At 38.1% G+C, this 112059-nt stretch overlaps 4 protein-coding genes across 13 annotated transcripts; 1 reads left to right on the plus strand and 3 right to left on the minus strand.

Annotated features, from left to right (window-relative positions):
* Positions 1–19059: 19059 nt before the first annotated feature.
* On the minus strand, positions 19060–24198 carry MKKS (MKKS centrosomal shuttling protein). Of its 2 annotated transcripts, XM_068403541.1 has the most exons (4): positions 23199–24198; positions 22495–22670; positions 21701–21811; positions 19060–21254 (listed from the first exon to the last, which is right to left on the minus strand). In XM_068403541.1, the coding sequence occupies exons 1-4, from the start codon at positions 24187–24189 to the stop codon at positions 20814–20816; spliced, it is 1719 nt and encodes a 572-aa protein (XP_068259642.1). In that variant the 5' UTR covers positions 24190–24198; the 3' UTR covers positions 19060–20813. The 2 variants fall into 2 exon arrangements, with proteins under 2 accessions (XP_068259642.1, XP_068259651.1); XM_068403550.1 differs by lacking the exon at positions 21701–21811.
* Positions 24199–24431: 233 nt separating this feature from the next.
* LOC137664950 (uncharacterized) lies at positions 24432–24590 on the minus strand. The gene has a single exon (XM_068403636.1). It carries the CDS (start codon positions 24588–24590, stop codon positions 24438–24440), a length of 153 nt encoding a protein of 50 aa, XP_068259737.1. The 3' UTR covers positions 24432–24437.
* A 1035-nt stretch (positions 24591–25625) lies between these two features.
* LOC137664938 (uncharacterized) lies at positions 25626–27224 on the minus strand. Of its 4 annotated transcripts, none has more exons than XM_068403620.1 (2): positions 27069–27224; positions 25626–25834 (listed from the first exon to the last, which is right to left on the minus strand). In XM_068403620.1, exon 2 carries the CDS (start codon positions 25815–25817, stop codon positions 25626–25628), a length of 192 nt encoding a protein of 63 aa, XP_068259721.1. In that variant the 5' UTR covers positions 25818–25834; positions 27069–27224. The 4 variants fall into 4 exon arrangements, with proteins under 4 accessions (XP_068259721.1, XP_068259702.1, XP_068259693.1 ...); XM_068403601.1 differs by having other exon boundaries at positions 25626–25830; positions 27069–27158; XM_068403592.1 differs by having other exon boundaries at positions 27064–27152.
* Positions 27225–27230: 6 nt separating this feature from the next.
* Positions 27231–106931, plus strand: SLX4IP (SLX4 interacting protein). 6 transcript variants are annotated; one of them, XM_068403568.1, is made up of 10 exons: positions 27231–27533; positions 28809–28989; positions 30077–30201; positions 33502–33550; positions 68404–68493; positions 71814–71937; positions 87767–87844; positions 90561–90649; positions 103531–103640; positions 105138–106931. In XM_068403568.1, exons 4-10 carry the CDS (start codon positions 33524–33526, stop codon positions 105931–105933), a joined length of 1314 nt encoding a protein of 437 aa, XP_068259669.1. In that variant the 5' UTR covers positions 27231–27533; positions 28809–28989; positions 30077–30201; positions 33502–33523; the 3' UTR covers positions 105934–106931. The 6 variants fall into 6 exon arrangements, with proteins under 6 accessions (XP_068259669.1, XP_068259661.1, XP_068259677.1 ...); XM_068403560.1 differs by lacking the exon at positions 30077–30201; XM_068403576.1 differs by lacking the exon at positions 30077–30201 and having other exon boundaries at positions 27231–27519.
* The last annotated feature ends 5128 nt before the right edge of the window (positions 106932–112059 follow it).

A 112059-nucleotide genomic window follows, 5' to 3' on the forward strand; every position in this document is an offset into this window, starting at 1 on the left:
TTTGAAAACAAAACAATACAGCAATTTCAGCTGGGAAGCAAGACAGAGTTCACCACTTACAATTAGGGGAAACCATTTTCCTTTGCCTCTCTTTCACAGTTACATGACTCAGGAAACACCATATGAGCCTCCAGGAACAGCAATCAGCTCTGGCCACTCTTGAAGAGATACTGAAGATAGTCTAATAATTTTCCATTTAAACAAAAATGCTTTCATCTAATAAGATTAGTCTATGTGTTTTGATAACATGCTCCCCTTCAGAGTTAGGTCTTCTATCAACTTAAATGAACCCAACTGCCAATTAAACAACCAGCAGAGACATTCATCAGCCAGCAAGAATATTTATGGGAAAATTAACCACTGGGAAGAAGGAAAGACAGGACAGCTTATGTTTTCAAAACAAATATAAATGAGATTAATTTAGATTGAAACGTGGTCAACATCCCCTTGAGATATTACACACGGAAACATGAATATTTGGAGAACATGACTCCACAGGCCAGTGATATCAGGCATTTCTTACCATAGGCAACTTTCACACAAGCAAGTACTAACTGATGTAAAACTACATGAGGAATAACTTGTCTATGGTGACTAGATAAAAATGGCAAAGGCAGCTAGATACTCTGTGCAGTCAGTGAAGGTAAAAATCATGTGATTTAATTATTCATTCAGAGAAGACCCCTTCCCTTCTACCGACAGTTTTGCTAGACAGATTGGTCTCAGGGAGCTCCCCAGTTGTTGAGCACTACCAAGACTTCCATTCCTGAGCAACCTCATAAAGGATCTTGCCAAACCACAGCCACCCATTCCTCTAAAGCTTGTACTTCAGGTCTGCCACTGTCTGGGTTTAGGTTGAGATGCAGAACTGAAAATACATTAGTATCACTCATGCATAATGTGTTGTCAAAGGAAAGAAGACAGACATCCATCATCATCTTCTGTGATGCTACTGCACTATCCAGCAGCAGGAAAAGTGAGAACCTGCTGTGTGTTTGCCAGACATAAGTGGCAGGGCTTTATGGGAATGTACTGAAATGGTTCTAGCCCTTCTGGAGAGAGATTCCTCCATGTGAAAAGGATGCACACGCTCCACTAGGAAATTCACTTACTGATCACACCAGAATCAAACCTCTTCCTGCTCTTTCAGCACTTACATTCAGCCACTAGATGAGTTACACAGACTGAGACTCCGCTGCCAGCCGTATGCACACATCATTCTTCTATTCCTTCACATTATACAATTTTCTACTAATGTTAGTCGTTTAGATAAGATCAGTTTGTGAATGAAGAGCAGCCAAAATAAGAGGAATACAGGAATAAGGAGTCTTAATAAAGTCTGCACTTTATGCCAATAGGAGATACCAGTCGAAAATCCAAGAGAGGCTCTAGAGATTTCGTCCCATCCCAGCTGATGATTTAGACTGGATCACACATACTTAGCTGTACATTTCTACACTTTATCTGGCACAGTACTATGATAGAAGCGTAATGTGGTAGAAACTAACTAATGGCTAACCAGCATGGGGAACAACACCAGCATCAACATGGCAGTTGTTAACCGGCCAGGAGGCTGGTTAAACAGCAATAATCCAGTAATCCTATATTGCTATCTCACATCTGTGATAGTTTTGGCACATGCAAAGCACTACAAAAGACAAAGGGAAAAGAGAATGCTCAACAGCAAGACAAAGTCTTTGTATCTGTTAAAATAAATTGTTATAATAAACTATTTTTTCCACTCCTTCAAAACCATAGGTTTTGGATTTGTTTTTTGCCTTTTAAATTGTCTGTTTTCAGAAGAACGTATTTTATATTTTCAAAGTAACAGTCATCCTCTGTATGGGTATGGAAGAGGAAATGGAGAATATTATTAACACTGCTCAATTCAGAATCTAGATATTCGTCTGAAAAAAAATAATAGTACTTTGATTGAGAAAAGATTTATGAACAAGCAAATCAAATGGCACGGAAGTTGCCTAGAAATGTACGCTGCAGCATTTTGTATTGCAGCATTTGGAGCTGCCTTTGAGCTCTGTACATTTGGGTGATTTTCATTGAAATTCAGCGCAGTACATTGCAGGCAGGGAAGCCTGCCAACGATCTTATTTTTAAGATGCAGCAGCTACATGACCCATTTATGCCAACTAGCAAATTCTCCCTCAAAAGAAACAAAAAGAAAGAAATAAAAACCAGTGCAGATTTCAGTACCTGGCCTGTGTTTTGCTTTCTACTCTTGCCACACAGATTATGTGGAAAAGCAGCAAGGACTGACAGCGGACAGCTATTGAGATCTGGCTGTTTTCCTTCTTCATTCTTACATTTTTAATCTCCATATGTCCAGAAGAAAAGCAAAAGACTGAGACAATCTACTTTGTTAACTGCCACAGAAATTAGCATGTGCCTATTATTCGATGAGGCCAAAGAGATCTTGTCTGACAGCATCAGGATAACAACAGCATTCACCATCCCCTCCAAAATGGCAGGGTCCTCTTCTTCCCTCCCAGTACCTCCCAGTTATTGCTTTGGCTGCATGTCAGTCAGCTGGCCCTCTCACTGCAGAGATGGCAGCAGTCTCAGGAGCCTGATATTTATATAACACTACAGTGAAGGAGAACAGGCTGTTCCTCAGGCTTCCTATGGCTCACACTTCCAGGAAGAACTGCACTCACTGCCCACAGGGAAGAAGAAAGGTGGCTTGTCCGATTATTCCTCAAGCTGGGATGGACATGGCAGAGTCAGAAAGTGTGCGGGCTGGGGGTGGGGAAAAAAAAAAATTAAAACCCCACAGCAGCTCTAGAGCTAACAGACATGACCAACTGTGCTATGGGCAAGTATGTCTCACTATGCACATCAGTGGGGAAAGCAAACGTGCTCCTTATGCACCTCTGGGACAAAATTCATCATGGCTCCCCACCTGAGTCCCCTTGCACATACACTAACTCACATTTTTAAAAACAGTGTTAGTCAAGTCAAGCCTTTAAGCCCCCTCCAATTCCCCCCCCCCCACCTTATAATAAGGTAGACCAAAAGACTTTTTAATAGTTAATGTTTTTCACCTGCTTGAAAACTGTCAGATTCATGTTTTCAAGCTTCTCTCTACTACAATCAGTACACATGGATTTTTATTTTTTTTTTTTAACTGAAAACTGGGACTCCAAGTGTTTTTAACTGCAGGAAGAAGCCAAGCTCACGGAAGTTTTTGCAGGAAGCGCAGGTATGCCTATTTACACTGCTTCAAGACAGAAATCTAAAGAATTAAATTTTGTGTATCTGCCAAGTTGAATCATTATATCTGATTATTTAACACTGCAGTAGAGGAGTACTCCAGTCTTCCTAGACAAGAAAAGTGGACACTTGCACCATGATTTACAAGGAATTAACCAGATACACAGTAAAACTGCTGCTGCCAGAGGGTAGAACTGCTTGTGGCTGCTTATGCACACTCTAAAACCCCAGAGGACACTAAAGATCAGTAAATGGGCAAGAATGTAAGAGTATCTTAGCAGAAATTAAGGTTACAGATTACCCCACAACTAGGGATTTGGGACAGGTTTCTTGCTGTATGATGCCTGCATTTGCCCTCTGTTGCACATACAATATCCTCACTATAATGCTATTAGCTGCACAAGCACACATGTAAAGGAAGAACTATGCCCTATTTATGACCCATATATGTCAAAAATAATATCACATTTTTGAGCAGATTAACAAAAGAGCACTTATTTCATTTTCCACTGTACTTCTGAAGAGATGATTTGGACTCAACTTGAGGTTAACACTTCATGATGGCTGCTTCTCTTGACTAGAGCTCCAAGCAAAACACATTTATATACATACATATACATGCACATATATGAAAGCATATTAAAACATAAAAATTAGGAAGGCAGTTGCAGTGGATGACTTCCCAGGAATGCATTTGGCTGATGTTGTAAAAACTGACAGAAGATAAAACAGGGCTAAAATAAAGCAGTCCAACTGAAACGGAGGGAACTCTCCTAACTGAAAGAAATCTGAATTAATTCACTTGTTACTTCTTGGAGGTTGATTTGGATCTTTACTATTAGTTCCTATTGTTTTTTTTTACCTCAGAGTACAGCAACTATGATTTTTTGTTTGATTCCAAAAGGAAACATTTTTAAAGAATTTCTTTCTTAAAGAATAGTAAAATATCTCATCCAAACTCACAAATTTCCCAATTTCCTGACACAGATCTCAGAGACTCAGTGTTCATCCTTTATCCTAACTCTCAGGGCAGTCTTATGTTCAAAGGCCTTCTGGTGGTCCATGCTCTACAGTTGCACTTGTGAAAAGTCACTTACTGCCTCAAATGTAGCTATGTATAAAATGAAAACCGTCTGCATGATATTTCCCTTTCTATCAGACTTTTCCATCTACTTTCTACTGCATTTGCCGCTACAATGGTTAAGAGGCAGCCTTCCTAGGAGCAACAATATACGTGCACGATGGGCGTCTGAGAATCCAAATAGACTGAACACCACTTGAAGCAGTTCCCTAAAAAGATCAAGGGACATAAAGATCAGTACAACAGGGCTTGGACTAATAATAGTCAATCCACTACGGGGATGAAGTGAATCAGATCTTCAGAGAGCTCTAACAAATTTTTCAGGCTTTCTATACTCTGAATGTCTTTCACAAAGTCAGAATAATGCAAGGAGGAAAAGGAGGACACTGACTTTGGATTCAAGATAGGAACTACCAAAGTCCCAAAATATAGACAAAACACCTTAGTCACTTTAGAGAAGAAAGCATTTAAAAATATGTCTCTAAATTCACAGGGTCACTGACAAGGAGGAGTATCTTGGAAAAAAATTACTTGAAAAAGCTTAGTTTAATCTGGAGAGAAAGCAGAAGCAACATAGGAAACCAGATGTAAGAAATAAAGACTGAAGAATACTTCATTTCTACAGCAAATGAATGGGCCAGAAATTCTGGTAATTTATTCTGTGATTGTCCATGAGTTTTTGTGTTCCTGGGGATGCAAGCCAAGGAATTTTGGGGTCCCTGTGCCTAGCAGCCACAACAAAGAATCCCCTTTGTGTTTGTAAGAGAGTGCTTGCTCCTTTTATTTGCTGTTTTGAGATGGAAAAATACAAAGAAAGCCAGTGACAGACTGTGGCACAAATTATTTTGGTAAATTGTCTCCAACAAAAAACCCCATCCTTGCTTTGGCTTGCTAAGCCTAGAAATCTCTTTATCAACCTCTGGACCAAGCACACTAAGGAGTCTTGTGAATGGCAAAACTAAGCATTTTGTCTCCTGCCATCTCTGGCTATTCCTTCTATTCCTGTACAATTCTGTTGCCCACAAGCTCCTTGCTTGACTTCTAAACAGAATTACAGCAAGATTTTCCATTAACTTCAAATATACCTATGAAAAATCTTTTCTAAAAAAAAATCCTTGTGATTCCTATATAATAACTTAAGGCAGCCAGTTGATATTCACCCTTATTGAGCCCATTTCAAGTGTCTAAACACTCAAATTACAGAGCACCAGTTCGTTTCCTCAAAAACTCCACAGTCATCCCATTTTCATCATATCCTTGGGTAATCAAGAAATGTTTCATCGTATTTTAACCTAAAACACACTCTGACAAGAGAAGAGGTCACAAAGCAATAATCTCAAATGGATTCAATCAAGGTCCTGCAGTGAAACTAGTTTAGTTAATGATTAATTTAATCTTATCCATATTTCCTTTCATGTTAAACATGTTTGCTCTGTGCTACTAAACAACGACAAAAAGGGCTTCGGTATTTTGTTTTACTTTTTATTTTCTTCTTTGAGCATAACTCCCACAATTTCATTACAAGAACTCTTTAGTAAGAAAAATACATTTAATTCCTGAGAACACTTTGTTTTAGCGAGCAGATTATACACTATAGCGTTGAATTCTGAAAGCTGATTGAATAGTTTACCTCTATCTATTCTGCCCTTAAGAATCCCACATTCAATTAACCAAGCAGGTAGAAAGAGATATCCAGGTAAAATGTAAAGACACCTTTTTTTTTTTTTTGTAAAGAAATTCTGCTGACACAATACACCAATACAGAAGACACCCAAGCACTGGATCACCCTGGGACCACTGGCAGAGAAGTGCATACAGAGAAAACATGCAAGAAATTGGAGAGTAAGAGTGCTTATTTTATCCAGAGGAAACTATCTGTTGTCTGGCCCAGCTAGCTGTAAGAGAACTGGTAAAAAGCAGCAGGGACAGCCTGTCAGCAAGCAAAGAGGCTGGGAGTACCTAGGAAGCCCACTACCTACTTAACAGTCAACACCTTCCCGCTCACAGTAAGCTCAGGACAAGCACGAGCCTGTGCAGTGCTCAGAGCTCCCATCAAGTCATCAAAATATATCAGAACCGAGAGGACTGCCTAGATATGAACCGACAAAAAGACACTGACTAGCGTAGCTCTAGGCCAGCCCCAGAAGTGCAGAAACACTCCTGCTGCTGAGTCACAGCGACAGGGAGTTGTGAGTAGGTGTGAAGCGGTTAGAAAACAGCCAACCTACCACAGGATGAGGACTGTCAGAGATGACAAGTGATTTTTGCTATAAAGCAGTTTGTAAGTGACCAGTGCAAAAGTCTGAATGCTGCCACTTCTGTTAAAAATATAATGCTTGGCAGCTTTTGGAGATCAGGTCCCTTTGGCTATGGCAGGTGACAAAAAAAAATAATCACAGTTACTTTACCTGTGAAATACAGAAGGTCGAGATGACTCAACAGGAGATGTCTTAACAGGACTTATAGCTCATGACCAGCTACTTCCTTTGTAATAAATATGCAAATTTAAGCATTGAATCACAGTAACAAGTACCTATTGAAGTGACCCCAGACTTTTTCTAGTATAGAAAGATCCATTTTAAAACAGAGAACAAATGATGGATTATGTGGAGGGGATTTTCTTGATGCCATGTAGTGAGACACTGCTTGCTGCACATTACACAGCGCTGCTCCAAGACTATATTGATTATCTTTCACATGACAGAAGCACCAAATACCCATGTAACTTAGTCTTCTACATGCCACGACACTCCTGGCTGTGCAATTCAAATAAGTACCAACACAGAAGCATAAAAAAAGAGGTTTTGCAATTTCTCCAAGCACACAAACCACATCCCTGGCTTTTTGCTGCTAGAGATCACTCCTGCTAATCTCATGGAAAAGAAAGTAATTCCCCCCACTCTCCACCCCTGCCAAAATTAGGACAGAGCAAGAGGTGAATCTAGCAAGTAGCGTAGGAAATAAAATAATTGGATCAGAACATTTTCAGACATAGTCCAGGATGCATTCACTTGTATTGGGAATGCAAGCTTAAAATTCTGTCTTAGAATTAGAAATCCTGAGACGCAGTCATGGCCAGATATGAAGGGGAAACCGATGTGTTTGGTGGAAGTTGCTTTATATATTGCATTTAGTTGAACCCATTAGATACTTATTTGAAATATAAAACTTACTGTACAGACCTAAAGAAATACTGCCTAGCACCCCAAAGCAATATGCTAGCTTGACCTTATGAAAAAGAAAGATGGAATTCATATCCCACTCAGTCATTATGGAAAGAGCTATTTACATTCATTCTGGACACATCTGTAAAGTGGAAAATCCAAACCAACCTGGATCTCTAGCTTTTCTGCTTTTAATGCCACAGAAGAATGTTTTTGTAGATAGATCTCAGAAGAACAGTAGCATTTGGATACACTGTGCATGACTTCATATATTGCTTTTACCCACAGAAAAGGAAAAAAAAAAAAAAAAGACCAGATATTTCACAAAATGCTTTTCAGCCATCAGGACTTGTTTGATACTAGATTTTTTGAGACATATGGTGTAACAGTACCTCCTAAACAGAGGTATTTATGAAAGAAAACAGTTATAAATATAGATCCAAATAAACAGCTTTCAATGTGAAAAACACTCCAGCTTTAGGTCCTTTGTTTACCCATGCTAGCTCTTCCTTAGAGCACCGTATACCACATAGATAGCTAGTGGCTGAATGCAGATCATTACACGGCACCATCACTGTTAGCTTAAAACGGACTTTACACGTTCCCCTATTGCTCTCTGCTTTGGCTCTCTTTTCCAGACACGGCACAGTGGCCAACGTCAGCAGCCCCAACCAGTTCACCCACACTTACTATACAATGCACTGAAACACGCATGTGTAAATCCTCAGTTTATCAGCACTGTTTTAGTGTCAGTCATCATTGATTTGCATTAAAAGGTAGTGGGTTAAACTGCTGCAGTTCAGCAGCGAAAGCACAGGGACAGGCTAGATCACTGAAGGGTCTGACCTTGCTATTCCCACCCACCAGCCAGAACCAAAACATACAGAGAATCCAAGTTCAGCACCTTGTTCTTTAAAAGATTTGCCACGAGTCTTGTGTATTTTACTTGCCAGTTTTGTGAACCAACATAAGCAACACAGCAGTGTTTCACTAGTGTATTGGGGGTGGAGGACAAGTACTGCTCAGGCCTGAGCAGCTCTGGAAATAGATATGTCCAATACCGAGAAATGTAAAATGTACATTTGCACCCCAACTTTACCACCGTTCCAAATTTTACAAGCATTTTGTGCAAATCAAACCAAAGGATTGGGAGTAAGGTGTCTGCCTTCCCACAGCAGCCTGACTGCAGTCCCATGACAGTGTTGCGGCAAGCCAGAGTAATTGATGACTTACTCTTATCATAGCAACCGATTTTTTTTTTATTTTTTTTTTTTTATTTTGCTAAAATGGGATTGGGTTTGGAAGGATTGGACACCTGCCACTTTCTCTGTCCTTCGCTTATTGCCCATCTGCAGCTGACAAAAATGTTAAAGTATACAAATAGCAGAGGGAAGAAAAGCAGCAAAAGCAGAGAAGCAGATCTTTGATTTGCATAGTTACTCCAGACAAAAATTCAGCAAAAGGCACAGATTTCCTCTCTCATATCACAGAATGAATATGCTTGTTTCCCTAGTCCAACAATTTGCCAAAAAGCTACTTCTAGAAGAATGGAGCTTCTCGTTCTTGGTATCAAGGGTATCTCAACAGTTTCAACTTTTAATGCAATGTGAACTTTAGTATTAACTTCACACACAGGTATAGGAGAACGGATACACACAGAGAGGCAAAATCCCAAATGTCCAGATCAAACACTCTTTAATTTATAAGGATGTGGATGTAAAGCAGAAAACCTCAGGCCCTCTCCAGACAAGAGATGAGTTTGAGACTCATGAGACAAAAGATCAAATACTGCCTCTTCTTACCTAAGGTGTAACCTATAGCATCCTAAATTGGGCCTCCCAATCTATCTGGAAGCCACATCTCTCTACACTTACTCTGTTGTAAAGATTATCTAATAAAGTGAGCTTGACTCTGCCCTTTATTTTATATGCAGGCAGTTGGGACTGACAAACAATTTTTTTTTGCTTGCTTTTTTAAAGAAAACCAGGAAATATACATGGGTTTTTTCCTCTCAAAAGACTCAGCCTGGTAGTTAGGGCACTCCCACGGACTGTGGGATGCTGCCACACAGCACAAGGATGTTAACTAGATTCTCAGGTGAACAACCTTATCAGTAGAATATCGACTACACCGAAGTGGGTCTCTAACTTCCTTCATCCTCATTAAAATAAAAGGCAAATAGGGCTTATTTTACTGTATTTATTATCACAACAGGAAACAAGTCCAACGTTAAGTCCCCAATGTACATTCAAAGGTCTGTTACATTCACCCGGTGGTCTCCTACTACTAGCACTTACATTATGAATAATTCAAGGCTGCTTCTGCTGCAGAGGACAGTACTCCATCACGGGTGGTTTGTCCAGCCTACACTGTGCTTTGCAGGTGTGTTTTTGAAGCTGTGTTTTGCATGCTTATAACTTAGTGCATTGACTTACATAGAGCAACATGACCATTAAGGCATCAGGAACCCAAACCATCTCAAACGCTTGCTATTACAGAATAGCTAACCAGTCTGGCATACGTTTACCGTAAAATAAGTTCCCGAGGCAACTTCACCTGTAAACCTTTTGTATTCAGCACTATGACTGTTATCATCTGATTCTATGCCACAGAAGAGGTGGCATTCAGTATGGGTGGGCAGAACAGGGACACCTAGAGAACTCAAGCATATGACATGCACATCTTCCAGATTTCTTTCCCTGCTGTCACACGATAAGCCTGCTTAGATCATAAGCTCAGCCTTCCTGCTCTGTCCCCGAAGCGGATAAAAGTGACCTCCATGATCCCATGATTCTTATGACCAAAGCAGACCCTGAAAATCTCTCATTAAAGCATGACCCAGGGCCTCAGAGACAGTCGATATAAACACTTTTGTGCCTCATCCTGCCACTTCAGTATTTTCACCCTGGCTTTTAGGGAGTGGTGTTAGTCAAAACTAGACTAAGCAAGGCTCAGCCCTAGACATACTCCTTCACAGATCTGAAATCTCAGTTGAGCACTTGCTTGCTTTGTCCCCTTATTTCTTTGAGCCTTTTAAAATAGTTGCTCCGAATATGTACACACCTAAGGAGACACACATTTAGGCAGAACTGAGAAATAGTCCCAACAGTACCTGTTAAAACTGACAATCCAGATGCAGCCTGACCCAGAAAGCCCTTAAATTGCTGAGTCATCCAGAAGAGTTCTTGCTGTTCTTCCGTCAGAACTTAAAGGCCACTGCAGAGAACAAAGATAACTGTATCTCATCTGAGCGTGTGCTTACTTTGTCTTATCTCTAGTCATACCTTTTGAAGACAGGGACCACCTTTTTGGTCTGTGCCTTGCTTTGCACCTTCTGTACTCAGCGCCAAGGAACGGACCACGTGGTGGTGGGGAAATGACAGGCTTTTTCACACTCCCAGGACAAAGAACAGACAAAAGTCTCCTTGACATTCCTAAGATCTGGTCCAAATTTTCAACATTCCCCTTTTTAAACATTGCAATAAAACCAGCCTTACAGTTTTTCTTACCATACAAGTCACTGTAATCCCCCCTTTAAAAAAAGGAAGCAAGAAAGGCTTAACACACATCAGACAAAAGAAAAACAAACGTGCTAGTTTTCCAAAAAGCCAGAATCTCAGCAACTCCAGCTCTTGCAAGCGAAGCTGAGTGCCCAGCACTATAACAATATCCTCGTGGCACGTTGTTTAAGGCCAAACGAAACGAGTAAACATTCGTGCAAGCTCTGGGAATGCAGCAGTTCCTGCATCTACTGTCTGGCTGAAGCTGAGAATCTCTGGAAGACGCTCACTCTTCATAAAAAAAAAAATCTCTTGGTTCCCCATCAAGGTGTACACACAGAGCACAGCCTGCCATACTCTGATGGTAACCAGAACCACACAAACCTATGACTGTCTTCAAATTCATCACATGAAGAACCTTCTGTTGAGATAATTTCTTAGAATTGATTTATTATCAACCTGCCTCTGAGGATTCTGCCAAGAAGAGACTAAAACACAAGAGTTTCAGCTTCTGAATGTCTCCTTATGCCAAAAAGTTCACATCTAAGTGACTTACCTGCGACAAAGATAAACACGTTCAGCTGCACTTCTCCTGATAGCCAGATCCCCAGGGAGGACCAACCCTTTTTTCCTAACTGTGACAGCTAGAAAGAGTATGTCTGTGTAGGAATTTAGACCAATTCTTGATTAAACATTACTGAACGCAGGTGACAAGCATATTGGACATAGTTTGCCAATCTGCACCAAATAAATTTAAGCTTATATATGCAATGCATTGATTTTCTGTTCAGGTTTTCTTTCCACTAAATGCACAGTAAAGACCATAGCGTACTTGCCACACAAACTATTCTATGTTTTTATTACCTGGAAATATCAATCTAATTCTCTATTCAGGGAGCCTTTCTACACAATTACGATAAAATTGAGTGCTTCCCTTCCCCCCTGTACAGAAATAAACTTTTGGCCTGTGGCTTCAAAGCCATTCACTTCTCTGCATTTTTTGGCTGTTTTTAAAATTGTATTTATTACAGCTATGGAATTGATTTTGTGCCTTACAATTACTGCTGATTTCGCCACTCACTATGTCTAGTCATCCTTTAGGCTGGCAAATATCCTCTATCTGGAGCTATAAATATAAATACAGATAAGTAAGACAGACTTGCAATTCTAGCAACGGCAAGCCAGTGACGAATTGAAGGCAAAACTCACAGTAAGCCAGGCCTTGCCACAAGGCCTCACAGCAGAACAAAGAAATACACGATTTCCAAAGCAGATTTGCACATTAATTTGAATCCTTGTGTATCACCTGCCTGGCACCTTGCAATAACAAAGCAACATGGTAAATAAACTCCTATTCCCCAATAACACAAGTAGTCCTTCAACAATTACGTCCCCAAAACTTTCAGATACTGCTCACAGGCGCTTTAAGGAACTGTCAAGAACCACTCAAGGAATTTCCCCCCCCGAGAAAATCATGTCTAATGCCCAAAAGTAATTTTCTTACAATTACTTTTCTAAAAATGTAAGTTCAGGTCTTTTCAACCACTTTATGGTGTTGCGGATTTAAAAACAGAAACAAAAAAAGGAAAAGACAACTGAGTTCTTCCCTTCCCATCCCTCTCAAAATTTCACAAGATTAAAAAAATTGGGGTTTAAAGGTGGAAGGGAAAAAATCAGTTATTTGAAATACCACGACCTAGTAACAAAATTCAGATGGTGCACTTACTAAAGCAGAGGCTGTATGTGCTTGCAAAGCTTTTAAAACAGCATAACTTTTAATATCACTAAGTTCCAAGTCTCAGGAGAGAACCTAATAATCGAGGATTGAACTTACAGGTAAACAAAACATTTGCACTAGTGCCAAAGATATGTACAATTCCTAAGCTTTTGTCTTCTGTAACACAAGCTCATTAAGTCTGCTCTTCTTAAAACTGAATGACTTGGGGCTATACTGTTATTTTAAATAAAAACCAATTTTTCCTGTCTTCCCTTTTTCTTTTCTTCCCCTAACGTAAGAACTACTCCATCTTCTTTCCCCTACAGGCAGTAGATTCAGACAGATGTAGTCCTGGGTGACTTCATGCCCATAAGTAAGAGTTTTAAGCAACTAAAAGTAACTTACAAGAAAGAAATACCTTACTTTCTACTTGATGCAGGAAACTAATTTGCCACCTTGCCATGAGATTTTTTGCCTATATTTTGCAGCATGCACCCCATGCTGCAAATCAGCACTACGTCAAGAAACTTAAGACTTTCCTTCTGAGCTCCTATACATATTTATTATAAATTTAGCAATTGTTATGACCAAACTATGAACACAGTTTGGGTGAGCAGTTCATTTCAATGTGCTGTAGTTTGCTTAAAATGTTAACTTCATCCTGAACTTAAGAACCGTAATGCAATCTTAAATCAATTGCTTAGAACAGTTCAGACATGCAACTGTACATTTTTCTCAGTTAATAAATAACCTCACCATCTTAAACATAAGCCATGCATTAGAGAAAGGTATGTGTTGCTACTCATTGCCCATATCTCTTCATAAATTGGTTCTACCTCATACCAACATATACAGATTCAAATGGAGACACACCAGAAACAGTGTTTCGCTAGTACATAAAACAGCAATCCACAGTCAACCTCAGAAATTCTGTAATTGTATCTGTTCCTTAACATACACTATATTAAACAAACAATAACGCCACGCTCAAATTATTCTTGTACAGGAGCAAATTCTTCTCTGGCCCACACAGAGAAAGACTGGAGTGACATCTGCTGTTTTGCACACAGTTTTAGGAACAAGATTTTTCATTTATCAGCCATTTTGATTAAACAGATGCAATGGATCTTCTTAACACCTAAAAACAGGACGCATGTGCGCTCACTTAGGCTCCTCTCAGCATGCTGCTATTCTGTTGAACACTGATACAAAGAAGTCCTTGAAGAGATTTTTACATTCACAGAGACACCATGTGCATACAGCTTTTCTTATTTGACACTGTAATATTTCAGTACTCAAAGGAGGATTTTTACACAGCAATTTCCATTATTAAAAATCTAAACAAATTTCTCTGCTGCTTTGCTTTGGAGATGAATACTTTATTTGGAAAGGCCCACACCATACCAATAAAAAAAGATGACTGGATTATTCAATGCAGGTTCAAGTATTCCACTTTCTCAGCATTTTGTATTATATTCTTCTAACTATGAACACATATAAACCAGTTTATTTCAAAGGTAAGAGACAGCAGGGACATCTTCAACTGCCTTAGCTACTGCCTAATTAATCATATTTCAGCTGAGAGAGCAACTCAATTAGAAATGTTCCCAGCTGGGGAACATTAAACACATTCAAGTGGCCAGACCAAACACTTCAATGCTTGTGTATAATACTAAAAAAGCATAATTTACAGACAAATTCACATTTACAAGTAAAGCATAATGACAGGACAGTTCAAGACCTGATTCAACAAAGATACCTGGGCCAAACACAAAGCATAGAAGTCAGTGCGATGCTGATCACAGAACTACATGACACTTAAGCGATACAGGGACAGACAGTTTCAGCAGACACTTTCTAGGATCATGATTTTAAACACCCAAAAAGAGCTCAGGTACAAATTAAAAATCTAATTTTCCTTTTCTCACCTCTGTTGGCTGATCCCAACAAAGAAGAAAAACAGGAGGCCAGGGTTAAGGGATGTAAAACCAACTGAAGAATTTGTCCTACCTTTGTTAGCTACAGAAGAAATATTTGCTTGCTTAAAAATGAAGCAATGGAAAGCAAAAGAGAAAAAAGGCTGGCATAGACAGAAGGCCACGCCACTCACCCCCCTGTTTAGTAAGCACCGTGCTGGTGCAATGTAAGTCTAGAAAAACTCACTTTTTGGAGTCACCTCATGGATTGCACCACTCACGCGATGACAGAAGGGCTGTGGGTTGATCCTCTGTGTCACACACATGCTCATATCCTCAGAGCACACTTAAGAAGGCTTTTACGGGTACAGGTACGTGGTCTTCCCTTCCAAACTCCAGCCAGGGAGCCCCACACGAAGCGGCTCTTGGGCCATTCCCCTTCTCAAGGATACTAGGAAGCCATCTCAGCCTTCCCAGAAAGTGCCCATTTCAGGAAGCTCCTCCGTCCTTAAGCACATCTCTGAACCCTTGTTTCTCCACAGGTAGGCCCCGGTGAGCTGCCTCTGAGGGCAGCATGGCACCCTGTCACACCTGCCATAGGTAACAGCCATCAGTAACCACACCTTTACGCCATCCACATCCAATAGAAGCTGTTTTTTTTCTTTGCATTGCCTGTTTTTTTGAGGTGACCCCTTTTGGCTGGTTGATCTGCAGGAGGGGCACACATCCCCCCCAAAGCACTCGCTGCACAAGCAAAATCTTTTTCCCAGCACCTCCTCCCAGCGTTAGGCTTTGCTCACATCTCCAGTGCTCTCCCCTTGGCTCTTCCCCCACTCCAAGTTTTAAAATCAGCAATTTCCTCACATCCTTCAAGGATGATTACGAGAGGGCTCACAGAATGGCACCCTGTGAGGCATTTCAGAGGCGTCAGCCTGAGGGGGCTGCGCCGCCTCTGTGGGGAGAGGCCGGTTCCAGCTGGTTCTGGCCGCCCCACCACAGGGCGCAGCCCGGCCCCTCAGCCATGCCGGCAGCACCTCTGCTTAAACTGACTTAAGAAAGGGCAAAACATCACTCAGCAGCAAGGAATGAGGGGAAAAAGTGTGAGAAACACAGCGGGAGGAGGTTTATCGCGACACAGGAGGTTTTTCACCCCATTTTCTCCCTCTGTTCTGTTAATGCGGGCAGGGAGCAAGCGGCTGGGTAGGCGCCTGGTAGCCGGCCATGGACAACCCAGAGATTCACCTGCAAAAGCACACTCATAATCCAAGTCAATGTACCAGAAACCCTACGACAAACCCTGCTAGAGCTTAGGGTCCCCTGGCACACGAACAAGGAGTAATAAATGAGGGTGTAATAGTTTTGCTTCTGCCTCTTAAAGTCACAAAGTCTTCCAAGAACTGGAACTCCCACAGTCCCTACAATTCCCTGAAAACCACTCGCTCGTCACCCTTGGGTACAGCATTCATCAGCAGAGGATCCTGCGTCGCCCCACACACAAGTGATGATTAAAGAGTCTTTCAGTCATCACTACAGACTAGGGAATTCATTTTTTCCCCCAACCTCCCTTTTTTTTTTTTACCTAATACTCACCAGATGTAACAGATCAAACTAACAATATCATAAGCCTTAAGGGAGAAGATACTAAGGACAGCTTTTAAAGATTAAAGAGAGGTGATTCAGCTCCTCTACTTGTAAAGACTTAATGGTTTATAAAAAGAAAGTTATCAATAAGGAATAGCTGTTGAAGTTGTAGTATGCCACCACACAAATGCTTAGCAGACAACATATAATAGTGTTATAATAACAAGCAGCTAGTATTTAATGTGTATTTAATGTGTACCTGAAGAGAGCTGATGTTGTCAGGACAGAAAATAACCAAGACACCACTAATCAGTTTGCAGAAGCCAGACAGTACACAGCTGCGGCCTTCAAGGCATATGATGAAAGCTTGAACAAAAGGTTTTCATGTGCAAGCAGATTTGAAAGTTCAAGTTTATAAAGATGTTTGTGGTAAGGTATGAAAATAAAATTCTGTGGGAGGTATGTCTACAATATATCTATATATGTTTAACGTAAATCTAGGTCAAGAATAATGGGAGTCAGCACAATTAAAGACAAAGAGCTCAGCCCAATCCTGGAACCTATTCTACAATTAATTTTATTGGTGTCTGGACTAATGACATGGAGGCTCTATCTACATATGCTGTGATTACATTTCTGCTTCCAGCATAAAGAATAAATCTGTATACACTGTTGAGCTTATAATGTGCATAACTAATTTATACAGTGCAATGTATATAGACAAAAAGTAAAGGTATTTCTTAACTGAGAATTTAGGATCACAGTGCTATTGGCCAAAAAGTTATTTATTAGTACTGTGCAACTTGTCTCTGCTGACAACCAGGTAGAAATAACTCATATTTACATTACTGGATGAAAGTTACTCAAATTCTCGAAATAAACATTGTAATGTAACTAGCAACTGACTTCTCAAAAAGCCTGTCCACACAGATTATAAGCATGCTGGAGGCAGCCTCTTTGCAATAAAACCAGACTGTTTCTGCATCTTCAGAACAGCAGTAAATACAAATCCAGTTAAAGTTCTTCCTGTGACATAGACTGACTCATGGATATTGATTTTTTCCAAGACTGAAGAGTGTAGTACTTACACGACTCAGTTCACATGGCACTGCTGAAAATGGGATAAATACATTTTGCTATTCAGCACAGCAAAATAAGGGCACGAGTAAAATTCAAAAGTTCAGTTTTGGAGTGAGATGAATTGTTTTGTACATACTCTACTGTCCTTGCAGTATTCCAAGCAGTATTTTTCTAACAAGCTTTGACAACAATAAATACTCTATTCCCTTACTGGGACAGATCTAACACTATAACAGCTGGTTAGCCTAAAAATGCCCAAACACTTCTGAAACAAAAAATAAACAAACGAAAAAAAAACAGTGTCATGCTACCAATACAGTAAGGTTAGGTTCCCAAACTCATAAATCTGTTTCTACCCTGACTTCAAGGATTAGCATCATATGAACATCTGGTCTGAAGCACACGCAGAGTACAAACTCTGAAGACATACATGATACAGCAAGGATTGCTGAGGTGTCTGACAGTGCTCGTCTTGAAGTTCAACCATTCCTGCACAGGGCTTTAAGGTCACATTTCTCTGTGTGTGTGTACTGAAGATGTAAGGCAATAGATTAGGTTTTTCAGGGAAAAAGAAAATGCATCCAGGTTCACTATACAGGGAAAATGCGGGACTTTTCCCTAGCAGTTTAAGGAGTCTACATAAATCCTGGCCAAAGTTCCCCTAATGAAATGACTATAATATTTTAGCAAGGATTTGAGCTTGTTCTGAATTATCTATTTCTTCATTCCTGTGCAGCAAGTAGTGCTTCACTTTACATCTGTGTCTTACTTAGAACTCTTTACCCACAACTCTCCATGCCTTAAGAAGAGTTATCTTTGTTCCCATTTTATAGATAGAAAAATACACAGAAAAAGACTTCAGATGTGGCTCAGAGACTCTACAAATCCACAAATGAGCAGCAGAATCAGTGAAAAGCAGGTATTCTGCTTTCTTTGCCAATGCCAAAATAGTAATGTTTAACGGTATATGTACTTGAAATAGGACACTAACAGAAATACTAAAGATCACTAAAATAATCAGCATTTTCAGGTCTTTTTCACTTTGAAGTTTTAAATACCAAATGGGAACTGAAATACTGATCTGAGGAGCAACTATATTAAACTGGCATCTTACTTAAATATGCTGACCTGAGTGATTACAGTATCAGCACTTCTTTTTGCTCCTGCTAGGCCTGGAGCACTAACACAGCTGAAAAGGCTGGAGATGAATGTTCTTACTCCTTGTGCATTACCAGTAGAATTAATTTAAATGTTAATAAGAGCCTCGGAGCAATCTGTGGAAGTCAACAGACATGACTGAGGTCATGATCAGAAAACACTTGTCTCTTAATAATACTTGTGTAATGCTAATTTTTCCCACTGAACAAACTTAAATTCCAAGGGGAGCAGGAATAAAACCATAGTGGCTTCTCAGAGGACTTACAACTGGGGATATTTCCTTCTGTCCATTTCAAAACACAGGGCAGGGAACCCATTTTTGCTGTAGCACAACTGAGAACTGAACTTGAACTGCCCATAAGCAGCAGTGCCAGCTGCTTATTTCTCCTTTTCAGTCACACTGGGAGACAAAAATTCATTGTTATTAGAACTATCTATATGTGAAACAATCTTTAGTTCAGGTATAAAAGAATTTTTACTTACTCATCAAAATTTAAATTTTTTGACAATTTTCTAACACGTGATTTTCTTAGAACTGTGAGGAGGGGGGGGAAGAATAGACTCAGAGCTAACAACGTCTTTATAGGAGCTGTGAACCAGCCTTCAGATACCAAGACAAAAGAACACCAGCAACTACTACTTAAATTTTGTTTTAATTTTCACTTCACAGTCGTAGTCACTAAACTCAACATTTTTGCACTGAATAACAAGCTGCTATTATAGGAAGTAAAATACTCTAATTCAACACCAAGTTAGAGACTCATAATTAGATGAGGTATTACCAAGGTTCTTCTGTGCCTTAAGACATACACCATCATTTGGCTTCATTATTCCTGATGTTTTCATATGGTTCATGGTATGAGGATCAAGATATGAAAGCAGCCTTTTTAGTAACCAACTTTGAACAGCCTCAATTCTCAACCCTTGTAACATTCTTCCACAAATTCCCAAAGGATGCTTATAGCACTGAAGCATTTATTTCAGGTCATAAAAGATAAAGAACTTCAAATAACTTTTTATTTTTTCCAGTGAGAAAATGATTATTTATGCTCTTAAAATAAAAGCACTTTGTATAAAAGGTCTGTAAAGATATGTTTTTAATTACATATTTCAAAACCGTGTTATACAAGACAATTCTACTGCTTATACTCAGTAAATATATTCAAAACTTAAGAGACCAGTAAACAAATAAGCAGACAAGTCTATAAGTAACTCAGATCTTTTCTGGAAAAGCAAGTCATGAACAATTTGTCTCTTGTGACTGAAAACAGAAGGAGAAAAGGGGCAAAGAAAATGAGTTCAAGCAAGAAACTGTAACACCCCTTTTGATCTCGCATGCAAGCTGAAAATGAGAAAAAGTTTCGATCATTCAGTCTGCAGCCTTATTTAAAGATCAAAACAAGCCCGCGCTGCTTAAAGCCTTACTTCATTAAAAGAAAAGAAGCTACACACAGTCAAAGAGTTAATTGAATGGTAAGTGGGATATTATTTCTCACAGCTTTGCTTAACTTACAGAAACATCATTATTTATAAACTGTTCTGTATTCCACAGAAGACAATCAAGGTGCACTTTACAAAAGTTTTTTTCACAGTCTGCCATTTCTTTTCAAATCTTCCATTACCTACCTGCTACCTTAAAATCTCCAGGTTGAGATTTAATCATTTGCTAAATAAATTATATAGGAATTAAAATCTTCCAGTCATTTAGAAAGAGAAAGTGCATATAGTATATGGTGACAAGATTTTTGAAATAAAATTTGAAAACAAGTGGCTCAAGATATTTGCTAAGGAAAGCCTTCTCTTTTACCTACAAAATTAAACATACCAGTGATAAAATTTCCTGCAATACAAAAGTCTGTTTGAATGTGTAAAGCTTTTGCTGAGACTACATAAATTATAATCCTTAACATACGTTTTTTCAGCAAGTGAATCCATTTTCTCCTTCCTTTGAAGATGCCACAGATCTAACAGAAACATCCAAAACTTTGCTTAATGCAGAGGGAATATCATCCCAGGTTCCTTACATTCAGCATTTATTTACTGAAGGAGAACTTTCAAGTCTCCCAGAAGGACACAAGAAACTCAAGTTTTGAAGTGTCATTCACTCTTCTGAATACACTAATTTGAATACTCCTAAGTCATATGTTACTATGATTCACTGTATATTTGGCTAATCATTTAACTGTCCTAACAAAATGTTAAACATTTGAAAATTCTTGAGGGCACAGCAGATTAACAATCAGAAGAGTATTTAATGGCCAACTGTCTGATTTAGAATTTCTGTCTGTTGTCCATATTCTAACCATTTAAAGTATCTTAACACCTTATATATTACCCCGCTTTCAATTAAGTATCTTGCCATGCAACACAATTCACATAAAATCAGAGCTAATTTTGATCTTCAATCACGTATGCAAGGTCCAAAACCAGATTGGCTGTCTCCAGAGCTACCTGTAGGCCACTACACTTTGCAGCAAAACAGTCCAATGTCAGAGAGTCAGCAACCTTTACTGAGGGCTCCTCAGGGCAGCCCTGTATAATAGGAGAGCCAAACTGGCCTTGCAAAAGCCGCCAGCTGAGATTCTCAGTGTTACCATTAATCCCACAGCCACATTTTGAAACTAAATCTGACCAATTAGAGACAGAGGGAAAACCTGATGGAACAAACCAACAGTGTCCATAAACCATGTCCGTAAGAATTTCTCCACCATCGTGATTCAGAGAGCAAGCTACAGACTCCAGGGAACGGCAAAAACCATCAGCAACCAATTGGTATTGTGTCCGAGAACAATCCATATCTTTAAAGCTGCTGGTGGACAGATTACAACTCTAAAAAAAAAAAACAAAATCAGAAAATGAAAACACTTACAGAAATAATTTTAAACATATTTAGTACTGTTTTTTAAACAGATGGTTCAGTCTTAGCTAAAACAATTGTTCATGTGATAATTATTCCACAATAGGAAAGCTTTCTAGACAAGTCAAAGCTGAGTTCTGCATGATTATCTTTCAATATAAGAAGTCTACACATTTTTTAACACTTCAAATAAAGCACTTGCTGTAATAGATACCTAAAGAAAGATTAACAAGTACAAAAACTTCTGTTAACAGAAGTCTGAAAAAGATGTAGCACTAAGTGCTTCAAGACCCCTTTGTTTTATATTAGACAGCAAAAATGCAACATCTATTAATCTAGAAAAGCATTTTAACTGTAGCAGTGATTCTACATAAATTGCTTAAGTATATTAAGCAGCTTTAAAAACCTTCTTACATACCTTGTGTCTGATGTATGAAGCCAAGTGAGTTTCTGTACAGCCACCTCCTAACAATGCCAAAGGCTCCTTGACTGTTAACTGTAACACATGTTCTGCAGTTTCACAGGCACGCTGAAAACCATATGAATTTGTCATGAGACATACCATGATTAATAGGATTTGCTCCCACTGAAGGAACTACTGGAATAAAATTTTCAGTAGTTTCTGGGCCAGACTTCATAAACTTGAATCGTGTGTGGACATAAAGCTGCTGAGTGATTTCCAAAACCATGTGAGAAATTGTCTTTGTCCACTCTCAGTATGGCAAAGCAGAAATAAAAAAAAAGCTGTATTTTATTCCTCCTTTTTGCAAAACAGGGTTATACATAAAAAGTCAATCTATCAATGACATTTCTAGAGCAACTATTTGATGCAAAACTATGCTTGACTACTATTGCAGGTGTTGCTGCTGGCCTTTTGCTGGGCAGTTTTTTCTTTATGCTCTCATAGACTAAGTAATGAGAATGAAAATGTTTATCCAGTACTGGCCTCAGGAACAGGTGAAAAAATGTTTCTGTCTAAACAAGTTCCTGTACTAAAATAGAGGTATTAAATGAACATGAGCACTTCAAGGATTTTGAAATTTTGGAAACAAGGGCGTTTCTGACTTGCTTTCTTGAAATTGTATAAACTCTAACTAAACTCTATTTATGTACTGAAAAATCACTTTTCTAAACTTACCGTATCTATATTTCTCATTATTTTTCCATTAAAAGCATGACTTTTCAAGAAAGATTTAAAGAAAATTTGCTTACCTTCAATTCATCCCATGCTGTTTCATTTCTGTTACAGAGTATCAAGCTGCAGACAACCGTGTCCTTCGGAATTAGATGCACAAAATGTTTTGAAGCAAAACTCTCAACGCGCACATCTTTCAAACTGCCGTAACAACTGGGAGACAACGAATGTATGGAAGCTATAGGCTTTGAACCTGTCCAATTAAGAAAAGCAGAGAACAGTGCGTATTATTACGATCTGTAGTAACAGCTCATCAGAAGAGCTCTCTGTTGCATTTCATAAAGCATGAGCTTTTTTCCTCTTGGCTTTTTAAAGCATATATATTCTTCAATACCCACCATTTCAATCTACACAGGAAACCACAAACAGAAGCCAACATGCTTTCAAAGCGCAAGACTTTGTGATAGTTTTAAGATAAAAAATTGTTTTATTCTCATTAAATATAAGTTTGAAAATAATCCATATTTGCAAACAGTTACTATAACTGGATATTCCTCATGCAGCAATCAGTAATCACATGTGCAGTATGTCATCATTAGAGCCAATCCCACCTTAAAAAATGGCTTTTAGACTAGAAAAGAACAACCCTTGCTCAGCTGCTATGGTAGGATACAGAGAGAAATCAGAGAATCCTTACTCTGCAAGGACACCAACCTAGCGAGGTGTTCATTATGAGATGAACGTTAAGGACAATTGTTTTAACAGAAAACTCGCTTGTTACCTGTCATCCGACTGAGGGGTTCCATCAGAGATAGCCCAGCTCTGTCCACAGCGATGACATGGTTCTCTTTCAGATACTGTTTCAAGGATGGATGGATAACTTTCTGGCACACTACAAGGCCGACCTCATCATTAACCAGCTGCTTTCCTACATTAAGCAACTGATTCAGCTCTGACATTTCTAGAGAAATTCCATGATGGACTGTTATAGTTCCTTCTTCGGAGTTGGAGCAGTCTCCTGACATGGACACACAGAAAAGTGCCATCTTGATCATGTTTGAACAAGTTCTTTTGACGGTAAGTGGTTTTGCCAATTGAATTTCTGGTGTTTCTATCAGTAGTCCAGGGAGAACTGTAGAATCCATAACTCTTCTCCCTTTCACAGGTACTATTATACACTTTCCTAAAACAGCATTAGTCTCAACATGACATGGAACAGTAAACATAAAAGCCCTTAAAATCAGCGTGGTGAGATGATCAACTTCTGGTTTATTAAGCATGCAAGCAGGTTTGCTTGTTAATACGCTACGTACCAAACAAAGGAGAGTCTTAACGCTGCTAAAATCCACGGACACTCGGCAACCACAGGCCTCAGACTTGAGGTAGTCCATACACAAACTCAAAAGATGTTGGCTTATTTTAATGACAGTGCAAGACGCAACATTCAGGCTTTTAAAGTTTTCAATCAAACTACAGCAAAGAATGGCAGTGAATAAGCCACAGTCACTGAAGCGGGATACGTGGTTCTGTACAGAGGCCGTCAAAACCCTTAATGCAGGATGACTGACAGAAAGACGACTGAGGATGGCTGAAGATTGTGAAGTTGTACAAACATAGCCTCCCACGCCGTTGTGGAGCTGTTTGAGCCTACCAGCAGGACCATAGCAAGATTTTAATATTCCACTCAGCAAGCACAGTGACTGACTAACTGCATCTTTAGTTAAAGGTTCACTAATAAATAACGGAGGCTTTTTAGCTTCAAGACGAGACATTCTCAAAGTAAGATTTTTAATGCTGGCCAACAAAACATTTCATTTTTACTTGCATCTATAATTCATAGCACTTTTTAAAATTTAAAGTAGCACATTTCAATTCTTTGCAGCCAACGATTATTATTTTAAATGGGAATCAGTATATACAGCACAGTAACGACATTTCTGTGACTGGTCATCATCTCTCTCTTAAAATGAGGCTTAAATCCTAGTGTGAAATTGATACACAATGACAGCAGTAAGCTATTTCATTCATGGTGATCTTCTTTTTTAGCTTCTGAATGTGATCGAACAGACTTTTTTGCAACAAAGTTTACAAGCATGCTTCCAAAATGGACACCTATAAGTGACAGTCCTGCCACAAGCAGAAAGTTCTTTCTACTCCAGCTAGCTTTCCTCATCTTTTCTTCTGGCAACGCTCACAGATGAAAAGCTTCAAAGCTAGTTACACCTACAATGAAAACCAGAAAGGTATTAGGATAATCTTATGACAATATAGCATAGCTTGAACTGCTATTTTATTTTTCACAAAAACCTCACATAAGGACAAATACCAAATGATAATGTTTTTAATTGAGAAAACCTATTAACATGTTATATACTATAAGCATATAGTACACAAATTATACATGTTTGTTAATATTTCAGTTCTGACCACCAGTTTATATACTGTTTTACCTGTAGGTCTGTAAGTAATAGGCCACTATAAACAGCACTGAATTGTATAAAAGTGTCAAAACTATAGTGATGTTAACTTGTTTTTACTTGAGGACAAAAGAACTGAACTACTCAGCACTGCTTCTCAAGCAACGACTTCAGAAACAAAAGCTTTTAATGTTCAAACAACTTTAAGAAATCTCTGCCTCTGAAATAAAGGTTTCTTACTTCAAGATGCCTAACATACAATTTTTTTTTTCAATTCTTAAACACTTCAAAATTTAAAGCGATATTTATTGACATTTTTATGTACTCTCTACAGTATTTAGACTTCTTTCATACTCAATTTTGTTTGTTTTCTATTGTAATTACCACCCCTACTAGCAACACAGAATATGTTACTATATAAAGTCACTATTATTTCTGGGCAGTTTTGAACCTGAAAGGACACTTCTGCAGACCCAGTCACAAGAGTTTGACTATTGCCTTGAAGTTATTGGAGTTTGTTTTTAAATATCTTTAAGACCTGTAACACAATCACTGAATTGATTCTATTAGATGGGATTTAGCAGTAGTTTTTGAGATGTGTGATGCATTTTTGGGTCCATGTAACCACCAGATTAACTCAGTTGCAAAAAAAGAATAAAACTCTGGAAGACTAAAGTTAGAGCAGCAAGACGGCATCTGTTAGAAAATTCTCATTTAATTGACTTATCTCTTGCCTCAAAGATACAGACACAACTAATTAGTCAACTTACCTACAATACATAGCACTAATGCTATTTTTCTTTATTTTTGTGATCGCTTTGCATCACGTACGTCACAATCCCAGGTTCTGGAACAAAGTCCTCTGTCTTCACTTGGAAAATAGGACTGGACTTGATGTGAAACCACCCCCAGTGCACCAGCCCAAGGCTAGTTCCCATAACAATCAGAACTTTGTAGTCCTTCCAGATGGTTTTAAGACCCATTGCAAACTGGCATCTACCTATGTAAAGATAATTTATTATTTTAAATATATTCTAGAAATCCTTTTTTACTCTATAATAGCACAGAACACATGAACCTGAACATTAATATCTTTAATTACAGTGCAGCAGACGATTAAAACACAAAATGACATAAGAAAGTGTTACTCTGTGAACTTTAAAAAAAAGGCTATAAAAATAACCTCAATTCAGACATCTTGAAATGTTAATTGCTGCATTTGCTTCAAGCTCTGGCATACTACATCTTAAAAGCTTTGTTAGTTTGTAGTGTTTATCTAATTACAAATGTTACTGCTTCAGATGGTAAATATTTGAAGTCTAAAACAAAGCAGTTTCAAACTACACCATTATTTTTTTTCACTATAGTTAATAAAAGTCAATGACTCACCAAGCTCCTAACAGAACATGGAACTTTTAGCCTGCAGGCCAGACACGCTACAATGCTTCAGACATCACTTTACGTTAACTAGAGCAGTAACTATGCCTGACTACCTCATCCCTCTTTGCCCTTGATCTTCAGGAACTACAAAGTATCAGTACAAACATAATAAATAAATCTTTGTCTAAAAAGAATGCGTAAGCCTCTACTTTCTGTGGGATTTCATTAAGAATTGCTAACTACAGAAAAAAAAAAAAAGGTATGTATACTCAGGTTTTATATCAAAATACTGACTGGCTTAAACAGTGACAAAGGTAGAACTCAGAGAGTAAATGTTCCTACACCTGCCCACCTCCATCCACCTGACAGGAGTAACACGTCCTACTCAAACCCCCTCCATCATGCTGTGGAGATTTCACAGCTTCACAGCAGTCGGCACACAAGGCAAAGCGGACTCGACAGCCCCAGAGCCGGCCGGTACGCGGGAGGCGGCCGCACTCCGGCTGCGATCGGCTGAGGAGACGCTGAAGCGAGAGGCCGCGGCCCGGCCCGAGCAGCCGGCTCTCTGGCGGGCGGGCCGGCGGTAGGGACCCACCGCCCTCCGTCACGCCGCGACACGTCCCCAGCCGACCCCTCCTCTATCCCCGCGCCCCAGTGACCTTGCGGCGCGGACGCCTGAGGAGGGAAGCGGCTCCCCTTGGGCCAGAGGCGGCTGAGGAGGCCCGGCGCGGCGGGAGGGACCGGGGTGAGGGAGGGGAACGGCGCACCCGAGGCTTCTCCCCGCTCTCCTCAGGCAGCAGATGGGGAAGGCACTGCCCGACCGCCCCCAGGAGCCCTCCCAGCGCTCACCTCACCCGGGGAGGCGAGGGCAGGACCCGGCTGCGCGACCGCCAGCACCTCAGCGCGTCGGGACACAACAGACCCCGCGAGCCGCGCGCCCCCCGCTACGCGTTCAAACCCCCAACGGCCGGAAACCGCCTCGCGCAGCCCGGAAGTGCGGCCCCGCGCCCCGCCTCCCCGCCCGCGCGGGGCCGAGGCTAGGGCGCGAGGGGGGGGCGTTCTTCCTCTCGCCCGCCATTGGCCGAGCCCTGCGTCACGTGACAACGAGGTGCGCCCGCTCTCTCGCGGGGCCCCGGCTACGCCTACAGCCACGCGCGTGCGGCTGCCCTTGGCGGCCATTTTGTGTTCGGGCAGGGCTAGGGCGGGCGGCGGCTACAGCCGGAGGCCATTTTGGATAGGGGAGAAGAAGCTGGTGCTCGGCAGCCATCTTGCTTGGGGGCAGCGGAGCCGTTAGGACCGTTGGAGGCAGGAGAGAGGAGGTACGGTGGGAGCAGGGCGGCAGCAGTGCTGCGACCCTCGGCCGGGGAGGCTCCTGGGGGGAAAGGGCTGCGCCTCGGTGTTCAGTCTCGCTTTACCTCTCCAGATAAACGTGTGGGGTGACGTCCCGGGGGAGCTGCTGTGGCGGCGGTGCCGGCCGGCTCCCTCAGACGCTGCCTCGGCTGGTTCCCTCCTGCGCCGCCCCTCGCGTCAGCACCCCCTCCCGGCCCGGCGAGCTGCGAGCCTCTAGGGCGCCGGCCGGGCTTAAAAATGCGTGTATAGCTCTGATTTTTCTTCCTTGCTTAACCCCTGTTGCAGTCACTCCGCGTTACTTGTGCGCGCACCTGTCTGAGCCTCCCTGCGGGCGGGCGGTGCTGCCCTCACCAAAACAAGTTCGAGAAAAGTCCGTTGCCTGACCTCTTCTAAAAATTTTCCTTAGTCCTTATTCTATTCTCCACCTTTTTTGTATTCACTCCTTTCTCCCCTTACTCTTGCAGTCGCTGTTGAGAATATCTTGTATTATATTCATGTGTTAATATGTGTGTTTATTTTTAATTTTGTTTATAGCTGCAGAATTTACAACTGTAGTCAAAAGACAAGTTTTTTATGTCTAATCTCCATACAGAAAGGAGTTTAACAATTTTTTTTAAAGTTTTGAAGAAAGTCTTTAAGTTTTGAACAAAACTTGGGGGGAAAAAGAAAGGTATTCAGCAATGCAAAAATATAATAGCCAGAATCTGCCTGTAATAAACGTACTGATGTTCCTCAGAGTCTCCCATTCCTCTAGTTCTATGCAGTTGTGTGGTGAAAGGGTAACATTTTTGAAAGTGACTCGTTGAACTTTAAAGGTGAATTGGCAGTTCATGAATGAAGGAGTGTGGATAACAATAAGCTAACAATACACTAACTTGTTGGAAGAGTAGCTTCCAAAGGTTAAGTGGAAAAATTGGGAACAGTGAGCCTAAAAATCCTGAGACTGTAAAATGTGAAGGTTTTGGTATGTCTTACCAGAACTAGAAATGTTTACTAAATATGCGAGTTGTTGAGTATTACACTGCTTATCCCAAGCTTAGGGTCAGCTCTCAGAAACTGACTAAAATCAAAGTGTTGGATCTAGGGTGGACAGGGTTTGACTCTGATACCTAAGGACTAGAAAGTTCAGAAAAATTCTCTTTTATATTTTGGTAGTTAATTTTGAAATACAAAACCAGTTAATATTATCTTATTATAGAGAGTTCCTTAATTAGCATTTGTGTTATTGTTTCTGCCTTTTTCAGGTGCCCACCTTTCCCCATACACGGTAAAGGCACCCAAAGACGGGCAGTGTGTGAATAGTTTGCAGCTGTTGTGTTAGAAGCTGCTGTATCATCAAGTGGGCATGTACGGCAGGAGTTTCCTATTCCTCCTTCCCGCTGAGTTCCAAATTCCCTCACCACAGGAAGCTAGTTCTTTGCTAAGGTAAGATGCTGTTCATCAGCTGGCAGAAAACACTTCAGCTTGCTCTCTGGGAGGCCATGTTTCCTGGCTTCTCCTGAATGTCTACCATTCCACTTAAAGTCAAATTTAGGAAAGAAAGGTATTCTGCCACATTATTTCTCAGGTGTATCTCACTCTAGCTACAGAGAACTTGTGTGTTTAATTTTAAATCATGTTTTCTTGTACAGGCTATCAAAAATTTAGATGTTGAAATACTACAAATACTGTATCAAGACTGTTTTCTTAAAATATATAGACATTTATAGTTTATCAGAGGAGTTTTTCTGCCTTATTTGTTTATCTTCACATCTCCTTTTGTACAGTTTCCTTTAGAGGTTCGCATTAATTTGCAGCAGAGACAGTATTCCGTGAAACAGAGTCTTGTTACCGAATAGTATCAATTGTAATAGATCTGTGTTTCTTGTGGGTTTTTTTTTCAACACAGAAAATGGCAAAGTATTTTGGGGCTTGCTGGCTTTTTTTCTTGTACAGTTGGTGGGTGGTTTTCCTCATTTTCTGATGCCTTAGTATTGGCCATTTTTTCATCTATGACAGTTCAGTGTCTTTCCTGATGGTTCACACATTAGGTGTATTTTTGGTTTTCTAAGGATTTGCTTACATTTATTCTGTCTGCTCTATTTCCTTTGTCTTACCTATATGGTCAATGCCAAGAATTAGGGTCGTGGGCAAACTCCCAAAGTCAGCTTACTCCCATGAAGAGCAAACTGAACCAAAGGTAACTTTTCTTGTGCATCTTTTTTCTTTATTTTTTTCCTTCTGTAATTTTGTAAATTGGATTTGGAGAGGATTTCTGCCTGCAAGCAGTCCTTCTCACATCAGTAGTAGCAGAATTGTTGCAATAGTATTCTGGAAGATAAATTGTTACAAAAAGGAGGTTGGTGATGCCAGGATAAGTTCAGCTGATTCATCCACCTGCATTGTTTGTTCTCAGACAGGACATGAGCATTTGGAGAAGAGATACTCTGTCATGTTTTGTTGCAGCTCTTCATATTATTGCTACTGTAAAGATTAACAATAAAACATTAGCAGTCCAAATATTGTTCTTCAGATCACAGGCCTGCAGCACCATCATGACTTGTATGCCATATGCAGCTCAAAAATTACATGCAATCTAGGTGAACTATGTTCCTGGAAGCAGGAGGCAAAGCACCTTATGTTCTACCATATCCCAAGGTAATTCCGTGTAAATGTCATGTTTGTTCAATATCGTCATTGCTGTTGTAGGAGCTCTTAGTTGATGGTGCGCTCCACAGCAAATTGTGTTTGTAATTACAGATTTCCTAACTTTAGGTTATGATTCTAGCTACTTGGAGAAGAGGCTGTAGCATTTAACACTCTCCTCCTTTTTGCTATTTCTTGCCTACTGCTTTTCTTAGGTTTGATTATTTTTTTGGTTAGGGGGAGGAGGTAGAGATCATTAGTAGAGCTCTAGACACTTGCCTTTCACTAAAATTAAAAACTCAATCCTGAAATGCTGCTGTGAGACCTTTTTTTAAAGAGAATCTGATGAGTCGTACGTGCCCAGGTTTTGTGGTGTTTTGAAAGGGCTGTGTTATATCTTATTATTTGCTCTTTGTTTTTGCATGATGGGGTGGCTAGTCCTTCCTTGGAGTTCTTGAACACCAAGAATACAATGTTTTACACTGTTATAAGGAACTGAGAGGTACTGTTGGTTTTGACTTGGTGGCTGCCATTGCCCTTTAGCATCTCTTCTGACCTAGTTCTAGCAGCTGCTGTTTCAAGAATTTCTGAGTTTTATCTCCTACTAAGATTCTTAGAGCTGTTTACTACATTTACTTCTATAGAGTAGCACCTTACTACCTGATTGAATTGGAATATGATGTCCCAAGTGGTCTAGAGCACTGTTCCTTACATTGTGTTTCTTGAAATTGCTCTCAGTAGAGTTGGCAGAATTTACTCTGATAAGATAAAAAAGTTTCTAGGGGTATTTTGTGCGAGAAAGAATGATAGTCGTGTGGCACAAGGCATGGTATTCCAGCTTCTGTCTGCATGACTGTTATTTGAAAATTCAATTTGCTTTATATAACTTTGTTTGCTATTACTGTGCATCTAATAAAGGCTCTAACTTTCAGCTTTTTCAGAACATAGTTGAAACATTTTATTTACATTAAAGTCTATTTTCAGTATTTACTTGCAGAATGGTTCTCGGTTCAAACTCATTTTAACCTGGTTACAGTAACAACCATTTTACTTCTCACTGTTTACAATCGTTTTACTGTTTCTGTTTCTTACTGCTTGGATATTGATATGATATATAGAAAAAAATTATTGAAGTAATAGAGAGTTTTCCTTGAGCCAGTATATGGAATTGTGCCCTTGTTACTTTCACATTTTCTCATAGTTGTTTTGAAATCTCTGGTCTCAGCATTTGGATATTTGGAATGGAAACACTGCACAGAAGTGTTTATTTAGTTCAAGATGATTACTGTTGAATCTTAAGATGATAATTATCTGTGCTATGCTGTGTAGTTGTAAAGTGGGTCTTTATCTTGTTTTGCACTTTTTTTGAAGTTAAAGAAGGATAACAACTGCATTATTAAATGTGTAAGTGTAGTGCCTGACAGAGACACACATCACCAACCCCACTTGTGTCCTGAAGTTTTGACAGCTTTATCACAGTACTTTACAATAACTTGAAGTATGCAGTAAGAAATAGGTATGTCTTCCTGCATTCTTGCTATTTTCCTATACCGTCTCTTATAAAATTGACCAGATTTTTCCATCTTATTCAGAGACTAATCCTTTAGGAAACTAGAGTGTAAAAGGCAGCTCTGTTCTTAGTGTTGTTTCTTGATTTTGAAGCTTGAACTGTATTGTTTGGGTACTCTATCTTTTGCCAGCATACTGAGACCCTTGTTCACCTGGTTTTCTGTCCAGTCCAAGTCTCTTCCTTGTCTGTTGCCTCTGTTCCCATTCCCCAACATTGTGGGGTTAGGTGGAAAGACTTTCTTGAATTTAACCTAATTTGCTACCTTTTGACAAGTGAATGTTTAGTTCCTATTTCTGTGGAGAATGATGAACTTTCCCAGTAGTTTCAGTGCTGTGACCATAATTGGTGTCAGTTTGGAGAAAAAAACCCCACACAGTTAGAAACTGAAATCAGTGTGGAAGGTGACTAGACCTGTGGTTTGGCTTGCAAGCCAATCTGAAGCTTGTAGTCCTTTGAGTGAGATACAGTGTTCTTCTGAGGGCGGGGAGCAGATCTTAGCAATTAATTGAAGGTTTCTTCTTGCACCCAAGGGAGGGTGCATTTAACTTCCACCTAATGCTTCCTGAGTTACTTGGAATGGTCTGGGACAGGGTCAGGGTCTGTGCAGCTAAATGTACCTCTCTCAATATCCCAAATTAAGCAATCTAAGTCCGGTTTGGGATAAGCAAGGGAAGATGGTGTCCAAAGTTCTTTACTTTTGTGCCACCACAGTAATGCTCAGGTCATGTTGCTTTATGTATGTAGTAGTCTAAAATTTTAAATATACGTAACGTATGTGTGTATATATATATATATTTATGTATATGCGCTCATACTAGGTGCCCCAGAAGCCATAGTTTCTTTTTTAAAAAAACAACCAACTAAACAAAAACCCCAAACAAACAAACCTGACTGTGCTTTGTTCTTAAACTGGTTTAAACTCTGATACTACTGCTTACCAAAACTGCAGGTAGTGAATGGGTGTCTCAGTTCTGAAGTTTGCTTACTGCTGCTTGGTCTGAAAGCAAATTTTGAAATTTGCTTAGTGTTGCTGAGCCCCTCTTGAGAGAGCATGATGGAGGATATTATTTCTGTAGGACCATTGATGTATGGAGGCTGTTGTGGGCTCCCTAGCTAGGTAGAAATGGAGTATCCACAAGACAGGAAAAGGGTTGAACTTTACGTAGAGAGGTTTGAGGACTCTCTTGACTAAAGCAGGTATTATTTCATGTATTAAGATTGTTTTTTCTTGAAAACAATACCTTTTTAGATTTTGTGTGTTTTCTTCCCTCTTCTTCATTCTTTCTTTCTTTAAGCTATGCAAAGGGATTTTATGTGAAGCTATTATTTTCAAAGAGAAACTAGGCCAGGAGCCATATACATAGAGACCAGTTGGTGAGATAGTGGTAAAGGAATATTCCAGGTTCAGTTTGCTGCTCTCTGAAAGGCTCCTTGAGGATAAGTCAGGTGGGTTTGTCTATGTCTTGGTACTGGTCTGAAAAATAGTTCTAATTTTGTATTTCATGTATTGGATGCTAAGTGCTTGAACAAGTCATGAGGTTCACTAAAAGAAACCAACACAGGTAGCTAAGTAATTCTCCTTTAAATAAGAGTTTTCCTTGGTTTTCTTAAAGCGGAGTATAGGGTTTGAAGAACAGCAGTAATGAAAAAAATGAGTAATAGATTTTAAAAATCCTTCTCTGTTGGTGTAGAGATCTGAGTTTTTCTATAGTGCTGATCACTTTTAATTGATATTTTTATAGGACCAGCTCACACTGACCTATCATGGCATCCAACAAATTTGTCATTAAGGTAAGTAGAATGTCATAGCTTTCATTTAAAAAAAAAACAACTGTAATACTGCTTAGAATGTGTGTATGTCAATTTTAGAAGTTAATGATGACGAGGTGCATCCTTCAGGCTTCTGGTCATAGTAGTGTATTTTGTATTGGCTTTCCTCTCTTTGGAAGGAAACTTCTTGAATCGCTGCTGTATCAAGGCAGAGTGTGTCTGAGGTCAGCTGAAGATTAAAATAGTGTAACTAAAAGTGATTAGTTGTGTAGTTAGAATTAGAAACTGCATGAATTCTCAGTAAAACAGTATTTGCTACCTGAAATAAAATTTAGGATTGATTCTTCTCTTACTGTAATCTTCCAATATTATTTGTGTACTTCTCAGATAATCTAAGAGTTCCTGGTTTAAGGCGTAGCAATGTTCTTAAACTATTTATCACACTTGACTCTTTGCGTCTTTTTTTTCTTCTTTTCCCATTTTCAGGGATTAGTTGTCTTCCATCCAATAAAATGCCATTGCAGTTTATTTTGCAAAAAATCTCTGACTTTGGTTATGTATCTGAAGAGTAATGCTTTCCAAAATGTTCTGTAATAAAAATAACAGTTCATAATTCTTCTACTGTAACTATATCAGCTTATCAAGAAATAAAACTAATTGCTCAGTAAAAATTATGAGACCTCCTCTTTTGGACCTTCTCTCATTTCTGTGTTCCTCTATGTCTAGGGTAGTTTAGGTAATGCATGCATTTTGAAGTGATTAGTGCAATATATTATTCTCTTGGAAATGTTTTTTTCCAGGAATTTTCTTAACAGAAGAGACTTTTTCCTCTGTGGATAAGCTTGTGTTTTTTGGAGGGCAGCTACAAAAACCTTTCTAACTGATCAAGCTGTAGAAACTTGGTTTTGTGGGTAACCAACCTGTTCAACGAGCAGACCAAACACTTAATTTCTGTGTGCCATGTGTTCTTTTCTGAGGAAAACTACTGTCATTTAGTGGGATGTTTGCTTTAGTTTTTTTACTGTTTAGCATGATTGTAAACCTTAAATTGACAGTATCATGTCTATACTATTTACTGCTTCTGAACTGATATAGGAGTTAGGAGAAACATCTTTAATTTTGAGCACATTTTAGCTGATACTCTGAGTCTATATGCCACTGATGTGGGTAACAACAGGAGCTGAGGCTGAAGGCATTGTTTTTCTCAGCTGAGAACTCTTGACATCATCGATATTAATGTAAGTACCCAAGAAAACAAGTGGTGTGGCTTGAGACACCTTCACTAGATAAAAAGCCCTAAGATATTTGATTACTGACCTGCAGTATTACAGCTTGCTGATTCAGCATAGACACTTCACTGGTATTCAGCATGTACCCTGGCAATCACCAAGTAGTTCACCATCACTGACTGTCTGAGCAAATGGATAGGTTCTCATTGACATGCGTTTGTAGGTAAGCAGTATCATATATAGAACTTTTGAGAGTGCCAATGAGATGCAACTTTATTTTCTTTCTGGTGGTATTTGAGAAATGAGGATAAGATTTTGTGTGTACTGGATGCTGAAAATTAACTTTGCCTTGACTAAAATGTCTCAAATTTATAATGTAAATATGTGAAAAGCTGATTGGAATTCACTTTGTGCACAGATGCGTAACATTTTCCTTGTTAGAGTGGGGATTTTGTGTGTGAATTTTTGCTTCTTTACCTTCACTGGATTTGTATTTAATGTGAATATTCCCTTTTTAAAGACTGTTCAACTTTCACATAAATTTTTCAAGGAAGATCCCTGTGCAGAAGATTCTCCATTAAAAGGCAGAAAATATTCTCACTCCTCTCTGCAGAGGGAGTATAGAAAATACTATATTCTGACTTTTAGATTCCTCTTGTTTGAAATTGATAGGGGTATTTTACTGAGTCTGAAAATGTTTCTTGCATGCCTCATCTTCTAGATTCCCTACTTGTTAAGTTTTTATGTTTTCTAAGTACGTGTATGTTAATCTTTTTGGTAAGAGAGCGAAAAGTATGGCTTATCAGTCTTTCAAGTCTTAGCTGACTGGAACGTAATTAAGAGGAAAACACCTATAATGTCTTTAATGGCTTCTCAACAACACATTTTATACGAGAATCTCTGTACTGCCAATGTAATGGTCAGTTATTTTCGGTAGAGGGAGTAGTTGGCCTATTTTTGCAAGGCGATCCTAAGCTTGTTTTATGGGCAATTAAGAGCGATTGAAATAAAATAATTGATGCAGTAAAATAGCTTTAAACCTTAATGCAAAAACTACAGTTAGGTCCTAAACACACTGTCTTCACTTGCCAAGTGGCTGGATGCCATAGTGTCGTGATACGCAGTAGATAATATTTTATGCAAGTTAATTTGATTAGCAATTTTCAATTTTAGGAAATATTGATATGTCATAAAGTGCTGCATGGTAAAATAACCCCAAAATAAGACATATGAATTTAATTAAGCTTTCTCTGTGTGTTGCTAAAATATTTTACTGCTGTTCTGAGAAATAAATCTTAACTTTAATTGGTGAGGCTTAAAGCAAAATCATGAACTCTATATGGATTTAAAAAATAATATCACTAGGGCCATGTTTAAAACTTTGGACAAACTAGAAAGAATTGCTCTTCCAGAATTGTGTAAATTGACTTTATTCATGCCAAACTGCAGAACTAAATATAGTAATCTTTATGGCTGTAATAGAAAAATTTCATTTACTGTTTTCTGCAATTCGTTCATTTGCCAAACGCTGAAGACTTTAAGTTGTTACTACGTTTCAATAGCTCAGCTCAAAGGGAGGCTTTTTGTACTTTGTCATTTCCTACTTTGAGAAATTAAGAGCTCTGTTCTGTCTCAGATTTGTAGGCCCTTGCTAGCACATATCTTAGATTAAGATAATTATGGTTTCAATGTTCCCTCTGGTCATCCAGCACATTCTGCAGTCGATTTTTCAGCAGTGTTTCTTCTTATCAATTTGAATTATTGCATGCTGGAAGTGTGTATGAAGCTTTTTGGTCCTTCCTACTGCGAACTTTTTGCTTGTTTTAAATTGCAAGTTCCTTTGAAGCAGCAAGCATATTTTTCTGTTTTATATTGGGAACACAGATGGAAGTACTGGAAATGATTGGACAAAAAAATGACAGTACAACTGTAATGTGGTCAATTTTCCCCTTCATTTTGCTTGTGTTTGTATCCTTTTTTTATGTTGATATATCTTAATGTAATCATTAAGATATTGATTTATAACCAAAGGCATCTTAACATCTGTCTGCGTATTTTAGAAGTGCTTCATGAAAGAAAGTGTGCATAGAAAGTATGTTGATTATAGGCCCTAACAGTAGGTAGAAGGAAATGGAAAGATATTTTCCTGTCAGACAATAAGCTACTATGTACTTACAGCGCTGTACGGGTCATTTTAGGGTCTGCTCCCAAACTTGTAGAAGGTATTATTATCTTTGGTCTGGAATGAGAAAATGAGCAGTTTATTTTGAAGGGACGTTTTTTGATATTTCCATGTGCGTTTAAATATGTTAATAGGTTTCTAATGCTAAAGCTTCACCATATCTCTGGCCTTTCCAGTGCTTTCTTTTCTTCAGCTACTGGTTGAAATTTAATACAGTGGTAGTATGTTGACAAAGGTTTCTGATCAGATGTGTCTGCTTCAGTGATTCTTAGGTGACATCTAAGTAGGCTAGACAGATTGAAGTTCACATTTCTGTGAAGTGGGTCCATTGAATTAGCTGATCAATATTTCTATAAATATTTTGCCCTGTGAGAAAGCAGTGTGTTTGCTGCTTCTTGCAAGTTGTTTGGAGAGAAAAAAAAACAGGGAGATTAGTAGGTCTTATCTAACTTTTTAATTTTCTCTGATCCCATTTAATGAGTAATGGAGGATAGTAAATGCATTTTATGGCTATATTAAGTGTATAGATACATGAATACAGTGCTCTCAAGAGGAGAGTGAGAATAAGGAATACTGTTTGTGTTTAAAATAATTTTTCGTATGTTGTGACTGCTCAGAGTTACTACACTCATACTACAGATGCTTGTTTTACATATGTAGTTTTGAACTTGTTAGCGTACTGATTTCTAGGTGGAGAGCTAGGTTTTTTTAGAGTGCTTAGTTAAAATAACTAATAAATACAATATTTTCTGATGTCCGTTTCTTTTTCCGTATTGCAAAGCAAAGACATTTGTATGTGAAATTCTGTAGGTGCAGTATTTACAAATGTTTCAACAGAAACACACTAAGATTAAGTTTTCTCCAGTCAGATAGAATTTGTGAAAGTTCTCCAAACTGATTAAGGGTTGTTGCATTTCACATGTACTGGATGTTCTTATATTTGCTTTTTGGTTCTTTAAAAATTAAGAAATAGCTATATTAACCATTTAATGGTGGTTTGCTAGGGATGGTGTTCCCCTAAAGCAACAGTGCTCACAACAAGTGTAAATACAGGTGGCTGGAATTGTTATTATCAAGTAGCATTATACACTTCACTCAGCTGTGATGTGCATCTCTATATGAATGGGTAAAATATGATACTTGTCTAAAAGGGCTTAAACGTCTTAAGAAGATAACAAGGGACTTGGGGGAAAAATATGATTTGAAATAGGAAGTAGAAAACAATAATAATGGGTGGAGGGACATCTATTTAGTTCTCTTAACTCTGCATTTAATTCCCAATTTCATGGGACCAGATATGGAATGACTAAAGTGATGAGTAAATAAGTTCCAGAAGAAAGAATAGAGGAAGCTGGGAGGTAGAGGGGGGAGGAAATTAAGTGTATGGTCTAATTCTAAACCTCCTGGAGTCAATGGAAGTTTCCTCACTGACCTCAGAGGATTAATTTTCAAGCCTAGGGAAATGATGAGTGGATGAAGAGTTGAGAGATTAAAGTGTTAGCAGAAGGAGAAAGGAATAGGAAGCCAGAGGGATAAATATCAATAGTGGAAACACTGCTTTCACGGGGATCACTTCAAATAAGGAATAAAAGGATGGTTCAACTTGCATTACTTTTTTTGGTAATTCAAATAAGTTAACCTGATTAGTTTTAAAAGTTCCAGTTGTGGCAGAAAATGAGGCTTTTGCTAGTTGTGAGCACTATACTACTGTGACAGTAGTATGGGATTCTAAATATACACCGTACCAAGTGATACTAATTTTTTTTAGACATAATTAATTCAAAGGTGTAACCTCCATGATAATTGCCATGTGCCTTATTTCTGACCAGCACTACCATATTTTACACCTCCACTGTTCTGCTTCTTGGAGGTCTTGGTGGTATTGCCTGCTTGACCCCTGAGTCCAGCAGTGAAGGAGGAAGGGATGGGAAATTTAGAAGCAGACTTCAGTCTCCCTGAGTCTGGCAAAACATCAGGGCTTAGCAGAGATGCTGCATGGGGTCACTGAATGTCTTTAGGTCCTGGGAGAGGCTTCAGCTTGCGCTGTAGGTGAAATTCTTCAATTCTTTCCAGTGAGTTCAGATGGAGGTTAGTAGGCTGGGAGGTAAAGGAATCCATGTTTCATATAGTACCTGGTAATGTCATGTACAAACAGTTCAATGATGCAGTTTTTACTCTTGATGTTAGTATCATGAAAATTTAATATAATTTTTTATTATTTTAAGTGGCCTCTCCCCGCCTTGGACAATGTAGATGGATTCTGATATGTGCAAGTTATCTGAGTATTTAATGTATAAGTATGTTCTGACTGGACTATGGAGTAAAAGGGAGAAGAGAGACTGACGACGCATTTTTATTCTTTCCTTGTGTTTCATCCATGTGGTTCACAACTTCCTTAAAAGGAGTCTATTTTTAAAAGCAAAATTATGGCTTGGTTTCAGTTCTCAAATAAGAGCTTAGTTTCTGGACATTTTGTGTTCACTGCAACACTTAGTCAACCGTGACTTGGCAGTATTTTTCTTGACTCAATAGCCAAACTTTTCCTTAAATAATGGTACCAGAGGACATGGCACCCTGTTTCAGTATTCTGCTGCAGTCATTGCTAAGCATGAGCACTGATGACGCTCAACTATTGTGAAAACCCTTTAAACTGCTGATAAAATGATGACTCATGGTCACCTGATGAAAACAGATTCATTACCATGACTCCAGAAACTTTAGATCCCATGTAAGTGTTTCACTTCCCACACTAGTTCTTCTAAAAGGGATGATGATGCAGTTATTTTCTAACAGTTGACAGCTGCTCAATTAAGCTGTGACAATGTGGTTGGCAAAAACTATAAATTCCAGACTTCTAAAATAGTAGTTTAAGGAACTAAAAATCTGTATGAGCTGTGAAGAAGTCACCAACATTATTTGCAGTGTTACTTGGAATGTTTTCTAATCAAATTATACATCTTAGATTTCATTTACCACTACTGCATTAAGTTATTTTTGTAGTGGATCTGACCAAAACCTCACTGAAGTCAATGGGCTTTGAATCAGAGCCAGTAGAAGTATATTGGCAGCACACTGTAGCTTAACTAAGGACATACTAATTTATTTCATCAAGAGCCTTCGTCGGTTTGATTTATCTGTCTTTTTTTAAATGCAGTCTGTCTATGCCAATGTCTAAAGAAGTTATGTTGGAAAAATATTGAGAAGTGATACAGCCAAACAATAAAATATAAATCAGTTTTAATTTCAATATGAAAAGAGTAAAATGAAAACCCCTGTGTTGCCAACTTGTGATTACCCAGGCACTGTGAAAAGATGGATAAAGTGAAAACAGAATTATGAAAAACCATGAAATTAGACTTTAGATGGGTATGATTCTATGTGATAAAGCAGAGAAAGGTGCTCAGCAAGTAACTGAACATAAGGTAGTGTGGAGTGGTACATTCGCTCTTAAATGATTAGGAGTTCCACTGGTCATTTTTGTCTTACACTAGTTTCCCTCTTTTGACTGGAAATATTTCTAACTTGAAATGTTATGAGACACCATGCTTAAGAAAATAAAAATATTATCAAGTTATTTCAAATGTGTGTGATTGAAACTTTTGCTAGAATTAATAATGTTGGTGTGTGTAAGGGACTGATAGAAAGAGAAAATAATATTTTTCTTTTTGAACAGATGTTGACTAAGTAAAATCTGTGCTTTAAAATTTAACATGCAGACTCCTACAGGGTTTTTTTAGTTATATCTCAATTTCTGTTTGGTTTTTCATTTATTTTCTAGCTGACTCATTTCAGACTTAGATGATGAACATCATGTATTTATCCTGTGCTAAAAACTGGGACTCATCTGGTTTGAAAAAGAGTGGTCTGATCAGAATTGAATATTAACTTCAGATATTAAGAAAAAAGGTAGAAACAAGATAAATTTCTAAGATGCTATAATATCAGTCATACAAACTATGTCAACAAATTACCTATGGGAAAGTCATGGCTTATTTGTTTATTTGCTTGTTTGTTTTATTTTAATCCCCAAATCCCTCTCCACCATTTTCATTACCACAAGCAGTGTGGTAATATCACTAGTTTCCACACAACAATATGTGACACAGCCACAGAACAACATTTTCTCAGAATTTGCATATTGTTGGTGACACTGTCCTCATTTTGCTCCGAAAACCTGTGCAGTAATTAAACTAAGCTCTGTGCCACGTGCAAGGTTCACTTTGCACCGCTCTGCTTAGTTTCCAGGAAGTAGTAAGGTGCCTGGCATATCTGACACCACTCAGCTGGTGAAACAATAGTTTATATAAGATACAGTTAAATACAACCTTTCAAGTTCAAGCCAATATTTTCCTATTTTAAACTTAGAGGGTCATCTTTGTTCATCGAATATACCAGTAATTTAATAGCCCTCATAATTAACCAAATATACATGGTTGTGGTTTATCCTGTTTTGTATCATACAGATAAAGGCTGATAGAAGTGTATAGCTCTGAACGTAAAATATTTGCTGAACTAAAGAGTTGGGAAAGAGCTAAGTCTTGGGCCATTAAAGAGGATCTGTTCAATGCCAAGATCCTAGGATTTGACAGTCGGTAGGGTCATGGAGTATATAACTTTCCCTTCTTTATTTTGACATTCCTATAGTATAAAAATAGGAAGGAGAGTAATATAAGCACTGCCATAGTGCCATACCATTGCCATAGTAAGGTAATCTTCAGCAGTGGAAAACACGCTTATAAAGAGTTATTCCCTTTGTGGTGTTGTCTGTAAGTCTCTGGTTCTTATTTTGCTGGGTGCTAAACTGTCACGTAGTCACAATTCACGTCTCAGCGAATTGACAAACAGTTTAGATGATAGGAGTAAGTCTGACATGTCAAAAGTTGAAAATGAAGCCCACAATTTAAAAAAGCAATCAAACAAGAACATATTCTGACCTCAAACAAGTGCTGAGTACTGAGTGTTTGTAGTATAATTTGAAATAGACTGAATAGCAGTGACTGGTGATTAAATCATCATTTGCTGCCACGGGCCTCCCAGCGGAGAGAAATCTTACAGGAGGATTGGGAATAAAAGAGCAACATTCGTTTATAGATTTATTCAGAAAATTGTTAGAATTTGTCATTAGTTTTAAATCTTTGTGTGTCAATTTACGCATCCTTCAGAAAACTGAATTGAATATTTTATTTTGCTTTTCTTGTTTGGTGAAAACAGAGGGTGCTGTCTAGAAATGACCTTAAAAGACTTAAAAAAAAAAAACATTAAGGAAAATGTTTCTTTGCCTATATCCTTTCTTCACCCTGATAATTCGCAGGAATTGTGATTTGATTTGCAGAATGTTTGGAAGCTACAACTAGGGGTACTTGCTGATTATGAACTGAAAAGAGATTTAATGACAGATGCCCAGCATATTCTTCATAGTTTAGAAAACACTTGGCTGATATGAAGCCATTTTCTGTAGGGCTGTTAGAGATGGTTCATATGTTGTCATCGTTGTTGTTTAGGGAGGCCTACGTTATTAAGCATGTAGGAACTGTTGGGATTTAGTCGGGTTTTGTAAATTCCTATTTGAACTATGGTACAGATTTTGGGAAGGAAAAATCCAGTGAAGAATACAATAAAAAATATTGTAAGTTCAGAAGTGAAATTATATTCAGATATCGTTAGAACCTACCTTTTGTTAGAGTATCTTTTGCAAGCATCAAGAAATCTCACAGTATTTCAAGCTGTACACCTAGAAAATCACTTCAGGCTCTGTTGTTGGTAGCCAGTGTTGTGACAGGGTGAGGCCACTGTTACTCACGTACTGTTAAGAGACAGCATTCCCACTCCAAGCAGAGAAAATGAAGGTGGCAAATACAATTATCAGATTTATAAGTTGGCCAGGCCACTGGATCTGTAACAAATACCACTGATGATCAGACTGTTAAAGCATAATAGAAAGTTTGATTGTCACAGTGGACTACAAATTCAAAACTAGTTTAGGAGAAGATACTTCTGGAATTACCAGCAGAATTGCTTGTCTTGTTCCTTGGAGACCCATGTGTAAGCAGATGCTCGCCTCGCATTTTATTGCTCTGCTAATTTGGTATTCCTCCTTTACACGAGATACTAGGAATCAAGTTTGAAGTTTTGAAGGAATGAAGTATGAAGTTTGTTTGTCAAACACTTCAGCTTTTTTTATTAAGAAGAAGAAAGTGGAGAACTTCAGTATCACCATTAACTCTGAGCTGTGGGCTCTTACATGGAGCTTTTTGAAATGATGCCTAACCAGTAATACAGAGCTGTGCCTACTCTTCAGAGTACAGTTGTTCCTGAAACAACTTCAGCTCCTATCCTTCTCCTGAGTATTTCTATTCCATGCAAGAAGGGGTTGTGTCCTTAACACCAGACTATGTACATACATACTAGTGACTTGAAATTGATGCAAATGGTAGTTTCAGAATAGGCAACATAATGATATTTAAGAGGGTAAACTCATTCACCATGAACATCTACTTTAAAGTAATGCCCACGTCAAAAACTTCTTGGCTGCTGATGGCTGTTGTCATACTGGTACTTGATTTTGAAATACTCCTACTTTCTCTTTGGATTGCCACACAGATTTAGTGGTTAGACCTTGATCAGCAAGTGGCACGTGTATTTCTCTAATTTGACCATCTGCAAATCAGTTCAGTGATCCTCAAGTTGTTTAGATTAGTTCCCTTGTCTTTTCAGTAATAGCTTGGATCTCTTCAAAATGTCAGTACGCTACATGTTTATTAAAGTAGTAAAACGTTAGTCCAAATCTATTAAAATATAATGTCATTTAAATGTGATGCTATATATTATCTTACTAGTGTGGTGAAAAACAGCAAGGTTTTTTTCAAATGGTAGTTCTGTTGTGGGCTGCGTGATGAAGGTTCCCGCATATTTAAGGTGAAGATTCCAGACTTTTCCACAAAGTGAAAAGTCTATGAAAATTCTGTTCTGTGAGAGCTCATTCTCAGCAGCGAACATCTCCCTTGCTTTTATTTTCATGTTTATAACAGCACCTTATGGGGACTTACAAATGGGACAGAACTAGGGAAAGAAAGTGAAATGAGAAGTGGCAGGGTTGTGGAACAGGCTGGGGAAGGTCAGTGTCCTACGGGGGGAGCAACTTGGGATAACCTTTCACTCGTGTAACTGCTGTTGAATAGCAAGGGGTGTATGTTTAACTTTTAAAATTGCAGATAAACTGCAGATTATAAGCATGAAAATGGAATAATGTACTGTTAATATTCTAAGGAACAGATTGCACGACAACAGGTAATGGGATTGGAATGATTATGCTGCTACCTCAATGGAAAGAAAACCTGTCACTGGATACTTGGGTGTTCTGGAGTTTCCCTCTGTGACTTCCATAGGAAGCTTCTGCAATCTGGTTTCATATAAAATAAATTCTTAGGCCTTTCTTTGATGTTTACAGCTGTCTTCAGCCAATCCTTTAATGTTTCTGGACTAGAGCAAAAGTGGAATGTTTACAAATAATTCCACACTGAAGAAATGCATAGCATAAAGCTTTATTTAGCTAAAATGAATAAATAAACTGAACTCTCTGGTAAAGAGTCCCGTCGTGGTGGGATGCAATTCTTGCTTCCTCCTTTGATGGAAGATAAAGCTGGGTCTGAGGAAGTTTGGCCTGGCTGAGCAATGCTGTAAGAGCAGCCGGCCCTGAAAACAGGGCGATGATAACGTTAGTGCTGGCGGGCGCTGCTCTGGGGCCGCAGGTGCCGCAGGCGGTGACCCGGGTGGAGCGGGGGAGGCTTCAGCACCCGGCCCGGGCCGGACAGCGGCGCTGCCCCGCGGGCTCAGGGCCGGCCGCCCCCCCAGGCGTCCTCCGCACCCAGCCTGAGCCGGGGCACGCGTGGGGCTCGGGTCATGCTGCTTGGCTTCTTCCTCCTGGTGTAGGTTAGCTAACGAGTGCCCTCTTCAAGGACCCTCTTGGTTCACTTCGGTTCTGCCTGGTTACAGAGCATGCTGCTTCCTTCGAGGAAATTCAGAAGAACCCCTTTCAAGGGTCATTTACTGTTTGTTTTTATAGTGAATTACCCTTCATACATATTTCTTTTCTAATGACTTCTTGAGCATTTCTCTAATTTGGGAAGTATACTTTTAAAGACTTTTGGTGACATGTTTATTTTTCTTAAATGCTTATGGAACAGCAACACAACCTCACGAGGCATGTGTCCCCCAAATGAGACTGGAATGGTCCCACAGTGTTAATTCTGTTCATCCATTATATCTCTGAATTTTTCTCTTCTAACTTTAATCCTGTAATTTTAGAGAAGACGCTGTTTTGAAGAACCTTGCTTTCCATGCACACATTAAAAATATCAATAGGGTTATAAGCATATGGAAAACTTAATAGACAATTTCTCCTTCCCCCTTCACCTTCCCATATATGCAAATGAACATTAGGAAAAAACAAAAAGGCAGACAGAACCAGAAATCTGTCTGTAACCTTTTTACACCCCCATTCTTGATAACAACCTTGTACTTTCAATCTGTCTTTTTTTCCAATGAGATCTTAGAAATTTCAGCCATGGATAGTGGGGTTCACAGATAGATGCTGGAAAGATGATGGCCTCTGCTTTTTATTGCTGGCTGTGGGATGAAATCGCAATTAGTATGAAAAATATTGAGAATTCATGCAGTGAGTGATTGAAGAAAATACTTTTTGATTTATATTGCATACTTGCCTTTTAAAATTGTGTGTTTTATTGCTAGACATAGAATGGGAAGATGGGACAGTTCGATACACTTTAGCTATGGCAACCTTTAGATATACGTATGTGAATGGTAAAGCTACTAATTTATCTCCCTGTGTTGCAGATAGCTTGCATCTTCTTTTCCCTAATGGTTTCACAGGGCTGTCCTCAGTAAACCATGAGAGCAGTAGGGCTTTGTTTTTTATTAAAAAAAAAAAAAGTTACCTGTAGTTGCAGAAGACTTTCCAGGGATTTCTAAGTAAATGAGCAACTGAATTTATAGCAAAAATTTGCTGTAAATTTTTTGCAGCAAAAATTTGCTGAAAATCAGCAAATTAGAGATTTAACACATTCATGTACTAGAGTTGTGATATAATAGTTGCAATAAAATTAGAATATTTTAATAAATCTTATGTGCTAAGAGAATATGAGTGAAGTTACTGTAGCTTCAGAATGTCTTGGTTTTTAATGATGATGATGTTTGTTATTTTTAATTTCTCGATTTTTTCCAAATTCTTTTCCTTTCTAAACAATGTAAAGGGAAGAAAAATTAACTTTTGCGAAAAGAGTTCTCTCTTTACTTTTTGAAAAGCTTTGTTTCAAGTTATTTATTAATTACTTTTAAAAAAGGGGGTAAAGATGTAGGTTTATGTATGTTGTAATGCTCATTTTAAGAAACTTAAATCTCAACGTTTCTAATATTGGCAGTCTGGCATTCATTGTAAGTATAATAGGTTATTTCATGCTGCTTCTCTTTATATTCATGGCTACGATACTGAAATGTTAAGACCACACACAGACAACAAGGTCTCTAGCCACTTACGCATGTAAACAGTCTGGCTTTTTACAAAGTGGAAAAATATTTCTTGTGCAGTATTTTAACATGATCAGCATGTTGAGGCTCAATCTGCAACTGTGTCAACATTTCTTTGGCTGTAACCATTAATTCTGTAGCCTCTTGATAATATGTAAAATGTGAAACTGGTTTGTTTGCTACTGGGATTTGTCAGCAATTACTGTCTGCATTTAGCTTAGTACTTTCAAATAGATAATAGATCAAAGAATTATTTTGCATCATCACTCTGGTTTTAGTAAAACAAAAGATTTTTTTTTTTTTCAGCTGGCTTTGGGCTCTTTAAAGGGACAATAGAGCAATAAATTTCATAAATATTGTTCCTATACCTGTTTGATGTTAGCAGGCACAGGTACGATACATTAAATAAGATTCTGTAACTACTGTTCGACATGAGTTTAGCTGTAGAGACAGGAACATACATCTCTCTCAGGCCTCAGTTATCATGAGACCTGGCATGGCTTCAACATAGCTAGGATTTTTTGTTTTGTTTATTTTTCTGTAATTAATGCATGTTTTCAACATTCCTATTACCATTAGGAACTGCAAGTGCAGTGGTCATGTGTAACACCATCTAAGCGCCATATCATCTTCATCACAAAGAAGTGTGAAAACTACAAGTTCTGATAGACTGTTCTTCATTTGTTTATAGTATGGAGCTAATGAGAGTAAGATGGCATAAAAGCATTTTTATAGACATAATATATACTCAAATAATAAATATTTGGTTTTATATAGTGTCTTGTAGCTCTGTTCTCAAAGTCTTTATTAATATATTTATGAATTAGTTTCAGTGTATATTTGAGGTTTTGCGGGTAACAAAAAACCCCAAACAAACCCCGAAACTTACTACACATAGCTGCAGAACTTTGGTAAGGATTTTTTTGTTTACTTAGAAGTAGGCTGTATAATCACTAACTAAAACTTGCCGCTGCTCCTGAGAAGGTTGCCATTAATTAATTCCGTGATCTCAGGGGCACTTTGTTAAAATATTTCACCTGAGCTTTTCTTACAAGTTTATACAAATCTGAAGGATTTGTTTTCCTACACGTATTTTATTTAAGAGATAAAAAACCCAGCATAGTATAGAATGCACACCAATCCCTAAAACTGCCACTTTAAAAATCTCAAAATACAGACAGAATTGCAGTATGGATGAGCTTATTGGGAAGGAATTCAGTTTTAGGAATAATCAGCTGATAGAATAAGCTGTTATATGAAACTCTTAAAAGGCAAACCTGAAACCTGTGTTTTTAAAGTCACTATTAGAAAGTATTTAATAAATGTGTGACTATTACTATAGGAGGTTAGTAAAGCTTTCAGTTTGTAGATCACTCTCTTTTCATTTTTAAGACTTCAATGCTCTTTGCTGCTTAAATTCTGTTGCCATTACTGAATACCACTCAGACCAGATGTTTTGCGAATGGTAAAACTTGAATGAATCTTTTGCCCAGTAAAAAGCAAACATACCATTCTCCCAAACAGCATATGAACAAAGAGAATCAATGTGTTTCATCATTCCTGTTCAGCTGTCTGGCCCAGCTTCATTTCCTTTGATGGAAAAATGATAAATATAAATTACAAAGCGAGGCAGCAAATGATCTTTATCTGTTAGTTAAAACTCAATTCTTGATACCAGTTTTCTTTTTCAAGATTTTAAACATTTAACTTCAATTGTGAATTTTGTGCAAAGAATTTTTTTAGTACAGTAATTGGAACAGAATATTTTTTCCAGAATCAGTAGAACTTCTTTGAGCTGCATGTTATGACATAGTACAGGAGCTCCTTTAAAACTGTTAATATCCATTTTGTTGGTCGTGTCCCCCCCGCCATCATGTTTGGCCTCTTCAACATCTATACGTACTGTATAGTGTTTATATGTTTCTATATTAATGTATATATTAATACCTATATTAAAAAAGTTAATTTTTTACTTCTTTTTTTCCCTGCAAATGGCAAATTTTGGCCATATCTACCAACTATGCATTGTAGTTTTTTGAATGGTAACAAATCACAGGCTTTAGGAAGCGACAGTAGTTGTAAGTTGAGTTTTGTGCTGAGCCCTTCGCCATTGGTTTGGAAATCTCCTCACCAAGTTATACACATCTGGGAAAATCAGTTTACATTTATTCAGTAGATTCAATTTGTAGCTAAGAATACCCTCTACTGAGAGTGAATCTCCTGTGATCTTAGTGGATCCTGCCAGGCTGGAGATTAGAAGGGTGAATATGGAGTCTGTTGAAATTGAAAGTAGAGTTTTGTTAAACAAAACAAAACAAAAAAACCTGACAACAACAAAAGGCAAACAAACCAAAAACTGCCGAAGATCCTTGTTATTTATGGGGCAGAGGCATGAGAATGGGCTACAGGGTTTCAGTAGTTTAGGCAAGGAACAGAGACTGACTGTTACGACAGCAGTGGAGCAGGAATGAGGAGAAAATTAATGATGGGCGTCAACACTGGAGCAGGGATGTACAGGTGGTGTCAGACTGAAAGCTGAACTAAAAGGCTGAATGGAGAGAAGGTTAGGAACAGGGCAGTAGGGTCCTCATTGCCCTTTCTTTTTCCAGAGTATGGAGCAGGGGGTGTAAAACAGGAATGGCTTGATAATGAGATGAGGATTAGGAGCAGTAAATGATACTCAAACTGGTGGAAAATCTTGAGTGACAAGATTAATTGGTTGAAAGACTGGGTTTTGGCAGCTTGAAATAGGGAAGAGATTAGGAATATCCAGATGCTGGAAAGTGTCATTTTTGGGAGATTATGGGCACAATTGTCTGCTTTATAGTTGCGCTCTCCTTTGCACCCTGGAAGGAAAACCTAGTGCCTCTGAAGTGAAACAAAGTCACAAAATGTTTTATCCTTGTCCAGTACTAATGCAAAGAAAGGATGAAAGTTTACTGTAGGTTAATCGTATTGGTTCAATTGGCGGAGACCTCTGTGGTGCTTCCAATCCTGCTAATTTCCCTGTGGGAGTCAACATGTCACCATATGGCAGATTTTCCTTAATCAGTTTTCCACCTACACTTACCAAGGTCGTATTCGGAAACTGTTTAATTTAACAAAGCTACCTGCAGTCATCTAGGAGCATGTGTGATGTCCTTGGCCTTTTTTGAAGTCTTTCTGTGGTATATTGTGATTATGTTTTTAGTACATCGCTGCTTCACCGCGTGCGTTTTTCTTATGAAGAGATGAACAGTATCTGTTCTGTAAGGCTCGAAAACATAAAGTTCACTACAGTGTGGTGTTCTTACAGGAGCGAGTGTTTAAAGGTGAATTTAACTGGAATATAGGTGAGCTATTCCAGGAGTCCATTTTTCAAGACTATTAGAAAAGCCAGACCTGTTCTTGAACATTTATCTCCTAGCTATTCCTACTTTTAAGCAGTTAACGGAAGATAAAATAAATTTGGATAATCTCCACATCCTCAGTGGTATAGAACAACACTGCTTCTTTAAAAAAACAAATCAAACCCCTTTTAAAACAGAAAATCTGTATGAACAGGTTTTTTATTTTGATTTTATTATGTTTTTGTCATCTACTGCTATATAAAAGATGTAACATTTTATCCAAAAAGTGTATATTTCTCTTAATGGCTTTTAAACAGTTGTATATTTGCCCGAATGTTTCAAAAATGCTTGGTTGATAAAATTGCAGATTTTTTGCAGGTTGTTATTTTTCGTTGTTTTTCTGAAGCATCAAATATAAAATTTTGGTCTGTGAAAGACTTTTCACTGAATACTACCAATTAACTTTTTTTTTTTCTAGTCATACTTATTCAGCTATTCATGACTTATTGTATAATTTCAAGAAGATGTAACTTTTGTTAAGCTCAGGATGACTTCTTATCTATTAATTTTTAGTGTAACTATTTCAGAGTAATCTTCAGCCTAATGAAGGGATGGTTGAAGGCCATATTGAAAAGCTTTAAAGGCAGCAAGATTTGGAGCATCTAGCACTTTTATCATGGGATAATCATTACTAGTAATGAATTAAAATATTTACACACCCTGGTCTCTAGTGCTCTCTTTGATGTTAATGACTTTACAGTAGATCACATAAATTCATGCTTGGTGTCAGACAAGGAAGGAAATATTTCCTCTTCATTTAACTGTGTCATTAGCAACATAGTAGGTCTTATTAGTCAATTAATAACATGTATTTTTGCTGTGTTTGCTGTATACAAATTCTTGTCTTTCTGTCTTTTTAAAAAGCTCTGTGTGGACCTTTGTTATTAAGCTCAAGCAAAAAATAATATAAAGATATAAATACATGGCTATATGTAAGTATAATGAAGCTTAACAACATTTTTGGACATGTTAAAGAAAAGTTCTTTTTTGTTGTCTTCCTCTCACTAATGTGAATCAGAGAAAATGGACAGTGTGTTCACTTGTTCCTGTCTCTGTGGTACCCTGTGTTCCTGACATCCAGGAACTGTAATCTGTCATGTGCTGTCATCTCTGTTTCTTCATTCCTTTTAACAAAGACAGCTGTGAGGCTAGCATACTATCAATTTTTTAAATTAAAAAATAAGCTGTTGCTTTCCAAGGGGTAATTCCCTCTCAATCTGTAATCTAGGGGTTTTTTTCTGTTGAAATCCATGGAAAAAAAATAGGGTTTTTTTTACTTAAATTATAAATCGTAAATTTATATTGAGCAACTTTTTCCTGCGTTGGCTCTTTAAAAAGATACAGGCATGTAGGAAGTGAACGCTCAGCCATAGCAGTCTAGCTTTGCAGATATTGTTAAGATCCATAGCTGGCGTAGTCTTATCAGCCGTTGTCTTTGGTAGGTGATTTTTGCAGCATGTCCGAGTTCATCCTTTGGTTTTTGCTCCTATGATTTTCACACTTAACAACTGTATGACAGCTGTAGCTTTTTTTTGAACCAATGAAATCACATATTAGTACCATCTATCATCACGTATTTTAATATAAAATTTCTGACTACTGGTAGGCATTGCTTAATAACATCAGAAGTGTTATTGCTGTATACAAAGAGGCCTTTCCATCTTGTCAGCCTTTCTTTTGGAACTTTGTGAGTTTCCAATAACATGGGTACAGGTGAATATTGTAACAGGAAGAAAAGAAACTTTCTGACCTGTAATATGATCTGTCTATTGGAAGAATGCTTCATAGATCTGTTTATCTACTGCCCACAGAGGGTAAAACCTTTACACACGATACTACTGTTGCACTGCCTTTAGAAGAAAGGGGAAGTATATTCTCTAAAAATGACCCTGAAATTCATGGCTGAATGTCTTGAGCAAAATGCAAGTGGATTTATGCTATCAGAGCTGATTGCAAAGCTTTAAAATGTTAGAGTTGCGTGTTTTCTGGGATTATTGTTCATGTTATTTAGCTGTTCTAAAAATTTAATCAGGAATGTGAAACTTCTACTGGATCTGCTTGTTTTTACGTATCGGCAAGTTTAAAGATCCTGAAGGATAAGTTTTGTCCTCAAGTACAAGAAGTTGTCTCTAAGTGTGTCTATAAACCTTTTCTGCATCTATGCAGAAATGTTACAAAGGCAAAATTTGACCTTATCTTTTTAAATCTATTCTTTTCTGTTGCTGCTACTATTGTTGGTATCCTTTGTTTCTGTAGCTGAGATGAATTTTTTGTAATGACATTTTAAAAAAACTTTTTTCTTAAGCAGCTGTAAGCAGAGATACATATGGGAATGTTATTTGTTAAAAGGGATTGTGAAAACAAGGTAATTAAACATAATGCAGCATTATAAAGACTGTAGTCCTAAAAAAACTGCTTCTGTGTTATGCCAAATCTGCCTTTAGTTCTGCTGTTTCTATATAAGTAAAAGTGCTATTGGCAGATATGGTTTACATATACAGACTCATGGAGAATTTTCTTTTAAAACCTCCAACATTTTATTGTAATACTAAACTGCAAGAATATTTAAAGCAGTTATTATTAATTCCCCATGCATATTGAATGAGAGTGTTTTTTAAAAATCCCTGGAAAGCAGACCTAAATACAACTCTCGTAGCATTAAAACTTCAATGGAAAAGACTCTGGCAGGTTACATTTCTTTCATACTTTTGTGTTTCCTTTGAAAGAAAAACTTTCCCAGATGGTCATTGCAGGGTACTGAATGTGACCAGTAATTTTGTGTAAGCATTTAAGTTCATAGGCCCTGTCAGAATTCTTTATTTGGGTATTGGATTCTTTGCAAAGGGTTTTCATTTTTTACCACTATCTTTACACTATTAAATGAATGCAAGTTGAGGGTAAGATTATCTGCAAGGTCATAGTGAAACTTAAAGCATGATGGACAAAGTATACTTACCAAGGTTGGGACTAGAAAGAAGCACACAAAGGAAAGTATATGGCCGTACTGATAGTTATAAATTAAGTGTCAAGGTTTCAAATCTGGGAAAGTATCATCAGAATTTATAAAGTTCTAGTTAAATAGTCCATTCTCCTCACTTCAGACATCTGTTACTGGTTATTGTTTGAGTGACCACCATGTACATTATACAAAAAGGAATGTGTTTTTTGTAAGATCTCTGCTAATGTGGCAGATGAAATCCCAGTGTTTGATAGCAGTGCCAAAGGGCAAAGAGGTGCTGAACAATATTCCTCATCTTTACCATAACTTTCCTTCCTGGAAAAACAGGCTTTGACAGTGGGAAAATGAAGACGAGATAAGGAGAGGTGGAAAGAGGCTTGGGAACTGAGAGTGATATAGACCAGAACTGTACTTCAGCAAGCAGGGGAAAAAGTCTTCTCTTAGGCTGATGCACCAATAATTATTTTTTTTGTTGATTACAAATTTGAGTTATATCTCCTTGCTATGGTAATAAATTAAAAGGACTAATAAGTTAAACAGTTGTTTTTGTTGGCACGTAGTGTAAACTGGGCCTAGTTTTTAAAGCTCTGGCAACTGATCGTTGACTTTTTTTAAAGAAAAATGCACTATTTTTATTAATGCAAAATGCTGTATCACTCTCAGAATTTCATTTTTCAGAGGAGCAAAATCAAAACTGATGAAAATTCTTTAGCTCTTGTGCGATATGAAGCAGTTGAGTGATGATTGTCTTGTTTTTATTGATTATGAGCATCAAATTGCAGTGCAGCAGGTAGCAGTGTTTGTTGTGTGTAAAGTGTTTCTTTCCCTCTTACAGAGTTAAGCAGGTAGATACAGGCTATGGAAAATTAGGTGCACTGCAGACATGTTAAGTACTTCAGCTTTAGTTTTCCATTTTAACATATTGCTGGATGGACATAAACATTGCAATTAAGCAAGATTTAATTCAGCTAGGTGATACTCATTATTAGGTGGCATGCCTTACTTTACTGAGCTGCTTTCTTCTGGCAGTTTTACTATAGCACTCACCTGTTTAGAAGATGCATTAAGGAGGAATTGTGACCTTGGCGCAGGCATGGAGAAAGTCTTGAATGATGAACTTAAATTCATTAAAAATGTCATAAAGCATTAGGAGACCTATGGCAATTTTTTTTGCAATAGGATTACTGAAGGAGAAAAAGGATCTGATAAATGTAGAAATATATGTATCTTTGGCTAGAAAATGATAAAAAATAAAAAAAGTTAAGAGGCTGTTTTACACAAGATTATCATCTTATATACACAAGGTGGGGTTTTATTCAGCAGTTTGGTTCAGTATGGGGGGAATGTGGGAGACGAGTGAAGCAGAATTAGTCTCCTGCGGGAGAATGCACTAGCTTGAGCATGATTCTCTATTTGTCCCCAACAGGAGAGGGTACTAAGGTGCATTTGTAGAGTTTTGCTATTTACTAAGATGTTATTAAAAAGCCGACATTTTTGAAACAGATACATTAACTTTGAAATGTAATTTTCCAGTTTTATAGTGTTCTTAGCTGCAAAAGAAACAATGGGTTTTAATATAGTTGTCTATTTTAGTGAATTGGTACTCTGCACTGGAATAAGTACACAGAAAGCCGGATTTTAGCATATGTGTGAATAATAAACTTGGGCAAATCTTGTTCTTTTTAAACTGCCCTGGTTCCATGTGCCTCATTTGATAGGACTAGAAGGTTGTCAGATCTATGTCTAACATCTGTAGCAGGCCAATTAGCACAAACTCCATTAAGGCAGACTGAATGGATATACAGATTTGTGTAGTACATTGGGAAAAAGTCAAAACACCCATTGTAAAGGGAAGTCATGCATCACAGCCTCTTGGCTTCTTTACAGGAACTGGTGAGTGTAAGGAACGGGGAAATCTGGTTACTATAACCCACTTAGATTCTCCAGAAGTGGTTGACAAGGTGCCTCACCACAGTTGCTTTAAGTGAGCTGAAAAAGGAGGTCCTTACATAGATTACCTGACTAAAGGATAAAGGGAGATGGAGGCAGTACGGGAGTCATACAGGGTACTCTGGGGCGGACACCGTTTGTAAATGACCTGAGAAGGGAGCTGAACAACAAAGGCTTACAACGATGTATTGCAAAAAATCTCAGGCTGTTGACTGACTGGTCAATAATATGACAGATGAATAGGTAAACGCCGTGCATGTGGGGAAAGGGAGAACGGTTCCAAACTTATGGATACAGGTGATGGGTCCTGAACACAGGACCACCACACAGGAATGACTTCTTAAAGTTTACAATTTCTGAAAGCATCAGCTCAATTCACAACAGCATTTTAAAAAGCAAAGTCAGTTCAGGGAATTAGTAGGAACAGAATGAAGAAAACATAAGTAATACCATCACTGTGGTACAAATTGAGGGCACATCAACTTTTTAAACCCTATGTATGCTTATATAGTTCTTAGTGAAACTAAGAGAATTGGTGAGAGGTGTGGAACTTCTCCAGTATAAGGAACAATTTAACACATTTCAGCCTGGAAGAGCGAAAGCTGGAGGTGGGTGGGTGGGGAATCATAGTGGTCTATTAAATCATGGATGGTGGGAAGTGATAAATAAGAAATTACTGTTCTAATTTAACAATGGAAGATACTTAATTAAAACAACATGGTAATTTGAAATGAACTAGAAGATACGATTCCTCATGAACATGTGATCGGTTTGTGGGACTGCTTGCCACAGGATATTGTGGATGCAAAAATTCGTGCAGTTTTATAAACTAGTTTAACAAATTCTGGGAGGAAACAATCACCGATGACTTCTAAATACTGATACAGCCTATGGGATAAAACCCCCCAGAATCTCCTGTTGCTGAATGCCTAATACATCTACTGAGGAAAGTATTGTTATTTGCTTGTCTTTTTTAACCTTTTCCTATAGACATCTACTCCTAGTTGCTGTCAGAGCATATGGGTCATTGTGGACCTTTGGATTGACCCAATATAACTTTTTATGTATTTAAAGTGTACATTTTGTTACATAAAATCAACACTATTTATCATTTTAAGTGATTTTAATGTTTTCCACGTGTGTTAGGATTGCTGCTAATTATCACTGGAACTTGACTTTTATAAACATACTTGTGGAAAATATTTCCCACATATTCCCAATTAGTAACATAATCCACGGGAAATTTGAAAAAATTGGCTTTGAAATTTAAAGCTTCAGCTTTTTTTAAATGCATTCCCAAATATCAGTTGAAATCCTAGGTACTGATAGTCTTTTTTAACATTGCTAAAATTACGTCCTTTTTTACTTTGAGGCAACAGCTTTTTTGATCTCAGTGAAATAGATAAATATTTTTTGAGAATAATTCAGTCCTCCTTGTCCCCACCTCCCCTGCTTTAAAATAGGACCTCTCAGACATCTTGAGAGCATGTTGTTTCTATTATACTTCATAAGAGGTGAAAATGAGCAATGTGTTACGCATACTGTCTGTACATTTCATTAAAAACAAGTGTTTTCCCTTGGGTTTTCATTACTTGATTGACCACATGTGAATATAATACCTATCAATGCACTTAGTGTGAAAAAGAATTATAGAAACTGACAAAACCAGTTACAGATTAAACTATACTTGTGTAAAGTATACACTGTTTCTGTGTCCATTCAATGTTTGTTTTCATGTTAAAAACAATTGCACTTAATTTGGGTTTTCTTTTCTCCTAGTGGAAAAGACTTCTGTTGATTAACTTAGTTTTACAAATCTTTAGAAGAAAAATGGCTGGCAATTCCCCTCCACACAACCTGAGAAACTGTGTTGTAGAAAGAGGAATATTTGCAGAAGGATTCACTTTTTTTTTTTTTTGTTACAAATTTTTGATGTGCCTGCTAGGTGCATGTAGATACTGATTGATATGTGTATGACCTGATGCTGTACACACCTGCCTTCCCTATAGGTAGGTGATGTGTTACTGGGTGCTCCGAAGGCCTGATGTTAGAACAGTCAGGTGTACTTTTTCAGCTGCATCTGATTTAAGTTAAGGTCTAGTCATCCACCATGTGCTGTTCATCGCCCTATTCTCCTACCAGAGGTTGCCACTTCCTAAGTTTGCTAGGAGAGATATGGAAATAGTCAGTCCCTATTCTGTCAAACTCGGTAGTTTTTAGTATGCATTTTAAAACAGATGTTGTATCAAAACTGGTTTAGTTAGGGGACAGTTTCACCTGTTCTGGAAGCGGTAACCTCTGGAAGAAGTAAGACGGAGGCAGAATGGGCAAGGACAAACAAATGGGGAAATAGCTTCCTTAGCAGGTTAAGTTTTAGTCTAAGCAGCCTTTCTGGTGACAAACACCTCCACCAGGAATCAGTGGTACATTTCGCACCTCGTTCTTGCTTGTCGTTAATCCTTCAGTGTTCAACTGTGTTGATATTTTACATATTTTTATAAATGACTTGTTGTTCCTATTCCTTTTGTACCCATTTTTCTACTTATGCAGAAAGTCTATTTATTATATACTTTGTTCAGTGCCAGATGAAAACAACTTTTTCCCTTGGACATTAAAAAAAAATTATATTCCCTTTGCTTTCCAGCTGGTAATTCCTTGAGGTTTCTGCTGATCTGTTTCCATTTGAAATACGATATATTCTCCATCCATTTGGTTCTGCTTTTTCAGCAGTAAGATTTAGAGCATCACTTGTTCACTTGAAAGGCTCATCTGTTTCTTCCCTTGTACATTTCTAGATAAAGCATTGATTATTTTGTTGAGCTTTCCTCTGCTTTATGTGGACTAAATATGCTCCCACTTAATAGAAGGATTTTGTCCAAAGGGTGTCACTTTTGTAATACGCCTTTTTCAGAAGTGAATCACTTTTTTTCTTACGTTATTTCTGAAAAAGCTTTCATGCAATTCTGAAACTTTCCTGGCTTAGCTTTGTTTCAAAGACACATTAGTTCAAACGCTGAGTTAAAAAGTACTTCTTTTACGCACTTGGAAAATGTAACATTTCAACCACTTAAGCAAATTTAACAATATTAAGAAATCTGGCTTGCTAGTCCTTTTGTGAAAATAAAAAATACTTTTGCTTTATGTATTTGTCTTAAAGTCTGAGCATGTGTAATCAATATATCTTTAATCTGTTAAATTATTTTGGCATAAGGAGTTAACATCTGCAAATATTTTATATTGAAACATGGACTGCAGATGTTTGGTTTGGTTTTCCGTTGCCTCCTGCTTCCCACTTCAGTAGCTGCATGCTGCGGTAGGTAACATCTTCATGAGAGGGAGGGAAGGAAGTAAGTTTTAGGGCAGGTGAGACCTTGTCTGTTAGTATAAAAAGGAATTAGAGGCTTTGTGAAATAATTGCAAAGTTGGGGAACGTGGAACAGTTTCCTGCGTGGGACTGGCCCTCACTTCCCCGTTCTGTTTTTGTGAGAGGGAAGTCGGCCCATCCCTGCAGCTGTTGAACAATAAACTCAAGAAATATCTTACTGGATGCATCATATGCTTGAGAACTGCTGCTCCCTTCATCCTAGTAATGTGCACATTACTTTACTGAGCAAACATTGTGGTTTATCTCTTCTTCACCTTACGAGAATTTTGTAAATTGGGTTTTCCATGCTATCCTGTGGCTGGATTTATTTCCTCTGACAGAATTCACACCAAAAGATACCGAGGGTGGTGTCTTTTTACCTTAATTCTTACTGCACTTAATTTTCTAGTCGCAACTAGCATATGCAGAAACATGTCCGATCAGGTGGTACATTACCAAGCTTCTTAGCTGTCCTGTATGGTGATTCTTTTCCTATGCTTCATGAATACGTCAGTAGCTTGCCAATACATACTTGGTGATCTTTTGTTTATAGTTTAAAGTGTGGCTCATTAATATTAAAATATAATATGTAGAGCATGTGTATGAAAACCTGTGAAAATTATTTAACAAGTTAAAGGTCTGAAAAAGGCCCTCAAGCCTTTTTATTGCTGGCTGTAATTTCTTCAGAGAATTGTATTGTCACTTTACTTTTTGTGATTTTTAGGTTTGTTGGAAGCTTTAGTCACCCTTGCTGTTTCTTAGCAAGAGTTTAAGCAAGCTCTTTTAAGTATTATGAACCTGTAATCATTCTAGTTGGTTTTAACTAATCGCTAGACCTGTGATAGTTAGAAATAGCTAAATTTGAAATTCAATTTAGTTACTACGAGGAAGTATTGAAGAAGCTGATAGTGAACTAGGTACTTCTCTGATCTACAGTGCAGAAATCAAAGGGAGTAATAATCATTGTTAGGGTTACCAGTTCTCAATACTTAATATGATGATACCTATTACTACCTGTGTAGTATCTGATGATTACAAAACGAATGATTTGGACATGCAGAGCTCTTTGTATAGGGTGTCTACATGTTCCTTTGTCTTTCCACATGCGTAAGAATCCAAATCTCAGTGCTGACTTTCTAGAACCACAAAAGATGTCCCGAATTCCAGTTCAGTACAGTAGTGACAAGGCCATTCTTCTCATCACTTTCATAATACCAAACTTCAATTGTTGATAGGTTAGGGTGAGAGCTAGGTAAGGTAGCTCTAATCTTGCTCTGCACCCACTTACCAAAGATCAGGTGATACACAATACCATGTCATCCTGTGGCACTTTGTTGGTGTGTCCAAGCCTGAAAAAATGTTCTTAAAATTTACAATTAAGAATTAATTGCATTTAGATTGTGAATATGTTCAGCTATCCAGTTAATATGGCCTTTCACCTTCCCCAACCCAAAGTGTCATAAATGCAGGTTCCTGCAGAGATTAGGGTTTCTTCATGACTTGCTAGCTATGATTTTAAAGATACCATAGCTTTTATAATAATACTTTACGACAAAAGGGTGAAAGCAGCTTGTTAGAATCTCAAATTATCTTTCTGTTATCTTGAACAAATACTATGCTGCTGTTTCTGTTTTTCTGGATCAGTTCTGACACAGGCAGGGACATGGTATATATCCTTTCAAAACAATGTTGAGATTGCACTGTTACTTGGAGACTTTGCCCTAAGGAAAAACTTGCTTTTTGCAATTGTTTGAGCTCCAGCTACATGGCTTCTTTCAACGTGTAGGCTACAAAACCTCCTACGGAATTGGGACCAGACCAGCATAGATTGACAACCTAAATTAAGCTTAATTCTCGCATGCAATTTAGGCCTCTTTTTCAACATTGTACCTGATAGAGCAGTTCTCCAAGACCAGTTCAGATGTTTAGATTAAGTAATTACTGCTTAGCCTGGCTGTGGGTGATGAACTGAAGGGCTCTGCACTGAAGTGTTCTTATGTTGCAAAAAACATGCAGATCCTTTACCTCGGCAGATACTTAGGGTGTTCTTGAAGGAGTTGTCTCGATTAATTTATTTTAATCTGTTGATTTGGGTGGATCTCTCACAATTATGTGCTTTAACAACAGCGTATTAGTCTTTGATTTGAAAGTCTCCAGTATCGTACACAGCTCCAACAGATTTGAAACTACTTACATTTCTTTAATTTTCCTAAGGGTTGAATTATTCACAAGTATTTCTTGTTTTCTTTTTCCCATCATTTCTTGTGTTTATTATCCTGTCCATCTGCATCTTTTAAGAGTCTAAAATATTGTTTTGATGTTGCATCCTAGTTTCTTGTTGTGTTCTCAGACCACATTTCTCAAAATTTGTTCTAAACACTTGTTCTCTCCTTGCACCTCTTTGTGTGGTGTGGGAACCTCTGAATGTGATCTTAATGCTTCCGTAGCTCATTGATTGAATTTTCAGATAACTACTTCTGTTCTTCCACTAAAACACTAGAAAATTAAACACTGCTTCCTTTAGGAATTTCTCATACATAAACTGTACTCTTAAACAAGCAAGCCAACCACTCGCGAAAGATTACTTAGATATAACTCATATTCAGGTTACAAAAGGGGGAATTTCCTCCCTGCTTTTGGAAAGTCTGAATGCATTTTAGGTTGTCCAATTCCTGCTGAATCTGTGTATAATTTAGTACAGCTATCTTTGAGGACAGATCTTCAAGTTAGACCTCCCCTTATGCCATTGTTGTTGATCTGCTGCTTCCTTTTCCCTGTTGCAGAGTGATCCTGTAGATTTTTGAAAGCAGGGGACTAAAAAGATCTAGGCAATGTCAACTGATGGATATAATCCTTCTTTAACAAGACCAGCTATTTCTCAAAACTGTTCTACAACTCTAGTAAATAAAATAGAATCCCATTTGAGGTTTCTGAAGGGCAGCCTGGTTGTTTGCTGGACACTCACAAAACTGCAATATACAACCCAGATACTGTAAAGTTTTCTGAAACAGCAGAGCTCAGTCTGTTGGCATGAGTTTCAAGTTACTCTTCCAGGTGTGCACATCTTCCTTCTTTTCCCCATTTTGTGATTTGAGATCCTGTAGTCCCATTTTGCATCTAGTACAAGCAGCTGTGAATTCCCCAATAATACAGTGAATGGCTCAGCGTTGAGGATGGTTTTGGGTTACAACTCATGTCCTCAGAGCCATTGTGATATTTATAACAAACTACAAGATTTTCAAAATGTCCAGAACCAAGCAGTTCTTATTCAGAAAGACAAAAGGTCAAAAGTGAATTTCCAACACCCCCCCCCACCCCCAACTTTTACTACTTAATTCTTGTCCATTCTGAAGAATGGACTTGGATCATAAATTTCTTGAGGGTTCTTGCTTGTGGCTGCTTCTGAGCCTTCTCTCTGGTCTGTTCTGCACTCTTTCTGAATCAGTGGTGAGAAATCCTTTTATAATCGCCAGTTCCTCTTGTCAGGTGATCACCTGATAAATCTCATGACAGTCAAACCAGTCACTGGTGACCTATTGTATTCTAAACACTCTCCTGAAATTCAAAGTTTAGAAACCACCTTGCTTTGAACAGTAACTAGAAAGGCACCATTTCTGTGCAACTTGACTGTGTGGTGAAAAAAAAATTCTATCCTTTTTTTTCCCTTCCTCCCCCCTTTTTTTTTCTAGGACAAAAAAAACCCCAAAAACCAAACCCTGGAGATTCTGGAAAAATATATCTGGAACAGCTATGCACATATCAAATTGTAACTTCATAAAAGAATGAGAAATGTATGATGTCAGGTGTCACCAAACCTCCTTTGCTCCCAAATAGCTATCAGCAGTGGTGATGGCATCAATAGCTATCCTGAGCTGTGTGTTTATACAGGTTGAGGTATTTGAGTACTCGAAAAGTGTGTCCTACAGTTTGGGAAACTGCATATTATCTCGAATCGTAGTGCTCCTAGAAACACTTGTAAATGAAAGGTAAATAAATTTTGTATGATGACAAATATATCTCCCCTGCTGTATACTCACTTGCTTAAATGATTTTTGCCTGTTGCTATTGCTGTAGCAGAGAAAAAGTCAAAACATTGAAAATCATTGGTGCTAAATGTGTAAACAAAAGGAAGACATATCATTTTCTTTGGGGCCAGAAAGATAAAGGAGGAGAACAAACTTTTGCTTCTAAAAAGCCTGGAAAAAGTGAATGTATATGTATTGTCATAAAATAGTTGGCACAGTGTATAGGCCAATGACAATACATAATTGTAGTGAATGCTGTAGATGTTTGAACTTGCATAATTGAATGTAGAACATTTACTGATTTTTAGAAAGAACTGGGAAAGGATGGAATATATGAAATATAAATATATTGAAATTTTCCTGTGCAAGACAAGATATTTCACGTAAGCTTCTTATTTATATACTTTATTTTATTTTTTTCCACAAAATCTCTTAGCCATGCTTTTGCCACCTGTAGGCTGATGATACCTCCTATCAGTTACGTCTTTGGAAGCCCTTTCCAGCATCGTGACGTTTTTGAGTGGTCATTGGGATCTAGTCTATTTTTTGGAACTAATGATATCATCTGAGAGTGAAATAAAATTATCGCTGTAACTGAATGTCACACCTTTCAGGGAGGGAGGTAGCATTAGAAAGAAACAGTCCCTATATGCTTAGCCTGGAGAACTAAAGTTTTACAGTGTAGGGCATGCTTCTCCCCCAATGGAACTGGGAAACATGTTTCAAAATAGTCTTTAATTAAAATTGATTATCAACAAAGCAAGGCTTATAGGGAAAGGTATTGTCTTTCTGTAGACCAATTAATGTAACAAACTCCCCAAGCTTTTGATACGACAAAGACCATTCTGATCTGAAGCAGAGGCAGCAAACTCCAAGCTACCTACTACTGTTATGCTGATGGTGTCACCTATGTTTGCAGCTATCCTTCTGGAAAGGGAAAGTGTGTGTGACAGTTGCGGCTCGCCTCCTGCCCACCCCCAAAAGCTACCCAAACTATCATATGTTTCCTTTTTCAACTAAGCTTCAATTAATTCTGACCCTCCAGCCCACATCCGTAGAGTAATCACCGAAATGGGAAATGCTGATACGTGTCTTGGGAGGCTGGCTCTCCAGTCCTGTCTGGTTTAATGATACAGCACATTTGGAATGATGTAACTGAATACAAACTCACCATGCTTATCCCCAGCGTCCCAAGTAGTTTTGCGTATAATGACTGGTTTTGTGCTATTTGAAGTGATACAGTTTAAAGAAAAGCGAGTACCCATGTAGGAACGCCCTGATTGTAGAAATGAGTATAGCAATAAAAAGTATTTGTTTGGGTTTACCTATTCATTGAGGGATTTGAGATAATAATTCACCATCTAAGATGTGCTTATCGTGGGCCAAGGTTTTAACAGGTTCTGAGCAGATGACTTTCCTTGACTGACTTACCACTTTGCGTTGGTATTCATTCTGTTTACGTTACAAGTCTGGTTATCTTTTGCATTTGCAGAATCTATGAAGTGTTTGATGTATTTGTATAAACAGTTTGATTCCTGAAAATATGTTCTGAATTAGATGCCATTACTATACAACAATACACTAACAACATTCTGAGATCATTTAAAGCCCTTTGTTTAATAACACAGTGAATGTCATTAGACTGTTACAGTAAGTACATTAACATTAAAAAACAACTTGTAAAATTAAGAGTTTTTGAATTCTAGAATTATGGAGGATATCAAATTACACAGACACAGAATCACACAGAATGTTAGGGATTGGAAGGGACCTCGAAAGATCATCTAGTCCAATCCCCCTGCCGGGGCAGGATTACCTAGACCATATCACACAGGAACGCGTCCAGGCGGGTTTTGAATGTCTCCAGAGAAGGAGACTCCACAACCTCTCTGGGCAGCCTGTTCCAGTGTTCAGTCACCCTCACCGTAAAGAAGTTTTTCCTCAAATTTAAGTGGAACCTCCTGTGCTCCAGCTTGCACCCATTGCCCCTTGTCCTGTCAAGGGATGTCACTGAGAAGAGCCTGGCTCCATCCCCATGACACTTGCCCTTTACATATTTATAAACATTAATGAGGTCACCCCTCAGTCTCCTCTTCTCCAAGCTAAAGAGACCCAGCTCCCTCAGCCTCTCCTCATAAGGGAGATATTCCACCCCCTTAATCATCTTTGTGGCTCTGCGCTGGACTCTCTCTAGCAGTTCCCTGTCCTTCTTGAACTGAGGGGCCCAGAACTGGACACAATATTCCAGATGCGGCCTCACCAGGGCAGAGTAGAGGGGGAGGAGAACCTCTCTCGACCTGCTGACCACACCCCTTCTAATACACCCCAGGATGCCATTGGCCTTCTTGGCCACAAGGGCACACTGCTGGCTCATGGTCATCCTGTTGTCCACTAGGACCCCCAGGTCCCTTTCCCCTACGCTGGTCTCCAGCAGCTCTGCCCCCAACTTGTACTGGTACATGGGGTTGTTCTTGCCCAGATGCAGGACTCTACACTTGCCCTTGTTATATTTCATTAAATTTCTCCCCGCCCAACTCTCCAGCCTGTCCAGGTCTCTCTGAATGGCTGCGCAGCCTTCCGGCATCTCAGCCACTCCTCCCAGTTTTGTGTCATCAGCGAACTTGCTGACAGCGCACTCTAATCCCTCATCCAAGTCATTAATGAATATATTGAATAGAACTGGTCCCAGAACCGACCCTTGCGGAACTCCGCTAGACACAGACCTCCAACTGGACTCTGTCCCGCTGACCACTACTCTCTGGCTTCTTTCCTTCAGCCAGTTCACAATCCACCTCACTACCCGATCATCCAGACCACACTTCCTCAGTTTAGCTGCGAGGATGCTGTGGGAGACCGTGTCAAACGCTTTACTGAAATCGAGATAGACCACATCCACAGCTTTACCATCATCTATCCACCGGGTAACATCCTCATAAAAGGCTATCAAGTTGGTTGAGCAAGACTTCCCGTTGGTGAAGCCATGCTGAGTGCCCCTAATGATCCCCCTATCCTTGATGTGCCTAGAGACAGCACCAAGAACAAGTTGCTCCATCACCTTTCCGGGGATGGAGGTGAGACTGACCGGTCTATAGTTACCCGGGTCCTCCTTCCTGCCCTTTTTGAAGACTGGAGTGACATTCGCTTTCCTCCAGTCCTCAGGCACCTCTCCTGTTTCTGTCTTTAATTTTTCAGTGAAATGTTTTTCCATTGATTCTTGACAAAAGTGTTTCCCATCAAATCAGGCGTTTAGGTTTTAGTTTTGGCAATCGCACCTCTAAAAAATCCTTTCCAGTGCAAATTTTGATGTTGAGAACATAAAATCTAAAATTTCTATTCTCTTTGTTTGCCTTTCAGTTACGGTACTTAAGAGTCACGAGTTGCTTCTTGCAGCCACAATGACTGGAAACGCTTCATTTCCTCTAAAATAAAAGCTAATATTTTCATGCAATTGTATGTCTTCAGAATAAAAATTATTTAGAAACTTTCATAAGATTGTCAAATCTGTTAATATAAACAGTATACATTTTTCTTCCATTTCCCTCTGTTCCCCACAACTATTTGTATTGGAATTTAGTCTGTACAGAGAACTCTCGCTTTGCTGCTGGAGCAGCCAAAGCTGTATTGAGCTGCTTAGTGTAAATATACATAAAGCTGTACCATGTAAAGGCATATAAAGTATAAATACAGGTGGAGAGTTTACAATGTATTGTGTAATTTGAGAGTGCAAGGAGCCTGCATGGGAGCTGTTGCTTATATCATGTTCAGGACTTAGGAAAAATAGGAGGTAACGAGACCCAGAAAGATCTGTGCTTATAGTTTCTTACTCCCCTTACTCCTCTTTGTCTTTGACAGTTATGCTTCCTTGTGTCCTGTCCCAAAGCTATTCTAATTGAGTGGCAAAACTGTTGGCTTTTGGATGTTGAAATAGTTCCAGGTATGCTGTTTACAAGAAGGGTGCTCCAAAACTCAGAGGGATAGAAATCTTCCATTGGGAAAGCTTGTCTTAAAGGATTTACACATTATTCATATATATTTGTTTTTATTTGAAGTACTACAAGTGTTTGGTCTGTTTGTAGTATTTTTAAGATAATTTTGAACTGTTCCATTATATAGTTTCAAATATGGTTCGTTATTTTCTTTTTTCCAGTTGTTTCAAGATTGGCAAATGAGACAGATATTGCCATTTAAAAGAAAATAATTGCAAACATTATCTCTCCTTGAAAAACAGGTCTATACTTGGCATCTGTATCTATATATAAAGTTCCTGTAGTCAACAGGAGATGATGCAAGTTTACATGCAGCATTTGATAATTTGAATTTTCTTCATGTAACAAATACTTGTTGGTTGTTATAAGAGCTGAACCATGAATAATTTAGCAGCCTTCTCCTTATAATATGCAGTGTCTGCTAACTTTGAAGTTCAGTAGTCAAAAGTTTGCTGGAGCTGACTAATGATTCACCAGAGATTTTTGAGAGATATTTTGTCATCAATTTAAAGCTTGGAGAGGTTTGCTGTTGCAGCCATCTGGTAATTCTTGGTTCTCTGGAGGAAAGAGAAGCCTTTTGATAAAACAGATCAAAGCATTCTGCTCTTTCAGTGACTGATACCTATAAGTAACTTAGAAGTTTCTCAAAATGATTTCACAATGCGTGTCTTGTTTGCCAAACTTTTGCAGTCTAGTTACAACGCAATATTGGTAATGAATTATACTTTAATTATATGTAAATCATTATTTAAATACTTCTGTTCATGGATAATTTACAGATCTAAGTGTTTTGTAAACCTGGAGATTTCTAATTTACCAGATATGTTGTCATGATTAATAAAATTGGTGCTAAATCTTGTTGTTGTCTGTACTAACTGTACAGGTAGTACAGTTAAAGACTCTGCTTCTGCTATACCGTAAGCTGAAGATATAGAGGTACCTCTTAGACTGTAGGTGATGTACAACTGTAGTGTAAAAATACATGTCATACTATTTCTCGAGCTAATTCTGTTAGCAATTGGAATTCTGGTGTGGGGTTTGCAGATGTTCTGTGGTGAAGAGCAAATATGGAGAGAGTGAGTTAGGACAGGAAGTGTGTGCTGCAATGTCCGCTTGAAATGAGACCGGTCTAACGCAGGGTTGTCTACACACATTTGAGATTTGTGTGGAATCAGGATGTTGTTTCTATTCCATCAGACATTCCAGATGTGCAGTTGCCATGACTGCATATGTCCAGTCTTCTCAAAGAGTGAATTTATTGCATCACAAGTGCAGCACAAGCAGCCAAAGCAGAATGATGAAATTGGCTTTTACCTTGCAGGTTGTTTAGTTAAGGGATGTCTCAGTGATACTTGGTGCTGTGTTACAGTAGAAGAAAGGGAAAGCATTAGCTTGTAAGGCACCATACCTCTGTGCGTGAACAGAGGCAGTGTTCTCTTGCTAGGGGTGAGTTAGTGCACAGCAGAACCAAGGAGATGTGTTTGTGCCGTTCACTCTTCCTTACATTAGAAGGTCATTGTAATGACTGATGTACTGATGAAAGGAAATAATTAAACCTCATATGTCACACTGTCCTTCATTAAGGCTATCAAGGAATTTCAGAAATAGTTGATGTGGCTTGGGATGTAGCCTGTATCATCCTAACAATTATATGTAATGTTTATTAATAAGTTAGCCTTATCATTTAATGTATTGGCTGAATGACAGATGCCAATGAATATTAGGTAGTTACCACAGGTTCTTCAAACTTGCTGTTCTTTACATTAGGTAGTTTGGAGAGAGGGAAAGACTTCTAAAGAGTCTGTGTTTTTAAGGACTTAATAAATTTAAAATGCGAACTAGATAACTAATATAGTACTAAATTCTCAGAAAATAAAATGATGGGTGTTTGGTGAAGGAATAGCTAATTTTTCACATGTTAAAATTTGCTTGAACTCAGATTTAAAAGTGGCATATATATAGCAGAAGAAAATTCCATGTACTTGTGCTTGTTGTTATTATTTAAACTTTTCAGTGAGCTATCCAAGATATGTGTGATGCTCTTGTTTCTCATTAAGCCCACAAACAATGGTAAATTTGTAATTAATTCCATACTTCCTAGTCTTCCGCAGTTTTATATTCTGCCTGCTGTATCTCTGAATCAGATGCATATGCTTACCTGATTGTTTACCTCCTTGTCTGCTCGACATGTGCTTCCTAGCGGCTACAGTTGAACATTTTTTTTTTCTTCTTTGTTTTTTTTTTCAGTGTGGGAACTTTGCTGTTTTGGTGGATGTTCATATTTTGCCTCAAGGCTCCAGTAAAGACACCAGCTGGTTTTCAGATCATGAGAAAGAGGTACAACAAATATCAGTTCTACTTCAAAAGCATGTGACTGCAGGGAAAAAGTTGGATTGCCTTGAACTGTTCAGAGTTTTTCAGTGTTATGCGAATACTGTTAGTTATACCGAACTGTCAATGGTTGCTGTGGGACCCCTATGTCAACCACATGTGCTTTTTGGGTCACTAATGACCGCTTTCAATTTAGCTTTTAATTTTTAAACTGTGTGTGTGCATACATGCATGTGTGCATGCTGTTTTGGTTCTTGTGACTTAACTTTTAAAATTAAAAACCTCTCTCTCATGCATGTTTGTGAATTATCGTGAGTGATATAAAAAAGGTTGTGACAGGTACCATTTTTGCAGAGGTTGTTGGTGAAATATCTTTCTATTAATTGTTTTTTCTCCTTCTGAGAAGTGTGAATGATGTTGCAACGAGAGTGCAAGAAAAGATAATGAGTATGCTTGATAGACTATCATAGAACCATTGTATCTGAATCTTTATTTTTAAGTGTATTATTTGTAGATCCTGACAACAGATGAAATTTTGGAAAATCAGTGCATGAATGACCAACAAAATTATGAATGTAACTTTCATCAGATTCTGTGTGATTTCTGCTACAGTCTTGTGATGAGTTACTGGTGGGAGTTTTCCCCTATTTCAGTCTGTGTGGGAACTTGAGAAGTTCCCTATTGAAAACGAATGCAGGACATGTTTCAAATGCCTGTGGACTTTCCCGCAAGTCTCTGTTACGGTAATTTTCAGCAGATAGCTTTCCTAATAATGGCATAATTAACTTGTCACGACAGAGCATCCCCGTACGTCTCAAAGTAATACATTTAAAGAAAGTTAAAAGAAGCAATAAATTAATATCCTGAGGGAGTGAAAGCAGAATATTTAACAGCATGTGGTTCATCCGATTTGTGCTTTATTAAGCAGAGAAAGAAGAAAATAGGGGAAAACTTTTAGACTTGTTTTTTCTGACTAAATGAATACTCATTACCCCTTCTATTTGTAACCAGTTCTACTATCCTGGTTATCTGACTTTTAAGTGTTTTCAAAATGTATTTTGTAAGACTGCCAAAACAAAAGATATGCATTTCAGGAAATTAGATCATGATTGATTTAATAAAGAGGCATGACAGGGCAGCATTCATTACATTTCTGTGACCGCACATTTTGAGCGAAGTACAAAGGTTGCATATTTTCCACAACCAAGAAGTGTGATTCCAATAGCTTTACAATTCGCTCCCTGAAAGTCCTGTGCAGTATCTTTGTTAAAGTGGGAAGAAAAAGGTCAGTAAGGTATTATAGCCAAATTATGCCTGCATGTTTTTTTTTTATGAGAGCTTTTACATATTCATCATAAGCAGTTTTCTACATTTTTGTCGTTTCCAAATGCTGGAAAATACTAATGATGGTACAGTCCTCTTTGCTTGTCTGTGGGAAAAGCAGATGCCTCTTAGACCCCTTGTAACACAAACATGATTTCTGCTGATCCCCTGCTTACCCTGGACGAAAGTCAGCGGCTGCTGCTTGGAGCAAAGGGAGCCTGGCGATGTGGTCCCAGGCAGGAGGAGGGAGCAGTGGTGGCCTGCCAGCTCCTGCTGCAGCATGGGTCACATAGAGCAGGCTGGGAACTAAATGAGTGCCCGTAAGCATGAGGCTGGTGTAAGAAAATACAGTGCACGTTGTCTAGCTGGGCATTGTGAAGACCCCAGTTTGCACACTGCTGTCACACGTAGAGGCATCTTGGGATGGCTGCGAGATGCAAGTTGAGGCAGTTGTGAGCTTTTCTCTCTTTCTGCCCCTCAAATTTCCCTGCCCTTTCTGTCCTTTCTCTTTTCCCCTGCAATAACAAAGTCAAAGTTTTATCTTTGTACTTGAAGAAGCATTTTTTAAACTGATTTCTATTCAGGTCATTGCTATGGTTTCTCCATATGCATATAGAAGGTCTCAGTTACAAGTTCTTTTTAGCGGTGGGAAGTACGTAGAGACGATTCTTTTGAAGCCTGCTCTTGTTTATGCCTTCTTAAATATAGGTCTGTATAGTTCTTTGTGGAGAACCATTTAAATAATATTTCCATAAGCATACCAACTACAATATTTTCCATGTAAATTAAGGAAGTGCACGCTAATCTTTATTGTTGCAGGAGGAACCTAATGCACCCTATGTTTCCGCTGCTTTCTAGACCTTTTCATTCTAACCTGAATGCATAGTCCTGTGAAGGAATGTGTAATGAGATCACTTTAATGAGTTAAACAGAATAAGTAGATATAGTATTTTAGAATTGTACTTTTCAAGCAGAAAGGAAAATGTATTTCTTACTGTAAGGAGAAAATACTATTTGTGGTTGACCAACGTATGTGCATTGCTTTGATTTAAAGCAACAATTTAAAAATTTGTTGCTCTGCATACTTTCTAGATTAATCAAAAGTAAATGTCAAGCCAAGATATTTTAGTTTAGATGGTACTAATAGAATTTTGTCTATTGTCCAAACACTGTAAAAATGTAAAATGATATTTTTGTGTCCCACAAAGTATCATTTCTGTGAGCACATAGTTATGCACAATGGAAAATGAGAATACTGAGGGAAAAGTCTCAAATATGTGTGTATGTATTAATCTCAAAACTTATTCTGGTATTCAAGGGATTAATTTTTTTGCTTTTACGCCAGGTTTTTTTTCTGTGGTTATTCTGGCTGAAGGGTTTGTCCTTCTTGAGTTGTGTGTGGTTTTTATTGTGCTTTGCTGAACGAAGTATGAAAGATATGAACGGTTATGTTTAGGAGCAGAAAAATCAAAATGAACTAGAGAAATGAGGTTGCTATGACCTAAATAGGTCTGAGTCTTCCCCCAAAAATTACACTGAATTGAACCAAAATATCTGTTGTAGTTTATAAGGATTCTTGCAGAGAAATAGTGTGTTGACAAGTCCTGGGAGAATTTTTGCTAATATTTTGCTTAAATACCTAATATTAAGATACATTTTTAACATGTATTTTCCATACTTTGCATACAAATGAAACTAATTTGCTGTTCAAAAATTATTAGTATTATCATATAATGTATTTCATCTGCCAAGTGAGAATTTCATAATGTACTTCCTCTCTTGTTTTGTAGCAAAATTGTTTGATTCCCCCCACTCCCTGACCTTGTTCCCATTCATTTCCTAAATTATGTGCTTCTCACCTCTATGTAATACCTCAGTACTTAATTGCAGATAATGTTTTTCCTTTTTATGTGAAAAGGAGTGATTTTGTATTGATTTCTGTTGTGTGTCTGTGGGCAGGCATGTAAATGTAGATCTAAATAGGCCAACGGTTACTCTTTCAGGAGGTCTGCATGCTGCTAGAAGAAGTTGTTTCTTCAAGGGTCAAACACTACTTGGAAGCACGTAAACAACGTGGTCAGTGGAAATCAATGGAACATGCAACATCTGGTCCTCTGTTTCTTACTGGTAAAATCAATTATTTAACTTATTGTGAAATAAAGTAAGATAAAGTATGGCGGAAACTGCCACTCTTTATTTTTTCCATGAGAAATTTGCCATTGGGAAAGCCAGTAAGCCTGAAATGGCTGGTGTTTGGGTCTGAAATTACTTTAGTTATGTTACTGAAAAAATTAAGTGGGTTTTAATTTTCTGTGTCGTTGAAATATGAACATAGTGCTTGTACTGTTGTTATGAGAGCCTGTATTTAGAATTAAAAGAATGAATGGTATAATCCTGGGTCCTCCAAAACTGATGGAAATCTTGCTGTTTTAAGTGTCATTTCCACTTGAACATTTAGTTTAAAAGTTTTTAGTTTAGAAATAATATCTTTACTTCTCCCTCTTCTGATAACCTGTTCATTCTTAAAAAGTTGCTATGATGTGATAAACGGCATTTGTCATTTCACTGGTGTTACTGCAAGTTTGGCAGTAGCGTCAATGACCTTGGGAGTAATTACTGTGCAGAAGAAAACCAGTAGTAAGAGCATTTACCCCAGTGGAACTTTTTTTTTATTATTATTTTTTTGTGTGTGTGTGAGGGTGATGAGGCTAATAGGTGCAATTAAAGTACATGCATGTTTTAAACTAAAGATAATGATCACTATAGCTTGTGCTGTAATGTTAAATCAGCTTTGGGGCTAAATGGCTTGCCAGGTTTTGTTTAACGTTGTTTCACTAGCTGTTCTGGTCATCATGGTGGGTTTTACAGTTGGTAGGCTTATCTGTTGGTGTATATCACACAAGCAATTTATTTTTAAATAGTTCTTAGGAAATAATGACTTTTTTTTTATTATCAGCCTGGAGCATGCTATAAACTTGTCACAGAAAAGAAGGACTGCACTAGTAAAGCCCTGTGTTGGCTGTGGTTTCTCACATTTCCTTAAATATACTGAAATAGATCTATACTGAAATATGAATTCTCCAATGAATGTAATTGCATACTTGCAATATACAGTCAGTATACTGATAGAAAGTTTGGAATTCGATGTATATTATATGAATAATTTTAATTCGGCACAAATTCTTTGCTTCTCAAAATGCTTTCAGTTTTTGAAAAGGTAAATATCTATAGAATTCTAGTTGATGGTTGCAGCTTTAAACACTATTATCAATATTAATGAGTGTTTTTCATAAAGAAAACACAGGTTAAATACTGTATGGTTGGCTTATTATTGCAAAATTTTAGGCATATATGGGAGCCAGTTTGTTATGGCATGACGAGGGTTTTTTTCCACCCACAAGAACACAATACCGCATAAGTAAAAAGTGCTTCAGGACACTAAAGGATTTTCAAACCATTTTTTTCCTTTCAAGTTGTAACTACATTTTATCCCTTTAAAATATTATTAATGTTTATAGAACAGATGAACTTTCAGATCCCCGTATGTTTCTGGTTTTGAATGAAGAAATAGAATTTTCTTACAGTGAAAGCAGAGGGACATTTCAGAGGGTGGGATCAGAATTTCCGAGATTTGTTGAGGTTTTCTGTGTTTTCTTTTACCGAGTGATTTTTTTATTATTTATTTTTTAAAGTTTCCTGCCTCAGTAAGAAGTAGGTTTTCAAAAACAATGATTTTGTAAGATAAAACTGCCAGACATAATAGTTGTTTTTATATATGCAGACAGATGCAACACTAATTTGAGGGTGTTTGTGAGATTTTAGGGTCTTATATTTTTTTATATCATGAAGTTTTCAGTAAAAATACTGGTATGCTGTCCCAGGGTTGTGAACTGATCTTCTGCTTGACCCTTCCCCTTATTTCCTGAAAATGAAAAACTTAAGGATATGCATTTGAGGAGGTCATCAGTAATATCTGTGACAGTTTTAGATTAAAGAGTATTTACTTTGGATAACGCAGAATTACTGTTCCATCAGTTTTCTGCAGTTAATCTCACCGCGATTAATTAACACTAAAGAAATAAAGAAAGAAAACACTCGGTGATAATGAACATTCATGTTGAACTTAATTTTCAAATCCATCTCTTTCCTCTTCTCTCAGCCTGCTTTGCTCAGGGCTGTAATTTGTAAGAAAGGAGTGCTTTGTTCAAGTCCAAGAATCAAGTTTATTCAAGTTTCATTCAAGTCTGTTCCTACCTGAGAAGGAAATAACAGAATAGGTGGGTGTTCACCAGAGCAACTGGGACCTACCTCTAAGGGAGTGACCCTTTTAGGTGAGCCACAAGTCTAATAGTCTTTAGCAGTTATCATCACTCAAACATGGCTCCAAAACCTCTTGTATTTTGCTGCCTTCTCTAGGATCTCAGGTTCTGTTTGTAGAGTACAGTGATTTTGTGTTTTTTCCACAAACAGATGAAGTGCAAGATAGCTGGCCAGTATTTGGCTGACAGTGTTTAGTATACAAAGAAATGCCCAAGCTTGGTATGTGGCTAACTACATACGCAGACTGTAGGTGCTGATGGTGAAATGTTTAAGCTTGCAGCTATTGTTGCATTTGGAGGTTATTAAAAGTTTTTCTTCAAACTGAATGTGGTTTCTTTTGCTCAAAGTTATGCAAGTCTGTGTCTAGAGTTTCAACTGCTGCAAAACCCCCACTATTGTAAGGAAGAGTGTGTGTGTAGAAGGAATATTAAGATGCTGATTAGCTGGTTATTTACTACTTCAAGTATCCCAGGTCAGCCTTCCACCCCATTTGAACTCACATCTTTTCAGGTTAATTTTAATTAGTTTGCTCTCCCCATTGCAGGGTGTATCCAAAATTTATTAGAATCAGAATCAGCATCAGTAAGATTTTAGACTACCTCTAATATCAAAGCATGTTATATTAGGGTTTTCTTCAGACATAGAAGCCAAGCTACCTTACTTAGATGAGCAGATCTCATCCTGCTGTCTAGATCTGTTGAGTAGAGAAGGCTGTTGTTAAGCTGGCTGCCATTACTGTTTTGAAGAGAAAATTTTCACCTATCACAATTTCTTTTTTTCTATTAATGTTATATTATGTTTAATATTAATACTTTTAATACAACCTTTCAGTTTTGTGGCACATAATATAAATATCCGTGCATGTTACTTGTTAATTTACATTTCTTTTTCATTTAAGTTACACCCACACAGCAGTGTGTGGTGGGTCGCATACCATCTCATTAGGAAATCTGTGGGTGTTACACACAGGAGAAGAAAGAAAGAAAGAATGGAAAAATGAGAGAAAGTAGCCAAGACAAGCAAGTTCTTCGTATTCTTCCTTCTGTCTGAACAATTTCCCCACCCCTCCCAAATGGCCAGTATGAACAATTTGCCAAAGTAAGCTTTAATTTAGTCTTTGGACATAGGCTTTGGTATAAACTCTCCGTTTCCTGTGTTTAATTAATGTCCAAACGTGTTTGATTTTGGTTTCTTTTATTTTTTTTTAAGAGAAAATTAAAATGGGGTAGATTTTCAAAGATTTAATTTTGCCTGCATCCAATCTGCATGGCCAAAATCATGCAAGAGCATCGATCAGGTATGGTTTGCTTGCATTGTTTGAAGTTCAGTGAGTGTAAGCCATCCAATAACAAAGCCCATTTATTAGTGAATTTCTCCCATTAAAAAACCCCCACTACTTCACTTCAAAAATATATAATCTTTAAAGTTAGAACTTATGTTTTTATATATAGCGCCATACGTTTTCACTTTGCACCACTTCAATAACATAGTGGATTTTAGCAATGATGTCAAGCATGTTCGTGTGTCGTAATGCTCACCTACTGTAGACTTAAGCTAAAAGCAGAGCCTTTTTTTTCATGTTCCACAGAACGTGGCTGGTTTTGATTAACAGCAATGAGAATTAAGTAACAAGAGGCTATACAGAGGACCGAGTGGAGATATTAAATACAGGAGAAGGACAAAAGGAGAGGACTGTGGAAAATTAAGGAAGAAGGCAAAGCTTACACGGGCACAGAGGAATCAAAAAGGAGGATGTGGAAAGAAAATATGGCTGGTAGAAATGTCCACGTTAGAAATGGAAGGAAGGAAGAAGGTATCTTGTAAACTGACCTTCTTCCCCCTCTTGAGGGAGGAGAAAGTTAACTATGTTTATCCTACAAGTAATTTTCAGATCTTTTCTCATTCCTTCCCTAGCATCGTTGTTGTTTTTCTTGGCTTGACGCTGGACATTTTTGCTCTGATTTCATATCTTTTTATTGTACAGTCTCTTCTACAGTGAAAATAATTAGAGAGCATGCTGTCACATGGTACAGTGAGCTCCCAGCTTGATTTTATCTGCTTTCTCTGGGATTGTGTATATTTTTTTTATATTTTTAACCTAGTTTTCTAAGGCAATGGGGCTTATTGTAATGATGTTTTCTCTGTGTGTGTCTGTTTGTTCATCCATCTTTTCGCCTGGTTGCTTTTTGCAAACGTGGTTGAACTTTGCTAACAGGTAGAAGTCTCAGTCATTAAATTTTCAGACATTAACTTCTGATAAGCTTACCAAAATGAGAAACTGGAAGAAGCACAAGCGCTATTATGAATAGTTCAGCCTTACAAAGATCTGGAGTCAAAGTTCACGTCTTATTTAATATAAAAAAATGCATAAGATGCAGTTTCATAAGAAAATACATTTCTGTTGCTTATGAAACTATTTGGCTCCTGTAAGCACACAAAAAATATACAATAAATCATGGTAGTAAATCTTCCAAACTGGTTTGGCCTTGCATTTCAGTTTGAACATTATGATGTTTTTAAGGGAAACACCCTTTTCGGACTGCCCTCGTTTGGTTTAGGAGTGTTCACTATTACTGCAGAATGTGAAATGTGTAAGATGTTCGTAGGGTATGTTCCACATTACAATCCTGTAGCAGCAAAACTGATTTATTGCCACCTTCTCAGCTGTTAACTCTGACTCCTGTGCTGTGAAATGGTGTTTTGTTTGGTTTTAACTAGAATCATTTCACCTATCTTGCTTAAAGAGCAACTCCACAAAAATCTGATGGGTGCAACTGGGGGGAAAGTAAGCTATAGCAGATAAGCTACCACAGGGGACTGAGGAGGACAGAAGTCTTTTAAATTAACTTTGATGTTTGCAGTTGCACATTGTAATTTCTGTCTCTCAAAAGAATTATATTGCAGCTTCTTTACAATGGACTCATTTATCATTTGTGGCCAAGTCCTGCAGATCTTTGTGAACTTTAAACTTGTGTTCATCTGTCTGTGACAACAGAGCCTCATACCTCCCTGAAGTATGCAGTAAATTATGCAATAACTTATGAAAAATGTTTTGATTAGTATCTTGTACTTAATATTTCCTGTCTTTGCGTTAGATTACTTTTTTCCATTTTTTACAGCCAAATGGGGAATAAAGGCATCTTTTTTTCACCAAAACATTTTTCTTCGAGAAGATTAAGGTTATATATCTGAATTTTTTTTGTTGTTCTTTTCTCAGGATAGAGAATATTTTACAAGAACAAAAACCCCCATGCTTATGCACTGTCTGGGTATTTTCTTTTTAGTGATTTTTTTTTTCTTACCTTAGATTATAGTACAGTAGAATTGGGGAAAAACTCTTGAGAAGGGCAACAAAGATCATCCAAGATGAGGAAATGCAATACAGGGAACATACAAAATACAGGGAACAGTTATGTGTGCTAGGAGTCTTCAGCCTGGAAAATACATGAATTAGGGAGAACGCAACAGAGACCTAAAAAATCATTTCTTCTCTTCTCTTCCAATTTGAGAACAAGAGGGCATCAAATGTGAATATATCGGAAGCACCATAGTAATTAGCAGAACTGAGCAACTCTTTGCTAAAGGATAATGGGTATGATAAAAGCTTACCCTGAGTCCACAAAACTGGACAAGAACATGGGAGAGTAACCAAGGGAGGGTAGAGAATTGCAAGATGAACCCCACCTTTCGTTTCTGATTTGATAGTCGCTTGAGAATATGAAAGTGACTCTCATCTATGCCAGGGAACATACAGCTGCCTTTTGAAAGCGCCCTTAGCATCTGTTTGTCCCAAGTGGGAATTCAGCATTTTTGGAATCCACACGGGGTGATTTTGACAATCTGTCCCTAAGCACTTACCATTTCTTATTTGACTGCCTGGTTCTTTTTTACAGCATCTGTTCCTCTTGAAGATACTCTTTCTTGTGTGCTCTCTGCAGTTGTTTAAAGCTTCTGTAGTCACTTGGAAGCAAGAATACAGAGGATAGGGTAGCAGTGTACTGCTTCTATGGACCTGTTTAAGCACTGGGCACAGGTGGAATAGGTAGCAGATAGGTTTGGGGTTTTTTTTTTAGTGCTCACTGTTTCAGTAGAAATTTTCTGAAGAATGAGTTTGACTTCAAATTATCTTCTCCCATCCTTTGTGAACATGGCAAATATGATTTCTGCTAGAAGCATTTTCTAGATTCTGTGGTCTGCATTTAATGGATGCTTGAATTCCTTGCATTAGAATGTCTAAAATACCAAAGAAATTATTTGGTCAGTATGACAGACCTGACTTTCCTTAGTTGTCTGACCTTTACAAATATGTGTGTGGGATAGCTTGAAGACCGTGCTGTCTGGAATATGCTACAGATAAAAGTACAGGAGTCATCCTCTTCTAGCCAGGGCAGTTTAACACAATACATGCATTCTGCTGAAATAAAGCATTTGCAAATCGTGTCTGAATCTGGTCATATCTTTTGTGTTTGGCTAAATTTTTAGTGTGGTATGAATATGCCTTTAGGATTTCATTTTTTCAGCTTGAGTACGTATGATTGCATCTATCGCTAACACACTAGCGTTGTTTAGATACATACCAGGTCTACGTCTCGTGCATTACAAAAAATGCATACACTGCATTCCTGCTGTTGTCCAGGTGCAGCTGTGGTGGCTGTGTGTTTGGGACGTCTGAAAAAAACTGTGAAACCCTCTGTCTGTTACGGGGCAGAGATTCTAATTTTTTAGTCCTACGTAGTTTTGATGGGGAGTGATAGGAGTCCTGAGGTTGTTGGTATGTTTTAGCAGGCACACGTCAACGTTTACAACAGGATCATTGTCAGCTGCTTAGGTTTGAGAGATTTTCATATGGGAGGGGGAAAATGGCTTGATTTAGTAAAAAAACTCAGAAAAACCCAAAACCAAACCCTACTATGAAAATACAGATTATGAAAGTGGATAAAAAGGGAAATATGATTTCTGAGGGGAAAAGAACTATCTATTTTTAAAAAATTAACTAGGTTTGATAGCTGCTTTTGCTTTTTTTTTTATTAGTTCAGCTGTATATTAAATGAGATGGAAAAAAATAAGGATTTGATTTTTATTTTCAGATGAAATGTCAGGCTCCTTTTTAAAAAAGTTCTGTTAAAAAAAAAGAAAAGTAGATACTCTTTATTAAATATTTCTAAAGAGAGCAATATTGGTTTGGATACAATGTAAGCAAGAAAGAATAGGGATTTGGAATAAAACCTAAAAGAAATATGATTTCCCTAGAAATGTTTAGAAGAATTTACTTAATTGCAACCAGAAGTTTGACCTGGAAGTGTAACGTTTTGACCTTTTAGCTGTCTGGTTTCCTAAATGTGTTGTTTTGCTCTCTTTAAACTGTGAGAAAATCTCTTTTACACATCTTTAACCCTTTCATTCCCTAAAAGTCTCAATAGAAAAGTCCCCAAACTACCACCAGCAGTCCAAGAAAAACAAAAATTGTCATTATGTTTTAAGAAAAAAAAAATCATTATAAGTATGTGTTGAACATTGAAGTCCTTTCTATTTTCATTATAACTGGAAGTAATTGTGGGTGTAATTTCATGGTTAAATATGAATAGGAATTTCTTTTAAACTTTCCATGTTACCTTATTACACAATAATTCTCTCCTTTGTGTTCTTTTGTTCTTAAGTTTCATTATCATATGACAAAGGTAGAGAGAAAATACAGCTTTTTAAATTGCAAACATTTTTGTGGGTTTATTTATATTTGGAAAACTTTTCTAAGGCTTTACAGAAATCTGGCCAGATGGAGATGGAGGGCCAATTCCTGAAAAAAGTTATGCATACTTTCTTTGCCCAAGTAGTTCAGTGAGAGCAGTTATGTGCGTTTGATTCACCACTGAAGGTACGAGGTGTGTTGTTTTTATTACACGCTGAGTATTTCTAGTGACTACAAAGGCACAAGTGACAGACCATAAACAAAACTGCACCAGCAAAACTTTGCAGGCCTAAATTATTAAATGCATATAGAAGTAACTAAAAATTTAGTAGTGCAGCAAATAATAAAGACTTTTAATTGAAAAGAGGAGGGAAAAAATGTCTAGTGCAATCTTGAATATGTGTTGTGGGCATAGTAACAGAATTCAATGTATTCCATCAACTTCAAACAGATGAGAGAGATTTTAATGCAGAGCAAATTACATTTATTCAGAGAGAAATATTCTACCTGTGAAATATTCACTATACAAATCCATGGAAAACAAAGTTCTTTAAATGACAAAGCTTGCATTAGAGAGGATAGAAGGTGACAGTCTTGTCTTTGTTTACAGAATATCTTTCTCTTATTGTTTTAATTAAGATATTTAGTTTTGGTGTTTTTTTATGTGCATGTATGTGGGTCATAGGATATGGGCAATGCCTCTCTGTTCTTTTCTGTTGTCTTCCCATGGCACAGGACAGGCATTTTTGGTCTTTTTCAATATTGAAAAAGAGGATGTTCTGTGTACTTTCTTTTTTTGCACTTAGCATCCGTTACACCGATGCCAGAAACTGCGCTACTGAGCTGCGTAATTCAGGTGGTCCTGAAATGAGCAGTTTCTTACAAACCATTTTGCAGTCAGTCTCCAGCTCTTTGCACCACAACCAGCATCTGCTTCACTGCTAGAGCTGAGTGGTGCTGATCAGATGATCACAATCATGGGTTGTTCTTGGTCTTTTTGGTGGTATCCATTTGCATCAGAGTTCGTGAGAGCAGAAAGAGCTTGAGACTTATTTGGAAATAGAGCCTTTCAGCAGCTGACTTAATTATGGTCTATTGGCCAGCATTTAAAAAGAGAAAATACAGAAGACTCCATTGTGGTGACTTTCCACCTATTTGCTAAGCTCCAGAATTTCCTTATATTCAGAGTTGTTATAAACCTAACAAGAGTCTGTTGTGTGAAAAGACAAAACCCATGAACCCCTGGCACAACTGGCTTTATTCAGACAATAACATGAAACGTGTGCTGGTACAAGTCCACATGTGTCTCTTAGAACTCACTTTCTTTTGAAGTGTCCTCTAGATGATAGGGTAGAAAAAAAGAGGATTCATGACCATCAATATCTACCTCTTAGCTCCACTGGGCTATCCTAACAGGAGCTCTCAAAAAAAAGAAAGACGAGTATTTACTGCTGCTGTATATATAGCAAGATCAGCTTTGAAGAAACTACCATTTCATGTTCATGCCATCTTTTCAAAGTTCTGCTGAAGATACCTGCTAGTAGCTTTTCTTTCCCTCTAATTCTCTCCCATCATGTGTCCAGTGACAGACTGTCAGGCTTTTTTCACCAAACCCATAGGTTTTGTAGCCATGTGATGCAGTATATTCCTGACATTTTTAGTGACCCTTGCCTAAAGACCTTGTTATTGGTAGAAGATGAAAGTCTTGTCAGCTGTGGGAGCTGAAGGTTAAAACCTTTCCCTCCTGGGGAAGAAGTTTTGCAGAAGTTATTTCCTATTGACAGGGAAAAAAATAGAGCCTGGAGACCTGTGAAGGGTTTGATTGACTTTATTTGAAAATCTTTCAGCATCATAGTATTGACATCTAATGAACAATAAGGGGAACCAGTCATGTCTTAATTTCTGAAAGGCTCATTTCCAAACTTGGATTGAGTTTTTGTGCTAGAAGAGACTTTGTAGAGTTTCCTGACACTTAAAATACAAAATCCTCCCTTTCAAGTATTTCACGGCATCAAAAAATTTAATGAAGCTCATGGATATCCCCAAGGAAAAAAACACAGAGACAGGCTGAAAGGACATGTTTTTTGAAAGAGGCGGGTGCTTTAAAGGCGACTGTATGCATTGCCTGCTGCTCTGGAAGTCAAACTTGTCACCATCACAGTGTCTGTGTTTCATTTTAGCTAGAATCTACCTTACTTTTGGGACTGCGAGGCGTTCAGTGATGTAAGTAAGTGACATTGCTCCACTTGGATACAGATGTGTCTGGCCAGTTTGGGGGAGATGCTCTGCTTGATGTGCAAATGTGGGATCAGTTAGACTTTAACTAAGATACTCCTTCATGGCCATACAGCCCCTTCGAAGAGACTTCAGATTCTCCTCTGCTGCTGACTTGTCAGACAGCATGTGCCACAGGGTTTGTTTTCCAGTTCTTTCTGCCTTTTGGCTGGTAGTGACAGATGCCTTTCTCAGACGTTCTCTCAGTTGTTGGGCTTGTTCCAGTGGTTAAAGAAGCCCAGGCACGTGGCTTCCTCTGGAATACAGTTTTTATGTTCAAAACAGTGAGGATTCATAAATAGCTTTCAGTTCATGTGTTAAAGCCCATCACATACAATTAATAATATGGTTATTGAGTCTGAGATCAGCAAAAGGGTGAAATCTTGTCTCCTATTAGAAAACAGTTGTCTGTGATAATGGTATGCTGACCATCAAATATATTGCTCTACATTTATCTTCTTGAATGCATTAGCAGGTGGTGCTAGCTATTACTGCTCATACATTATGAATGGGTATTGAGAGACTGTATCTTAAGAGCTGTTTTCCAGGACTGGATCAGCCTGCCTTTCCATCTCACATATTAGTGAGGGGAAGATGGTCTTTTTCCTTCAGAGCTGGTGTGTTCTCAGGACCTCCGTCAGATGCATTTCTCATCTTGCAGCCAGATGATCTCACACGTCTTTTTCTTCTCAGTTCTTTCCTCCAGAATACCCTTGACAAGCAGTCTAAGAAATGTCTTACCCTGGATCCAGTTTGGCCAGTATAGTTCTGATTTTGGAGCGAATTCACACCTCTCCTGCTAGAGGAGAGCCCTACAACCCTGCTCTTGGATTTCATAAAATGGCTCAGTCCAGTTTCGCTGTTAATGTTTCATATTCTGAAGGTCTGGGACAGTGTGCCGTGTCCAGCTATCAATGTTCTGATAGCAGAGGAGGTTCTGCTAGGCATGTCTCATCCTGTCTTGATCAGATTTGTTTAAAGGTTAGTGTCTTTCTTCCAGTCACGGGCCCTGTTCCCTGATAGGAACTAAATCTTGTTCCCACATCCTTGATGGGACAGATCTCTCACCTATTTGTGTTTGTAACTGGCCTGTGTTGAGAAGATTTAGCAGATAGAATTGCACTAATACTAATATAATTGTGAAAGACCAAGAAGAAAAAAATAAGTAATCTGTTTTTGTCTATACTTGATTTAAGCTGACTGTAAAGCACCCTGGAAAAAGACAGAGGCAAATTACATCACTGAATTTATTTGCAAGTGTAAGAGTTTGCAAGATCAGACCCTGCAGCGATACTCACTCACCCCAATACTGCACCCAAGTCTTGTCTTTTTTTTTTTTTTAGCCCATACTTTATGTATATAAATTTAGTGGCCTGAATGTTTCCTCATAGGTATTAAACATTTTTTAAGAAGTTTATGGGCTTTGTTTTATGTTAATCAGTACAAACTTTCCCGCGTGCTTGTTTGTGATGTGTGTGTCTGAGATGATACAGAAATTCTGTACCCATTCTGAACACCAGAAAAGGCTCAGGAAGTCTCAACAGCTTTTTGTATCTGCTGTCTTGCATCTGCTGTCCCTGGTCTGTCCTAGACTTGGACTTAAACTTACATGCCAATGTTTGGTTTGGAGTGTCTGCTAAATTAGAAATGGCAACCTTCTCTGGAGCACATGCTGTGAACATGAACATTTGTTTTGGGGGAGGAAAGCTGCACGATTAACAGTAGGTTTTAGAATAAAAGGTTCCCTTTTTGTTTTGTTTGTAAACAATCAGGAATTTGGATTTGGTGGTGAATAATTTTAAGTGAAGAAATATGACTGCTAAAAAGCAGTGTAATAATATGTCTGTAGAGCACTTTGAAGATGAAAAGCTCTATATACTGTAAACATTATTACTAGTAGAGCTTAATCTGTGTGGAATAATTAATCTAGTATAAGCAAAATGTAGATTTTTAAATGTACAATATAGTATTTCAGAAAGTCTAATGCACCTATATATTTACTTTCACATTGTAACATAAGAAATTCATCCTCTTTTTTAATATCTGTGTTTTGCAATGATTTACTTTGTTGTTACTTTCCAAACGCAGAGGCAGCCCTAATCCAGAACAACCTGTCAAGAGATGTGAAACGTCTAGGCTGGGAGGAAAAATTAGGTGTTTTTTTAAAAGATGGTGTAAAAATACTGCGTGATGAGAAATAGGTGCCTGTCCAATACGGAAATGTTTGGGGGGCAGTTGGCCTTCTTAGGCTTGTGCTGTGGCTTTGGAGAAGACTCGACTGAATTTAGTTACAGAGCCATGCAGGTGCCAGATTGCGCTGGGAAGGGAACACCTGCCAGGCTGCTCCAGATAACTCAGCAGCTCAGAGGCATTTTCCCAGGCTCCCAGATGAACGGTCTGTAATAGCCGTGGGAGAGGGCTTCCCACTGCTCCACGCTGTACCACAGCCTCTGCTTGGCAGCCGTTTGGAAGCACAAGTCGGCTTGGCTGTGACTTCTTTGGAAAACAAGTGTTGCTGGATAGTCTTACAGTAAAGAGTCAGTGTCTGATAGTTCCTCTCGGTGTCGTGGGACTATGAAATATAACAAGCAGGGCAAATTAACATCCCCTTAAAAGGCAGCACTCACCGGAGTGTATTTCGGCTGAAACTGAACTGTGGTTTTTCTAGAACCACTTTTATTCGGTCACATTTTGGGTTTCAGGGTATGGGGGGTTTTTGTTTGGTTTTTTTTCATGTTTGTTTCTAGAACCTGGATCTGGTGGTTTAGGTGCACAGTTTTGAAGTATGAGAAACAAACCTCCAAATCACTAACAACACTTTTATTTCTGCTTCTGTGTTGGTAATATACAAATGGAGCTTTGTCTGTGTTGCCTGATGAAGAGGAAATTGAAGATTGGGCCAAGTGGGTTTGCTGAGATCAGTGAAATTTCTCTGTATATTACTGGCTGCAAAACAGTGTTTGTAGCTGGAGGTTAAAACTTCTATAGTGTGCTTAAAAGGAGTGAGTGCTGGGTCATTTGGTACATATCATTTGGTCCATCCTTCCAGATACCATGAACAGCTTTTGGTCCTTGCTGAGTATACACTGGCCACCTTCCCTGGAGCATAAGCCACAGCTTGCCCAAAGCCAACATTAGTATATACTAGTGTTGATGGTGGACAAGTCTGGAATTGATAATAGACTTAGACTCATGCTGAGTAACTGTGTAGAAGGTTTAAAAAGCTGCAAGTTGCATGAGGTTGTTGGATAAGAAGGTTTTCTTATGGGGCTTATTTTTTTAGTTTCTTATTTCATGAAGCAGAGTGGTTAACTGGATAATGTATTTCTCTTGAAGGAACCAGAAAGAGGATATCACAGTTGTTACAGTTCTGCAGTAACTCTGGCAACTTTAAATCTAGGGAAGTTTTGCAAACTCCAGCTGACTATGGATTAGATCAGATGTCACATTTGATGAGCATAGCTGTGTGATACTTATGTATCTTGAATGTAATGCATCTTAAAATTTTCTCACAGCAGTAACAGCGAATCATCTATTCAGACTTCTTCAGCGAAGTCAAGTAGTAAATAGTCATGGAAACTAAAATTATTTTCTATTGTTAGTCCCTGTGGGCTGAGCTTATTAGCTGAGGTGCAACTCCCTGTGAAGGCTTTATAAGACTTTCAGGCTTAAGGTGATGCTGCAAAAATAGTGTAGCAGTGTCTTGATCTCTTACTTAATTATTTATTTTGTCAGATTTGAGGTAGGTGTTCACTTCCAGAGAACAGTAGCTAGCTGAATCGAGGGCCTTTAAGAGGCATGTGAAACTTTGTTTAGGCTGTTATTCAATCAAATATGATCAAATGCTTAACCTCTCGGAGAATACCAAGATAGCAAGACAAATAAGCAGATGTACATGTCACTGATTCATAAAAGAATTTCAGGAATGAAGTATCGTGCTTTTCTCTGCGAAAAGCAAAAGTTTTTGCTTTTTCATTTTAAGATCTCAAGAAAAATCAATTTGGAATATTCCAGACACATGGAGGTGGAAAGACTCTTTTAATAATATTTACTCTCTGTTTGAAGATTTGTTTACAAAGTTGTACTTTTATGAATGTTACTTTTTCAGTGTTAGGGAGCTCACAGTGGAAGATGCTATTATCACACTAATAACTAATTTATATACAGGGAAAATTCCTTGATTTGGCTGACCCTACTAACAAGGGATGCCAAACTGGAAATAGCTAAAAGTAATTTTCTTTAATTGTGCTCGTAAATATACAGTTAATAAAGCTGGTGGATTACATCCAAATTTTTCTCTAACACTCATCATTTTTAAGAGATGGTTCAACTTGTCGCATCTTGACTTGATCTCTAAAGGGAAGTCAGATTTTAGGTATCTTCCTGAGGGGAAGGAAAAAAGATGGCTGATAAATTTCAAAGGGATTGATTGTGATCGATAACTACAGTTCTTAGTGAGAGGTGATGCTGAACAGCACTTGATGGTGAGCTCCAGGAGATCTTGTACAAGTAAGAGAGTTGTAGACTGTGTGCAGAAGAGAACATGCATTTTGGGACTTATACTAGAAATAAGGCATGCCTTGGCATTTGCTCAGTAGAGACTGAGACTGGACCAGACAAGCTTTCCTGACTTCTTTTTAAATGGTTAGATTAGAAGAACAGCAGTAGCACTTGATTTTCTAACTTTTCTGTGGTAATTGCACCTAGAGTACCTGGCTGTCTTGGAAGCAGCAGTAATATAAGTCTTGCAAAACCCATCAGAGTTAGGGGGAGTATCCTCTTTTGCACGTCCATTTTAGTGAAGTGTACAGAGAGACTATGGAGGAGGAGTCACAGATACTGACTTCTTTCAATTTCAGTGGGAGTTAGGTTGCTAAATACCTTTATGAATCAAGTCCTAACTGATTTACTCAGGGTCATTTGGGACTTTAAGTAGAACAAAAGTAAAAGCTGATTTCCTTAGCCATGGTGTAATAGTCTCTTTGCCGTAATATAATCCCTTCTGTTCTTCTTTTGTGCTTCTGGTGCACAAGGACTTCTGTTGTTCTCAGGAATAGAAACTGAAGAAGCCTCTGTGTATGTTAAAGGTATCTTCTGGGGCAGCGAGGCTAGCTCTGTCTACTGCTAGATATTGAGGAGTTTAAATGTATGTGTTTCTCACATAATTCAATGAAATTGCAGATAATTAAGACCTTTCATATTTGTTTATGTTGTTTTATAGCCAGCATTTTTTCTGTCAGCTTTGAGTATGTCACCTTTCTCTAGAAGGCAGTTAAGTAACTGGTCATCTGTAGTGTTCTTGTAGAAATATTGTACAAAAATGTTGTAGTGAATAGGACTCTAGCCTATTGGACTAGTGACCATGACACTGGGCTATTAAGCGGATGATATCCCTGATCAATTAATTGATTTAAATTTATTTCTGTGGTTGGATACCAGAACTTGGTGGCTAGTAATTTGTTTAGATTTTTCCCCTGTTTCAGATACTAATTTCTTGAGACTTCAGTATGATCAGTTTCTTTTTAAAAATATTCCTTTAAAGTTACGTTTTCTTTTGTATTCTTGAGCTGCTGCTGCTGTTTTCTCTCAATCCTATCTTTGCAGGTGTGCAACACTTCAAGACAACAATGCCCAAGATACCCTTACACTTATTATTCCCTTTGTTTTATGTTGCAGCCAACAGTTTTCACATTACTGCCTACTTTATGAAGAGATGGGTTAATCTCCGTTGTGCTGTAGGGAAACATTATCGTGGTAAGAAATCAGTTTCTTATAGTGTTACTTAGAATTTTGCATTTCTGGGAGGAAAAAAGGGAACATAAACTAATACTTTGTCAGATTTTGGTCTACTTAATCAAAATTTCTTTCAGAGCTTGATTTTGTTTTTTTTCCAGAGGATGTTTGCTAAAAAAAGAGAAGTGTTTCTTAACATATGATGGATTTTTTTTAAACTTAATTTTAAATTTGTGTATGCCTTGCCCCAGGGTAATCAGCTAAGCCACACCAAATTCTGTAAGTATGATGAGACTCAGCATTTTACTGAGTCTCTGCAGGGTGAATCAACCAGAGGCTGCAGTATGAATCACTTCATTATTGCTCGAGTGTCTTGTGACATCAACTGTACTGTACAAGTGTATGCAAGAAAAGGCTTTCGTTCACCTCAGTGCTATAAAATCTTTACATAGGTGATGTCATTGGACCAGATCTTTTTTTCATGTTTTCTCAAGCCAAGATGCTCTGTAAGGAAGTGATATCAATCCTGTCCCACCAACAGCAATAAAAAGGAGCTATAACGATCACTGCCCTTTGTGTTGAGCTTTTCGTATTAAAAAAAGCAAAATAAATCAATTAGGTGCCCTTAAAAATATTGAATACTTGAATGAATATTTTTAAAGAATTTCTTATTTTCATAGGAATTCATTATATTCTTAAATGTTTAAATCTCTCTTCAAATGCCAGCTAGTTGTTTTCTAAGTCCATATTTTGAAGAGATTGGAGTATTGCTTTTAAATATTTCCTCAAACTTGTTCTCCCAGCCTCCTGGAAGAGTAGTTAGAAGAGCCGAGTGTCTGCATTGGTATCTCAACATTGATTTCTGTGTATTAAATCTGAACTTTTTTTAGCATCAATGAACACCTAAAGATACTTTCATTTTGTTAGCCAGCAAGTGAGATTGTTATAAAATGTAACAATAAAAATGTCTAACTGGAACGAACTTGCCCTAGTAGTGCTGTCAAAAAGAGAGGCTCTGATGCTGCAGTCAAAACTTTGCTTCCACATGAAGTTCCTAACAAGAAAGGAACTTCATTTTGCTGAGTTTTGCTCCCAATAAAGAGCAAAATAAGCAGATATCCTAAAAAAGTAAATAATTTGGTACCGATGTTTCCTTTCAGTAAGATACAGCTAGTATTTCAGAAACACAAACCAGACATTGAGCCTAACAGAAGAATCTTGCATACTTTAATCAGTGATGCTCACTCAATATCCAGAGTAAACTTACCTAAGAGGCTATTCTTGGAAGCCCACATAACAAATTCAGTCCTTGCAACAGTTGTTCAGCTTTTCTTTTGTAGCCCATTTGGAAGACGTCCATAGACTGCTTGCAGTTTGAAAGCCATTGTGCTAGACCTTTGTGGGTGGCTTTTCAGATCTTGAGGACACAAGCAGAGAAGGAATAGTCTGGATGTAAGGCACAGCATGAATACTTCCTCGGACACAGTTTTGCTAACAGAGTTGTTATTTCTGAAAGGATTATGAAAGGCTCATATTCATTGTCAAGTTACAGTAGCTTAACAAGCTATTGTGCCAGTACAGATGCATCTGAGGTCTCTGTGTGTGCTTTTTCAACCAATGGCAAATGCAGGGTAATCTGTTTCAACATCCCCATCTTTCATTGTAATGACTCTAGAAAAGTCGCTGCTGGTCTGCGCTCAGAGAGGTTTGTCAGATATTAGTGGAGATCTGCTGTTGGTGAAGGAGCAGTACCTTGTAGAGAGGCAGTCAGCCATATGGGTGACCTGATCGTTGTCACTGGCAAATTGTGCACATCGTGCCTATACTCAATTCTTTGTGACGGGATACTCCGCCAAAAAAATCTGAGGTCAACCTCATGTCTTTTCTGCACACCTTGTCCCAGAAAATAGGGTGTTATGGCTTGTTTTTGAAGTATAGCAAACTTTAAAAATTAGTAACTCTCTTTTTATAAAATGAAAACAAAACAAAAACCACCAGCGACAAAAATATCTGAGTTGAAAATATGAAGATAGTAATCTGGAAATAATCTGGTATGTAAAATAACAAAATACCTAGCTATACTCTTTTCATAGCATTGCTAGGTACTGGATAAAGCTTTGTCTGGTCTGTTCTAATCTGAGAACCCTTCAGTTTTTAATCCTTTGTAAATAGAAACTTTGTTGTGTTCATAACAAACCATGTGATCTTGAGTAAAATATGTAATTTAGTAGTAGTTAACCAATTTGTTTAATGACTTCAAAAATCACTGCAGTCAGAGTTTGAAACAGCCTTATGCTGAGTTTTTATGCCAAGTCCTGATTGAATATGTTGTGCTGTAGTACAAACATAATTAACAGCTTTTGTGATGAAGAGACTCATCACCAGAATAGCACAAAAGAAATCATCGTTAAGTGGTTTGTCTGTTGGCTCTGTCTGGTATATTTGTCCAGGGGTGCAGGTGGACTAATTTGCAGCCATGACTGTCCTCTTGGGAACTAAACTTACTCCGACTTAATTGATTTATTTTGAATGATTTAAAAAAGCAAAACAAAAGGAGGGATGGGATATTGAAGAGAGTAGGTAAGAAACTAATGGAGTGCATGAAGTGTGTTAGTGTGCAATTTAAACAATAAATTATTTTGTTTACTAAAATAACATGTATATGTGTTGTCATTATGTGTGGTTTTCAGTATGGTTATAATTTTTGTAATCTTCTTTTCAATTTTTTTTTGTATAGAGCTACGTGTGTTTCCAGACAGATTTATAGTTTGTGTCAGTAAACTTGAATCTAATCCAAGTGCTTGGGCATGTGAAAATGGTGTATTGGTATGTACAAAACCATTCTGTAAATTTTCTAGTGTTATTTTATAGTGGTAAGATGAATGTTTATAGTTATTCACATATATGCAACTGTCATCTTGGAACCAGAAAGTCACACCAACAGTTGGGCCAAAGTATTCAAAAGGGACATCCTGGAGTGAGTCTGAAGCAGACAAAAATGGGAATTTTTGGAAGCGCAGTGTTTTCTGAGCCATTTAAGGCTCAGAGAAAAAGATCATGTATTTAGAAAGCTAGGTATAATTTTAGCACCTTGATTCAAGGATCTTTTTTTCCTTTATATTTTGTCCTTGTAACATTTTATTTTCCAAAACTATAATGGGGCATTTTTTAATGTCCATGGGTTGCTTGTATGTTTTCTTAGCGTTTGTTCTGCAGAACAACTCAAATGGATCAGTGCTAGCCCTGCTGGGAAAAAGAAAATCCCCAAACATTTATGGAGAAAAAGGCACTGGTGTGTAGTTAAATACCATAAACAATTCTGCTTAAATATTTCATCCTGAAGGCTTTATCAGGGTCAAAGGCTTATGAATTTTATGCTGCAGTTAACTGCTGGTTGTCTCAGGAGTGCTCCCATGGACCCAGGTGGCCTGCTCTATGGCTGGCAGGCTCTTCGGTGCTCACAGCAAGAGTCAGAATTACACGCTGAGGTCTATGTATATATTAGTAATTTATCTTAGATGTGTTAAAGTATATTTGACCCTTGAAAAAAAAGTTTTTCTTCTACTCATTCAACTTAGTATTTTTTTAATATCAAGCAGGGAGTTTTTATTTATTATACTAAATGCAGATTTTATTATCTTGATTCCTAGATTGGTAAGAATCCTTAAATGTCAAAGGAGCAAGCAAATGTTTTTCTCTCTGTCAGAAAAAAATGTAACTGCTTTAGCAGTACTTCGCTATTTTGGAAATGATACATTCTCAGTATTGTCTTGAAAACTATTCAGACGGTTTAAGAAGAAAATCCTGTCATTGCATTTTGACTGAGAAAAATATATATTTTTTTTCTTGTTTAAGTATCTCTCATGAGATATCCAATTCCTCTCTTTGGTATTTTTAATCTTTCCATAAAATAAAAGCTGAGAAGTTTTCTTCAGTTTCTTTCACATGATTCTGCCTAGTAAGGAGAAGGCAAATGAAAAATACAATATTATGGACTTCAGCTTGACTATTTCAAAATTTACTCTTGATCTATGGAAACTCCTTGTTATTTAAAAAGGGAGTTTAAACATTTTTGTCTTAAAAAAATCTTTTAGTGGGATCATAACCTAATCATTAAAAAAGTCTTGAGAGTTTGCTTTACTTACAGATGCAATAACATGTGCATAGAACTGGCTGGAACAGTCAGTGTAGTATGTTGGTAGGAGAGAATAAGATAAAGTTATCCCTAAGCCATCTTTCCTGATTTGGAGAACTAACAAGATGTGAACAGTCCCCCGGCAAACGTTCTGGAGTATTTTTTTAATGTTTTGGAGTATTTTTTTAATTCGTGCCACTCTAACTTAGAGTCCACTCCAGACTGTTTTGTTAATCCAGAATTTCTACAGCAAGTTAGTACCGAGTTTGTCATATACTCCAGTTCGGTACTTTGCCAAACTGGGGGAGTGTTTGATTGCCACTGAGAGGTAATTTCAAGTTTTTGGCACGCCAGAAGTAAAGGCTAAGGATCTGCACTTTGTGTGTGTACTTTTCTCTATGCAATTTAGCAGCAAGTATGCTTGAACTCTAAACTAGATGACAAAAGACCACCCAGAAGACCTTTCCGTTGATATACTCCAGTGTATTCTGTCATGGGCTAAAAATGAGGCATATGTTTTGTTTTCCTCTGTATGTTGTTTGGGTTTCAATAATTTCATAATGTTGCATGCAAGTTCTTTTAAACCTTTAATCAGCTCACACCCTTGGTTTCGAGGACCTATCTGTGTTTTATAAAAGTAGTTGACTATATGTTAATGGAGACTTTGTCACTTTTCAGTGTTGCTGAATGTCACTGTGATTGACTTAATCAAGACTTAACAATCTTTTTTTTTAAAAAAAAACCCTGCTTTTATGCTGGTTTATGGTTTGGGTCAAGCTTTCGTTCCTGAGCTCTGTCAAGACAAGTCAGGCTCAATGCCCTGCTTTCCCATTACTTGGAACCAGTTTTATGTCAGCCCGATACAGGCACATTTCTTTCACTCATTACAACTCTCTCTTCCTTCATCTATCTCCAGCACTTTATTCTTTGCATTTTCACTGCCTTTTAGGCTATTCTCTGTATCTCTGAAATAGACTGTGATTAAACCAAGAGTTTCAAAGGATGTAGCCAGATATAAAATGAAATTCTTATGTCTTACATCTTAGGAAAGATCATAATTAGATTGCTCATGAGATATTCACAAGCACAAACCTTAGCATCAATTGCTGAGAGAAGCAATTTGAAGCCTTCTGTGATGCATCTTGTAAGACCAAGGAAAAGGTGGCTTAGGCAGTCTCTGTCAAATTAGCTTTAAGCATAAACTAATAAAAAGAGTTGAGAGCACTTCTAAGGAGTAGAGCTGAAATAAAATAGAAGAAAATCTATTGATATGTAATTTTCTATTTTCTAAAATCCGTTTAGAAACGGGTGTTCCTGAGGTCGTATCTAAAAATCAGGCTGCAGGCAGTAATAATCATTTTGGAAGAAGGGAAATCTCCATTAAAGAAACAATACAGCAAGTTATTGAAAATACATAAGCAAATTGGAAGTCTCAAGGAAAAGATGGAAGAATAGCCTGGCTGATTAATGCTAAGTTTAAACATAAAACCATTGTTTCCTGTTTTGCCAAACCATGTTTGTAATCTTGAATAATTTTATCTGGAAAAAGACGACAGTTTTGGGAACATAGCAGAAGAGGAAACCCAGGGAAATATGTGAGAGCTCTGGAGAGATTAGTCATCTTTGTCAATGACGACATTTTCTTGATGATTATTATGTAGAGAGCTAAAATGGAAAATTGGAAATGGGTTATCTGAAGAAACAGTGGAAATGGAAATGGGTAGAAGGCTTGTTGGAGGCTTGTGAGCATTTAAAAATGTGCTAACAATGGAGTATTCATTGATAACCATATTGGCTTTATACTAGAATCTATGAGAGGAAGCAATTGCAGGGAAAGCATGGAGGAGGTTAAGCTAATGATGATATTGAAGTGGAAATTTGAAGTTACCATTCATGTGAAATCAGAAAATAAAATGGGGAGCAGGAGATCCTGTCTTGATTAAAAAGATCTCAGGGTTTCCACTGACTGAGACTTGTTAAGTTACAGAGAATATTATAGAAAAATAAAGATTCTTTTCCAAACAGAGTATTACACTTAAAAAAACAACCAAACAAAAAAACCTGCAGAGGTACAGAAGGAGAAGAAAAGTGCTAAAGATATGCCCAGTGCTTTTTAAATCCCCAATAGAGAAATAAAAGCAAACTATTTCATCATCTTCATACATGTCTGATTTTATAAATCGTGTCATTGTAACATAGTTCAGGTACGTTAGAGAATTCTCTTTCTTAAAACTCACAGAAGCATAAATGACATGATTTGCTTGGATTTTGATTATGCTGGGAAGAGGCTTCTGGTGCTTTCACGAAAACATGTACACTTATCTGTAATTAACAGGAGACTTTTAACATTAGGGTATGTGCTCCTGGAATAGTGTGTCTGTTGGAAGGTAGAATGGAAACTTTTTTCATATAGCAGCAATTTGTAAAGATTTGTAGAAGACTTGATGTGGAATTTAGTTACTTTAAATACTTTAAAGACTATTTTATTGTTAAGTGATAATCAGATTGGGTAGGGGAAGAAGGAAACACTGTGAAATACAATTGCACAGTTCACGCTGTGTAAGTGCTGATCTTGGCATGGAACTGTGTTTGTGTATATATACATATAAAATATCACAGTTAAACTGCTGTAATGGTGGGCTTCTACTGAAAAGGTCAGTCTGCATCCCCTCTAGTTCCAGCTACATATTCCTTTCCTTTCTGGTTACAATGGACCAAGTGATTCTTCAGTCGAGAATGAATTAGTTCTTTGACTTGATCCAGCAGAAAACGATTTATTTGTGAAGTTTCTCTGTTCGTTATTGGAGGATTAGTTTTCCGTCATGTCAGTTCACTGAACCAACTTATCCTGTACTCACACAGTTGCCAACTGTGACACAAAAAAATGTTGCAGGAGCACACAGCCATGATGTGGATGAAGAGAACAGGACCACCCCCTTAGGTAGCAGCTGATAGTTACCCCAATTTGGAAGGAACATCCAAAACACACATTAATGTTACATTTGTTGTAATACTTGTCTTGTTGATGGTTTTTGATTTTATTATCCTTTTTTAAATTTCATAAAATCTAGTTTTCATGTGTTTTCAGATAATATGCTTAATTCTTTTCAGTCACTATAGGAAACATAGCTAAAGGAAGATAACAATATTAAGCTGTAGTTTGGTAACTGTATGAACTGTGTTCACTACTTTTTTCAAAAAGGTAGAGAGGGGAAACTGCAGACTATGAACCCTATCCATATACCACAGAGTGGAACAGGTAAAGAATCGCTTTTCTCTTTGGCAAGTTTTCCCTTTTGACACTTAAAGCTTTGTCACTTTTTTCTACTCATCCTTCCTATTGTGCTCAAGCTGATGCAAGACTGATGATACTGAAACACGCAGTCTGTCCTGCCTTCTCCTAGCCATGCATTCTTGTCCTCAGTGTCTGTCAGTACTGGCATGTGTGGGGAGCTGGGTTAATTCATTGATCCCTCAGAAAACAAGGGAGTTTTTTTGTTTTGTTGTTTTTGTTGTTTGCATGGTTAGCTTTCAGCTGGATCCCTTAGGTCAGACTCTCACTGCGTGGCTGCATGAATGCTAGTGTTGATATAGAGACTTGGCAGGGCCATGTGTTGGGTAAGAGTGAGATTTCTCTTTCAATGTCAGGATAGCTTTAAATTAGCTTGAATCATAGGGCTGTTCTCTCTGAGAAACTACATCACAAAGTAACGATACTAATGTCTTTGACTTGGTCATAAAGAAGAATGCTTCAGCAGTTTTACAATATTCCCTTTTGTCCCAGCTGTCTGCCTCTTCTCCTTGGAGATTACCACTCCTATAGCAGAGTTTGCCAAAAGGGCTGTGTGCCTGCATCTCATCTTGCTGCATATCACAATCTTGTTGGATTCATGCAAACCAAACTTCCCTGGTTTTTAAGCTAGCACGTTGAATTGCAGGTGGGAGCAGCTGGGGTGGGTGTGTGTGCTCCCTTCTGCCAACCCTGCAGTGGGAGTAGGAACCTCCTGCAACAGGGGAGGGAGGACACCTGAGAGTGGTAATGCTGTGAATTGCCTCAGTGAGATTTGTCTGAACTTGTCTTAGTTTCTTCTTATAGCTTACAAACTGACTGATTTATTTTCTGCATGGCAGAAGTCTTAATAGCTGTCTGCTGTTTGTTATATTAATGATCCAGAGAAGCGGACAAGTGATGAAATGAAATCTGACACAATTATTTCAATTAGTCAGGACTGGAGAAGGCTGTGGAGAATTTAAGAAAAACCTCACAGAGATGGGTAGAGGAGCATTAGGACTGTAAATGAAAATCCTCTGTTGATAAATGCACAGTATTTTTACTGAAAAGAGCAATTCCAGTGTTCATGCATACTGCTGAGTGAATTAACTGTGCGATCTCTGGAAAAAGGCCAAGATATTGCTACAAGGAACTGATTTGAAAATCTTTGTTCCGTAGCATTATTTATATGAAAAGCAGACAGAATATTAGAGTGTATATGAAATGAAATAAAAAGTAATACTTGAATTGTCTTAAAGCCCATAAGTAAGTTGAATATATCTTCAATAAAGGATTATGTACCTCTCATTGTGCAAAATCCAGATGAAGGATAGCAGAGACATAAAAGGTCCTGTAACTGCACTATAAATGATTAAGCACATAAAAGGATTTCCGTATGAAGCAATCTTCAAAAAGTAGGGACAAATTGAGTAATCTTTTACTGATTTTGGTAGTGGCTTCTTATATGAGTGCTCCGGTTGATTTAAATGTAGCTACTTAGCAGCATTCACAGGATCTCATTTGTCAAAGCCTTGTGGTTATTTGAGGGAGGTGAAAGGATGATGACAGATGATAATATCTTATTTTCCTCTTCCCTCTCACTCTTGCTGTCACAGCTTATGCTGGCAGTTAATGCGGATTTGAGCTAAGAGTTTGGACTTTGTGCTGAACGATGGTCTTTCCTCTCTGCAGACTGTGAGAGGATGAGCACCTCCAGCAAAGGTGCAGGGTCGTGCTGGCAGTGATAATGTTTGAAACTACGGTGAGCTAAAGGTTTTATTTAGCTGCTGTGCATCTGGGAGATTTTGATGACTCTAGGACTTAAAAAGATTTAAATTACTTGAGTTTTTTGTAATAATTCTCTATATTTCTCTTGGGCAAAGAATGTTTGACGGATTTCTTTTTTTAATTGTTTTAAAGAGCAATCCGTTCCTCAGCCTTCAGCAGAAATCTGTTATGACTAATAGGAATTTCATAACTTGACTGAACAGTAAGCTGAAATATACGATGGTAAAGTTCATGGAAGGAGTTTTGAACAATTTGTAATGATTTAAAATTATTTGGAGGGACAGGTCCCTAGTGTGAGCTTAGAAATCTTGGGGGCTTTGGGAGTGGTGGTGGTGTTTGTTTTAGAAACCAAGCTGAAACATGGACTAAATTGTTGAATAGTAATTATCTCCTGGGCTGTGCAGTTCTGCCTATTTTACATGTTTTGCATCTGTATGACCAGCAAGATCAAGAGTATTAGTTATTCTTTCCAACATCTCCTACAGTTGTTAAACACTACTGGAATTGTATAAAGAGAACAGTTGTCTTTTAAAATTGATGTATTCTTTTCTGGATTTTTTTTACTGTAAGAATTGAAGTTTTAAGTATATGAATCATGTTGTATACATCTGTACTCTAAGTAGTATTCTGTTATGTCATACAACCCATGCTACATCTGGAAGGATAAATAGAAGGTTTACTTCAGTATTACTGATGGGTGTTTAGACATCTGTACTGGTTGACTCTGATATCCATTTAGATTTGGTAGGCAGATAGAGGATCCTTACGTCAGACTGTTAAAAGCTGTAGTGCAGGATTACAGGAGTGCCTTGCTTTTGCAGATACTCATGTGATAATTGAGTAGTAGATTCTTTCCCTCATGGTTTGTAAGTTGGGGAAAGGGGTTGAGTGCCACATAAAATTGTTATCTTCTTATTTTATAAAAAAGTCTTTGAAGTATAAAGTATATATTGCATGCATGTCCTCTTTCATAACTACTGGGGGCAGGAACCTTAAAATTGATGGGAAGGGCTAGCTAAAGATGCGTGCTTCTAAGACATTGGTTTTCTTAAAAAAATTAAAAAATCAGCATTATTATGCTTTACATTTTTCTTCAGTGTCATTGAGAGAAGTTATTTTGGTTGAAAAGCTATTGTCTTCTCTTCCGTTTCTTATCAGTGGACACTTTCTCTGAAGATAGAATCTGAGACTTGTAGCATCAGTATATAAAATCAGAATGATTAATAGCTCAATTACTTAACATTAATTTTAACGCTTTTTGCCTTCAGGCAAATACACACAGCATGTGTCACGTGATTCTCAGTATGTAAATAAATCGCTTGTTTCAGGAGCACCTTCTGTGGCTTTAGAAGGTGTTACGTATGTTCTTGCTATCTGTGTTACAGATGTGTATCAATTTTTAAAAAGGCACCCCTGCAACTTCAGGTTTTTTATGAAGTATCACATTTTATTTGTTTTATGCCATTTACAGCTTATTAGGAATTTTTCTGTTTTCTGTTATCTAGCAAGTGTTCAACTGCAAATCTAGAGAACTCTGAATTTCGTACAGTCAGAATAGTCTGGGATTCCTGCCATCTGTAAAAGATGATTAAAATCCAAACAAAATACTTCAAAAGCAAGAAGGCATCTTCCTCATAGAAGCCATATGCTTTAAGCTAATCTGATGATGCTTTGGGGATTTTTGGAGTGTTTGGAATTGCCAGGACTTAGGTATCGAGTGAGAAACCTGGGTTCACACCTTGTATTTTGAGAAAGTGGAATGTGTATCACAGGTGCTTGTAACAGCTTGGGTCAACTATTGGACTAAACAGTACAGACCATAGGGACTCTTGACAAGCAAAAACTTCATAGTTAAGATCCATTATGTCAAATCAAAATGAATTTTGGTAGTAGATGATGAAGACTGTGCTGATCCAGGAGTTAGATTTTGCTTTCTGTGCTAGGCCACGGGTAGGTTATACAGTTCTGCTCCTCACTGGAGTGATGCAGGTTTCTCTGATTGTTTCTCCAATTTCAATCTTGAAAACAATGTACTTTTTAAAACCATCAGCATTCCTTAAAAATACCTATTTCAAATGAAAAATCAGTACTCCCATGTGTAGCATGAAATGATCCTTAATGGTTTTTACTGGAACTTACTGACGTACAGAGGAGGACAGTCCATTTTAAAATGTAGAGCAATATTCCACAAGTCCAATCAAGGAACTGTGTTTCAGTTTGAGAATAGTATCCACTTCTGTACTTGGAAAACTCCTGTGAAGATTTTATGATGTGGTAGGAGTTCATAAGTAGAATTGCTAGGACACATGCATCACTGCATTGGAAATGCTGAAAAATTTGCATCATGAAATTGTGGGAAGCTTTTCCTTCCTGTGGGATGGGAGAGGGCAGAAGACTAGACCCAAAGTCCTGTCTCTTGTCAATTTTCTATCAATTAGATAACAGTATCTCATTCATCCTTCACTGACTAGCCTCCTCACTTGCTTTAGGAGCCCTTTTCTGTTTATCAGATTGGAGAGAGTCCTGTATGACCTTCCTGATTCGCCAGTCATCTACAGTTCTGTCACCTAAAGGTTATCTTAGATGGTTGAGCTCATGATACTGCTTAGAGTGACATTAAGAGAAATCATGCAATTGCAAGCTTACATAAAGCTCCCCTAAATAACCGTTTCTGTCTGATTTCTTTTACTAATTTTAATTTTATTCACTTGTGTGTGCCTGGGGTAATAGTTTATTTCACTGCTTTGTCTACATTATTATATTCAGAGTCCCCTGCCGTATGGCACTCAGATACTAAATTTGATTTATTGCACCCATTGATGTTTTCAATTAAATATTTTTTGATGAGCAAGTTGACCCACATTGATAAATGCAATTCAGAAACAATGTGTGGTTTTTATTGTTTTGGGGTTTTTTTTGTTAACCAGACATGAAATTTAATTATCCCTTAGTGTTACTTTATTGGTACATAAGCATGTGCAACTGTTATCCGGAGCATAATAAGAGGCAACTAGAAAGTATGAAACCAAACGAGAGGTGGGAAGAAGGGCAGCATTGTTCACTTTGGAAATTTTTCTTTCAGCCCAGCATCTCAAACCCTAGACTGAAAAAGAAAAAAAAAAATCAGTATTTGTATGAGTATTATTGTCAGGATGAAGAGGCCAAACCTTTCACTCTTCTTCAGGGTAATGAGTTGTAAGGATTCTCCACAAGCACACATCCATGAGTAGTTCTTTTACAGGTATTTAATGCTGTAGGGCTGAATTCAGCTGTCCTGGAGAGAGCTGCAGATGGCAGTCACCACTTTTACATTTTTGAGGGCTTCTTTTTCATTTTGAGTGAGACAGTAAGTTGAATAAGATAGTAAAAGAATTCATTTCCAATTTGATAAGCCTTAAAGCAAGTATATTGTATTCCTAACATGGAGGTGTTTTTCCCAGACATCTCTGGATAAGTACTAAGGATCTTAAAATCAGGTTTGGAGAGGCCAGTATGATGAGCAGGTAGGGTAGTAAGACTTTGTTAGCTGCATTTCTGCAGGCCCTTCTTTGCTGAGTCTTAGTGACAAAAAGTGAGCTTACCCTAGGATTTTAAGAGCACATATTTCTAATAGAACTTGGCAGTTCAAGGGCTAAAGAAGCATTTTAATCTTTTGTGCCCACCCAGTCTCTATACAAATGTAAATATGTCTGTCTTTAACAATTTGCCAAGAAATGTGGTTTTAATTTGTTAGCAGCAATCCCACTCCCTGCAGCTCTTTCAGAGTCAAGTCACAAGCCTGGCGGTGCTTTGACGTTTTTCTCTGTCATGGTGTCATTGTTTATATGATGTCTGCTTCTGCTGTCCTCCTTTTTATGCCTGGAATATTTTTCTTTAATTATTTCACTGCCTAAAAGGAATTTGGGATTACTAGACAGGATGAGAGCAGATTAGTTTTTTTTCTTTCTTTAACAAGTCCTGAAGTTCCCATAGGAAATAAATAGTATTCCCAAAACAGACAGTGTTTTTTATTTTTTTTAATTAACTAAAATTATTAAGTCTAATAAAGAAAATAAAGGAAGTATCACCAATAATGGCTGAGTGTCTTAGTAGTATATGGAGTGCCCATTGTTGTTATTTATGACTCTCTCTGCCTTCTATTGTGGACTTATTCCAGCCTTAGGGAGTTTACATCACTCCTAATAGCAAAAGGCTCTCTGGTTCCCACAGAGTCTTTCAAAGACTGACTCATATGCCTTATGTTAATTGTTCAGCTCTCAAAATACAGCACTTACAGGGTGTGGTTCCAAGGGGAAAATCTACTGTACTTAGAGGGCATGTTCAGAAGTGTTTCACATATAAATCATTTTGATTTTTAATTTTTTTAATGCCTTAACCCTTTTCTGTCACTGCTTTATGTGATAAGTTATTTGAAAACAAAATAAAAGGTTGACGATGGCATAGTGAGGGAATGCCTTAGCCCTTCAACTCTGGACCATTAACTCCAGTCTGACTCAACTCACAAGAGACATGGCTTCGTCATCTTTGCCTCTCTCCAGGGTCTGCTCTTCACACCCTGGCGTGACGGTACACTCTGGGCAGCGATCATGCACTGCACATAGTCAGATGCAGGTTAGAACTCAGTTTATTGCTTATCTGCAGTGGCGAGTACGTGTGGACAGGAACTGTCCCCAGTTGTCTTCTGGATTTTGTACAAAGTGCTGCTTTCCATGCATTGCTTACCAGATGTACAGGAATCACCTTAGCAGACTGGCGATCCTGTCACCGTCTGCTGTGTTGAGGACTGAAGATTTAATAGAATTAGCCTTACCAGTTACCATAAAGCAGAAATTCAGATGCTTCTGCTTGTGTTCCTGTCCTCTGGCTAAGTAAGAGTGCTCTCCAGCTGCTTTGATGCAGCATGATTGTGCAAGATCCTTCAGTCTGAGTTGTGTGAACGTTACTGGAAATCAGAACAGTTTCTAAAGACTTTACAGTTAAGAGTCTGTGTCTTCTCTTAAAATCAGCAAAGCTCTTGAGGATCTTAATATTCCCTTCTTTAATAGTTTACAAAATGTGAAAATGTATTTAGTCAAATTAGGGGAGTGCATCTCTCTAACAAGAATAGAAGCATCAATTAATCACTCAGATTAAACTAGTTAGGCTTGATTTCTGAGGTTGAAGTCACATGGCATGTATGTGCCGTGTTTTCTGCCTGCTGTAAACACACATGTTACACCATTAGTGGACAGAACTTCATGCATCAATCAATGCACACAAACATGTTTGCATCATTTGCCTCTGAAAGGCAGGCTCAAAACAGCTGTAGTTTTTTAAACTGTCGAAATGGCTTTATTTCTTTGCCTGACTGCCCTCTTTCTGCTTCCAAAACAGGAAGTTGTTTTCACTGGCTTATTCTTCTGGAAAGAGCAGTGAGGTTTACCCCCTCTCCTTTAAAACAGAAATAAAAGTAAAAATGGGCAGGGCTTAATCCCCTGTAAGTGAGGGGTTCCAGGCAGCGGTCAAGTACATGCTTTGGCCTTGCACCTCCACAGTCTTTCTCTACTGTCTTCAGTTCTTTCATACTGCCTGGCTCCAGGGTGCTGGCTTCACAGTGCGGGGCGAGGAACAGCATAAACAAGCACTCCCTACATTTGGTGAGCCCCAATCAGAAGCTGCACCATGCAGGCTGATGAAGAAAAATGCTATCAAAGAAAAGGAGATGCACAAAGCTGCTTCTCTTCTTGACTTTGCCACATTTTTTTCTCTCTTCTTCATAGCCTCGGAGATAATACTTTTTTGAAGTATGTCGTAGTTAATAGTGAAGTCAGCAAATGGCCCTTCTCTCATTGAGATTGTTTCATTGTGAAAGGAAATGCTCACAGCTTGAAGAAAAAGAGCATTTTCCTTCCCTCCCTCTCGCCCCAATCTCGTATTATATAAAACCATGGTGCTGCTGTTAGCTGAGACCAGAAAGAATTCGCCCGTTGTCCTGTAGTAGCCAACCCCTACAAGCTGTGAGCGTTTGAATGTTGGTATTAAAAGTTTTAACCCTTGCCTTCTTAAGTGAGCAAATAACACTATATTTTTTTGTAAGTGTGGAAAATTATGGGAATTCTTCTGAGAATAAGTGTATAGACCGCTGCGCCAGTCAGTCTCTTCAGAAAAAAAAACCTGACAAACATGCTCCTGTCTGCAAGAGAGATTCCTGGCATTTGTCACAGTTTGAGCCACAAAGATGTCAAATATTTGCCAACAGTTTCCTCAGACGGTTTGGAAAGCTACATCCTTTACATTACAGTCTTGTTTGTTTGCGGTATATTTTAGCATATGAAATATGTTCGTTGGGAGTCTGAAAGGGGAGGGAACTGACTAGACTCACAAATATTAAAAGATTAAAAATAATTCTGTTTCTCTTAGACTGCTCAGATCAAAATAATAAAGAACATCTGTAAGTCTTAGTATTAGAAATGGAGTTTTATGTTGAATAACTTGATGTGTCATGTTTTAAACCTGTATTTTCTTTTGGAGCAGAATGAAGAACTTTCCAGTGGGACGTCTGAATATTTTACAGAATCTGCTGAGAACAAGAAGCTTAAGATTAGTCTGAACGAACAAATAAAGCAAGACATCTTGAAAGAAATGTATGTCACTATTCTTTCTAAGGTGTTAAATTTATAATCTGGTAATATTTGGGTAAATAGAATCCATCCTATGTAATAAAATTTCAAATAATATAAACTCCTTTACGAAAGATTATTTTAAATTAGTAAGAGACTACTACTCTAGTGTGGATAAGCACATAAAGTGATCGTTGTTTTGTACAGCATGAAAAAAGCTATTACAGCCCCCATAGATATCTCACATAGCGCTAGGCAGAATCAAAACAGGGTGTTTTTTCCTTGAATGAAGCTCTGAGCCAAAATAAATATCTGATGTTTGAATCTGGTGAAAAACACTTTGCAAATATATTTTGTTCATTTTGAGAGTCTGCAGCTATTAGTCTGGATCTTTGGTCACACTTAAAGAGTGTCCCTGGTGTAGCGGATGGGGAGGGTTAGTTGGTCAGCTGAGCATTTTACTGGTCCTCTGCTGTACCAGGATGCCATTCTCACTTGCGCAAGCTGCCAGTAGCCCCAAATCAACTGTGGAATCAGGGACTTGCTGTGAACCCTGACAACTTTTCTTTTTACCCACATTGTCTCATCTGTGGTGTCTTTAGAAATTAGATTAGATTTGGAGGTATGCCAGCTCGACCTACTTTGGAAGAGCCGTCTTTCTGAAGAGCTAGATATGCCAACCCAGGAACTGCTCGGCATGGGCAGAGCAGCAGAAAGCGGTCTCAGCGTGGGACGATCTACAGTAATAGCTTTAGACTCAAAATCTTACATAGGCAGCTTCAGTACTTGTGCCTGAAGTTCATCTTACAGCCTACGTGAAATCTAGATGTGTAGGTAACACGCTGCTGAGGAGTGTTTACGTACTGACACTCTACCAGGTCCCTTGTGATCCCATTTTCCTGTATAATTCCTTTTAGAATATCATCTGCCTGCATTACCTAAGTCCTTCCCAGATGAATGGGCTTGATACTAGATGAGTAGTGGTTAACTCTAAAGCAATGCTTTGAAATGTCCTGGGAAAAATTCCAGAGGAACATTCTAAAATAGAGATTAGAAACTCTCACACGGAGACGCGCACGCTGCCTCTCCTCGCCTGCCCCCCTCTCTTCTGTAGATATACATTATGCATGTGAATATATGGGAATGGTTTGAAATCATTTAGGCACTTATGAAATACTATTTTATCTGGCCAGTTTGGGAAGGAATTCAATATACTTATGCTGTGTTGACCTTTGACATCTGTAATGAATCCAGTTCTGCCTCTTGGAATAGAATGTGAACTCCTTCATGGCTTAGTCGTTAATAAATAGGGTTCCCCTAGTGCAGCAGAAAATCAGATGGATAACGCTTGATATTATCCACACTAGACAAACATTACTGCTTGTCAAGATGATATACCGGGTCTTTTTCCACATTCAGAAAGAGGGTTGCCCTAGAGGTGTTTCAGAGTGTGTAAGAAGGGCAGATTGAGACAGTGAAGATTCTTTTTTAATTTAAAAATAAAATTCCTTTTATTTGCAGTGTGAAAAGGACAAAAGCAAGGAAAAGGAGCACAAGCAAACCTCAAATCAGCAAGGACTCCAACGAAGTGTATCTTGGCTCAGTGGACTCGCAGACAGGGAACAGAAAGAACGACTGTCAAACTTCTCTCAGTCCTCAATCTGAAGTGAAATGTAGGAGTCCAGGACTGCTAAAGGAGTGCATAAATACAGCTGAGAGCAACTTGGAGCTTCCTGTTTTAGAGCTGGAAAATTATGTTAATCAGAGACAGCCAGATGATGTTAGCAGCCAGCAAAAACCTCACTCTGCAGAGTGGTTGAAGTCAAGTCTTCTAAGCGAGAGCCCTCCTTGTAGCTCTGAGTCAGCACTGATAGGTCCAAAACAAAGTCAAAAAGTGACCAAAACACAGGCTCAACAAAAGAGCTGTGGTTCAGAAAAAAAGTTAGAGCATTTCAAAAAAGTGTCCTCTGAAGGGGCTCCTTTAATTCCTAGCAATACAGAAATGAGTAAGTGCGATGATTGTTTAGGTCTGTTCCTGGATGAGAAGACCCCAATTAATTCCAGGTTGTTTTCTAAACAAGATATGACAAAGGCAGCATCTGATGAGGAGTCACTAACTTTGAGAAAAAAACTCTCCCGGCCTCTTTCTGTGAGGAATAACATAGAGCCAAGCACAACCCCTGAGGAATTGCCTGTGATGCCATCATCTTGTTCAGAGCTGCAGCCTGTGTCTTCAGAGAATCTGATCCAAAAAAGAAAAAAAGAAGTTGAAAATGGTCTCAGAAAGTTAAAACTGCGAAGGGTTAAGAAGTCATAAAGTTTGAGATATTACCTTGATGGCATGGGTGGAGAGCCAAATTAGTGTTCGCAAAGCAGATGCAAAAAGGAGGAAGTAATTCAAAATAATGAAAAATAATAAAAATAGAAAGTCAAAATCAGATAAAACTTTTTAAGAAAATTTAATTAACTAAGTATCTTAGTCAGTTGGAGCTGTAATGAAGGTAATTCTGTTAAGTCTTTAAGAATTAGACATTAATATTGTACAAACCAGTGTAGTATTTATAGAAAGAAAAATCATTCATAAAATAATATTTACTAAGCAAAATTTTAGATCTGTGTATGTTTTAGAACTTTTTAAAAGTCCTATCAGCTGATGACAGCAAAAGTGAAAACCATCTTCATGATCTGTTAGCAGCTGCAGTTATTCAGTGTTCTGCTGGTTTCTGAACATAGTTTATTTTAGTAAAAATTAATCCTTTCTCTTTCTGTGTTAGGAAGTTCATGGTTTATTCACATGATCTTTATAACAGTAAGGCGAATTGAGGTTATTTCAAATAAATCTTTAACCAGGTTGCTGATAATTTAAGGCCCACCTTTTCAGTGAGGTTTCAAAATAACTATAGTTTGTGCTTGTGCAGTTTTGATATGAACATCTATTTTCTAACTGGAGTTGTGGACACAAGAGATCATGCATTCAGTCTTTGGAAAAAAGAAGGCTGGTTTTATATATGGAGTCACCTGGATGTGCAGCCGTTGCTATTGGGAAAAGTTCCTACATAACCGTGCATACACATCTTCATGCATTCGTGTTTCAAAGTCAGGCCTTGTTTCTGTGCAAGGACAACACGCTCTTTTTCACGTGTTAGCGATACCCAAGTTATTTGTTATTTTAAGATAGAGGTAATTTTTAATTGCGCGGTGCTTTTTCATAACGCTTTTGTAATTTATATGCTAATGAGCTAAGGAAATGTAACTTTTTATTGCTTATCTTTTTTAAATGTTTAAAATAAAATTATAAGCTATTTTCTTCCATAACTCTCTTAAAATCAGACATTTTATGTGAAGCAATTTTGAAAAATCTTACTGACATACACTTAACGACTGTGGGTATCCTCATTTAGGTTAAGAAGAAGATTCACATCCATAAGCATTAGAGTTGGTAGTGTAATCCAGGTCCTCATCAGAGTTAGCAGCTTGGCAGTGTCAGTTAACCAGTATCTTTCTGCTAGATATACTTTCTGCTTTTGCTGTAAATGAAAAAGATTCTGCATGCCTGCTGGAAGACATGTTCTCTTTTTTCTTTCAGCCTGTTTGCATGATGTTTCTCACAGTGCTTTGCAATAAGGTTGCTAATGCTTACCAGTGCTCAGGCTCTGCAAAAAGGTCTTTCCTAGTAACAGCAAAACCGGGGCTGCAAATGAACCTGGGTTTGGAGGAAGAATAGCCTGAGGTATGTTTACTGTTGTCTTTTGTATGGACTCAAGATTCTGGGCCAGGAAGTGAGTAAAAAGCACCTTTTTGATGGACTTAAAAGAAGTATAAGGATGTTTAATTAAGTATCAGAAAAATAATAGTAATTAAAATAGAATAATTTTATAGTTTATATTAAAGTGTTAGCGTAGATTTTCTGGGTGGCTTCTTTAAGTTATTACAGTGAATAAACTGATAAAAAAAAAATGGTACAAGCATATATTCCAGACCGTGGTTTTACATTTCCGTTATTTCTACTTCACTTTTCCTTGGATCTTTGTGATGATGTTCTTGGTTGTAACAGATGATACCTACAGGAGAGGTTTAGACAATTATGCAGTAACAGACACATGTTGGGTTTATAAAATCACTTCAGTTACTTCTTTTCCTTTCCTTCTGGTTAGGAAAAAGACCTCATGCTTGCTTTTGCAAACTGGTGAACACACTGATTGTATCTGTGAAAACTGTGGATGGTCTGGAGCAAGTACGCCCCAAACTATTACTGCAAACAGTTTTGGATCCTGAAGCTTCCCTCCTTCTTGCCTCTCTCCTCTCCTAATCCATTTAACACAAGTATTAGAAACCAGAGGGCAACCACATACTGTTTGTATTGTCGCATACTGTTATTATATATAGTTCAGCCATATGATTACAATTTAGTTTTAATCTTAACAGAATAACATACCTGCATGCACCCTTACAAACGGATGTCACACGTTTCCAGGGGACTTGGGCAGATTAAACCATGGCCTAGGTAGCTAACAACACTTGATTTTTCCTTCAGGATCTTGTGTTATGTTACTTAAAATGCTGTTTCCCATCATCTCACTGATAGCATGGGAACATCCTCCTTTTAAAGCAGTGATTGTGCAACAGTAAGAAGTGTAGGGCTAGATCGGTTAAAGGTGTTAGAGCCTAGAGAGTCAGAACAAATCCAAGTGGGTTTTCTGAAATGTGCATAGTTGCATCATTCTTGCTGCAGTTACTGACCTGGTAGGTTCCTAGGCTCTTTGTGTACTTAGTTACTTTCAGAAGTTGTCTCTTGGATCCTCTCGGAAATGCAGTTATTCAGGGAAAAAGCTTTGAATTCATGGTCACTTCTGGATTTTAGATGGTGGTGTTACTCAAAACTGTTCTTTCTTGTGCAGCAGGACTATTATAAAAGCTCCCCTTCAGCAAACCCTGTGGGTGCTGTACGTGATGCTGTGACATCCAGGCTGTATTGTTACCACTTGTCTCTGTTATCTCTGTACTTTAAGCCCAAGGTTGTCTTCTCAGTTTTTCTTTATCTACAATCCATCTGCACCTAGATGACTGGCAGAGGTGTGGTCTGACATGTTCTTGAACCACAAACCTCATTTCCTAAATCAAGTTTAGGGGCGGGGGGCGGGGAAGGCAGCTGGAAACTGAGCTAGAGTAAAAGGAGCAGTTTGCAGGTCCTGGCTGTGGCTTTCTAATACCAGTTTGTTTCTGAGTAGCATTAGCATACCTTGCTGTTAAAAGTAATATGTATTTAAGGCTCTGCTCTGTTCTGAAACTGCCATTGAAGAAGAGAAACAATTTCTTTGGTTCATTTTTTTTTGTTTTGTGTTTATGTTGTTGTTTTTAATTTTCAGAGCTGCTTTGAACTCTTCTATAGTATGTATCGATCTGAGACTGGCTAAAGCCCACAATGCAGAGCTCATATTGACAAATACATGTTTGTCTTAAAGAGAAATAACTGTCTATTCCAACCAGCCAGTTGTTTTTTTAATGAATGTTTTTTTAATGAATCATCTGGTTAATTTGGTCTGTGCTGTTTGCTGATAGTGAAGCAGTCCTTTCCTAGCCAAACACTTTCTCATGTGTGCAGACTGTCGTTTCCATTATTCTTTACATCAAAGTAGTTAAAAATATTTGTTTAGTGAACTTTTGTGTTTAAACACACATCAAAAGCTAGACCAGCCTTTTACATATTTATTTATAAAGAGGAAGCAGGCTGATGTAAAACCTCCCTTGCCCAGTGTTGATCGGTAGGAAGGTTTTAACTATCGCAAGAGTTATTTTGAGTGCTGAGCTTTGTGCTGGTTCTGATATTATCTGTGGGGTTGTAGTTCTGCATACCAGGGTCTAGAGCATAGGGTAGTGGGTTACTACAGTTGTGTAGCCGCAGTTCCTTGGTACTCTTGACTTGAATAATTTCAAGAGCCCCTGTTTCTAACAACAAAGGAAAATTTTAAGAACCAAAACTTTCCTTGCTACAGGAAGGTATGACCAAGTGAGGTGTTAAGCAGCTTTCTGAAGGCGTTTATTTTGTCAGTGTGAACTTCCTTCCCTCTCGCCGCTCTGCATGTGGGGTTGCATTGGCTGAGTTTTAATTGACATTTTTATATCATCATTGACTGGAAAATGGATTCTTTTATGGAAAAAGATGGAGGAAATATTTTTTTGTTTGTAATTGGAATGAGAAAGATATCAAATATAGTTAACTATCCCAGATTGCATGTAATTAGTTATATCCTTGCCTCTATCAGTATCTAGTAAAAGGTTTCTTAGTGTATTAAAACACTCTAATGCAGGCTTGAGCAAACAGAGTGAATAGTATCAAGAGCCTTTTAGCCAGCAGTGGGAAGTGTGGGTTGGCCTCAGAAATTAGCTTTAATAAAAGGCACTCCTCACTACTTTGCTTTCTGCTTTCTTCTTCTCTAATGAGCATTAACTAGCATCCAAAACCCAATGTGAACGAGCAGATGTGGGAGGGAGGAATAGCAGCACACCGAGCCTTTCATCAAAGGGATATCAAAGCGTTCTGCAGCTGAACCTGGGAGGGATGTGAATATGCTTATTTTGACAGTTGGGGCAGCACTGAGGGTAAGCGGCTTCTTCAAGGTGAAGCAGGCTGGTTAAGGAATTCATACTGCAAATTCTTACATCAACTCGTTCAAGTATCTGTGAACACAGTTCTCCCACCTTGTTCACCTTTTATTTACTTTATTTTTTATTTTCCTTATTTCTATTTTTAATTAAAATGGAACCTAGTAGCGCCTGACCTTGTCCTTTCCACGGTGGCAATAAGGTGACATTTTTAGACGGGGACTGTTTGTTTGTTTGTTTGGTGTTGGCTTATGCTGAGAAATCCTAAAAGAGTTGTGAAAATGACATAGTGTCACAAGGCATTTCAACTGTAACCTGGAAATTGTCCAGGGAATTGCACCCCCCATCCTACCTCCTTTACTATCCATTTCAGTTATTCCTGAGCTGGGAAATTGGTTCCTGTGAGGAATGAGGATTCCTTTTCTGAATAAGGATTTCTCTGATTTGCTCCCATTCTGTCAACGTTAGATCCTTTAGTGTAACTGAGACGTGGTACCTCAGTAGTAGGAACTGGTAACCTAGCTCCGTAACTGCTTTATTTGCTGCCAGAATAATTTTCATTTTGATTTTATGCATCAGATCTTTAAAGAGAAGTGTCTTGAGCTATAATTCTAGAGGTGGGCATGCTCCTTTTTAATATTAATATGATCTCATAGAGTTAGAATGAAAAGAAGAGATATTTATTTCTCCACCCTGTAGAGAAACTGGTTGAAACAATTTGCACATCACAGAGAAGGTGCTCACTGGAAGATCTGGGCTGGAACTCCGGTCTGATGCCCTGTCTGATACCACATGGCTCCAGTGCTGCCCTTGTGCTAGGTAAGCCATCTGCTGAACCTCCATCCGGTGGCCAACAGACCAGACAGAACCTTCACCGCTTTCCTCCTCCTGGCCCCCAGAAACTGGAATTAATCATTGCACAGCTATTTTACTGGTTTTCCCCCTCTTTTGGGAACAATAGCTAAGCACTAACAGCAAACTGTGTGTGTGTGCTGGTAACAGCAATCATGGAGGCCACTGGTGTCTACACTGAAAAAGAGGAAGTTGAAAAATTCTTAAATACACTTAAATATTCTTGCTCCGTTTAGAAGGGGAGGGGGAGCTTACGCAATCACTTCCATCTTCTGGGGAGGAAAAGGCTGAATTTGGTACTTCCCTTGTCAGAACTTCTCATCTTTACATACACTAACAAAAACATTAAGCCTCTGCCTTGTGACTTATTCCAGAGGGACACTGCGAATGGCAAGGGTGGCGATGTGGGCCCTGGGACAGCTGAGGAGGCAAGGGTACCTTCAGCCTGGTGGCTGGAGCAGCCGCGCCGGGGGCGGGCAGATAAGCAGCTGACTAGTGCAGTCTTCGAGGAGCAAGGCAGAGCGGAGCCTTGGCCATTTTCTAGCTGGTTAATAATATTAACTGTTGCTGTGCAGGAGTGTCAGCTGGTAAGAACAAGCGGTGTTTCTGTGGAAAGGAAAACAGCTTCATCAGCAAAATTGCTTGAAGATGCTAGTCTCATGTTTAGGCCCTGGACTGGTTTCTGTTACTCGCTTGCTGGGCTGCAGACGTACGAGCGCTAGCTGGCTGTCACTTGCTCCTATTAGCAATGCAGAAGTAGCTGTTCCCAAGGCTGTCTTTGCCCCAGTGACATGAATATATTGGCATTAAGGCTGACGTAATGTGCGCCATCAGCACCTCTACGTAAGATGGGCCCTTTCCCCGCGGAGGTGCAGAGGCTTTGATGTGGCTGCATTCAGCTCGAGTTGAACCAAACCCAGACTTGACAGGTACAATTAGCTGTAGGTATAGCAAAGCTGAGGGTGCTACAGGGAGTAATTTTATATAT

Source organism: Nyctibius grandis, chromosome 1 (genome assembly GCF_013368605.1).
Source record: "Nyctibius grandis isolate bNycGra1 chromosome 1, bNycGra1.pri, whole genome shotgun sequence".
Taxonomy (NCBI): Eukaryota; Metazoa; Chordata; class Aves; order Nyctibiiformes; family Nyctibiidae; genus Nyctibius; species Nyctibius grandis.

What these genes read in the sequence shown, in the direction of transcription:
- LOC137664938 (XM_068403620.1), bottom strand. Translation starts at nt 25,817, where the DNA reads ATGGGTCTTAAAACCATCTGGAAGGACTACAAAGTTCTGATTGTTATG.
- LOC137664950 (XM_068403636.1), bottom strand. Translation starts at nt 24,590, where the DNA reads ATGAGGAAAGCTAGCTGGAGTAGAAAGAACTTTCTGCTTGTGGCAGGA.
- SLX4IP (XM_068403568.1), top strand. Translation starts at nt 33,524, where the DNA reads ATGGCATCCAACAAATTTGTCATTAAG. An exon ending in TTTCAGATCATGAGAAAGAG is followed by an intron (nt 68,494 to 71,813) that starts GTACAACAAATA and finishes TTACTCTTTCAG; the next exon opens with GAGGTCTGCATGCTGCTAGA. An exon ending in CATGTGAAAATGGTGTATTG is followed by an intron (nt 90,650 to 103,530) that starts GTATGTACAAAA and finishes CTTTTGGAGCAG; the next exon opens with AATGAAGAACTTTCCAGTGG.
- MKKS (XM_068403541.1), bottom strand. Translation starts at nt 24,189, where the DNA reads ATGTCTCGTCTTGAAGCTAAAAAGCCTCCGTTATTTATTAGTGAACCT. An exon ending in ACCCCTCAGTCGGATGACAG is followed by an intron (nt 22,671 to 23,198) that starts GTAACAAGCGAG and finishes TTAATTGGACAG; the next exon opens with GTTCAAAGCCTATAGCTTCC. An exon ending in CTTCATACATCAGACACAAG is followed by an intron (nt 21,255 to 21,700) that starts GTATGTAAGAAG and finishes TTTTTTTTTTAG; the next exon opens with AGTTGTAATCTGTCCACCAG.